The sequence below is a fragment of the Oryza glaberrima genome, chromosome 5 (genome assembly GCF_000147395.1).
Source record: "Oryza glaberrima chromosome 5, OglaRS2, whole genome shotgun sequence".
NCBI classification, from domain to species: domain Eukaryota; kingdom Viridiplantae; phylum Streptophyta; class Magnoliopsida; order Poales; family Poaceae; genus Oryza; species Oryza glaberrima.
Genome location: NC_068330.1, coordinates 2,582,633 through 2,704,425, shown reverse-complemented (window position 1 = coordinate 2,704,425; position 121,793 = coordinate 2,582,633). Strand labels below are relative to the sequence as shown.

Below are 121,793 nucleotides of genomic sequence, written 5' to 3'. Positions count from 1 at the left end.
TTATGACGGCTTGTGTTCTCGTGATTAGTGCTTCCATCTTTATGATACTCTAATCTTGTTTATGTAATCTGTCGAGTTATCATATATCTTACATAATCTCTGGCAATATCGCTATCTAACCTACAATCGGCTAACATTTGTTGGAAGAGGGCAGCCGATTAGGTTAGACAATGACGTTGATTTAGATTATATAAGATATCTACCACTCTATGAAACTTTCAGCGGCTTGATTGTCTAGATATTGTTCTTCTTTTCATACTTAATGCTGCATCAGTTGAGTTTGATCTATTAAGTCGTGTTTAGAATACCAATCTCTAGCCTGCTTCCTGATAGCCGATTAGGGTAGTATCGAAGTTTCAGCCGATCTTACCTGATTTAACAATATTTGCTCTATATGCTTTATTGACACGTTAAATCTGCCCTTTATGTCAAGATTTCATTGCACACAAGTATATTAAGCTTCCGTTTGGTATATTCTGCTTGCTTTAACATCTTAACATAGAGTCGTATCGGAGTATTAGCCGATACATGCTAGATCTATATGATCGGCTATGCTATAAACATATATAGTCCCGTTATTAATATATATTTCGATCTAAGTATATATCGATATAAGAACTATATATACTGTCTCGGCATGGTGACCGATCTATCCCAATCACTTGATTTAAGTATATATCGATATAAGAACTATATATTGTTGATATCTACAGCCGATCGAGTAGATTTAGTTCTTTATTATCTATTTATAACCGCCGATCGATTTACATATGACATCGGCTCAAAGATAAATGATATGTCATCGGCACCTAGCCGATGGGCTATCGTTTATAGGTTTAACCGCGGTTTCTTTGTCTTTATTTCTTGTTGATTGTAGGATCAAATTAACTGGCACGCTAGCATACCCGAAGGCGAGTTTTGGACCTGCACTGGAGTTAAGCAGATCTCCCAGGCCTCGTGTTTTACGTCAACACCTAAGAATAATGTACACATCATTAATCTATAGATCTAGCTATCTCAAAGGATTTTAGTTGCATGAAACAGAAATCTCAAAATAATGTATATGGTTCAATGTTCTTCTATCAACTGTTGTTCATACAACACTTAACAGGGTTAAAAATCCTCTTGTATTTTATTTGTACACGACAAATGCGAAAGAACACTAAATTTATGTAATGCTTGAGCAAAAACTTTACTATTAAACTCTGTTTAATAGTACAATATCGATTACGCCATGATTTACATTTACTACAACATCGATTAGACCATTCACAGTACAAAGACATGGTGAGTGCCCTCCAGCACCACATCCTTGCTGTGTGCCACATCCAATTCAAGTCGATGGGGGCATGTGATGACACTAAGTAGGGTGTCCTGCACTGTGAATGTCCTTTCTAGACTGCATGGCTCAAAGTCCTGACACCTACCATTCCCATATATGCATTTGGTATTCTTAAAAAATTTCAGACTGGTAGTGCATCAAATTTGACATTGGCAAGGTCACAAGTCATGGACACAGTAGAGATCCTACTACAATATAACCCCTCCATATGCCTTCTCACATGAACAGCAGCACTGTTGGTATTATTTTTTTTCCAATTTTTCTTGTACAAAGGAGAGATCCACCATTGAAATATCGTATGCGATTTTATAGGTGTTGAATTGGATAGCCAGTGTTAAGTGAAGATATAAGCATGATCTTAACTTAGGTCAAATAAAAGAAAACAAAATCACACCCGGTATATCTTCTCTTCATTGGATTAAATTATGGTTGCCTTATCTTATAATTCCACTGAAGTCAAAAAGCCATGTAAAGTTTGAATAAGTACATCATGCACTTCGTGGAATTAATATGTGCTTTGGTTCTTCAAATGGAATTATTAAGTCGAATGCATCAACCAGTTCAACCCAAAAGCCTAAACTGATGGGGAAATATAGGCAATTCACTTTAAATTACAAAACAACCTCTCACGTGAGGCCCTCTCAAGCCTCTAGCATGGAATATAAGTGGGCTGCAATTTTATTTAATTGCGTGCCAGCTAGGATTCAAACTCAGATCATCCAGCTCTGATTTCATATTGAGTTGCATGCACCAACCAATTCAACCCAAAAGCCTAAACTGATAGGGAAATGCAGTTCACTTTACATTCCAGAAGGAATCAATTTCCTCCTTAGGTTCAGACATTGTTTGATAATCATACTCCTCCAACATAACAAGTGGAGCAGTGTTGAATCAATAACTTGTGTTTTGTTGTCTCGACACCTCCTATCCCTGCATATAGTAGTCGTTGAACTATTTTTGTTCACCCAACTAGCAATGACGAACATGGAAGAAAGAATTCAAAAGCCAAGTACTACCCTATGTGCGTTTGTTCTCTTATGTACACTTTCTGATTTCTCGTTTGGCTCCCTGATATAAGGGAAGTTTGTGGTATTTTATAGTTTCTGGTGCTACATGTATCATTCACTGAATGTGGGAATAGACAAGTTTAGGATGTTTGTTAATATATAGGCATGGTAGTTGAAGAGATGTGAAGTTTGCCACCACTTTATGGATCCTAGTATCATGAGTTGTGAATTCGCCAGTTACTGTAAGAAATTAAGGTAGGTACATGCATGGCCATTATTTGAGGTTACCAGATACAAAAGCTTGTTTTATTAATGTACTGCTGCACTAGATACAGAAACAACAACACTCAATGCCCTCAGACATCTTCTAATCCTCCTAACATGAAGACCACCTAGATGCAAACAGTGTAAATTAAGAAATCATTCCACTCACTCATATTTCAATTATATATAAATCATCATCGCAACCTAAAAAAAAACTACAGTAGATCAGCAGCAAACAATATCTTAACTATGTGATCCACCAAAAAGTTGGGCCCCAGCCCAAAAACTATATGATCGTAGGTCACATAAATTATATACAAGTAATTATAATATACAAAATTATATACAAGAAATATAAAAAAATTGAAAATAACTATATGCATATTAGGAAAGCCCTAAGTCAAACTTCACCAGTCCATGTGGCCTCTAGTATTGGCGAGCTATTTCGCAAGTGTTTAACTTCTTTAATGTATTGGTCATTTATTGAAAAATGTAATATGCGTTAATGAAAGAAAATAGGAATTGGAGGTCCGATAGGATCGATTCCAATGTTTCCCTATGCCATATCCTCTCTGTTCCAATCCAAAACTCTATAATATGATTCACAGATAATAATCAACAGTTAATTCATTTTGACATCTAAAGTAATGATTTAATTACTTGCACAGCAGTAACTTGTATTTTATTTGATTGTTTGTGTTTTTCCTTCTGTATTTCTACTTTGTTATATGGACAAAAGGCCGAAATAGCCGGAGAGGGTTTTATATATGGGAATGGTAGCCATCGAGATGAGAAAATATAGTTAGTATCATAACTGTCACTCTTGGTACTAATATTTTCGTAGGCACATCCTTGATAATCGTAAGAGTATCTTTTGTCTAGGTAGTTTTTTGCTTACTAATGTGGGAAGCAATGAACTAAATCGAACCAACAATGCTCATTACAGAGAAAATTTTATATTTATCATTAGAGTTCCACTAACTTATTGACATGAGACGGGTAGCGTAAGAGAATATGCATGTGTTAATTTTCTTGAGAGTACTATAGAAGACAGAGAGAGGTGTTCATCCACAAAAAGGCCTGCATTTTCTATATATTGGCTACTCGAAATGGTTTCGATTCTCCAATTAAAAAAAATATGTTGTTAAGAGAGGATCGATCAGTTCGTGAATTGTAGTGTTGGGGTGCCAAACCGCTCTCCATGGGAACAATACTGTCTAAAAAACATAGCATTAAGCTTTTCTGTCTAAAACAGAACATTGAGTGAGGACTAAAACCTGTAAACCATGCACATGCACATTTCTAATGGTTTCAATCACTGTATGCAAAGCTACTTTTACTCTTCATTAAAAGTTCAGTACAGATGTACACGTGCATGGATCATCACATTGTACTTAATTATAAGATTGATAGATTACAAGTTGGCTTAATAAAGTTCACTGCAGCATGTACAACCTTTTATCCCTTTGTAGCAAGATTGATGGGGCCAATATGATGTAAAATTTTGAAAATTAATAAGATATTCACTTGAAAATTACAGAGAAGATGATGAGTACATAACTGTCACTCACCGATAAAATGGGTACCTGCAATTCCATAGCATAGGTTGGAATCAGATGTCAATAAGAACTTCATCATGTCTACAGTCTCAACTCTCAGAAGATTTTAGTAGTGATGAACCAGCGAATGGAAGGTATCATGAATTTGGGTTGCACGCGGCCATGGGGTTTTTAACGACATCAGCCTATGGATGCCTTCAATGGATTTTTTTGCTGGTTGTTTGCTCTTACATGTTTGAGAAAACTAAACCTTTTTCTCGTAGCATTTACTTTGATGTAAAGTAGCTCCTCCTTCATAGCAATCTTCTCCAGGAATGTTTGAAGGAGTTATAGGAAAATGCTTAAGAAAAGAGGTGTTTTCGTACACTACTACACACAACAGTTTGGTTTCTCTCTATTAGCTACTAGGTGATGTTTTCTCTCTTATCATCTTGACATAGTAATTAGCTGGATTGATCACTTTGGGATGCCAACCAACTCTCCATGGGAAGAACATCATGCTAAGCTGCTAAGATTGCTATAGAAAATTAAACGTTTAGCACATGGGCTCTAAAGTAACCCCGCTGGTCTAAGCATTGATTTCTCTCTGCTTCCCATTCCCATATACATGATACATACACTCTCTACAAATGTAACTCGATCATGCAGAATTAAACATGCAGAAACTTCCTTCATGGTTCCAATCAATTTCCTACTAGCTTCAAGCACTTGTGTTCTGCATGCTCTCTCTCCCTTGCAGCCAAGGAGTGACAGACATACATAGGCCTTCTTATAAGCCCTTTTACAAGAGCAATTAATGTTGATCTTAACAAGGTTCAGCGGGGAGTTACTCTGCAATGTACTATTTGCACAAGCTGTTCAAATTCATTTATTGACTTACATATATTTGGATCTACCATGTCGAAAGCAATTAATTAGTTACATGGAACCTTTGGTTCTTTTATTGACTTGAAAGAGAAAAATATGTATAGCCCATATTAGTTACATGAAGTATTTCTTTGGCATATTGGGAAGGAGAAAAGCATGGCCATGCCATTATGGCCCATATGATTCTGCAGTGGCATTAATGTGTGAACCAATCATTTGAAGAGGTATAATGAAGCTAATCAAAATTTCCCAACAAAATTGGCTGTTTTGATTCAATTGCATCACCTTTGTCTGCCTTCATCATTGCGATCTCACAATCAACATACCCAAACACAGATCAATCACTCAGAGATTTTCATCGAGCACCACACGATTCAGTTTGGGCACTGCGAAGTACTTAGCATCTTTTCTTAGTTTCTCTCTCCTACTGTTGAACATCAATTGCAACATTGTTAAGTGCAATGATCCTCGTCATCTCCCCCACGTTTGGTTAGTGGCGAGTGCCATACCAAACACTCGAGGCATGAGGCATGAGGAAAAAAGATGAAACAACTGAATAAACAGCTACTCCCTCTGTTTCAGGTTATAAGACGTTTTGACTTTGGTCAAAGTCAAACTGCTTTAAGTTTAACCAATTTTATAGAAAAAAGTAGTAGCATTTTTAATCCAAGACAAATTTATTGTGAAAATATATTCAATTATTGATTTTATGAAACTAATTTAGTATTATAAATATTACTATATTTTTCTATAAACTTAGTCAAACTTAAAATAGTTTGACTTTGACCAAAGTCAAAACGTCTTATAACCTAAAACGGAGGGAGTAGAATGTAACTGCTGAATAATCTCACATTGGTTGTGGAAGGGCAAAGGACCTAAGATATAAGTGGGGGAGCCCCTCACCTCAATGGCTAGCTTTTGGGGTGGGAAAGACTCTTTACGATTCTACAATTAGTATCAGAGCCTGACTAGATTAACATCTCTGGCCCGATGGACACAATGTGTGAAGGCATGATGGACCGTGGGTGTCTGCGGGGCCCGTATACCTGATGGACCCTTTGACCTTTCTTACTAAACATGTAGTCCCGATGTCTCATATGTCCAATTGCACTTTTTTTTTTCATATGTGCAATTGGACAAATGAGACATTGGGACTACATGTGCTTGAGGAGCTAATTTTATTGTAATTTCTCAAATGGCACAGTATGAACAGAAATTAGAAATTGACTTCTCACAAAGTTCTATCCCCGTTTCATGTGCAATTTTACAGCTTTCTTCATGCCCCGTTCTCTGTTTTCTCATATGTGATGCAAGAACTGCATGAGTGGAGGGAGGAAGGATCATTATTCAAAAAATACTCAAGAGATGTAATAAGTTTTTCCTTTCCAGACCTCAGTAGTTGTTTGAGTGCTCGGATCTCTTTGTAATTCTTTCATCTAATGGAACGATACACGAACTTTTGCATGTTCCACCCAAACAATTCTTCAGGAGACCATTCAATGAACAAAAAACTTGCTCAGTATAAGAAGATGTAGCATTGTATAGATACATATATACATGTTGTAGTTCAGTAACACATGTCAAGCAACCATTTTATAATTTCTTCATGCTGAATGAAAAAATGACTCAAGAATCGTTCTGAGCTTAATCTTTATGCTAAACATTGCTAGCTGATACTAATTCAGACGTGGGTTGTCTCAGACAGTCTGCTCTTTCTCAGTTTCTCGATGATCATCTGCACTCGATTGAGTACTGCATCCGAGCGTGTGCGTGGAAGTTTGCAACAACAACAAAGTTTGCTACTGCGGGGACTAGGGAGAAGAAGTGAACATCCCAGTGCAACAGGACAATCTTACTCAGTTTCTACTGATTTGGTTAATCTTTGTACTATAACTATCGATGTGACAAGAGAAAGACATGTTCTTTGAACATGAGGTATACTTCTGGGAATCTTCTGTCATCCTGATGCCTACCATTCCTTTCTCATTCATCTAACAAGTTGGAAGGTTACAAGAGAGAACACACTCGTCAGTCTTCTACATCTGACATCTCTCTCCTTAATTTCTGCATGCATCTTTCTTTACCTCACATATGTATGTCGTTTTATAGAGAGAAGCTAGGCTAAGGTAGTAGGTAGAGCAAAGCTAGCATTGTACAAATTTCTGTGTTCTCGGTTGGCTTTTAGTCCACATTTAGTTTTACGGACGATTGCTCCGGACCTTTCACAGTACAATCATATATATATATAGCCAAGCTACTGCCCCCTCCGTTTCATATTATAAGTCATCATTTGACTTTTTTCTACTCAAACTTCTTTTAAGTTTGACTAACTTTATAGAAAAAAATAGTAACATCTAAAATATGAAATTAGTTTCATTAAATCTAACATTGAATCTATTTTGGTAATATGTTTATTTTGTGTTGAAAATACTACTATATTTTTTTTATAAACTTGGTTAAACTTAAAGAAGAATATTGATTAAGAAAAAAAGTCATACGACTTATGAAACGGAGGGAGTACTAGTTACGAGGATTGTGAAAGGTAGTATAAAAGAAACCTGAGGTTGATGGACTGTATATACAACTCTCGAAATTAGTCAAAGCAGCTACCAGTTGTGACAAGGTACGGAGGGACTTAGTGAGCTTAATCGTCCAATTGGTCTCAGAGCGTTGCAAAAACTCTGATGGATGTACATTCTTGTGCTGGAAGAGGGTCATGAGTTCTAGGGTTGGGAGGTATTGGCAAGCTAGATTTCTCATTATTGTAGATCTATGGATAATGACATAACATCAAAAATGTAACAAAGTCGAAGGTACTAGCCTAGCCGCTACATAACTACACCAACATCAATTAGCTAGTTGTATAGACGTGGTACGTTCTTCCTTCCCATTTTGATCAGTCCTTCCTATTTTGATCAGTAATACATAGACATACATATTTTTCAGTTCTGTTTCTTTTTTTTTCTCTGTACATATTTTCCCTGTTTTCATATATAACTAATGGGCGAAGTCCTGGTAGGTATTTCCAATAAAAAAAACATAGACAGTCATAGGACTGGCAATTTCTATATTTCTCTTGTGTACCACATAAGTCTAGCTGCTTGGAGTTAAGGGTGTGTTTAGTTCACGCTAAAATTGGAAGTTTGGTTGAAATTGAAACGATGTGATGGGAAAGTTGGAAGTTTATGTGTGTATGAAAGTTTTGATGTGATGGAAAAGTTGGAAATTTGAAGAAAAACTTTGGATCTAAACTCAGCCTAACTAGTGTTGCCTGGAGCAGTGTTCCTGGAGCAGGAGATTTGGATCGTGTAGGCCTAGACATCACAATAGTGGTGTACGATCGACTTGCAGGGTCAGATGGAAGGTCCAGCATTGTGAATACTAGTTGTCAACATGAGTTGCATGGGTTAATATTGATATTATAAATAATAAAATATGCATTATTTGCTAAATACATATATTAAAATACATTGGAGTGAAGATCTTATGATTAATTAAGAACCATCTAATTAAACCTAGCTAGTATTTAAATACTAAATCCTATTACTTGTGGAGATGTTAAATATTGATTTTTCCGAAAATTCCATCATAGTGCCTCCATCGACTAACTTTATCTATGTTCCAACAAACTCTAGTCGACTAACTTGTGATAACATCAATCTTAAAAGCCAGTACAATGAAAGATGTGTACTTCTAAATATAGTTAGTTTTTACAAACCAGGGAACACTTCCAACTTTGCTTGGTTGTTCCGGAGTTGAATAAACATAATAAACAGAAGAGTACGTAGCTTTGCATCTGATGACTGAACCCAGTTGAAATGTGCATATTTCACAGGCTTCAGAGAACCTCTTGTGCTCGTCATCTTTGGTAAAATCAATGTTTCCTTCTCAGAAAGCAAATGAGAGATGCAATAATATGTGCTAAGAATCATTTGCACACTATTTATCTATATATCAAACTATCTCAAAGGATTTTTATTTGCATGAAACAGATCTAAAAATAATTATATGGTTCTTCTATCAACTATTAATTGGTCGTACAATGCCAACAGGTTAAGATCTTCTTGTCCTTTATTTGTACAGGACAAATGCAAAAGAACACAATTTCTGTAATGCTTGAGCAAAATTCTCTTCCATGATTTACATATACTACATCATCGATTAGGCTGTTCACAGTGGAAGGACGTGACATACACAATTCTCTTCCATGATTACTCCACGCCCTTGTTGTTGCTCCACATTGGCTAATCTTGTTGTGGCTCAGCTACAATGGGGAGGCCATTGCCGCCGAGGTCGTCGCTGCTCCTAGCCGCCACAGATCCATTGAGCCCATGCTGGATCTAAATCTCAAGACCTTCGGAAAGGAAGGGAATTCTAGTTTGTTGGAAGAAAGGCGAGAGCTTGAACTCGTTGGCAAGAACCATAATGACGTTATTGTCAACCCCCTTGCTCTTTTTCTTCCACCTCACATTCCTCTCCACTTTCTTGTCGGCCTGTGGTAGTTAGAGAGTTTGTCGGGGAGAGAGAGAGAGAGAGCTTGAATTTGCACTGGCCACGCTGCCCCCCAATCCATGCTTGTCGGAGCTTGCCAACAACGCCCCCCTGATTTGCGTGCGGATGGAAGGGGATAGGCAGACAACTGTAGAGGAAGGGATGAAACTGGCACAACATCAGGAAAATATGAAAGGAGATGACCGTGGATGAGGAAGAAGAGTTGTGAGGTCATATTGCAGTCAATGGTAGTGGGGAAGAACGAATAAGTTGAGTAGATGGTGGGGATGAGCAAAGTAAGGATGAGAGACTGACATGTGTGGATGGATTATGGTTATTAATTGGTCTCATTTTTAGGCTGAAATTAAAAAAAAAAGGGACTGAACTCTACAATTCCTTGTCCCTACCTAAAGCTCATATGCTATTGTAGGACTTAAGCCTCATGAGTAGCTCAAGTGGATGCGATATGTGAGGGAACTACATAGGGCGACATGTGAGGGCACTAAATAGGGTATCTTGCACAATGACTCAAAGTCCTGACTTAGCATTCCTAGCTATATCGGCAGTTTGGTATTATTCAAAAGTTGAGTATATTATTCCTATAATATAAGGGGCAATTGCAAATTTACCACTACTTTGAATCGTTATTGCAAAACTGCCACTGGAACTGTCATTCGAGTGGCATCCTTGCAATATTGAAAATGCCCCATAATATAACCACTATATATGCCTTCTCATTAGCAGTAGCACTGTTGGTGTTGATCTTTACCATTTTTTTTCTTGTACAAAGGAGAGATCCACCATTGCAACATGGTATGTGTTTTACAGGTGCTGCATTGGAATGCCTGTGTTAAGTGAAGGTGGAAGCGGGATCTTAACTCAGGTTAAATAAAAGTACAATCTTTTTACCTAATATCTGCTCTTCATTGCATTAAATTATACTTGTCTTAGTGTATAATTCCATTCATTATGTTAGATCCTCACATCTCTGATGGCCCACCAGTGACATGTCGAAGTGCTAGTCACGGATGCTGGTCACCTTTGACAGGTCCTAAAGTTTGCCATCATTGGTGAGGCATCCGGCCGTGGCCCGTCACAGGTATTAGGTCATTTGTGACGGGCCGGAAATGCAACCCAACAGAGGGGCACCGGTGTCGAGTTAGGATTCCATCCCGTCATAGGTGACATGATACCTGTGACGAGCCACGGAGTTCCGGCCCGTCAAAGGTATGGTCCACTCATCAAATGGGCTCTAGCCCTAACCAGTTTGAGGTGAGTTGGGCCAATATATATACCCCCAACTTCCAATTGCTTACCATCCCGACCCAGTGCACTGTTCACATTTCGGGTGGGAGGGTTGGGAGGGCAATTTTTTTGCCGGAAATGGAGGTAAAAAAAGGGTGATAAGTAATTTTTTCTACATGTATTATGCATTGTGTTTTACTCTATTTATTGATTGCAGATGGACCGAAGTTGGATGTACAATATTCACCGTGATTCTGAAGAGTATATGGAGGGGGTTAGTGCATTTGTTAGTTTTGTGGATAATAATAGGAAAAATAAGATGAGCAAATATATGTTGTGTCCATGTGCAGACTGTAAGAATGAGAAGATGTTTGAGAAAAGTTCATGGGTTCATTCTCATCTAATCCGTAAAGGATTCATGGAGAAGTACAAATGTTGGAGCAAGCATGGAGAGCAAGAGTCACCGGATGTAGCAGCTGATGAAGTACCGGATGTCATGAACGACCCAGCAGTTTGAGATGGCATTTTTGTCCCTTCTCCATCAGGCGGTGATGCCATAGATGTGGACCCTCAAACTCTATCAGATATGTTGCGTGATGTTGAAGACCCATATCATAGCGAGAGGGATTTCGAGAAGTTCAGTATGTTGGTGGCAGATTCTAAGATGCCATTGTATCTTGGGTGTAAGCCGAAGCACAAGAATATTCCTCTATGTTAGAACTCATGAAGCTTAAGGCAAGTAAAGAATGGTCAAACAAGAGTTTTACAGAACTTCTTGGTTTCTTGAAGGATTTGTTGCCGGAGGGAAACCAGATTCCGTAGACGACATACAAAGCAAAAAAAGTCTTATGCCCATTGGGTCTAGAGGTAAAAAGAATTCATGCTTGTAGAAACGGCTGCAAAATATGTTCAAAGCACTGTGCAAAGTTCAAGTAAGTACATCATGCACTTCTTGGAATTAATATATGCTGAAAAAAGAAACATAATTGTTATGTGGCAGGAGTAGCAATAACAACTTATCGATCAACTTACCTTATAAATCTCACTAAACATGCTATGTCAAATGATATGCCTGTTTGGGGATGAAGAGGATGAAATAGTTACAAATGATTTTGCAAAATTTGTGTGGCATGGTTCAAATTGTCCCTAAAAACAAAGATGATTTAGTTGATCAGTTATAGATTTATAGTTAAAAGTGACACACACACACACACATGCGTTAGCGTGGAGAAAGATACAACACGAACAAACAAGCTACTACATAATAGTGTAATTCTTGCTTTTCTCCTGTTGATCACCATTTTCATTGCATACTTTTGGTGCGGATTGGTATATATTGTCCAAAACTTATGTGTGCACCTATATGATTGGAAGTAAAATGATGAATCTCTATGCGTACAACCATGTCGTCAGGTGGCTAGGTGAAGTTTCTCATCTCTAGAGACAACTGATGGACATGTACCTTGGTTCTTCGACAGGAATCTTTTCCCCAATCATGATCACGCATTGCTCGACGATCATACTCCTTCAGCAAAAAGATGTGAGAGGCACTTGATAGATAACCTGTGCTCTATCATCTCGACACCTCCTATCCCTACATGTAGAATTCATCATTATATTTTCTTTTGTTCTATCATCCAGCTAGCAATGACGAACATGGAACAAAGCGCATTCAAAATCCCTCTTATGTACACTTTCTGATTTCTCGTTTGGCTCCCTGATGGAATTACATAAGCTTGTGCTATTTTATAGCTGCTAATGCTGGATGTATCGTTCACCAAATGTTGAATATATAGAGAAAGTTAATTAGGATCGATGTTAATAGGCATGTTTAGGCATGTTAACTGAAGTGATGTGAAGTTTGAGGCCGCGTACGCTTTATGAATCTTGGTATCATACTCCCTCCATCTCACTCACTAAGGAGCACAGGCATTTTAATATTCAACTCTTTAAATATTTAATCAATAAATATTTTGTTATAAATTAAATTTTATGTGATGAAAATAATATCATTGGATTGTCATTTAAATTTACTTTTACATAATTATGACTTTGTTGCTACAAACATTATAGTATGACAAGTTTAAAGTCAAAGATTAGTTTTGAATACCATGCCAAGTTTGACCACACCTTAGTGAGTGGGACTGAGGGAGTATATGACTTGTGAATTTAAAATAAAATATTGGTTTTGAATACTGTGCCAAGGATTGATTTCTTTCTGTTTCCCATTCCCATATACATGATACATACACTCTAGAAATGTAATTCGATCATGCAGAACTAAACATGCAGAAACTTCCTCCATGGCTCCACTAGCTTCAAGCACTAGTTTTCTGCATGCTCTCTCTCTCTCTCTCTCTCTCTCTCTCTCTCTGTTGCAGCCAAAGAGTGACAGACATACAAAGGCCTTTTTTATAAGCCATTCTACAATAGCAACTAATGTTGACCTTAACAGGGTTAAATGGGGAGTTATTCTGCAATGTACCATGTGCACTTTGCTGTTCAAATTCATCCATTGAATTTCATGTATGGAGATATTTGACATGTCCAAAGTAATTAATTAGTTACATGGAACCTATGGTTCTTTCGTTGATTTTAACGAGCAAAATATGTATACCTGTAATTGTTTGATTGGCATTGGGAAGAAGAAAACCATGGCCATTATAGCCCATATGATTCTGCAGTGGCTTACTTCCAGTGGCATTAATGTGTGAATCAATCATTTGCAGAGGCTTTGTGAAATTAATCAAAAAAATTCCCTTAAAAAAAGCTTGCTAGTTGTAATAGGGAAAACGCTAAATTAAACTAGCTCTTTTGATTTGATTAATTGCGCGCCACCTTTGTCAGCCTTCACCAGTAGCAATCTCATGATCAAACTCTAGACTACACAACTCGGTCACTCAGAGACTTTCATCGAACGCCTCATGGGCACGAAGAACATATGACTCAATTTTTGCGATGCGAAGAACTTATCGCCTTTTGTCAGTTTTTCTCTCTTATTGAATAGCAGTTACAACGTGAGACATGGACAGTGGCGAGTTGTATCCTAAATGCCCCAGGAGAGGCACACAACGAAGAAAGAGGAAAGAAAACAGCAAACAGCTAGAATGACATCTAAATTAAGCTAAGTTGAAGAACAGGATTACCATCAACAACCTTGGGTATTGCGACTATCTTTTTAGACAATCGAAGCCTTGTTGCTAAACCTGCAATCCTGATGTCTCTTATGCCCAATTCCAATTTGTTAAGTACCCCACACATGCACCCACTGTCTGACTTTCTGATCAACTAAATTTTCTGATCTTGAGAGTCGAATGATTTGCACCTTCTGTTTCATGTCCAATTCTAAACCTTCCTTCTTGCCAGTTCAAAGCTGCCCTGCATTCCATTCTCTCAAATGTGATGCAAGAACTGCATGTGTGTGGAAGGATGAATGATCGCCGTTCAAAAATTTTTGAAGAGATATAATATCTTTGCAATTGCTAGCCAAGATCAAAGAGGAGGGTAGAGCATGGGTTAAAGCCGGAGCGACAACGCTCTAGGAGTTTGGAATTTTGAGAGATACCACCTAATGATCCATTTCTATGGGTCGGTCGTCTTTTTAGACTGACCTTGTATATACTTTTGTATAATTTTTTCACTCTCTATTAATATACGGGGCAAAGCTTTGCCCCTCCTTAAAAAAAAAGTATTTGCAATTCTTTCTTCTCATAGAACGACACTCAAAGCTTTCGCCTGTTCCACCGAACAAGTTTCTCATGTAACAAGTTTTTCAATGAACACAAACTTGCTCCTTTTATGGTAAAAAAGACATGCTCGGTGTAAATGTGAAGACGTAGGCTTATATATGTAGATATACATACTGTACTTCAGTAACACATATATATCGAATGACCATTCTATGATTTCTTCTTCCTGAGTACAAAAATGACTCTCAGATTCGTTTTGAGCTTAAACATTCCAATCCTTGCCAGCTGAAACTGCTTTAATTAGATGTGGGACACTCCGACAACAGACAGTTCTTTCTCAGTTTACCGATGATCATCTGCACTCTCCTAGTCCACTAGATTGATTTCAGCAACCGAACATGTCCGTGGAAGTGTGCAGCAACGAGAAAGTTTGCTACTGCAGGGAAGAAGTGAACATCCCAGTGCAACTGGACAATCACTAATTTGGTCATTCTTTGCAGGAGAATTTTGTTTTCGAGAAGAGATCAACTTCTTCCTTTCACAGAGCATTGACTTGAGCCAATGTTCAGTCATCCTGATGACTACCATTCCTTTCTTATTCATCTACAAGTTGGAAGTTTAGAAGAGAACACAGTCATCAAAATAATGCATCTGACATCTCAACCCTTCCTGCATATATGCATCTCTCTTTAACTCTAGATGCTGTTATATAGAGAGAAGCTAGGTAGGCTAGGGTAGTTCTCAACAGGAGTGAGGCCATCGATCAGTGTGGGATTGGTTACAATCGTAGCATTGGAATGCTAAACCCCATGGGAACAAAACCCTGTCAGAACATACCATTAAGTTCAGTTGTTGCTAGAACCAGCAGAAAATTTGAAGTAATTAACTAGAGGCAATGAAATAATTGAGCTTGGCTTTGCATAAATTCCATGCTTATCACAACTGGTTGCCGCTTTGACTAATTTCAAGAGCTGTATAGTCCATCAACCAAGGATTATTTTTTGAGAAAGGCAATATGTGTTGTCCGTATTTACAAGGATACTATGGGAATTTGCTAAAAAAAATTGTAAAGGACATTTTAATCATTTGTCCTTAGGTTCAATCTCTATCTGCTGGCGTTGTTGTGCATGATTCAGGTGAGGGGGCGAGAGGGAGAGACAAGCCAAGGCGGTGCTATTCGTATTGTGATGTCATCATTTCCACTAATTTATTGAAGTAAATCACTAAAATTAAATTGAGTCAACAGAGAATACAGAAATTTCTAAAAAGATAGCATCACTCCTATTGAGAACACCAAGCTACTAATTCAAAACCTTCGAGCAGCTATAATAGGAAAATGAGAAAATATTTTGTTCTTTTCTTTTAGGGAGAGGCACCAAAATCTACACCAGAAAAGTGTGATACCTATGGGTACCTCTTCAAGGATAGTAATTTTTTTTCTATATCCTATCGTGTGCAAGAATAAAGAATAATCGAGTTTTTCATATACTTTGCACTTAATCTCCTTGAGTTACTTAAATAAATTAGTGGAACAAAAATGGCGAATGTAAGAGTAAAAGAAGGTCAATGCAGTTGATCAAAGCTTTTTACAGGTCATGCTTTCTTTGCATATTTATGATCAATTCAGGCAACATCAAGAGCCTGATGGCAATACAGTAAAAGAAGATGGATGAGAGCAGAGCGATGGCTACCGGTTAACAGGGGCGTAGCCAGCTAGGTGGCACCGTGGTCCACAGACCACCTAAAAATTTGAAATTATAGTATATGTGCTAGTTAATATAGTAAAAGTTGTATAGTGGACCACCCTTTTAATTGACATATTATATATAGATGGACCACTTTTACTTTAAATTCTAGCTACGCCACTGCCGGTTAAGCCACACCCTAATTCAAGCAACATGAAGAACCCAAAATAACTAATAGAAACCATGGTCAAGAGAGTGATCCAAATTCCCGATACCTTCCATTCACTGCTTCACCACTACTGAAAATCTTTGGAGGATCTACTCATATAAGGTCATTGAGATCTCCAACAGTGTTGTATGATTCAGTACGCATGCATCATATATAAAATAACGATCAATCATCATGACTGATTAAGAAGGTCAATATAACATAAAGATGGATACTTTCAAGAAAATATAGGTTGCATAGGAAGATCAATCTTATCCTCGTATAACTAGTCCAATATCCATGGTAGGGCTTCAAGTGAAGAAAAACCAGCTTATCAATCATCATAACTGATATTGTAGGATTATATTCAGAAACAGACCAACTGACTATTATTGTACAATTTCTACTTGCTAAGATTGATTATAGTGAGTGTAGGGGGTTTCCATATTGTTACCGGTAAAGAAAAATAATTAACATTGACGCGCCATCCTGATCATGATTCTTGTCGTCAACTTTAGAAGAACAGAGCATGTTGTGGGTGGGTAAGATAACATCAAATACTTGAAGTTTGCCACTGTGGGGATGAGATGTGAAAATCCCAATGCAAGTCAACTAGTCTTTGTTTAGCTCCTACTAATTTGACCGTTCTTTTTACTAGAATTGTCCATGTGAGAGGAGGCTATATATAGCCTTCTTCCTTTGACGGGAACTCGAGAATTTGAAGGTGTTTTGCTATTCTGATACCTACCATTCCTTTGTCCTTCATCAAGCAAGATGTAAGACAAAAAAACGGCTATCAAACTTCTGCATTTGACAACAATCTCTCCTCTTCTTTCTACTTGGATCTCACTTGGCCCATACTCTATCTGTAGCTGCAATGTGCAACACTAGCTAGTCTTGACAAGACAGACAGACAGACTGAGGAAAAACTGATTTTATTGACCTGTGTGCTCATGATGTCTTAATTTATGTTTCGATGGTCAGGTGTGTGTGAGGGGGGAGGGAGGGAGGGGGGAATGGGTAGGGGGTGATGTCCATAATAATAGGGGTTGGTCGGCCAATTTTTTTTTAATAAATTTCAGACTGGTTCTGTGCATGTGGACTAATCCTTTCTAGACAATTAGACGGCCTATCCGAACAGGCTTTTTTTCGTGTGGATGTGGTGTGTACTACTCTAAGTATGGTTGTGTTTAGTTCCCTTCAAACTTCCAACTTTTCCGTCATATCAAATGTTTAGGCACATGTATAGAGCATTAAATGAGGACGAAAAAAACCAATTGCACAGTTTACATGTAAATTGCGAGACGAATCTTTTAAACCTAATTACACCATGATTTGACAATGTGGTGCTACAGTAAACATTGCTAATAACGGATTAATTAGGCTTAATAGATTCGTCTCGCAGTTTACAGACGGAATCTGTAATTTGTTTTGTTATTAGTCTCTGTTTAATATTTCAAATGTGTGTCCGTATACGTCAAAAAAAATTTGGATGGGGAAGTAAACATGGCCTATGTAGATATCCGCGATATTATCTGTATGATATAATTTTCATTCATCTATCAGTTAATCTGCTATTAATTTTCCAAAATTAATTTCCATCTTAATGAACTTCATGAAGAGAAAAGTAGTTCTCCATCTGATGACTGAACCAAGTAGAAAGGTGCAACATCCCCAGACTTCAGAAAACCTCTTGCACTACTACTGGACATGTATTATGAGCTCAATGTTTCTTCTGCGAAATCAAATGAGAGGTGCAATAATATGCGTTAAGGATCATCTGCTCATCTCATCATGAATCTGTCGTGGTATCACAAAGGATTTCAGTTGCATGAAACAAAATCTATAAAAACAATGTTCATCTCTACCAATGGAAGGTGAAGGTCATCTGGTCATATAGTGCTAATTAATAGATCGACTTGGATTTTTTTTTTTTGGTACATGATAAAAATAAGAACACTAGATTTCTATAATCTTAGAGGAAAAATAGCTTCCAACATGGTTGACATTTACTACAGCTCTCCGGTGATTGCATGATGCTATCCCCCTTGTATTTTGGAAGCATGGGAACTTCCGGGATTGCGAACTCCAGCGGAATTAACAGGTTAATATTGACAGAATCTATTACTAGGCACCATGGCTCAATGTCCTAACACCTAACATTCCCATATCGACAGACGACAGTTTGGCATTCTTCGAGAAATTTCAGGTTGGTACAGATTGCTAAGTAGTGCAGAAAATTTGACATTGGCAAGGTCTCCTAATAACCCATATGAACACAGTAGAGATTCCACTATATATAACTCGTTCCTACGCCTTCTCAATAGCAGTAAGTATTTGTAGGTGCTCATTTTTTTTTGACTCACTAACTCTCTCCTTTGTACAAGAAGAAAGAAGTATAAAAAAAATGCTAAATTTATAGTTGTTCAATGTACATATCTAACCATTGTTAGGTGAAGACAAAAGCAGGATTAATTAATTCTAACGAGGGTCAAATAGGAATAGAGGATTGAAATTAATTTTCACCTACCGTCTTCTCTTCATTGGTTTACACAATTCAGGTGATTATAATTTCAGTAAAGTGTAAATAAAAGGCATGCAAAGGATTGAAAAACTCAAGCACTCACTCTGTTTGGAATGGAAAAACTTTATTCTCTTGCTTTTCTACTCCTGATCATCATTTGCATTTACATATGCCCGGGAGACTCTCCCAGGCCAATTACATGTTGGGAAAGTATTTTCTACACCTAGGTACCATGGCACCTAGGTGTATGCATGTAATTTAAATAACTATATAAAAATTTCATAAAATTAGGTAAGATAGACTATGATAATATAAAACACTGTACAAACATGCAAGCCTAAATTCGATCGATATAAGAAGAAACAAAAAATAACAAATTTTATCTGTGTTGTACCGGTACTATTCACAGTCCGATTTTATTATTTTTGTTTCTCTAGTTGTAAATCAAATTTAGTCCTGCATGTTTATGTGTAGACTTATAACAACACAATTGATGTTACTAATTTTTTTCAAATTTTTCTATAATTATTTGAGCCGCATGCAATCGATGGGTGCCATAGCACCTAGGTGTAGAAACACTTTTGATGTACCTTTGTCGGAAGCTTTTAGGTAAACACACTGGTGGTGTTCACAAATCAACTTAAACTTTGTTGGAAGGAAATGAAGAATCAGAGTGCACACGCTTGTACACTCCAAGGTCGTCAAGGATCGGAAGGATGACCAGTTCTCGGCTCTGAATCTAGGGCACTCTCTGGACAAGAAACACTCAGGAGAAGAGCGTTATTTGGACAGCTCTGTATGTGTTGCGTTATCTCGATACCTCTTATACCAACATATACCAAGTTGTCAGTTTTCCCTTCACCTAGCTAACAGCGAACATCGGAACATGAAACAAGGAATACAGATTAAACTTCTGTGTATTGATGAGTATATTTGTTTCAAGCTGTATATGCAGGTCACCACCAGCGTACTCGAATATCCGTAGTAATATAATACTCCCTCCGTCCCTAACAAATATTCGACGCCGTTGACTTTTTTAAACACGTTTAACCGTTCGTTTTATTCAAAAACTTTTGTGAAATATGTAAAACTATATATATACATAAAAGTATATTTAGCAATGAATCAAATGATAGGAAAAGAATTAGTAATTGCTTAAACTTTTTTTAATAAGATGAATGGTCAAACATGTTTAAAAAAGTCAACAACGTCAAATATTTAGGAACGGAGGGAGTATGTAATATATACCAATTTGAAGAAGGGTACACAAGAGGTTAGCTAATAATATGTAATTAACTCATTCAAGAAGAGAAGTAATTAACCAACGTATTATTTCTTACCTCACATTTCCCCTCTTCTCGGTAAGAAAGATCCAAGAACTAGACATCGCTAAATAGTTTTCATATTTACCATGTCATATAGACACTATATATAGAAACAATATATTCAATGGATGATGACTTCAAATTAAATTCACATCCAATCACCTCTCTTTTGATCTTATCTCTCCTTTTATTCACCTATACTCTTGTTTTCATTTTTGGTTCTTGTGTAGAGATGGTTTCTTGCATGAAAAATGGTTTTTTCATCTTTTTACCTCTCTCCTCATTAACTCTCTTACCACATCAGATTTTTGCTTATGTGATAATATATTAAATGCTATGGAAACTAGATGACATGTAGGGATGAGGATATAGGATAGCCTTAGCTCATGATTAATTAAGTATTAGCTTTTTTTAAAAAAAATGGATCAATATGACTTTTTAAAGCAATTTTAGATAGAAATTTTTTTATAAAAATACACAGTTTAGCAGTTTAAAAAAAATATGCGCGCGAAAATGTAGGAGAATGAATTGAGAAACTAGTCCTAACTGAGCCTTAATGCAGGATCGATTGGGTAAGACTGCTCGATGAAAACTTTGATGCCGAGGGACAAAAATTCCTGATACCTTCCATTCATGCTAATTTATCACTACTGAAAATCTTTTGAGGTTCAATACTAACCATGTAAGGTCTTGGTTTTTTTCAACCTATGGATTGTATTTCTAGGTATGCAATTTATAGGCAAGTGATACAAAGCTCTGCATCTACGATAGTTTTTTGCATCGCAATATTTTTATCTTTTTCTTTCTTGTACAAAGGAGAGAGCATCATGCGAATTTATAGGCATTGGGTGTATGTGAATGCAGCTACTGCTAGTGAAAGACACAGGCAGGATTCTAACTATGGTCAAATTGGAGTACAGTTTTTTCACATATCATCATCCCTTCACTGTACTACCTCCGTCCCATAATAATTATATTTATAGAATTTAAATTTGTTCCAAAATAGTTATCACAATAGAGTACTAATTATCTCACTAATGACTTCTCATGCAAATTTTTTCCTATTTTACCCTCAACCAGACAACCACTCCCCAACTCGGGTACACTTACCTACGCACCATTTAATGAGAGACACTATAGTCTTTCTTCTTAAACATTAATATATGCTAAATAACTTAGAATTACAATTATTTTGGGACATAGGTAGTATTAAATAATTCTTGTGCTTATAATTCTACCCAAGCACACACTACGACAACATACCTCATAGGGAACGACTGATAAGTGTCTGTTTATTTAAAATTGGCACCTATAGGCTTTTTTCCACCTCCTTGCGATGAAAAAGTATAGAACCGACACATTTGAACACTATAGGTGCTGGTTCTAGAGGAAAAACCGGCACTTACACTATAGGTGCCGGTTTTTTAAAAGAACCAGTACCTATTATAGGTATTGGTTAATTAAAGAACCGACACCAATAATATATTATAGCTACCGTTTTTTTAATAAAACCAGAACCTATACTAAACCGAGCCGAGCCGGCGAGCCAACCGCGTCCTTATTGTTGACGTTTGATATCACGACTACGGTGTTTAGCCACTACTGCTCCCATCCCGTCTCTTCCTTTCCCCTGCCCTTGCGCCGCCGCCGCCTTGTGTTCTTTACTTTGAATCTTAAATCCATGCACTCAGTCAGGAACTCAGGATCAGGCACTGCTGACTGCTCAAGGATCACACTTTCATAATATCACAAGAACAATTCTTTTTTGATAGCTAATCTGTGTGTCCCGTTACCTTGATACCTTCTGTTTCCCATGTCGGTATGTCCTATATATATTTTTCATTCATCCAGCTAGGAATTCAAAGAGTTCATATATAGCTTACACGGTACTAACGACACGAGCTAGCTAGCAAATAATATGTTTGTTCTCTTATATACACCTGATTAATTGGAACAATGCAACCACACAAAATCTAGATACAAAGAGAGATAAGATCCATTTGCATGGCTATTTGTTGAACCAACTTAATGTAGGTAAGATCGAATTGCTCAAAATGCTTAATGAAGCCGTGGAGAAAAGAGATCCAAATTCCTGATACCTTACATTCACCGGTTCATAATTAATGAAAAGAGATCCAAAGGTCTTAATTACTTTTTGTTTGAAATGTGGTATATACTTCTTTCAAGTATATGCATTATATAGGTGAGGGATGCAAAGTTCTGCACCTACCGTCTTTTTTGCATCATAACATTTTTAATCCTTTTATCAGTTTGTCTGCTATTTAATTTGCTTTCCGAAATTTCTGTCAATAAAAAGAGTCCCATCATTGCTGTCAAAATTTGTGCTATTTGTTTCCACTGGACGAGTGATATAACGTGTGTATATATATACGTGCAATATAACGTGTGACTGTAACAATCTTACAAGTACAAAGTATAGTCCAATGACCATGCATGTGTAGTACTCCTGAACTTTTAGTAGTTTGTACAAACTAGGGAACACCTGACCTTTGGTAGGTTTCTCTGGAGTTAGAACTTGTTAATGAGGATAAAAGTAGCTTTGCATCTGATCTGAATCCAGTAAAGAAGTGCTTGTTCCATAGGCATCATATTAACACTTAATTTATCAGAGAAACCTCTTGCATTAGCTACATGGTTGGTATCAAGTAGTTCCTTGTGCACAATTAAGTTCAAGTGGTAGCATTTCCATGATGCCATCATATATATATACTCCCTCCATTTCAAAATATTTGACACCGTTGACTTTTTAGTACGTGTTTAACCATTCGTCTTATTCAAAAAATTTAAGTAATTGTTTATATTTTTCATATCATTTGATTTGTTGTCAAATATACTTTCATGTACACATATAGTTTTACATATTTCACAATTTTTTTAATAAGACGAACGGTCAAACATGTGCTAAAAAGTCAACGGTGTCAAATATTTTGAAACGGAGAGAGTATCATCTAACTGGTTGCCCGGTCATCGTGTCTGATAAGAACTATTACCTATATAGGTTCTCCCCTGAAAGAAATAAGAGGTAGCATGTATTGAAGAATCACGAGTCATTAGTCCACTAAGCTAGCTACAAAAGAATATATCTGTTGGCCGTAAAACTTAGTCTTAAAACAAAGTACGTGATGATTCGATTTTGTTCTATGGATGGTTGATGCTCTGTTAGTGCTGACAGGCTTATTATAAATGAAAGTAAGAGGGCAAACAGATGCAGTATTTGCTAGCTAGCACGTGACACCGTTGGACCTGTCACAGACGTCTCACCTCTAACGAGTTGCAACCACCCTTGGATTTATGGAGACCCTCATCTCTGACGAGTCAAAAAATACTAGTCCGTCAGAGCTGACTGTCACTTTTGACGGACCGCCGCCCGTCAAAGGTGAGTGGAGTCATCAGTAACCACAAATTTCTGACCGGGGCTAAATTCATCAAAGATGAGGGTTTAGGTCTATCATAAATGACCTGATCTAGCGTAGTGATGGTTCTGAACAAAATAAGTAGAGTGGCAGCACTATATGTAGGAAGAGAAAAAAGAATTACACGGACCTGCGCATCAAGATTGCTGCTCTTGATTTCTTCACGTTGTACTATATATTATACAATATATGTACCATACTAAACTTCACGTTGTACCACCCTTTATTAACTATGTTTTTATTTTGGATCACCTTTTAACCAATGTTTTTATTTTTGAACTAGGATTTTTTTTACCTTTGTAGCAATTTAGACCACCCTTAACTCTTTTATCCATCTACTTCCAACTTATCATATACTAGAGAAATGATCTTACATATAGTTGTGTGAGTTTATTGACGAATAGGAGCCAACATATTCAAAGATTGTTTACATGCTTGAGAAGAGAGTCCGGTGATCCAAAGTGAAACAAAAGACAAATTTACCCAGTCAAAAATAAAATGTGGTTCAAAGGAAAACATAAGTAATGAAAGGTGGTCCAAAGTGAAATTTACTGATCAATATAAAATCAGGTAATAAAATGTGGCAAGTACTTTTGGGTGTGCATATCTTATTTTTAGTATTTTTGGATCTTTATTGCATATCATTATAGGCTTCACAGGCGTTTAAATGGATATGGGAAAATTATATGGCTCTATATAAAATCATGAAAAATTTCTCAAAATACTACACAACACTCTAAGCCCACCTGGATCTTTCCAAGATCTTATCACTTCATTTGTTAGCTTAATAGAATCCCTCAAATATGCTGAAAACCTGAATATAATTCTTTTTTTAGAGTACCTGAATATAATTCTACTAAACCAAATTTAACATAATTTCAACAGTCACCAAAATTCAACTATTGCTCAAATTGGGAATCCAATTCAGCCAATGTTTTGGTGTCTCTCTGCCGGGCCGGCGTCGCCTGGAGCAAACTAGATGAGATAATAAATTAAATTGCATCTCAACTTAAATTAATTACCTTCTTCAACGAATCTCACTGCCTGGAGAGATTTGTATTTGATATCATGCACACATATTCTTTGGGTCAGTGGAATATGCATTTTTCAGGAATACTCAACGTGATGACAATGGAAAAAAGTATTTCTTATCACGTCAGTCATCAGTTGGATTCCAATAGTAATTAGGCAAGAAAACCCAAAAGCTCATGGTGACAAATCTTGGGACAGATTAATTTATGTCCGTGACCGTAGCCCTTTCCGATTGGACATGTTCGTTCTTCAGTCACTACATATCTGCAATTGGCATTACGTACAGCGCTTGTATTGTAGGTAGTGTTTTGCCATCCCAATGCCTTCCATTCCTTAATTTATCATTCATCCAACACAAAGAGTCATCAAACTCCATATGACAGCATATCTCTCCCTTTCTTTCTTTATACTTTGGTGCCTTCTTACTTCTCTGATCCTAGCTTGCAAATTTGACGCCTGTTGCCCCAATTGTTGTTTGGACACAGAAAAATTATGACAACCATTGTCTAATTAAGCTACATACCTGAATGGGACCAAATGCATGGCTATTCCTTAAACCACCCTAATGCAGACAACATCAAAAGGCTAAAAATTAACTCTCAATTAAGCGAATGAGAGCAGTGGTCGAAATTCACTTATTCACCACTACTGTAAACCTTAATTTGGAGGCTTTGGCCATGCATTATCTTGGTTTATATGCATTTTAAAGGTGAGGGATATAAAGTTCTGCACCAACCATCTTCTCCGCAATGTAATATTTTTATTCAGCTATCAGTTAATAATAATATGCTATTTATTTTCCAAAATTTCCATGATGGAGCCCCACTGATGTTTCTATACTAAAGGATAGAAAGTGTATGTCCTGCAATAAACTCGATTGAGCTGTTAACTTGTATCTTCTGATAGTAACAATCTTACCAATAGAATGTAATGAACGATATGTGTATATCTACACTACTAAGTTACACTTCTACCTTTGGTTGGTTGCTCTTGAGTTGAATGACCTTAATGAAAATAAAAGTAGCTAACTAATTTTGCATCTGATATGTGTAAAATCAAAGTGTGTTTAATTCTTATTCTGTTATGAACAATTGGCATCTGAGATTATTGGTGTTGATATTTGGAGATTATTGGCGAAGTGGTTTTTGAAGATGATCGATCAAACCGGCGGATCTACTCCGGTTAGACCGATCTACATCGAATCGAGGGTAACTTAATTCCGCTAAAAGTTTCGGTTTTGGGTATCAGTTAATTAGTTTCTGGTGCACAAGTTCAAAGTTGTAGCTAGCATTGCCACGGGGCCATCATATGTAGCATGTATAGTGATCTGTCTGATAAAATCTGTTTTTCCTAAGGAAGCAAATGAGAAGTAAAAGCATGTATGAATTGTGAAAAGAATCATGCATCATCAATCTACTGAGCTATCCCGAAGGATTTCGATCGCGTGAAACATACTACCAAAACAATGTATATGGTCTAGTTCTTTTTTCTTTCTATCAACGGTTGATTTTCCTAGCTTGTGGTTGTAAAACATATAAAACATTGTTTAGTGGTTGTGAGCTCTGCTGTTGATAGAAATTAACACTAGTTATCTGAACAGAAAAAAAATGAAATAATACACATGTAGGGATAGGAGGTAGCGAGAAAATGAAACACAGAAGGACAGGACAAAATTGCATAGTCGACCGATTTCCTCTGATATCATAGATCGGAATTTGATCGTTGATTGCACAGCATGGGATTCTCAAGAGGAAAGAAGTTTCGAGGTAGAAGGATGTGTTAACGAAGTTTTTCCGGTACACTTAACTTTAACATGTGTAGTGCGTGAAATTTGTTTCGAGCAATGTGCGTAATATGTGAACTTGAATGCAAATTAATGCGTAAGGTTTGATTTTAAGAATGCAAATCCATTAAAAATGTCATCGTTGAAAAAGTAATCACACTGATATTGGAGAATAGCAATAAATGTCATCATACAATTCGTTTGCTGGTCATATTTCGGTCTTGCAGCTACATTTCTAACATGATGGACCACTACCATAAAAAATGACCGTTCACATTAACCAGGTCATGAAGAACACATATCTCAACGAAACAGTTGTGCAGAACAACTACCACTCATCCCGAGTGGGATGGCAAGGCCGCTTTGACATGGGCGGTATTCTGCTAGGGTATTTGTTTTTTTTTTCACTTCTTTGCATGCTCAAGGTTTGCGCGATATATAGCTTTAGATTCGGGAGGCACCTGAGGGTACCTCCAAACTCTAGGTTTTCGAACGGCCCTCCATGACTTCACCATCGGTATTTTCTCGTTCAACTAACTGAACAAGCTACATCGCCGGTTTGTGGCTGACGATGCGGAGCCAACACTACAAGGCACTTCTCTAAAACTAGCTCAAATATGTCATTTCTAGCTTTTTCTTTCTTTTGTGTGTGTTCGTGTGTATTTCTCTGTGTGAAATACAATACTACTAACTGAACAACATAAACTCAGCTATGAGAAGATATGTGGAATTATATTTACCTAAACCTAAGCATTGTATCATTTTTCATGCGTGATAATGTGTTCATCGCTTGAATATTTGTACTTATTTGGATTCTCATGGTTAGCTGTGTTTATTAGTACATGCTTTCTCTGCTTCACTGTACAGAGTAATAGATTTATAATGCTTTCTTTGGATGGATTCAGTTTGCTAGTAGTTAAACATAGTAAGGTTTTGAGGTCCTTCAAGACTGAAAGTTGATGGTGTTCTATTACTTTTGCTTAGATGTAGCTCCAAGTGTTGCATGAATTAAAAATTATATTAATTCATTTTTTTAAAAGAAAAGCTAATACTCAATTAATCATGCACTAATGAGTCGCATCGTTTTGCTTGTGCGAGAGATTTGCTCCCAACACCATCTAACATACACAACCTAAGGTTGATATGATAGCTGAGCTCCACGCTCCCCGACCATGGTTCCATATCCCTGCATTTTGTTTCTTCAGGTGACACATTTTCTGTCGGAAAACATGAACACCATGTCTCAATGATTGAGGGTGAGCTGAATTTGAATTTCACCTGATGCAATGAGCTGATGAACTTGTGTGCATTCACCAATTGTGCGGCACATACGATGTCTGATTCTATCACCTCCCCTTGCTTCCCATATGCGATGTTTGCGCGAATCGTGTCATTGAACAGAGCTGGTTCTTGGCTCACCAGACCCATCTGTTGCCTTAGCCACCTTAGCTGAAACTTTTGAATGTCCACTCCATCTAGAAGTATATGGCCTACATTCGGATCATAGAACCTCTGAAGCAATGATATCGCTATCGATTTCCCACTACCTCTTAACATGCCATGACCAGGTTGTTTATGGTCCAAACAAATTGGAAATGTGGACACAGAAATTGTTTCAGTAGAGTGAGACAGGAGAATTAACCTGGAGCATTATGACAGGACCTTGCATTGCAGTACTCCAAGCCTGTTCTAACAGGGTAGCTGCAACAGGATGATCACAAATTATTGATTGAACAAAAGAACCGTAAAGGTGCATTTAATCGAGCAGGAGATGAGCATGGGCACAAAGAAATTTACTTGCCGGTGTCGTCTACCTTGGTGCTGCTCCATGCTCCTGGGAAAGGTGGTTGTCTTGCAGGCAGTGGCGGAGGACGGAAAAAACAGAGGTGTGGCCTATGGATAAGAGCGAGAGCAAATATAAAAAAGAGCAAAGGAAAAAAACAGTCTCAATTGCACGATATTGCCGGAAAGACTGATTTATGTTCTTACAAAGTACTGTTTTAGGCGTAGACGTGTTTAGATCATTTTTTTTTCCTACAGAGTACTGATTTGTGTTTGTGAGATTATGATTAAGCAAAGATTCTGAATAGTTCATGGTTGCTTCATACTACCATCTAATCCCCTTAAATCACTCCTCGCCATTAATTGACACAGGCACCAGCTTTGTGCTGATGCGGCTGCAACCGCTGCCGCCGGCGCTCCTATGGAATTTTCTTATGTGTTTCACCACCCTGATGCTACCATTCCCACTTTCTCATGCATATTTATCGATCGTCTAAAGAGTTCAATGGAAGTTTACAACAAGAACGTACGCAGAGCTACCAAATTTGTTCATATCTATGACAGCATCTCTCTCTCCCTCTCTCTCTCAATCATTGATCCCTTTCCTTTTTATTTGCATCTCTCTTGGCTCATAGTGCTCTGTACAGTTGCAGGATGTGAAGGAGTATTCCGTCCCTCCCAAAATATAAGAACCTAAAATCGGATGGGATATTTGTTAGTACTAGTACTACGAAATGTCTAATCTGGTCCTAAGTTCTTATATTTTGGGACGGAGGGAGTAACTAGCAGCCAGTCTTGACTGAGAGAAGGCTTCTACAACAGCTAGTCATGATACGAGGCTTTTATAATAATTTTTATGTATTCCCTGACTCAATTTAATATCTAGCGTCAATAATTTTACGAGGAGATAACTAGACCTATAACTAATAAATTGTGATTGTTATATTTTAATGGTATACTCCCTCCGTTCCTAAATATAAACGTTTCATGAATATATTAAAGTCGATCGTAATCAAATTTCATACCTAGGACATCTTGTAATTTTACAATTGACGGTGAAGCATCTGTGTAAGCTAAAGATAATCCTCCTAACTTGAAGAATTCATTACCCACTTAATAGTTGCGAAATTACTACAAATATAGTCTTTCCATCCACTGAAATTTGACTTAAAAAAGACATTGTTGGAACATGAGATGTTCTCTACTTTATCGAACAGATGGATAATCAAATTGCTGCTCAAGTTACCTTTCTCAACTCGTCTCATTTCTTTCTTTCTTTCTTTAAAAGAAGGCAAAAGCATTGCCTCGTATATATTGATAGAGTAGGAAAGAAAAATACAAAATGTTATTTACAGAGGGCTTCACAACGCGAGGCCCGGGAACTCATCTCATTTGATATCACGAATGTATATGCTTCCAATTTGAGGAGTAAAATGATATTTTGTTCAGGGATTATATATGGTCAAGTCAAACCATTGTTTTTTTTTTGATAAACATACATTCGATATAATATGACAATGCGAAAAAAAAAATCTCCCACAAATGGAATATAGATTATCTCAAGTATTCGGTTTGATTCCAACAAATAGAACTTAGTACTCAGAAAGATACAGCAACTATGCAAGCGAAGCCACGAACGAGAGGCTTCGACGTCGTTGTTGCGGTGGCCATGAGGCGGTGTTCGGCCATCCTAATGCCCACCATTTCCAGATTTCTCATGCATTAGACACGTGAAATGAAAGTGTACAAGAGAGAAAGTGTACAGCTATCAAACTTCATAATAATTATATGTGACAACATTTCTCTCAATTCTTTCCTTTCTATGTGCAACTCTCTTGGCTAGCTCATACTGCTCTACAGACTACAGCTGCAGGATGTAAGGAGCAAACTAGCTGATCTTGACTAGAGAGAAGAAGCTAGGTAGTGAGGCTTTGTACCAATATGGCTGTACTCTCTGACTCAATTTAATTTCTGGCATCGACGGTTTTATGAGATTCCTCAAATTAACAGTAACTACTGATAATTTACAGATATGAATTTGATGATATATTGTAGGTAGTAATTATTTGGATTGTAAAAGTTAAATTAATAATAGTAACAAAAAATTGATATGCTTATATAGAACCATTAGTCCAAACTGCAACCAATTTAGCACCTCTCCAAAATTGTCTCATCAGCAATAGGTCACCACCAGTGTACTAGAATAGCAGTAATATGTGAAATATTACTCGATCAATTAACTAATTCACGAACAGTAGTAATTAACCAGCACAACCATTTAAATTGCTGTGAGCAATCACCACTAGTGATCAGCCGCAATATAAGATCCAATTATATTCATGATATAAAAATTTGGGAGTTAACCAGGTGGGTACAAGTACACCTTGCCATCTACACAGAAATGAACGAGCAGCGGTGAAATAATAACTTGTACGGTGCATGCGAACAAAAGAAAATTGCCCAACCTCAGCAATTTGGAGCATATTGGTGATGACTTGGGCCTCTGCACCAGTCACTCATTAAGCAAGATCCTTTCTTCCCTCACATTTTTGTCCATCCCCATAATCAAGATCCAAGGATATTGCATAGAACCCCTCAGCTCTAGCTTGTTGGCCACAGAAGATGGATCAGAACCATGTATGCACACAAAATTTAGCTAGAGAGAGATGATGAGACCCAAGCCATGGCACTTCATCAAACCATCTTAATTCAAGCATGATCGACCGGCTAAAAATGAAGACATCGTGAAGAGGGATCCAAATTCTTGATACCTTTCATTCCCCCTTTTCATTACCACTGAAAATTACATCGTGAAGAGGGATCCAAATTCTTAATACCTTTCATTCCCCCTTTTCATTACCACTGAAAATTACATCGTGAAGAGGGATCCAAATTCTTGATACCTTTCATTCCCCCTTTACATTACCACTGAAATTTTTTTTTGGAGGTTCTATCCATGTAATATCTTGTTTTTCTTCAAACTATGGTATGTATTCCTAGATACGTATTTTATAGGCAAAGGATGCAAAGTTCTGCTTTTTGGATCTCAAGATGTTTTCTTTTTTTCTTTTCTTGTGCAAAGGAGAGCTGTCATGGCGTCATGACAATTTTGGATGTAGGCATCTAGTTATTGTTAGGTAAAGACAGAAGCAATTAAGGATGTTAGGTAAAGACAGAAGCAATTCTACCTAGGGTCAAACTGCACTACTACAATTTTTTCACCAACGATCTCTTCATTGGATTAAGTAATTATTGTGTTCCCATCGAAGTCCAAAAAGCATGCAAACTTTGAAAACTCCAGCACGCAAAAATGGTGAGAAAAAAAAACTCTTTCGTGGTCGGGGTACCTTATAACAACTCAATCTTTTTAAGTGAAACCTACTGTTTAAACCTCCATGAAGACGATTTAAACACAATAAAATAAGATAAATTAGCAGATTTTGACCTTTATATATATATTTTAAAAAAAATCCACATGACGTTTCAGACCAACTATTTTACCTGCATGTAATTGTTTTGTGTTGTCTAAATTGTCATATTGACTGGAGGGAGTACAACTCAAGAGCAAAATAAAATAAAAAAAAAGAGCTACACAAGACTTTGTTCTTGTTTTTGTTCTATCAAGTAGTATTTCAATTTAATGTTAATGCTTTTGAATTACCCAATGGACCTTGTTTTTGAAGCCTTCGAGTAAATTTACATGACAGCTAGTGTCCATTATCCATTCATCATTAGAAGTAAACCACATAGTCCTATACAAGCTCACGTCCTTCACTCTGCATCTTGAATGCACTCGGGAACAGGCACTGCTCAAGGTACAAGGATCACCCTCTTGTGATATCTCAAGAACAACTTTTGTTAATCTATGTCCTGTCATCTCGATACCTCCTATCACCATGCATCCAGGTCTAGGGCGATGCAAAAATAGGCCATTACCAATGGCGATCCAATGTACATATATGAATTCGATAATATTGTGTACTAAATTGATTGATTGAACAGATTGGTGGATAGCAAAATTGCAGCTCACCACAACCTTCCACAACCAATCTCATTGCCTGTAGATTTGTATGTCATATATACCATTCACATATGCTTATTTTGAGGAGTTCATATAGAATATTCAGCTATTTGGTCCAGGTAGTATATATATGACTGAGTTGAATCGTTGATTTATTTTCTACAGATATACATCGAATGCAGGGGCGGAACCAGGAGTAAGGCAACTATGGCTAGAGCTCTACTCTTGGCCCTAAATACCCATTAAAATAACACTCCACATTTTAAAAGATCAGAAGATAAAAGATAAGCCTGTAAAAATTGCATTAATTGTGCCCTAGGCTTAAAGAAATTTTTGGCTCCACCATTGATTGAAATGTATTGAAGATGGAACAATTTCAAACAAACGGATTGGATTCCATCATACAGGACGAGAAACCGCTTGGCAACAATGCATGCAAGGTGTCCCCTACTAGCTTGTCACTTCTTCAGATCAGGCATGTTTCTTGTGCCGTCAATTGATCACTTTATACAACCAATAAACATCCAGCAAACAGTGTTCTGTACGTCAACCTGATACCTTCCATTCCTTTCTCATTCATCCAACAAGTTATAACTTTAAAAGACACAGAGCCATCAAATTTCCTTCAAAAATGAAAGAATATATCTCCCTTTATTTCCACTTGCATCTCTTTTGGCCTGATGCTCCTTTTATATAAATAGTTGCATGAGGCAAACCAGAGATCTGGTGATTTTCCGTTGGCTCTAGCAATAATAAAGTACTAGTGGTATGGTGATGCATGACTTCACCCACTAGGATTTAAATCTTGTGCACACAAACATTAATTATGTATTTTGGGGGATAATCCTACTCCTAGGATGTTATGCTGATTTAATTTAATACACCCTGTACCGTATACTGCCACTATCCAAAGCCATGGTAGCTACAGGGACATCTTAATTAGTTACATGGTATCTCGGATTTATGATATCTCTGAATTCAACAGGCAAATTATTTGTGCTGTAAATAGTATATTACTATCTAATCTCTTATATTATGAAACAAAAGGGCATCAAGAAGACGGAGGCAAGGCCGTTATAGTCCAATACTGTTATTGACAGGGGGGTATATTATTATTTTTTTCTGATAAAGAGCTTTGTAATAGAATTAATATGCGAACCTATCACTTCACAGAGGTAAACTGGAACTAATCACAGTTTCCCTTCAGTCCTTCACAGAGGTATAGTGAAGAACTGTAGACTGACCCTTAAAATCTTGGTAGTGAACTTAAAAGTGCAAAACATTACATCCGCAGCCGATCGATGCTGTTGTAGGCATGTGACTCTTGGAAAATCAGTTCTTCTGAATGACCATCATCAGTGCTCTGCAATCCAGTACTCACTAGTCAGCCAATTTCAGAAGAACCGAGCATGTCAATGGATCCTTGCAACGGAGGCAAAGTTTGCTACCGCGGAGACTATGAAGTGTGAAGGCTTTGTGGAGTGTGAACATCCCGCTGCAACTGGACAATGTTGTTTCAGTTTCTGCAGATCTGTTCATCGTCAGTACTAGAATGATCCATCTGAGAAGAGAAAGACATCTTCATTTCACTGGGGATGGATTTGGCTCACTGATCTGCCATCCTGATGCCTACCATTTCTTTCTCATCTATCTAACAAGATGAAAGTTCAGAAGAGCGGACTGCATATATGCACCATCGTCAAACTTGTGCATATATATGTGTGTGTGTATATATATGTATATATGTATATATGTATATGTATATATGTATATGTATATATGTATATATATATATGTATATATATATATATATATAATCTCTCGATCATCCCTTTCTTTCTACTTTCATCCTGCTAATTATCTCATAGATGTCGTTTTATAGCTGCAGGATGCAACTAAGCTAGCTAGCTAGTTTTCTGCTGAGAGAAGGCTAGGGAAGTAGCTAGGTTCTTAACCATGGTTGAGAAGAGTGATGAGGTCAGCTTTATACCAATTTCTGTGTTCTCTGTCAACTCAATTTAGTTTGATGAGGAAGTATCCCCGGCCTTCCATGATATATATACACATACAAGAGCGAGAACATATATATCTAGATTCATTAACATCTATATGAATGTGGGCAGTGTTAGAAAGTCTTACATTATGAAACGGAGGGAGTATATGACATCTCTCTCGATCTCTTTCTTTCTATTTGCATATCTCTTGGCTCATAGTCCTTTTATACAGCTGCCGGATGTAATATAGGAGTAACAAGGGGAAACTCTTTTAATCACTCGAGTGGATGTCCACCCGTTTAATGCATGTCATCTAAATAGTTATAATTTTTTTAAAAAAAATGACAAGATAGATCAATATGTAATATATCACTCCACAAACATACAAGTTAAAATTCAACTTCTACAAATTGTAACAAAAATAACAAGGGATGTGCTTCTATGCTCCGAAAAAAAAACCTGTGATTAGAAGCGAGATTAGCACTTAATTATCATTAGCGAGGGGTAATTTCGTCCAAAGATTTTCGAGCCCATATCTAGCCCAGTCCATCTGAAGCGATCCCCACCCCCACCGGTCCACCACGGCGCCGCTCCTCAACCGTACCGCCGCGCACCGATTTTCGCCTTGCCGTCGCTGCTCCACCCTCTTCAAACCCTCGCAACGCTGCCTCGCCGCCCGGCTCCCTCCCCACGCCTCTTCCTGCCTCCCTCCGCCACCATCGGCGCCGCCATCGCTCCTCCACAACCCGCGCGTCGGCGGCGCCGCCCAACCATCGTCACCTCCGCCCGTGAGCCGTGCAGCCCGGCGCACCCCCTTCATCCATCTCACAACTCGCCGCCGGCTCGCCGCAGTATCCACAGGCGCCTCCGTCCCGCGGCGCTGCGCCGGAGCCGCCACTGACAACTGGAGTGATGCACGGGATTGAGATATGAACAGCCCCCTTCCTCCGCCGAGGCTCCTCCTCCGAATTGCAACATACCGGTACGCTTGCTATTTCTGATGTGCCCCATCTCGTGTGTGATGTCGAATGAGCATTAACCTAACAATTGATTTGGACTACAGGTTTGATGTGAAACAATTTCCTGTTCCATCAGAAGACCTTTTCTGAAGGTATAGTTTCAGTTCCCACCATATTTGTTTTGTTTCACTGTATAGAATATGATGCCTTGCCTCCAATCTATATAGCTTGATTTTATTCCTTGACTGTTCTTTGTCGATAGCTAATTATGATATGACCTATTAGCTAAATGTTATTCACCGATTGTTTCCCAACTGTCAAGGTTTTGGGCAAGTTAGTTGTTTTATAGTTTTTAAGGCTGTTTAAGTACCATTTTAATCACGGTTATTAATTTCTAGTATTAGTTTGTGTTGTCTAGACATTTTTTCTATTTTTCACCTATTTTGCCTCTACACCACTTGCATAGTAGATAGTGCTTCTTAACAGTTCTTAACTTGGGGTTAACAGTTTAAGGCTGTAGAAACCTAGTTCAATGGGTTTACCCATATCAGTGTTATGTTTTGGCCTAGCCTGGCTTGTTGGCTGCCTGCCTATGTGAATTTCCATTGCATGCATGGTGGTTTAGCGAACTGATATGGTCAAGGCTGAGATTGTTTAGCCATACTAGCAGCATACAAGGCAAATTTTTTCTGTCCAAATAATGAAATGAGTTTACTTGGTAGGATGGGTGAGTTTCGTGGCACAGGCAATGAAGATGATGCTAAATGTGGCACAGGCAATGAAGATGATGCTAAATGTGGCAAGGATTGTTCAACTGATTCGTACATGGACAATTCGTCCAATACAAATGATGATGACTATGCTGAATGTTCCTTGGTTAGTTCACTATCTGCACATGTCCATAGAGTGCTTATCATTTATTTGTTGGATTTATGCAATTATTTATACATGTTGTAATTTAGTTTTTTATCACGTTAGCTCATAGTATTGGGGTTAAATACTTTTTTTATAATAGAGAGACCACAATAAATCTAAGCCTAATGATCCTAGTAGCAGTCACAATGTGTTCCACAGCGTTGAGGAAGATAATGTAGCTCTAGATGAGTACTGGAATATAGTTCAAATGAATTTTTAGACTGAAGATGAATGTTACAACTTCTACAATAGTTATGCTAAAAGGAAAGGTTTTAGTGTGAGGAAGGATATTGTGAGGCGTGAAAAAAGAGTTGGAGCCATCGAATACAGGCGTTTTGTTTGCTCTAAGGAGGGGATTCGAGATCCTAGTTTGGTAAAACCTGAGGATCGTGTAAGAAGGGAAAGAGCGTTGACTCGAATGGAATGCCCTGCTATTGTGCTGTGTTGTCTGAATAAATGGTTTGATACTGAAAAGAGTTTGCTTTGTAGGAGGACTTTGAGTATGGGGTGTACGATGACCAGACGTATCATAAAACCCAAGGTTCCATTTTTTGAACTATCTTGCCAGTTATCCTTTTGTTTAATTGAAATGCATAATCATGTTCATTTGTGCTAATTTTTCATTCTTATGTAGTAATATGGTGGAACAAATTATCCAACTGGAGATAAGAAGGTCTTCTGGGAGGATGTCTCTGAATGGTATCAAGAAACTGAACCTCCTCAGGGCTTCCAAGGTAGTAGACATTGGAACCCCTCAAAAAAAGATTACTTTCTTTGTTCTGAAACTCCTGATGCTGCAAAGGCTTGGATATCTGCATTGCTGTAAGCTTTCTGATCCATTACTTGTCAAATGTTTTCACACTCCCAGATTGTTTCCCAATGCCATTCATTTACAAATGCGAATTCCTAAACATTACTGCAAACACATATTGAGAACGGGCAAATGAATGCATTACATCGTTGCTGCCAATCTGTGCTAGTGTAATATTAGGTTGGTTGCCTCAGGCTAGATTGTCAGATTAATATATCATGTATAAACTTGTAGCAAATTCATGCCACAGAACACACCTGGTTAATTATATGTAGACAAGATTTGGCCCTTATTGAGAGTCTGAAAATTGTTGTAATATTGTATGACATAAATTTACACTGTTTGGTATGATTTGTTCAACAATGGTACTCCTAGTCTCCTGGCAGCTGTGGAAGGAACGAAACTCCAGGGTTTTCGACTCTGCGCTCGCTTCGGTCGCAGTGGTTCTGGAGTCCATCCACTCAGAGGGCCAGCTATGGTCTTTAGCCAGCGTTGCTTTTTTTGGGGGATTTCTTGGGACTGTAGCATGGCTCTGCCCCCTCCCGCTGTTTGGAGTTGCGTTTTTAACCGTCGTAGTAGTTCCTAGCTTCAAGTCCCCCTCCTTTTTAGGCATAAGCCAGTCTGGCTGATTGCTTTGTGTAACAAAAACTCTTTTCCTGCTAATATATTGACGTGCAATCCTTTTGCGCGTTCGCAAAAAAGATTTGTTCAACAATGTTCTCATTGCTAAACATTTAAGATGGTTACATCTTTGCTTGTTAGGTTTCAATTTTCATGCATGTGCTGCTAGGCACGTGGTTGGTTATTCTTGATTTTATTCACGAGCATTATTTTAACAATTTTCTACTTTTCATATTCCATAGGAGACTCTTCGGGTGAAAGATGAGGAGTTGCAGAATTTGGCCAACAATATTCGTGCTCGGGATGCTACAATTAAGGAAATAGCAGATAAATTAACACAGACTGCACAGGCTGCGGAAGCTGCTGCTTCTACAACTCATACGATGGATGAACATAGAAGACTTCTATGTTCAGAGATTGAGCGCCTAAGACATTACAAGCAATGGAAAGACAAATGGAACAATCCATGCTCAAGGTAAATAGTTTTATTTAATATCTGAATTTTGAATGCTCTGAATTCTCATGCTCCAAATGGTCTATGGATATTACTGCTATGATAGTCTGAAGAAAAGGTAATTAGATTGAGCAAAGAGAAGGATCAATTGCTGAAGGAAAGAGATGCTGCACTTCAGGAGGCTCATATGTGGCGCACTGAGCTAGGGAAAGCTAGAGAGCAAGCAGTGGTACAAGAAGCAACTATTGCCAGAGCAGATAAGAAGTTAAGGGCATCTGAAGCAGATGCTTGGGTGTACTGTCTCAAACCGCTGCATTGTCGTCATAGCGTATTATTATACCGTCTTCGCATTTGAACTCTTTACATGTACGTACAATTACAGCTCGAATTACTTCGGATCTTTCTAGAGGCATTTGGGGCACTGCGTCTTTGATTACAGCAACAATAACATCACCAATACGAGCATATCGCTGATTACTAGCAGCTCCTATGACTCGAATACACATTGCTATCTGCTATTCTGCTGTAGTAGTGCCTGACTAAAAACCTATTGTGTCAGTATTCTGCCCTATCGAATGTAAGTAAGATAACAAGATCTGATATGTGCTCGTGTCTTAAGTGCTGGTGTCATGTATAAGTGTGATCAGGGCATGGTAGGCTCATGTAATGATGGTTACTGCTGCTATTCTCGTGTCAAAGCTTTGATAGCCTGTTAACGTATGGAACTTGTATACTCTACGGTGTCACTTGAACTAGGGTTTGTTTGGTTTAGTACTAACTTATTGCACTACCAAAATTTTGGTAACTTCAACAGTAGCAAATGTATGTTTGGTTTGCTACCAAATTTTGCCCACAATAATTCAAATTCAATACTACCCAATTTGGTAGTGTCTAAAGTTATCAAGGTTTTGGCACTACAAGATTTTAGTAGGGCAAAAGTTGGCTTCAAACAAAACAAGCCCTATACTTTGGTATGGCCACGGAATGGTTATTAATACATCATGAGTCTAGGCTCCGCACTGCCATACGCTCAGAACATTTTGACAAGCCAAAACAAGGTCTATTTTTTGCAGTTTGGTTTGAATTTGTTTGTCTTTGCTCTTTATTTATTTATCAGTCACCTGAAGTTGCAAAAATGCATAAAACCAACAGAGAAGTATGATGTTTTCATAATATAGTTAGCAATGGGCATCTTGCTGGAGGATATTTTTGAGAATGAAGGCCAACCTGAACATAAGAGACTTTTTACCGGTCATCAGAACACAATACAGTAAGGCTGTGTGACTCGATCTCACGAATTGATACTGTTCAAACAATGCCTCCAGGTCTCTCCAACCTTTAGAAGTCAGACCAAGCACTAAGTCTAGAAAAGTAGCATGAGCAAATACAAGTTATCTTTTTTTTTGGGAGGAGGAGCAAATAAGAGTTAGAAGGTTTCCATGATGGCATAATGCAACTTTCTCTAAGATATAATTTCCCAAATCCCAACACAATCATCAGTGTGAAGCAGGAGATTGGATTCAGTCATTCAGCCATTCAGGTAAACACTGGCAACTGGTAATAACTGGTAAGTGAAACAAGTCGATGGGACGATGGCTATTCAAAGCCAGGGGCTTTTCTTTCACAGTGCAGTTCTCCAGCAAGAACCTCCTCAACTATCAAAATTGCCTACATATGAGTATACATCACCTAAACTAAAAATGCTGAGCTTCTGCTTGCACTCCTATAGTTGTCCTAATGGTGGTGATGATTCATGCTTTCGGCCAAATCTAGATGAAGACATTGGAATGTACACAAGTTTGGATGTTACAAAGATTAGGTGGTTCAGTCCACATAATCCATCACATCCCTGAAGATCACACGTCCATGGCTGACGGCCTCCCGGTGCGACGAAATGCCGGCTACATTCTTGAGCAATCTTACTACTTCACCAGCATCGTCGACATAGTACTTTGCTTTGCTGGGTTTCTGACCAACTGAACAGGCAAAGAGGTGCAGCGAATGCGGAGCTGGAGGTCATGTTGTCAATGCTTTTGAACATGTCCTCATCAGATCGATCGTTACTGATGCACACTACGAAATTCAGCGTCTTCCCGTTGTTCATCAATCTGTGAATTACCTTGTCCACAGCAAGACCCTTGCTAACTCCCTGCACAAGTAATGTATTTCATTTAGTGTGAGCTGGACATAATGAGTTGAAAGTGAAAAAATATAGTAATAAATTCAAATGGTATAGACCTGTGGTTTGACTTCTACAATGTAATGACCACACTTCACAACAACAGGTTCATTTGATAGCACCCTTTCAAGATGACCCAGTAGTTCCTTTGCTTGGCAGGAACTGAAGTCATGGTCTGCATCCAGATAATGCCATAATAGAGCAATTTCCTTTGGCTCTATGGAGGACCCATCAGTTGTTTCGGTGTAAACTTGCATGACCGGTTCAATGTTGTGCTTCCACTCAAAATCATGGTTTGGATAGCTTGATTCCCATTCAGCTGCTTTGTTCCATCTGAGAGAACATAAACAGTTCATCATACTCCTGAATAATTCAACTGTACAATTGCATAATAGTGTGGGGAGAAAATGCAAATAAAAACAGATTTAAGAAGAAAAAAAAGGTACTCAAAATGTTTACCTGACAAAATAGCCATGTTCTGCTGCAATACCAAGCTTCTGACATAGAGCAAACCACTCATCAAGCAAACTACGCGTGTGAGATGGATGAAGGGGGTGCGCCGGGCTACATGGCGCAGGGGCGGGGAAGCGGCGAGACGAGGGGATGAAGAGGATGGAGAGGCAGCAAGCCGGGTGGCACTAGGCTGAGCGGCCAGGCTAAGGGAAGAAGAGAGCGGAGCACCGGGGCAGGGAAACGGCGAGGCGACGGGAAGACGAGGGCGCCGCTGCTTACCGTACGGCGCCGGGGCGGCGTTGAGCAGAGCAGCGGCGGCGAGGCGAGGGGAGGAGGGAGTGGAGGCGACGCGGCGGTGCGGTTGAGGAGCGGCGCCGTGGTGGACCGGTGGGGGTGGGGATCGCTTCAGATGGACTGGGCTGGATATGGGCTCAAAAATCTTTGGACGAAATTACCCCTCGCTGATGATAATTAAGTGCTAATCTCGCTTCTAATCACAGCCGCTGATTAGCTTTAACTTTCGTGCAAGTTTTTTTTTTTGCGGAGCATAGAAGCACATCCCAAATAACAAATAAAACTCAAATAAAACTCAAATTAGTATATGTATATTTACAGTTAAATTTGTTATTTTTTGTTACAACTTGTAAAAGTTGAATTTGAACTTGCATGTTTGTGGGGGTAATATATTACATATTGTTCTATCTTGTTATTTTTTAAAAAAATCATAATTATTTAAGTTGATATGCAATAAACGGGTGGACGTCCACTCGAGTGATTAGAATCCGTCTCCGAGTAACAAAAGCTAGTCTTGACTCTTGAGTAGTGAAAAGGTTGGGTAGATCTTAATTAACCGTGGCCAACAACAGTTAGTGAGGCGTCGTACCAATTTCTGTACTATCTGACTCAATTTAATTTCTAGTCTGGACAGTTTGATGGGGACATTCCCGGACCATATTTCACCAGTAATTACTGTTAAATGACAGTAGTTATATATGATTTTCAATGATACCCTTTAGCTAGTGATTATCTGGATTATTGTGTAAATTAAATGGTAACAAAAAATTGATGTGCTTATATGTCTATATCTTAGTCCATAGAGCAATCAATTAAGCGCTCTCCGAAATTGTTGTCACCAGTGAGGAAAAAAAAAAGAGATTTGGAGGGCATTTCATTGTCACCACCAGTGTAAACTAGAATATCAGTAATATGTAAAATATATTAATTCGATGCAGGGTAAGCAAGAGGTTAGCCAACAATATATCTAATTAACTCATTCGGGAACAGTAGTAACTAACCAGCACAACATTTTAAATTGCGGTGAGTGATCACGTACCACTAGTGATCAGCCCCAGTACAGGATACATGGTTCAATTAATTATGTTCATGGTATAAAAATATGGGAGGTAATTCGGTGCAGAAATAAACGAACTAGTGAAATAACTTGTATCTGTCCACCCCGATTAATTCTTGCTGGGCAAAGGAGATGGATTCAATAGCTACAGGGAAATTTGAGACCAAAAAGGGACTCAAATTCCTGATACCTTCCATTCAAATTTATCACTACGTACAGAACATATACATAGATGATCTAGCCATGTAAGGTCTTGTTTTTTCAAACTTGTGGTATGTATTTCTAGGTACGCGTTTTAGTTATAGGCAAGTGATGCAAAGCACTGCATCTACGATATTTTTGTATGATAAATATTTTTTTCTACAAAGGAGAGAGCCACCATGGCATCATGCAAATTTATAGGCGTTGGGTGCAGATGCATGTATCTACTTTTAGGTAAAGATATAAGTCAAATTGGAGTACAGATTTTTTTTTTTTACTGCAAATACTGCTAGGGCTTTGCCCGGCAGTGTATTTTAATTAAAGAAAGGGAAATAATTACAAGAATTATAAATTACAAGGAACACTCAAAATTACATGATTTGTAACCAATCAAAAACGATTTGCTTTAAAGGATTCTTCATTCTGCACATATGCAGAGAGTACAGATTTTTCACCTACCATCTTCTCTTTCACTAAATGAAATAAGTCTTTGGCTTATTGTTCTACCGCGAAATCCAAAAGAGCACCCAATGTTAGTGTTGGAGGAATGGTTTCACCGTGATCCGTCCCTGTAGATCCCCCCTCCAATAAAAAAAAATTTGTATGATCTTCTAAACTGGACTCTGCAGATGCTTAAGAAATAGCTTCGGAAGGACCCCAAGGGTGCTTTGAATAGGCCTCCGAGGACAGCGGGTCCAAAGCGGCCTCCTATCTGGGGAGGCTCTGGAGTAGACCCTCGGAGAGGGGCTCCTTGTTAGGTCTGTGGAGAAGAATAGAGCATTGATGGAGCAATCAATGCCCCCAACCACCATAGACACATGCGCAGTGGGAGTAGGTAGGACAGATGCTATGGCACCTCGTTATCATGCCTCGACAATGAGTCATACATCCAAGGATATTTCACGGGATGGCCCATGAGTTCTGGTTTAATGGAGATAGTCCCATCTACGGACCCCTAAGCTTTTACCTTCTTGCTCCTAGGTCGGGGCCCTCCCGATAACCTCTATGTAATGTGCGGATGCCAGTGGGTACCTTGTAATTTCCCATACAGCCCATAGGACTATGTAAGTGTAATTCGCTCACGCAAAGGGGACATACAGAATAGAGAAAATACACATCTTACATACTTGTGTTTGATCCATGTTGGATTCTGTTCCAACAGTTAGAATAAATTCCAACACACGAATATGGTGAAAAACAGTACTGTTTCGTGATCGGAGTTGCTAATAATAACAAATCAACCTACCATATAAAACATTTTTATAGCAAAACTTAATGTTTAAGTTTCACCAAAGCAGCCCATGAAGACAACTCGTTCGGGATGAAGAGGATCAAATAGATAAACATAACAATATAAGATTAATTACTGGATTGATTATAGATAGGGGAGAGAGAACCTTTAGTAAAGAAAAAAAAAAAAAAAAAAAGGATTCTCCCTAGGGTCGTTTAAATATGCATGACGATCCATATCATGACCAACTATTTTAACCTACATGTATTTGTTTTTAAGTTGTTTAAAACATCACATTTCAAATGACTGGAAGGAGTATAACATGATTGAGTAATGCATGACGTCTCCAACAAACGAAGCTAGTACTATTTCTTATCTCCTCAGCTGGATTAATTCCTGCAATACACCGCGGACTAGAAACCGACAAGCTGCTTGAGACAATGCAAGTACCCCACTTTTCGCACTTTTGGTCGCTTCTCTGAATTGAACATGTTTCTTGTGCCGTCACTTGATACAACCAATAAACATCGTGCAGACAGTGTTTTGTCATTCTGATGCCTTCCATTCCTTCTCATTCATCCTACAGGTTGAACCTTCAGAAGACACTCATTCATATGGCAGCATCTCTCCCTTTCATTCTACTTGCGTCTCTATTGGCCTGATGCTCCTTCAATATATATAGCCACGTGTTATAAACTAGAGATAATGCTAGGGTCTTAATTAACCATAGTGACAAAACAGAGACTCTACTAATTTCTGTACTTTGTGATTATACAATTTGGTATGTACTGGACAGTTCCCTGATCTTAATTTCACAACAGTAATCCTTGGGAGATTGCAAAAGTAGCATCGCTCTTTTCTTTCTACTTGCATCTCTCTTGCCCTGATACTCCTTTTATATATATAGCTATAGGATGTAAAAAATTATGTCATGCTAGGATCTCAATTAACCATGGTCAACAACACAGAAACTCTATTACTAATTTCTGTACTTTCAGACACAATGTGGTGCTCTATTACTAATTTCTGTACTTTCTGACACAATGTGGTCTCTACTATGGGCAGTTCGATGATGAATATTTCATGAACTTTTTGGGTACAAAAGTTCACTAGATGGAAGGTAAACAGTGACTAATATACAGATCTTCATAGCGTTTCCCCTGCCTCACTTCTAGCTGCTGGACCCACATGATTGTAGCCGTCACACCGCACATTCCTTGCAGAATTCCTCTGTTTCCTCTGCTTCTCTGGATCTTCTAGCACAACTGGATGCTCAAGATATTCAGATCCTGACAACAGAAAATGGATTAGAGCCATGCAAGCATACAAAATAAAATCTAGAGATTTGGATGAGACAACAGGCTAGGTTATTATTTAAACCAACCTAATGGAGGCACCATCAAGATTCAAGAGGTTAAAACTACTCCATGCAGGAATGACAAAGAGGGATCCAAATTCCTGATACCTTCCATTCACTAGTAACTGGTTCACAACTACAGAGTACTGAATGTCTGAATTCTTGGATGTTCTAGTCATGTAAGGTCTTTTTTTTTCTGTTGAACATGTACAATGTATTTCTAGGTGTTCTTTTTATAGGTGGATGCTCACATATGCACCTACCATCTTCTCTGCATTGTAATACGTACTTTTATTTATCTATAAGTTAATCTGGTATTTATTTTCTAAAAGTTCTCTCATAGATCCCCATCAATCTTTATACTAAAATGTAAAACGTGTATATGCTTCAATAAACTCTATTATGCTACTCGTGTCTTGCCATTGTAACAATATTACAATTAAGTACAGTACAACGAATGGTGTGTACTTCTGCACTAGTTTTTACAAACTAAGGAACACATACCTTTGGTCGGTTGTTCTGGAGTTGAATGAACTTGATGAAGATAAATGTAACTTTCCATGTGACCTGAACCAAGTAAAGTTGTGCACGCTCCACATGCATCGTCACTCGTCAGAACTTCTTGCATTAGCTACATGGTTGGTATCAATTAGTTTCTGATGCAAAAATTCCAGCTGTAAATTTTTGCCATGATACAATCATATAAAGCATGTGACATGAACTGTGTTGCCTGGTCGTGTCTCATAAAATCTCTTCTTCCTCAAGAAACAAAGGACATGTAACAACATGTATTGTGGAATCACGCAACAATCACTACTCAACTTGAGCAACTGCAAAAGATTTATGATGCGTGAAACATAAACTCAACACTATGTACATGATTAAATTTTCTTCTATCAATGGTTGATGATCTGTTAGTGCCAACTGGTTTTTATGAATAGAATACATCTAGCTGACATCTCAATGCCTCTCCCCTGTCATGAGATGAGAAAGAAATCAAGCCAACATCTGTGCTGTCTATTTTGAATACAATGCTAGAATATTGTATAACAGAAAATGGAAATTAATCCCACTATGCAGTCAAAAGTAGTCTAGCTAAGAAATTAGCCACAGTGTGGTCCTTATGGACCTCATGTAGGCATCAACCAATATATATCCTCTTTTAGTGAATCAAGAGTCTGCAATACATCAACTAATTCAGGCTGAGATTGGTCAGCCATTAGAAAGACATGGACTCCATCATGCAACTCAACCCAACTACATCCAGGCTCTTTCTTCACACACTCTATGCTCATGCTCTCTCTGATCATCCAGGTCTCATGCCAATCGCTTTCCGATGCATGTACATTTGATAGAGCAACCCAGTTGCTGTGATTCTCTGGATCAAGCTGGACCAGACGGGATGCCGCAAGTTGACCAAGTTTAGCATTCCCGTGGATTCTACATGAATTGAGTAGAGCACTCCAAGCAGCAATACTGGACTCAAATGGCATATTTGTAATGAAATCAAGAGCTTCTTCTAGGTAACCGCTCCTGCATAAGAGATCTGCCATACAACCATAGTGCTCAGGCTGCATCTTAACTGAGTTCTGACCATGAAACATCAACTTGAAGTAGTTCCAGCCTTCTTTCACAAGTCCGCTATGGCTACAAGCTGATAGCACTGCAAGATATGCGACACCATCTCGTTTTATTCCCAATTGTGACATCCTATCAAACATGCAGATTGCATCATGTACACGGCCAAACTTGCCATAAGCTGAGATCATTGTGGTCCAAAGAACAGCATCCGACGACAGTGCATCCCTAAAGACAAGCCCTGCTGAATCAACACACCCACATTTTGCATACATATCCACTAAGGAATTCCTGACGACCACATCTGAATCAAATCCACCGCGAATTACCCGTGCATGTGCTTGCATCCCTTGCTTCAACAATGCTAGCTCCCCACATGCATCCACAGATATGGCAAACGAGAAGCCATCTGCGTCAACCCCAGAAGACACCATCGACGAGAATAAACCAAGAGCCTCCTCAGCCTGCCCACTCCTGAGACACCCAGCCATCATCGAGTTCCATGCAACAATGTCCCTCACCAGCATCACCCCAAACAATTTCCTCGCATAGTCGATTTTCCCGCATCTCGTGTACATGTCGAGAACCCCATTCTCCACAACCGCATCAACCGACCCATGCAAACTCATCTTGACAACCCTGGCATGTATTTCCTTCCCAGCAGCGAGAGCGCCTGGCCCAATTCCGGCACAAGCAAGCAATGCACCTGACAGGGAATATCCATTGGGCACTACACCAGATATCACCATGCGGCGGAGAAGGGCGAGGGAATCCTGGTACAGGCCCTGATGCGCGTGGCCGGTGATGAGGGACGTCCAGGAGACCACATCCCGGTGGGGCATTTCGTCGAACACCCTCCGGGCGTAGCCAGGGAGCCCGCACCGGAGCGCGAGGTGGGCGAGGGAGGTGGCCAGGATGGCGGAGGCCGAGAGACCGAGCTTGAGGAGCACCGCGTAGAGTGGCATGACGTGCGTCGCCGAGCGCACGCCGGCGGCGGCCTTCAGGGCGCCGGCGAGGGAGGTGGCGTCCCACCGCTCCCCCGCAGGGCTCTGCCACGGGAGACCCCGACGTGACATGCCGGCAAGGCGGCAACGGCAGGTATGTCTCAGCCTGTGCGGCTGATCTCTCCGTGAAACCCGTCTACGCGGCGGCGGCGGCGGTCGCCGGCGACGAGTCGACGAGATAGCCGCGGCCGCGCGAGCAGCGTGACGTCAGCTGCGTGGACGGTTCGGCTTTGATGGGCTTTATTTTTAGTTTTGAGATCATGTACATGGGCCGTGTTGGGCCTAAACAGAATAGGCAGTTGGTGGGCTGAATTAGTTGTCGGATATGAGTTGGGTTAAATTAACTCCTGGGCTGAATTCGGTGACATATGTAGGGGTGATTGGATATTCATCGAAGGGAGGATATGGTATGTGTTTCTAATAATATGGTGGATAGAGATGCGGATCTGAATTTCGTTTCCAAAAACTCTAACGGATGTGGATTATCTGATATTTTAATCGAATTATTTGAATAGTGTTTCTCAGATAATCCCATTTTCTCCGGCCTCGTAACCACGCTACATGGCCCATATGACATCAGTGGGCTCATCCACTGATCCAATTCGGCAAGTAGTCCATGCCAGGAAAGGGAGAGAGTCGGTCGCCCTATCTCTTCTTGTTCCTTCCCTTCCTCGATAAGCTCGACGGAGAAGCTAAGGCTATCAGTGACCTCTCTCGCTCCACCCCAGCCTGTCTCAATCCATCCCCTCTAGAAGTACAATAAAAACTTCTGTGCGTGTGAGTGCGATGTGCGTGTATAGTAATTGAATGCATATATGCGTGTCTTTAGTGCAATAAACAATATAAACAAACCTAATTAACCCCATGGGGCCATCGTATACGAATCTCGGTGTCCCGATCCAACGCTAGAAATTTAATTGGAATAGCCCCAGACATATGGCACCTACCATTGATTGATCATGCAAATATTGGCACCCAATATGTCTGGGGCGATCCAAAAGTAGTGCAAGAACATAGATATCGATCAGTAATCCAGCCACAGATGTTTGGTCACCTAACACATACATCATCAGGTCGGTCTAAATTAACAGGCGTCAATATAGATGACCCTACTTAATCATATCCATGCAGCCATGCATATCATGCAGTGCCGGGTGATAATCATTAATTAATACGGCATGCATATACATATTTATATGCATAATGCATTTGCATGCGTCACATGAAATCCTCCCTCCGTCCGAAAATAAGTACAGTTTTACACGGTTCATGTCTAACATTTGACCGTTCGTCTTATTTAAAAATTTTTTATGATTAATATTTTTATTGTTATTAGATGATAAAACATGAATAGTATTTTATGTGTGACTAAATTTTTGTAATTTTCTCATAAATTTTTCAAATAAGACGGATGGTCAAACGTTGGACACGAATTTTCACGGCTACACTTATTTTAGGATGGAGGTAGTATGATCCAGCTTGGGATCGATCGATCAAGAACAGTGAGATTTTGGGATCGACATCGATCAACATCGTCATATCCTACTTGGCCTGCAGCAGCTAGATGACTGTGCATGCACATGCACATGGACAAATGTGACAGCAGATCGTCGGATATATATGTACTGCTTTTCTAGCTATAGTGTTGGGGGCACATGCAATGCTTGCACGATCTATTGGCATCGAATAGTACTGCAAAATTGATTTTTACAAGCGGTAAAAATCGATTTTGGCATACACTCAAAATCGATTTACGCATGCGGTTAGGTGGTCCTCATGTGCTCAGGTGCCTGCGAAATTATATTTTTCCATGTGGCCCGTGCAACCGTGTGAAAATCCCATTATTTCATACGGTCATCTATACCGACCACACACGAAAATAATTTTGGCAGAAAAAAATAAAATAAAAAACCACAAATCGGTTGAATCCTTGCTAGCCGCCGGCCAAAACCCTAACACGTGCCACCGTCGCCCGCTCCAGCGGCCCGTGTGGCCCGAGTAACTCTAGCCCAGCGCCGACCGCTCCTGCCCATCGTCGCCCGCTCTAGCCCAGCGCCGCACGAAATGGGGAGGAGAGGATAAGAGAGGAGTGCAAAGTGTCTGTGAGAGAGAAGGGGTGGAGTGAGAGGATTTGGTTTTTATATTTAGTTCCCTTGATTTTCATAAACGGATCTCTTAAAGAGAAGCCTGCAAAAATCTAATTTTCACATGCGGCCGCTTAAAAGACTCGCATGGAACTATAAGTTTATTTTTCACATGTGGGCCTTTTAAGAGGATTTTTCGTCTGTGGCCCCTTGAACCGACTTGGGAGGAGTGGTTTTTGCATGTGTTATGGTCTGTTTGCAGTCTAAAGGCGTTTCATCCAGAGAAATCGATTATGAAGTAGTGAAATATGATCCACAACATTACATATTGCACGTTAATTTTACCGATCGATCTTTGCATATGTTGGTGCATAAATATACCGTATTTCCTCTAATTAATTTATCCCTTAAACTTCAAAGGCTAGCAAATTCCTCGCACAAAAACAAAGGGTGCATAAATGTAGAGAGCTTTTTCGCTACTCTTTTGTAAGGTGTAGTATTTCTAATAAATACTCCCTCCGTATTTTATAATGTATAACGCCGTTGACTTTTCAAACAACATTTAACCATTCGTTCTATTAAAAATTTTTGTGTAAATATAAAAATATTTATGTCATGTTTAAAGAATATTTGATGATGAATCAAGTCACATTAAAATAAATAATAATAACATAAATTTTTTCAATAAGACAAATGGTCAAACGTTGAAAAAAAGTTAACAGCGTAGTACATTAAAATATGTATGGAGGTAGTACGTATGATCGATCATCGATTTGTGATACGTGATCTGGCGAGTTCATATAGGTCTGGGACCTTCATCAGACAGACTTGTTTAGAAACTTTGTTGTGATGTCTGAACGGTCCAGACCTATGAAGGTTGTGTTTAGATCTAAACTTTGGATCCAAAGTATATAAAATTCCATCACATCAACATATCATATACACACAACTTTTTTCAGTCACATCATCTTCAGTTTCAACCAAAATCCAAACTTTAGATGAAACTAAACACAGCCCAATTAACTAGTAGACAGTGATCAGTACATCGTACATAGTACACGTCCGGACCGATCGTCTGCTATATGTTCAGACACAGTACGTACCACCAGTTACATCTTTCCTGAGTTAAAGTAATTTAGTACGAGATGTCATATGTAATATAAATCTAGATAGACGTACAGATAGACGTATGTCTATAAATTATTTATAGTATTAGATATCAGGTCTCATTTTTTCGTTTGTACTTATATTTATCAGCCAAAATTTAAATTTTCAATTTTAAATTTAGAGTTGATTTTGAGGTTTTCTCATCGAAGTTTAATTTTTCAATCTTTGTTTTTAGATCGCTAAGTACACATATATAAAAGTTTTATTCACGAATTACTTTTCGTAACGATGGCTCCGGTCATATATTCGAATGTATAGTTCGGAGAGATCGGCCAGGGGATAGTTTTGCATCTTGGATGCATGCCTTATACTTCCTCCTTCTCTAAATATTTAACGCCGTTGACTTTTCTAAACATATTTGACTGTTCGTTTTATTCAAAAACTTTTATAAATATTATTCAAAAACTTGCGTGGTAATATATTTAACAATTAATCAAATTATAGGAAAAGAATTAATAATTTCTTAAATTTTTTGAATAAGACGAACGGTCAAACATGTTTAAAAAGGTCAACGGTGTTAAATATTTAGGGACGGATGAAGTATTTGGCGGTTTCCATCACGACGTCCGCCGACACACTCGTCCGATTATTTTCCGAGCGCCATCATTTATGTAGCTGCACTACTAGCTAGGGTTAATTGCTCAATCATGTGTGAACGAGAAGTGCGTGTTGATGTGGTAATAGCAAGTTTAATAATATAGCCCACTACTAGCTCTAAATCATCTATAGCCAATGTAATAGCTAATTCATACAATAGTTGCTTACTATACTATTAATATCTGGTCCCACCTGTCATACACACATTACGTCTTGAAGTCCGTGTTGCAGCTGGCTACAGATCTGTAGCCCGCTGCTCTTCTCTCTCTTCCTTTATCTCTTTAAAATATGTTTATAGCTGGCTTATAGCGTGCTATTGTACCTGCTCTAAGGCTGTGTTCGGAATAACGTGTTCCCGACATGCACAGTACGCACGGAAAACGGAGCGGTCCATTAGAGCGTGAAAAATTAAGTATTAGCTGTTTTTTTCAAAAATATATCGATATGATTTTTTTTAAACAACTTCCATATAGAAACTTTGATCGTCTGTCTTATTTGAATTATTTTTATAATTAGTATTTTTGTTGTTATGAGATGATAAAACATGAATAATACTTTACTCGTGACTTATGTTTTTAATTTTTTAAAAAAATAAATAAGACGATTGTTCAAAATTAGACGCAGAAAACCATAGCTGCACTTAAAATGGAAAAGAGGGAGTATTTGACACTTTTAACCACGCCCTCAGAACATGAATGTAGATGGTTATAAAAGAACTTTTTGATTAACGTGGACAGGAATTTGATTAATTATTTATCAATTGGGTAAAATGATAAACTAATTAAGTATTGGATTTTGCGTAATGCCAATTATTTGTAAACAACTTTCTAGTCAAAGCTGTTACCACTAATTGCTAAAAAGAACGGTGGGACTATAAGTACGTACTAGGGCCTGGGTCAGAGGAAGATAACAATATGGAATAAGCATGATTAATGTACTCTGTTACACTGTCTCGAATTTTTGGATCCGCCCTAGCTAGCTGGAGTAGCTACTCTCTCCATTTCATAGTTAATGTAAGACTTTCTAGCATTGTGCATATTTATATATATGCTAATGAATCTAGACATTATTATATACTTTCTCCGTTTCATGATGTAAGTCATTCTAGCATTTTCCACATTCATATTGATATTAATGAAATCTAGATATATCAATATGAATGTGGAAAATGCTAGAATGACTTACATTGTGAAATGGAGGGAGTATATATATTCATTAGCATCTATATAAATATGGGAAATGCTAGAAAGTTTTACATTATGAAACAGAAGAAGTATATATGAGGATGCTCTCATAATTATTTACAGGACAAATCACCAAGGTTATGAGAGCATCATTGACCATAGATTAATCGAAGTAGATCGATATGCAAGCGTATATTGAATATGGTTATCATATTAATTAATTTGACCCCGTGTATCATATGCAAGCATGTATGCTAGCTAGTTTCCATCAAGATTCAAACAATCAGATCATAACTATAGCTACAGCTCGTCTTTCTTTTTTACAGAGCCAATTAGTCCCCACTAAATAAGAAATAAATCAAATTAAATGTAATTAATGTGCCACTGTATGTACGCATGGTTAGATTAGTACATGTACACACACATGGTTAGATTCTTCTTATTCAGAGGCCAGGGAGAGTTACTCGCGTGCAACACAAAATTAATTGACATTTGTTTTGTATTAAAATTAATTAACACAGATCTAAACTTCAGTAATTCAGTAAATAAAAGCATCAGAAAAAAGTAACATATTTATATGCAAACAAATGAATAATATCCCTCTCCACTCACTATTATATACATGAGATATTTCTAAATTTTATTGGGTGCTCTTAGTGACGTCGAGAACGAGAACTTAGGAGAATAATAATACAAAATAGAATGGGCATAGTTAGCATGTAATGCATGAATGCCTACGGACTACAGTTGCGAGTGCCCTATAGCTCGTACCACAATCTAATATACCTCCTATGTCCAAAAAAAATTTAATCCTATCTACGAACTACATGTCCAGATTCGTAGCTATCTTTTTTTGGACGGAGTAGTATATTATAAGGTTGCATATCTAAACCTAGAAATTGATAAGATAATTGCTAGTAGTTCATATCATAATTGCTATACTAGCAACTATCATATCAATCTCTAGGTTTAGATGTACGTCCGTACCTATATCTCTACATGCATGTTAATTACTCCCTCGTCGATGAATTTTAAGTATATGTAAATATACAACTTGATGTCAACTACAGGTTAATTATTATAACTGGTTATTACTTGATGTCAACTACTGCTTGTTAATTATTTTCAGTCATAGTCAACAAGCAAGATGGATCGATACGTAGATAACGATTAACGAGGTAGCTAGTAGTTGTTTTGGGGGCAAAAACAGTGGATTGAAATTTTAAACTGCAACTAGAAAATTCTAATGTCAGTAATTATATAGGATCGAAGACTAAGATCTGTGACAAACAAGAACAATAAAAGCGAAGATAATAAAATAGCATAGTATGTTGAAAGCGTATATATATATGCATTTTTTTCTTTTATTAGATCCAATATAAGATACCTTTTTGCTATTAATTATCTGTCGATCTTATGAACCTTCGCACAACGCGTGTATATATATATATATATATATATATATATATATATATATATATATATATATATATATATATATATATATATATATATATATATATATATATATATATATATATATATATATTAAACTTATAGAACATATATTATATTTAAACTTTGGAATGTATGTCATTAATTAATTAATGCAATTTCTAGTTTTGTTTATTTGGTGTTTTTTACAGGCTCACCTAAGTGTTTTCTATGTTTGTTTATGCTTGAAAGTTAGCTTATTTTCGGTGAAATAATTTGTCAGGGTTCACGTTTGAATGATTGTTTTAAGTAGTTCAATTAATTAAGACAAGTAAAAAAAATCAATCACCACTGATGCATGGTCCCATGCATTTTGAAGTCAGTGAACAAGAAGCTTCAAATCAGGCTAGCTGACGATTTTTTATGCTAACTAACACGTGACATATCCATGATCCATCTCCAATCAATGAAGAAAACGATTTAAGTACGTTGCTGTTGTATGCACATATACATACTCTCTAAGATCAATAAGAAGGAAGTAAAATTAATTTATTTTTTAGGAGGTAAGACCAATTGATTGTTAGTACACCAATCAAATACATTATCTCTGATGCATGTGTGGCTCTATTTTAAAGAAACACAGCTGACACCAACCAGATCAAGCTAGATATATACAAGACACTTGATGCTACCAAGTTGCAAGTATATATCTAGCTAGTTATAAGTAAGTTCTAAATCAGCTACTTCCTCCGTTTTATATTATAAGTCATTTAACTTTTTCTTAGCCAAATCTCTTAAAGTTTGACCAAGTTTGTAGTAAAATATAGTAACATTCAATATAAAACAAACATTATATCAGAATATATTCAATATTAAATTTAATAAAACTAATTTGGTATCGTAGATGTTGCTAATTTCTCTATAAATTTGGTTAAACCTAAGGAATTTTGACTAAGAAAAAAGTAAAACGACTTATAAATATGAAACGGAGGGAGTAGTTATTAGGACACGCACACACACGGGTTTTTCAATTTCTTTTCTTTCCCTCTTTTATACATCAAATTAGTAGTGATATATTCCGTGGTAGTAAAGATTTGTAATAAACTTTATACTATCAAAAAAATTCTAATTTTCATGACCGCTTGTATTGTACAGTATTTCATAGATAAAAGATATACGCGGAGACATCCCTCCATGGGTAATTGAAAAAACCCTCCTAGCTATAATAACTCTATTACATACAAGCAACACAGCACGCACACGTTCAAGTATGTGCATTATGTGTGTGGGAAAAGTTATTAAAAAAATATCACCATGCATATCCCTAACAATAATTGAGTATGATCTGATGGACAAATTAATAAAAACAAAAGTAACTAACTGATATCGAGCAGGTTCCAAACCATACTGTACTAGTAAACTTCTTACGTACGATATTTGATTAATCATGGTTTAATTTAAGAATGTATCATGTTTGCTCCCAGTGAGATCATCAACTACTTTTGGACAGACCCGTCAAGTCTTTGATAAAGTTGTGAATTAGGAAAAAGATGCAAATAATATATATGTGCGGTACAAATTTGCACACGGATTGTAACCTATATACGTTAAAATAATTTATTGTCTCCGGTTCCTCAGGACTAGCTTACTCGTTAGAATAGGATCAGAGACCGATTGATAAGATAATTAATGTAAAGTGTGTGTGAACGATGTACTAAACCTAAGTTTATGACTGCATCATCAGCCATTTCACACTTACTACAAAAGAGTATATTATACTCGTACCATCAAAGAATAGGTGCAATCAAATCTTAATATCTTAAGCCATTAATATATAAAAAGTTAGAATATAATACATAAAAATGTAATGATAGATTTATCATGAAAATTATATATGTTTATATAGTTATTTTTAATTGATTGATAAGTACTATAAGTTAAGAAAAATAATATATAAGACATATTCATCAAAGATTGTATGTCGAATTCCAAAACGTCAAGCAAAAAAGAACCTACTCCTATGTACTAACAAGGAAATTTTGAGCGCCAACATCATATGGCCACTCAAAATTAATTACAATCATCAAGTGAGAGAGAGCTAGCTAGCTACTACTAGGAAACATCCAATCCCATCCTATATTGGTTTTTTTATGGTACGGTGAGAGTACCTTATTATACGTGCATCAGGTCAGCCTTCTAAATATGTATACTCCGTCCATTCTAAATTAAAGTATATATAAATACTTATAAAGTTTTACGAGGAGATTAAAAAGATAAGCGGATTTGAGTAAGAAATGGATGTGTTTGTCTACATATATAGAAAGTTTGTTGAGATGAGAAATCAGCTAGAGAAATTAAATAGTAAATTAGTGGTTGTGATTAGTTGAGAAAATAGAGTACGTAGTTGTAATTTAGAACAATTTAGATGCTAGAAAATTTTATGTTTTGGGATGTATGGAGTAATATTTTTTTCTCAACTTTTACCTCCTTATTGATTGACTAGTCTCCCTTGTGATAATCATGCATGTGTGTACACTTAGTGAAAACACGTGGGAATAGATCGAGCTACACAAGTCACTGACCAACCATGCATGCATGCATCACGCTCTACCTAGCTAGCTATAGTTGATGATTGGCAGGCAGCTTAGCTGGCTCATTGCTATCTCTTTTGTCAACTAGTCCACAAAACCACTACACGCAATATAATGTAACATCACCACTATACTACACACATACTAGTATACTCCCTCTGTATCAAAATAACTTAATCTAAAATGAGATGTGGTCCATTCTAATGTTCAAATTCGTTGGCCTAAGATGAGTCATTCTAGGTTAAAGTATTTTCGGACGAAGGGAGTAAACCCTAGCCAACCAACTCTCTGGCGCTCTGCCATATTGGCTATCTAACCATTCAATCAATCCAAAACATGCATCATCCCAGCCAACCCTGGCTCCATCACCGACCCGGCCCAACCCGACCCGCGGCCCAACCCAGCCCGGCCTACCATTCACCGGAGCTCTATAAATACCATTTTTCTCCCAAGTGTATAACACACCGTGCCTTGAGCTCTTCTCACTAGCTATAGCTAGATCACTACTAGCTATAGCAGCTAGCTTATTACCACTGGTGGCCGGCGGCGATCACCGGAGATGACGATGGCCGGCGGTGGCGGTGCGGCGGCGGCGGCGAATGCGAAGAAGAAGAAGAAGATGGGGGAGGAGAAGCTGATCATAATGTCGGAGAAGGTGAGGTTCATCGACATCCTGTCGCTGCTGCTCCTCCGGCGGCCGATCACCAGCTACCACTTCGTGGACGCCGGCGACGCGACCGCCGCCGCCGCCGGCGAGCTGGGCAGCACGCCGGGGGAGTGGCTGGTCGCCCTCACCGAGATAATCCAGAAGGCGCTCGCCGCCGCATACTACCCGGCCAAGTACCTCGGCGCCGCCGTCGAGTTCTTCCTCAACTTCGTCTCCCTCAACGGCGGCGTCATCGGCATCCTCTGGAACATCGTCCGATGTACGTGCGTCGCCGTCGATCGCCGCCGGTGATCTATCCATCGATCGGTTTTGGTTCATCAGTTCATGCATGCACGCATTATTTGCACTGCATATGTATCACACATGCATGCATAAATTAACGTCCACACTATATAATTAGTTATTCATTTTTCATCGTGGTTAATTATATACTTCATTCCAACGTACATAAATGCATGGATATATGCCACAATAAATATGAATTGATACATATCATGGACCGAAATGGCCAAATGGGTAATTGAATTAAGTGCAAATGTACACATGTAAAAAATGCTTAATTTTTCATAATTTGACTTGTGAAAACGTAATGTTATATATACGTAAATTTATTACCAACGGAGGAAGTACAAATTCATGAACGCCAAGATGGACGTAATTAACTTTATTACACGTATGGATCGAGGAGAAAATTAACACAGATGATTATTGCTGAATATGCATGCTGCTGTGAAAGAGTTGACGTAAAATGTGGCACGTGAGGTAAGTCTGCCTACAAATTAAAAGGATGAGGACCTCTCTCTCCCTCTCTCGTGTGTGTGTGTGTGTGTGTCAGACTGTCAGTGTGTGAGTTGTTGTTCTATTTATGATCCACTTCAAAGGTTTTTATGATACTTTGTATAAACTAATTAATGCCATGTTAACATAATAATTTCTTACTAATTAACTAAAACTATAAGGAAGCTGACAGAAAGCATAATATATTTTTGTCTTATCTTCCAGTTTTGGATCACCAGGTTTATTTTCTTGTTAAGCTAACAACAACTTGAACATTGTTTTTCTTTTTCCAAAGGAAGCACAACTTGAATAAGTTCAATTATATACTACTATCACCTACCAATTGCAAGAAGCTTCTAACCAAACAGTTGAATCAAATTATCAATCACAATTTACTCATCAGTTAAATTAATATTGGAAGCATGCATGCATGACTAATTAATTCAAACAAACCAATTAATTAAACGTGTGTAATTAATTAACTAAGTAATCGGCAGTTAAACTGGTGATCCCACTGAACCGGGAGGCGCCAAACTTCCGGTCCATGATCGCCATGATCGACGGGAGGACGGAGCTGAAGCCGATGAAGCCGGCCGCCACCGCCGGAGTCGAGGACGACGACTTGGAGAGCGGCGGGTGCGCCGCCGCCGGCGTGCCGCTCATCCGGCGGCACCTCGTCGACGGCGAGCACCTCCTCGCCGAACAGTACAGCATCTCCGAGGTCACCGTCATGGCCTCCAAGATCGCCTATGAGAACGCTGCCTACATCGAGAACGTCGTCAACAATGTCTGGAAGGTATATATATATATTACTTTCGTCCCCTAATATAAAGGATTTTGACATTTTGCTTATACTATTTGAGCATTCACCTTATTAAAAAAATTGTGTAAATATAAAAAACGAAAAATTGTGCTTAAAGTACTTTGGATAATAAAGTAAGTCACAAATAAAATAAGTAATAATTTTAAAACTTTTTAATAAGAAGAATAGTCAAACAGTACAAGCAAAATATCAAAATCCCTTATATTAGGGAAAGAAGGGAGTACATACTTATACTCATATCATACCGACGCACACTCACTTTTATTAACTCGCACGCTTTTAATTATCTATGTATATATATATATATATATATGAACATCTATGACGGACTGAACCTATATATGTTTTTGATATTGATGAAGTTAACGGACACGTTGCCTTAATTTGTTTCTTAATTTTCTTAAAACTTAGCCACAAAATGTTCTTGAATGATTTGCTCGATTTGATTTTAAAAGTTAGCAATGCCGGCCGATCGTCCAAAATATTTCAGATCTAGCCACTTTAATGAGCGTGGCCAACCAAAAGCATATTATTATTCTGCATATACAGTATTCACATAAAAATAAAAAAAAAATACTCCCTCCGTATTTTAATGTATGACGCCGTTGACTTTTTGACCAACATTTGACCATTCGTTTTATTCAAAAAATTTGTACAAATATAAAAATATTTATGTCATGCTTAAAGAACATTCGATGATGAATCAAATCACAATAAAATAAATGATAATTACATAATTTTTTGAATAAGATAAATGGTCAAACGTTGAATAAAAAATCAATGATGTCATTAATTAAAATATGGAGGTAGTATATGATCTTCAAAACAGTTGTGAAATAATTTGTTGTGCAGAACTGCACGATCGACGATGGTAACAAAGAGTCAAGGACACATTGTGAATTATTTTGGGACAAGTACACATGTTATACTCCATTCATGTGCTTGTGATGGAGATTGATCATGCATGTCCATGGATTTTAGCTCATGTACATATGTGTGACACAAGTAGTACTTCCGTTTTTTTTCCGACAATGAAACATATATACTCCTACGTAATTTGTATCTTCATCAAAAGGGAGAATACACAAATGCTCAGTGTGCACAAGTAATTAATTGGTTATAAATACATATTTATGATACAAAAGTTTATTTGCTCATCTTAAAAGAAAATAGTTAATATATAAGGTGGGGACAAATATACTTTGGCCTTAAAATAAAATGCATTAAATTAAACCTAGCCCACACCTAATATGTCAATTCATATCTATTCTTCATTTTATATTTATGATCCTGTTTTGTGCTGGAACAGATCGATTTCTTTTTGTGTGCATGTGTGCGAGCATGCTGGAATTAATAGATTTGTTCCACCCAAAAATTAATTATTAATCACTTTGCTGCAAGATTTATAAACTTCTGTTGATATTTCAAGGAATTTTAATTATTTGTTTTAAGAACTGATGAGCACTGAATCTGACTGGTGTTTAATTTGGAATATGAATGTATCATGCAGTTTAATTTCGTGGGCTTCTACAGCTGCTGGAACAGTAAGTTAATTATTCCTCCATGCTCAATTAATTCAATGCATCAATAATTTCGTCACGAAATTGCTTACATATTCACCTGAAAATTACTATCAAAAATTAAATTGAAATTACTAACCAATAAAACAGCAACTAATTCGATCATCAAAGACCAGAGATGTAAACCATTTTTAAAAAAAGAATAATTACTACTCTAGCATCGTCCAAATTCATATAGATTAACACGTATATGTGAAACGGAGGAAGTACTAATTTGGTCGTCGCCGGCAATGGCGGGCGTGGTGCAGAGTTCATCGGGTCGGAGACGACGCAGGCGTTCGTGATGACGGAGCGCGCCACGGACGCGGCGGCGATCGTGGTGGCGTTCCGCGGCACGGAGCCGTTCAACATGCAGGACTGGTCCACCGACGTCAACCTCTCCTGGCTCGGCATGGCCGCCATGGGCCACGTCCATGTCGGCTTCCTCAAGGCGCTCGGCCTCCAGGAGGTGGACGCCAAGGACGCCGCCCGCGCCTTCCCGCGCGAGCCCCCCGCCGCCGCCGCCCTCGTCGGCAGGTCCTTCGCCTACTACAAGCTCCGCGACGTGCTCCGCGACCAGCTCAGGCGCCACCCCAACGCCCGCGTCGTCGTCACGGGCCACAGCCTCGGCGGCGCGCTCGCCGCCGCGTTCCCGGCGCTCCTCGCGTTCCACGGCGAGGCCGACGTCGTGTCCCGCATCGCCGCTGTCCACACCTACGGCCAGCCCCGCGTCGGCGACGCCACGTTCGCCGGCTTCCTCGCCGCCAACGCGGCGACCCCGGTCGCGTTCCAGCGCGTGGTCTACCGGTACGACATCGTGCCGAGGGTGCCGTTCGACGTGCCGCCGGTGGCGGACTTCAGGCACGGCGGGACGTGCGTGTACTACGACGGGTGGTACGCCGGGAGGACGCTCGCCGCCGGCGAGGACGCGCCGAACAAGAACTACTTCAACCCCAAGTACATCGTGTCCATGTACGGCAACGCATGGGGTGACCTGTTCAAGGCCATGTTCTTGTGGGCGAAAGAGGGGAAGGACTACCGGGAGGGCCCCGTGTCCATCGTCTACCGCGCCGCCGGCCTCCTCTTCCCCGGCCTCGCCTCCCATAGCCCTCGTGACTATGTCAATGCCATCCGCCTCGGCCACGTCGCGCCCAAGGAAGCTTAGTCTCACTACTACTATAAAAGCAGAGTCGTCCTCCTTATATCCCCTCATCTCACAAAACGAGGCAGAAAAACAAAAGTCCCAAAAATTCTCCCAACACATTCTAAGTGGTATGGGCCCATTATAATGCACGAGCTACCAGCGAAGTGTTGGGTTGGGTTCGTGTCCAAGTAAGCTTAGTGAGGTGAGGTGAGAGGTTGAACCGGGGAAGAAGATGATGAACAATTAAGTTTTTATTTGTATTTTATTTTTGTTTTATTTTGTTTTATATTTTTGTGTTTGTATGTTATTTCTATTATGTGTATCTTGGAAAAAAATGTAAAAATAATCTGCAAAATTAAGCAGCTTAATTATCATATGGTCGTCTGCCTCATTATGTTTGGCTGAACTAATCGAATCAAAACACACTGAATTTTCTCCTATTCCTGGAAGACTACCACATTACGTTACCGTTTCAATTTGGTCAAAGGTCTACTTTTTTCGATCTCAACATAGATGGACAAAGGTTAGTTGCTAAAATGAATGTACTACAGAAACGAGGGGACAAAGCAGACAGAGTAGCACATAAACCAATATGTACTCTGTTTTATATTATAAGTCGTTTAATTCTTTTTTAATACTTTTTATAGAAAAAATTAGCAACATCTACATCAACAAATTAGTTTCACTAAAGCTAAATTTTAATATTTTTTTGATACTAAGTTTGTTCTGTGTTGAAAATGGTTATATATTTTTATAAGTTTGGTTAAACTTAAAAAATTTGATTAGGAAAAAAGTCAAAATGACTTATAATATGAAACGAAGGGTGTACCTATTAGAGTATGTTCAATACGCTGATCCAGCAGGCTCCAAGATATTTCAGGTAATCCTATCCTTACATGAAGAGAAGATAAGTGAGGAGAGAGAACGAAGTGAGTGACAAATTCAGCGTCAGGACAAAAGTTAGTACCCAAAGATATGTGAAAAACGAGGGGGATAAAGTAGTAGACGGAACCAATCAATCAATGGTTACCCATCAATCAAAGAGGGCATGAAGCTATTATGGATCCATTTTTTCTGTTGCAGTACTTGCTAACTTGATGCTGATTGTCTCCTGACTTCCCAGCTGGAGGCCTGGAGTAGTACACATTTGTTTGTCTTACTCATATATGCTCTCAAGGGTGACCGACGTTTTTGGATGGGTGCTCTCTTGCTTTCTATGCATCATATGATCAACATCATGTTCCTCTCTAGCGAGTCCTGATCAAATCTTTAATATTTGCATGAATTCCAGTTTGATTTCTGTAATATTTGCATGCATGAATACTCGATGCATTTCCCCTTTATTGCCTCATTTGTTTCCTAACAAAAGATGGTGCATTCAGAGTTTTACCTACAGCTAGCACAGCGATCTTTCAGATGATTAGAAAAATATCCCCAGCTTTAGCACCAGCAGATGCACATAGCCAATAAATATGGTATATACTCCCTCCGGTTTTTAGTTGTTGACGCTCTCGATTTATAGACGTATGTTTGACCATTCGTCATATTAAAAAAATTCTGGTAACTATGTAAAATTATAAGACATATGTATAATAACTTTAATGATAAATCAAATCATAACAAAATAAATAATATTATATAAGTTTTTCAATAAGATAAAATGGTCAAATGTATGTCTAAAGGTTAACCAGGGGCCTAAACGTAAAATTACAACTCAGGGGTACTGTTCATGAAGGACGGCAGCCAAATTATTACGCGCGAACCGGATGGCTTTTTCGCAAAATCGCTAACCCGCGGCACCCCTTCTCGCTCGCCCCATGCGCACGGCTTAATAATTCCCCGATTTGTTTGTCTTACACATAAGGATGGATGCTCTCTTGCTTTCCATGCATCATCATCAAACATCATGTTCCGCTTCACGAACTTCAGTTTAATTTTTGTACTATTTGCATGCTTGAATACTCATTGCATTTCCCTTTTATTGTCTCTTTTTTTTCCCTAAGAAAAGATGGTGCATTCAGAGTTTTACCTACAGCTAGCACAGTGATCTTTCAGATGACGAGAAAATTATCCCAGCCTTAGCACCTGGAGATGCATTTAGCCAATACGTGTGATATGTACTCTGTCCGGTTTTTAGTTCTCGACGCTGTTGATTTTTTTTACATGTATATGACCATTCGTTTTATTTAAAAAAAATGTGCAAATATATAAAAACATAAGTCAGGCTTACAGATACTTTGATGATAAATTAAATCACAGCAGAATAAATAATATTAGGTGTTCTTTTTAATATGATGAATGATCAAATATATGTCTGAAAGTCGAACATTAAAAACCGGAGGGAGTACATATCAGGTGAAAATGCATCACAATTTAGAACATGTCGGTCCATCTCAGCTGTAGTAGATATTAGGTCAGCCCAGACTGGCCATAAATTAAGTTTGGCAAGTAGCATACACAGACTATCAGTCACATAACCAGTCTAATGGACATAAAAGCACAGAGGCCCATAATACTAGTAGTCATAAGTTCAGAGGGCTGCAAAATATATCTCCAGCTAATATCCAGTAACAAACTTCACTGTCTCAAAGCCCTAGCTCCAAAATATATGTAGTACTGCATTAGGTTCATGTATATATATGCAGTACTGCATTTGGTTCATGTATATATATGTGTGTTCCATACCATATCCATTGAGGTCAAAGGTAGGTTGATGAAGAACCAAGTGGCGGCCAAGCCATCAGCGCCTTCTCTTGGTCGCCTTGTACAGCTTGATAACTTGCTGAATCACCTCCCTCGTGCCCGCCTTCCGCCCCTCCTCGTAGTTCCATAGCTCCAGGAATGGATCCCTGCCACCAATGCTATGCATGTCGAGCTCGAACAGAGCATTTGTCACCGCATCATAGACTTCTTGACCGTACTCCTCTTTCAGTTGTTGGAGCTTCTCGTCATCCTCCCTGATTACTTTCTGGAAATACATGTTTACCATTAGTGATTTTTAGATGATAGAAGCTTTATTGAACTCCGATTACATCAAGGGTGATACAACCGTACTAAAAACACTCCCAGTCTCTGCATAGCTAAGATGCGCACAGCCAATAGGTGAAGGATATGAAACATACATATAGATCCTTCGGTCATCCCAGCAAAAAAGATAGATAGATATCTACAAATCTACACCATCGATCAAGTATAGATACATAGATAGATATCTACAAATCTACACTATCTATCTATCTATAAGAGAAGAGAGAAGTTCTTCAAAGATTTGATTTTCTACAAATCTACACCATCGATCAAGTATAGTTGCAGGGGGAACATGAAACAGAAAAGTTGGTAAAGTCACTGAGCCGCATACGAGTAAATGACGAAGATTGGTAACTAAGAATAATAGGATCATTGTATATGTGGTGTAAGTATTAAACTCTGAGTTCATGTATCAGGTCATACTCATACCAATTCTCTGACTAGCAATTTTAGATTTCAAGTAAAAGGATCGTCCTGAGTAGATTGCAAGGTTTGAAATTCTGTACGGCACTAGATATTTCAATTATTAACTACCAGGGCTAAAATAGCAAAGAGAAATTCTCACCGACTCTTTTCCATTGACCCAAACAGACTTAAAAGGATGCCATTCCGGATCTTTGATTTCATTTTGCCACTTCGAACAAAGAACAGAACTTTCAACTTCTGCAAAATCTTCTGAAAATCTTCGCCTGCAGGCATCCGAAAATACTTTCAAGTCAAGCTCACCAATCCTCTTGATGCCTATCTGTGCTTGGCTCCTTATGTCAGTAGGCAATCTCTGTAGAGACTGCAATGAAACAGAACCAAAAAGAGTTACAAACATGCATTCTCATGGAAAACAAGTACACTTACTTGAACCATACAGTATTCCATAGAAAGTAACATACATCTATCACCAATTTTCGAGCTTCCTGCAGCTCATCCTTGCTCCTTTTTTCCTTCAGAATTAGAGTCTGGTTCATGTTGTCCATATAATTCATATCTTCAATCTTTTCTTCCAGCTCATTTGTCAGCGCCTCTATCGTTTTCTCTAAATCTGAATCTTCAGTGCCTTGCGTGTGCTTTGTCACTTGCAATTTGCCTTTCAGATGGGCTATTTCTAATTCAAGTTTCTGCTTCCTGTCCAATTGTTCATGCAACCTCATATTACTGTTCAAAGTAGCTTCTTTCTCCCTCTGCAGTTTCCACACAATCAAAAAAAGGATCACAAAACCTGTACAGTTAAAAAAAAACAGTGCTTAAAAATATCAAAGAACAGAAACTGACATTGTGTTCTTCCACAAGCCTCAGCACATTGCCATCAGCTTTCTGCTGCTCCAATTCTGCCAGCCTAAGATGATCAGCTTTCTTTGCATTCTATAAAGCAAAAGACACAATTATATCATGTATGGTGTATGTATATTTTCATATAAAAGTGGTTTAGTGGCATTCTCCTTTTCCACTGCAACTATGTTACCAGCCAAGGAAGGCTGCCCAAATTGCATTATGTATGTCAATCAAAACATTCAAAAAAAATTTCTACATGATATCTGAGAACAAAAGATAGAACATGGTGTCTTTGACTGAGGGAGGTTAAGAAAAAAATCATTTTGATGGAACAATAATCAAAGTTATGAATGCTAAACAAAAGCTGTAGATAATATAAATGATTCGGCAAAAAAAACACATATGAAATCAAAAAAACTGTAGTTCTGTTAGCCAAAGAAAACTACAAATTTTATAACTTAAATGATGTTATACAATTCTTATTGGTTGATCAATATGATACGTAGAGAAGAAATGACTCACCTTTTGCATCAGCACCTCAAGGTTTCTTTTGTCAGAATCAGCCTGTGCAGTCAACTCTTCAAGTCTTTTGCAATTTGCATCAAGCTCATGCATCATAGATTGGAGATTCAGACGTAGCTTCTGGTTCTCATCAACAGTCCTTTGTGCTTGTTCATAAGCAAGTTGTTGCATCTTCTGGATTTCTAGTGATTTTGAAATTTAAAAGATAACTTAGTATTCAATATAACCTAAAGAACATTGCTCAATATAAAGAGAACAGAGACCATCACATGCAAACATTTACTAAACAACATATCTTACACAAATTTGAAGGAGATAGGCACATGCACACCTGTATTGCATGACTTGAGCATATTTTCCCTGCTCTCCATCATTTTGCCAAGCGACAGATATCTCTCATCATACACACTCTGAAGTTTCTCCAAGTGTATTTCCTTCTCTTTAACTTGACAAGCTAAACTGGCCATAAGCTTGTCAGTTTTAACTGTTCCTTCATTCTCAACATCACTCACTGTTTTCAGGTCACCATTTCTTTTCAGATGCTCACCAATTGGCCCTGAGGAATTGTAATCATCAGCCCTTGCGATCCATCCAAAAGGCTCTGGCCCTCCACGACCTGAATCCAGCCAAGCCTTTTTACCACACCCCTTCTTCTCAAATTCACTTTCAAATTGCAATGCATTCCTAAAACTACTCCAGTCCTTCCCAAACTCAATAATAGCGTTGCCCGAAGGTCTACCTTTACTGTATACAGAATACACCTTCGATGGATGATAACACGAGAAATGCTCCTTCAGCCGGTTTGCACTTTTTCCAACATACTCAGCAGGCATATTGACTATGATACCCATCCAGGGCCAAACAAACAGATCATTCTTGCTATGTTGAGGAGGCTGTGACAGTGGCCTAGACGATTCCGCGGTATCATCTTTCAAATGCAATACAAGGGCTCGATGGTTAGCCTTCTCTTTCGCTGGCCGATCATCCGCAGATCCTACAGCCAAGGCATGCTGCAGTAAACCATGTGCATTGTAGTCATTCTTTTCATCTGAACAAAAGGGACACTGGTACATATTCTTATCGTTCATCACTTTTATATCTCCTGCTTCCAAAAGCGCATAAGTGTCACTGCCATAAGCTTCAAGCTCAGGATCCTCATCAGAGGTATGCTCCATCAGAGAACAGCAGGGCAAATCAACAACCCTGGGAGAAATAAACAAGTGAACATGAATTGGGTGTGCTCAACATAGTACAGAATGCTGAAGCTGCAGTACATATGTGAGCAATGGTCAATACTAGAAAAATGTCAGCGTAAAAACAACAGTATAACTTACAAGAGTGACTAAATACATATGTTTCAGATGGTGAGTAAGCTCATCTCATACTCCCTACAAACCGCCTGTCCTCTTGCAGAGAACAAACAGGACATAGTGCAAACTACAAAACATGAAACAACACGACAATCTGTACTCAATGCACAACGATGGGGTTAGCAATGTGTTTCGCAAACAGCCCGTCACATCATCCCATCATTGGTTTCTATCAACAAGGTTTAACGACTGGAATTGAGCTCTATATTAAACCTCATACATGCCAGGTGTGCATGAGGATTTGGAGTATATAGAAACAGTAACAAGGTACCTAAAAAGTTACTGCATTCCAGAAACACACCCAACACCGATACTCTCCATTTGTTCATAATTTGCAAAGCCTCCTCTAATCCATAACTTTATCTTTCTTTCAGGCACTAATTGGATTAATTAGCAAAATCTATTGAATTAAACTTTGACTAAAATTTTGCGTCATACCCGGTCAAAATTCCTCTAATCGTAAGAAGCAAGAACTAAGCCATCCAAAAAGAAAAAAAAAAGAAATTTGTGGTCATCAACCCATGATTAATTGCGAAAGCCAGTAAATAAACCCCAAAAAAAAAACAAGAAACGATTTTTCGACGCTATCCAGACTGCAGCGCACACCGCAACCACCGATCCACAACACGGAAAAGAAGAAAGAAGCAACCATCGATCTTGTTGGGAGGAGAAAGGAAATGGAAAAAGTAAAAGTTGGGGTACTATTCGAGGGTTTTTGGTTGAGAGGAAGGAAACAAACCGAGGGCTTTTTTTTCCCAATGCATTCTCACCTGAAGCAGGAGGAGGAGGAGGGGAGGGAGCGAGGTGGTGGTGGTTCTTGTTCTTGCGTGGGAGATTATTCTTCGCGATGGTCTCTTCTTGGCATCGCTAGCTAGCTAGGTAGGAAGCCCTAGGGAGGAGGAGGAAGGCAAGCAGGCACTGTGAACAAGATGAGGCGGAAGAGAGATGAAGGGGAAGATGTAGAAGCACCCAACTAGATAAATGAAGCAATCAAATCAAGCTGCTGCCCAGTGCCCACTACCACTAGAGTATCGGGGGAAAATACACAGTGCAAACACGTATATACATGGGAACTTGCAAACTACCGCTAGATTAAGAAATGGATATTCGAGATTCTTCCATGTTACTATGAGTTAAAATTTAACTCGCAGACGTCCATTTCTCGATTCAATGGTAGTTTCCAAGTTTCCAATGCTTATGTGATTTGCGTTACATATTTTCCGAGTATTGGAACTGGAAGCACATTATCTGATTTTATCTGCTCTATTATCTGATTTTATCTGCTCTATTTCTCTCAAAATATAAAAACATATAATTGGATATTTTGGTTCGTAGTGTACCATCCGATTTATTCTTATATTTTTGGTGGAGAAAGGAGTTAGATTTACTTAAGATATTTCCTTTGTCCATTAAAATCGAACCTACTCCATCCGTCTCATAATATAAGGGATTTTGAGTTTTTGTTTGTAACGTTTGACCACTCGTTTTATTTAAAAAATTTAAAATTATTATTTATTTTTTTGACTTACTTTATTATCTATAGTACTTTAAACACAACTTTTCGTTTTTTATATTTGCAAAATAAATTTGAATAAGACGAGCGGTCAAACGTTTCAATAAAAAACTCAAAATCCCTTATATTGTGGGACGGAGGGAGTAGTATTTAATATTGATATATTTTAGTATTATATGTATATAAATAATCCCATTAAAATCGAATCTGGTATCTAATATTGATATATTTTATATGTATCTAAACAATCACATTGCAGTAACTCTTTGGCCCGACAAATATTACAAAATCGACTAATTAACCCATCATCAAAACATAAACATACTACTACTACTAATCCCAAAAAAAAAAAGCTTAATCTGAAGCATCAGCGCTAGCAGCGCTGTCATCAAAGGCGGTGAGAGAGCACTGTCCGAGCTCGCCGTCGCCGAACCGCTCACACCCCTCGACGCCGATCTCCGCGAACGCCGCCGCGAGCACCGGCACGACGTTGCGCAGCGCGAGCCTGAACCCCGCCGAGCACGTCCTCTCGCCGCCGCCGCCGTCTCCCCCGTCTCCGGCGACGCGCGTTCCCCGCAGGTACGACTCGCAGGCGGCGAGCACGTGGGCGCCGCGGCGGCGGAAGTGTGCCCCGACGACGCCCTCGAAGCCCCGCGGCGGGCGGCGGAGGAGGTGGAGCGCGCTCCGGAGCGTGAGCAGGCAGGCGTTCTCGGCGTAGGAGGCGGCGTTCCGGCGGCCCCCCGGCGTGCCGGCGTAGGCGTCGTAGCCGGCCTCGTTGTAGTAGGGGTCGGCGGTGAGGACGAGGCCCTGGATGGAGACGAGCACCTGGAGCAGCGTCGACCTCGCCGGCGACCACACCTCGACGCCCTCGCCGTCGAACGTGTTGAGGAGGCTGAGGCAGACGGTGCCCGAGGGGTAGAGGTTGGGGTTCACGCGGAGGCCGAACGAGTGGTAGTACACCTCCGGCGGCGCCGCCGGGTAGGTCGCCGGGAGGTGGAGGTCGAAGAGGAAGAGGCCGTCGTGGTACGGCGAGCCGGCGGCGCCCACCATCGCTGCCCGGAGCAAGTCCATCCGGTCTTCGAACGCGCGCACATATATAGTCCCTGCATTGCATAAATGTACACGAGCGCACGGTTTATGATCTCAGATTATATGTTGTTTTGAATTTGGTTGAAAAGGTAATTACATTTTCATCCAGAGAAAAATATATAATTAAAAAATATTTAATTATTGATTTAATGAAAACTAATTTGGTGTTGTATATATATATTACTATATTTATCTTTAAATTTGGTTAAATACGAAGTTGTTTAACTTTGGTTAAAGTAAAAACGATTTACAGTTAGAAATGAATGGAGTATTAGTTATATGGTCTTTACGACGAGATTTTCTATTAAACTTATGAAATTCTTTGACCATGGATGATTAAATGCTTATAGTTTTAAAAGAGAAGTTTTGAAAAGTATATGGTACATATAGATTCGTCTTAAAAATACTATCATGGTATCAAAAATAGGTTATGTTTAGAATATTTTTTAAGTACTGTCTGATTTGTTTTCGACAAGATTTGATCAACTTTTAAAACTTTTGATCATCAATATTTTTCCAAATTCTTAGCTTAAAACCAAATTTGTCTTAAAACTACTATCATGATATCGTAAATAGGTTATGTTTATAAATTCTTTTGTAATAATAACAGGTTGATGATTAAAATTATAAATATTTGACTAAATCTTAACTTTAACATCAAAATTCAACTAAAATTTATAAAATGGTCAACTAGAAAGTGTACCTGGTAAGTTATCGTTGCCCAATATCTGCCATTCTTTTTGGACTCTCTTTACCCATTTGTTCCCATGAGCAGCACCCTGTTTTTCATGTGCAACGTCCAAATCAAACCAAATATAAATTTACACCAAAACAAAATAAAATTAAAACAAAACAGTAAAACATACTGTGTGGCTGACACTTACAAATAGCCAAAAAAAAGAGAGATCACTTCAATAAAAAAAATGTAATCCAAAGAATTAGTACAAGAATTAATTACCTCTAGCTTGCAATCCAGGAAATGGTGATCAGGCGGGCACTGCACGACGTCGAAGTGCGCGACGCCGAGCGAATCATCCTCCACCTTCTCCTTCCCTCCGCCGTCGCCGGCGGAGTCACCGCCATCGCCGTCGCCGCCACCTGCGTCGCTGCTGCTTGGCAGAGCAGCAGCATCCGGAGCAGGAGCAGCTGCGTCCTCGCCGGCGACGCCATTGAGAGCAACAGCAGCAGGAACAGCAGGAGCAGGCTCGACGTTGACATCGCCACCGGCGGTGGGTCCAGCCGGCGGCGGCGCTTCGGCGTTGCCCGTGGCCGTGGCCGCCGCCGCCGAGATTGACGACGACGATGAGACGGTTACCAGGTAGCTCTTACCTAGGGCCACGAGCTGGGACGCCACGTCGAACACCTTCCGGACGGCAGCGCTGACACGGACGATCAACGTCGGCGATGGTGCAGGGGCGGCGGCGGCAGGTCCGGCAGTGTTCCCGGCGGCTCCGGCGTTGGCGACATTGTTGTTATTGTTACCGGCGGCAGGTGGTGGTGGTGGTGGTGGTGGAGGTGGAGGAGGAGGTTGCGCTACTGCTGCGGCCGCGCGGTCGCGTCCCTCCGCCAGCCATGGCCCGACCTCGTGCTCCAGCGCCCAGAAGCTCCGCATGTCGACGCCGCGTACCTCGCTGTGCACCGCCGTTGATGTCTCGCCGTTGCCCCACCGGACTTGGACGTGGCCGTCGCGGACGTCGACGACACGCCCGACCCATGAAAGGTCGGCGGCGGCGGCTTTGGTGCCCTGTGCCGGTGGTGCTGCTCCCTCGCCGGCGGCGTCGGCTGATTCCGGCGGCGGCGGGAGCAGCCGGACGACGACGTCTCCGTAGAACACGTCGTGGCGGGAGTACTTGCGGAGATCGTACGCGCTCGCCACGGTCTCCTCGCCGCCGCCGTCGCCGCCATCGAGCCACGACACGCGCACCGTCTGGTCCTTGGGGTCGACGCTCCTGACGACGCCGACGCGCCTCGCCGCCGCCGTCGTTGCTTCCGCCGCCGCCATGGTGTCGACGACGACGTGCTGGCCCGGGAAGAACTCGTGGTCGTTGAGGATGTCGAACGGCACCAGCTCCAGCGACGGCACGCCGCGCCGCAGCGTGCCGTCCTGCCACAGCACGTCGGCGGTGGTGCGGGTGCCGGAGACGAGCATCACCTTGTCCACGGCGCGCGCCCTGGCGCCCCACCGCGTCGCCCTCAAGTCCCTCTTGTAGAAGAACTTCCTCAGCTGGTTCCTGTACGTGTTCTCCTTCTTCTCCACCGGCGGCGCGGCCGCCGCGGCATCTTGGTTCGTCGTCGTCGTCGACGACGACGTCGTCGCCGCCGCCGGCGACGCTTCCTGTTTGTCATCATCAGTGGGAACACGCGGCTGGCGGCGGCGGCGGCGGTGGCGGGGAGGGGTGGCGATGAAGCAGCGATCGCCGAACGCCCAGGGGCACTCGTCGTCGGAGCAGAAGAGGGTGAGATCACCGGGGTCCTGGAACGCCGGCGGCGAGGACGCGTTGATGAGGCTCTTGCTGGTGCCGAGCTGCGCCGAGGCGATCCAGTAGACGAGGACGCCGGTCATGGCGACCTTGGCGACGGTGCCCTCGAGGCGGGTGAGCTTCCAGTACCCCCTCAGCCACCGCGCGTCCTTGAAGGCGATCGACGGCGACGCCAGGACGTGGTGGCCGGTGACGCGCTGGCCTGGGTAGAACGCGCCGTTCATCCCGCGGCGGCGGTACGTGTTCGCCGCCACCTCGACCTCGATGACGCGGTCCTGCGCCCGGTCCCCGGTGATCCTGCACGCCGCGCCGTCGTCGAACACCACGTCGACGGCGACGCACACCTCCACGACGCGGCCGAGCCATTGATCGCCGCCGCCGGAACACACGACGTAGTCGCCGAGGCTGAACTCCGTGACGCGGCGGAGCCCCGACGGCGAGAGCCCGCGCGCCGCGGGCGCCGCCTCGGCGTCGCCGTAGTCGCCGTCGGCGCGGTGCTCGACGAGGTCGACCGCGGTGGACACCGCCGTGACGACACCGATCTGGCCGGCGGGGTCCGACGCCGACGTGACCTCCATGCCGGGGTGCAGCGAGCTCCGGTCGACGATGACGAGGGCGGCGGCGTCCGTCTTGTCCACGACGGCGCCGTCGACGCACATCACCGTCGTCTTCGGCGCCGTGTACACCACCAGCCCATGGTCGCCGTGCCTCTTCTCGTCGCCTTCCGCCGCCTCGAACCTCACGAGGTCAAGATGGTGAAGCTGCGCCGCCGCCGCCGCCGTCGCCGCCTCGACCCCGGCCATGATCAACTAGCTAGGAGAGTACGATCGATTTGCTATAATTTGACGATTTATAATTCGATTTGATGGCTGCTGATCGAATTGATCTTGTTGGTATCACGAGGGAGACGGGAAAAATCATCGAAATTTATTTATGTGCGGTTGGATTTGTAGTTGGTTCATGTCTCTGACACCGTACGTGTCACGTTCTTGCACGAGAGTATAAGAGTCATTGCTTTCATATGCACGAATTGCGATCAAACTTGCACTGCAGTTCAGAATTTTGGTCGAACTAGAGTTTTATTATTGTGGTTTAAATTTAGTTTGGATCGGGTAAGAACTGTGTTGTTCAACGATTGTTAATGGGCCAAGAAATCCGGCCCGTTAAGGATTGAGGCATACGCGCGGCTGGCGTAATGCTCGATGATCCGGAGTACGGATGGGCCACTATTGGGCCTTGATCGCTTCCCAAACTAGCCCGCTTTTTTAAAGAAAAAAAACGTAACTGCAGAAATATCGGGTTTTAGGCCCTGTTTGATTCAACTTAGGGTTATTATAATCTAGCTTATTAGTTATTAGTAATAAGCTGAAACAAACAAATAGATTATTATAGCAGATTATTATAATCTATAAGCCAGATTATTATAATCTAATAAGCTGCTCTAGAGAAGCTTTTTTCAGATTATTGAGTGGCTAAAGACCCACTACCCCTACATACTTGAGAAAAATTACCCACCTATGCCATCAACCGAACAGATAGCTGAGGGCATTATAGACTTTAGCCTTCCAAACCTAATAATCCATACCTCTAATAATCCAGACGAACAAACAACTTATAGCTTATTATATGTCAGCTTATTATAATCCAGCTTATAGTAATCTGGCTTAATAATCTAGATTATAATAATACAAACAGGCCTTAGTTAATTCATATTCATTTTTGGTGCTTTGTTTTCTTCGTTGCAGTAGAGGAAACTTAATTTAAATTTCCTCTAAAAACCTAATTTAAATTTGAAAATCTAGGGACCTTGTAAAAAGATGGCCGATGTTCTTTGAATTTCATCTGAATCTCAAATTCTTAATGGTACAGGCATATGCAGTTGCAGGTGAGCGTTAGCTGAAGCTCACCGCCGGCGAGGGGTCCCGGTGGCAACCGCCTCCGCCGACGCGTGCAGCGAGGGCGGGAAGAGCCGCCGCGCCACCGTGGACGGCGTCGAGTTCCACGACGCCGGCGACGAGGAGGCGGAGGAGCGGCTTCTCGGAGACGGCGAAGGCGTCGACAGCGACGGTGACAGCGCGGCCGGTGATCTCTCCCTGAGTAGCTTCCCGGTAGAGGCCGAGGCGAACGTCCTCGCCGCCGCTCGCTGCTCCGGCGTGGTCGGCTCCGACGACGATGTCCCCGGCGACCTTCTCGGCAGCGAAGACGATGATGATTTGCGTAGGCTTCTCTCCGGTGTCTGAAATGCATCAGAAAATTCCCAAAAATTATGATGTCTAATTGAAAGATCAGGTAAGGTTCGAGTTAATTCGAAATTTCTAGGTAGAACAATATTCTGTAAGAGAGTTGATTCATTAACCTCCAGCTTTTGTGAAATTCCTTTCAGGATTGCCAGCTTCCTCTCAAATGAGTTGCCAAGCATCTGCATTTGCAAACAGGTTAACCTTTTCCAATTGAGTGCCAGATCCCGATCCCCAGAGGTACGGCATTTTTCAACAAATTTCAATTGAATTTTATTGTTTCAGTTTTGAATTCTCGAAAACCATTTGAAATTTCGTGGTTTTCGATCATTTTTCGTCAACAACGTAAACCCTGCTGGTCACTGCATAGTTCTTGATTCATAAAATGGAAGGAGAAGGACATGTCTGGTTTATCGACGATGATATGATGATCATGTATGTGCACTTACTGTTTGCTTGGAATAATCCCAGTTGAAGAAGCTCGTGAAAAATCTAGGCTCATCCCCTTCAGTGACGATATACATTGTCGTGTCGATTGGCCGTCGTCCGTCCTGATGAATGCCTGCCTGAAGGAACATCTGCAGGTAATGTTGATGAATGAGACTTCCTGTGGAAAATTTATTTTGATAGATCAGAGATCACAAGGAAATTGGAATAATAGAGTACCTTGCCGATATCAAGAGCTTGCTCCTTGGATAAAACACCAGATTGATGTCCAACCCAAATATGGAGTTCTTCGACGCAGTCCAGTATCAATATCTCTTCAGTTACCAGGTCATCCTGAGAGAAGCTGAATACCTCCTTTGCCTGAAAGATAGAAACCGCAACCAAAAAGTTCTCAACCTTCACAACCTTTTATGTGCAAGCTACTAGTAGCTGACTGTATCCTTGTAGAAAATTTTGGGCCTGTTCACTTTGATGCCAAAAAAAACCTTAACAAATTTTAGCAATGCCAAAATTTTGGCAACTATGTCAAAATTTCAGTAACTTGCCAAAATTTTGGCATGATTTCTTACATAGTTACTAAAATTTGACAGCAAACTAAATGTAGCTACTTTTTTGGCAACTTTACCAAAATTTGGTAAGATTGAAAATGGCATCAAAGTGAACAGGCCCTTTGTGTTCATCATGAATCATAAAGGTAGCACTAACCTTGAAGAGACCTGAAAAAAATCATATATTTTGATTAGAAAAGCTTATGTGCATGGAGGCTTTTTCAGGCACGGCAAAATAGCATTTCTATACCTTGTTCGAAATGACAAGTATACAGATGTGGATCTGCAGGCCAATCCTTGACTTGCTTTTCTTTCGAGTATTCTGATCTTCCGCCTAATGCTTCCCAGAAGCGATCAGGTTCAGAACCTTCTCTTACTAACAAGGATTGTTTCAGTGGCTGCCAAAAAATACAAGAAAATTCACAAGGCAATACTTCTCATTTATCAAGGAACATCGCAAAAAAGAATAAGGGGTTTGCTTGCAGTGTTATTCTTACACACAAATTATCCATCATCCTGTCAAGTAAATTGTGGTCACTTGGTGAAGAAAGGCTTCCTAGCCAGGTAAAGAAAGAACCACCAGCTTGCAAAATGTAACAATGCGAAGAATTAAGTGAACTTGCAGCCTGCAATTCAGTTGAGTGATCAAAACACCAGAAAAGCTTACAACAGCAGTTAGTGAGAAAAAATAGAAATGTGATTCAAACAGAGGAGAAAATTGTGTATTTTGCATTTCTTATACAGTTTTACCAACTCACCAGATCAACCTGAATGGCTCGTATGCAATCATGTTTCAGCCCTTGAACCCGGAATAGAGCAACCCCATTTTTCTGGTACCATCCGTTTGCATCGCTTCTCTGAGAAACGAAGTTCTTATATGCCATACTCCTGCCCCCCTGGAAATGGAAGGAGTCAACAAACTCCAGAATTTTATATCTAGAGATTCCTTTATCAATTATTATTCAGCTTCATACACTACATGTAAAAACATTCACAATGTATACCTTGAATATGATCAATGACTTGAATACTAGGAAAAACATTTCTGGTTCTCTGCCCTCGAATACTTGTGCCTGGAATTACATATTGTAGGTGAAGTGAAAGTTTACAATATCATGGAAATGAAATTTGTGAAGTTTCTGAAGTTGTAGATGAAAGGACTGGAGTAGCTTACCACAACCGCATGCCCTTTTACTGAATCAATCATGCCTGACATTAGTGACGCTGCTGCAACTCTATCTTCCTGTAGTGAAGCACTAACTAAATTAAGAAAAATGAAAGTATAACAGTAACAAACACATTATATGTTTATTAAACAAAGTGAAGCAAAAGCACAAGTACTGGAACAATTTCCAATGGACCTTGTTTTTGACAGACTTTCCTTTCAGCAGGAAATTTGAACTGGTTCTTAGCAAAGAAGTTTTCACAGTTTGGTCACCATTTAACAAATTCCTCGTGGTTTCTGAATGTAGAAATAAGACTAAAATTCTCTAAAAGATGTGTTAGCAAGGAAGTTATCAAAGAGCGCACATTTATGCTGTTCAGTCCAGACCAAGCAAAGAACAAATGATAGTCTTTTCCGTCTTCGATGTAGCTATACCGTATGATATAGCAGTCCCCATTGTATAGTTGTTCCTGCTCCTCAGTGCAAAGCAGGGTTACAGAACCATTGTCCACCAACCAAACCTGTAATATATTTTATTCAGTTTCAAGATACAGCCTCACACATATCAACATAGAGGCAAAGGAGTTTTACCTTCAGACTACCATTACAACTGATGAAGTGACGAGGTTTATCCTCTGGGATTTCTGTGACATCATAGCCCTGATGCTTGAAAATTGCTGCACCATGGTGCTGTATTAGACCAAATTTTCTGAACTCTTAACGAAACCAATTGATACACAAAATAACTAAGGTCCATGCACCTGCCACCTTCTCCCGCCCTGCCTCGTATAACTTTGGCACAGCATTCTTGGGCCAATGCTGAAAATGCATCTTAAATTCAACGGTTTCATGACCTTCTGTCAATATAACTGAACGTGCATTCGATTGCCTTCCTTCACAACGCACATAATCCTAAAAATAGTAGAAGTTGGTGTCAAACACACTAAAGTGTATTCAAGTATTCACACATGTTCTGGCACACTTTGTTTGTTCTGCCTGTAACTTATTTGCAGCTATTCAAATCTGTGGCCATTTTTTTCTGATCTTCTGCTGTTCTGCTACGGATATCATGAGGCAAACTAGGATGGTTGTTTATCTAGTTACTCTAGAAATACAACTACATGATTATATGAACATTGTATAATAATGAAAAGAAACATAATCATATTCCATCTTACTTCTAGGGCAGTAACTGATGTCCTCCTCTCAGAAACCAGTGTTGTCATACCCATCCATAGGAATACTTCGGTGCCACAGTCCAGAATGTAATTTCTGTCCGAGTTCAGCATTTCTCTTTCTAACAGATTTGTCTCCACAGGAACAAGGTTTCTCTTGTTAATCCTACAGACAGGAAAATGGCTAAGAAACAAATTGCTACGTATTAACTCAGGGCTAATGAAATCTGAATTAAAACTGGGCTTAGTCACCAAAATAGTTTCTTGGATGAGGTAGTCATCAGTTCTGTCATAACCGTGTCTTGTACATCACGGGGAATAGGAGCATAGCCTCCAAATAAGTTCCAGAAATCACCAGCATCAGAGTCACCAACAAGTTTCCCATCCTCTATGGTTGATGATAAGAAGTCCGAAATTTCAGTAACCTTCTAGTGATGCTTATGGAAGAAACAATTGTATATAGTACCGGTACCTATAGTCGCAATCTCACATCTGCCACAATGTCGGTTCTCTTTGAGGTGCTTAACAACATCTAAAGCCTTAGCCCTTGTTTGCATGCTAGAGTTACATCCACTGAAAAGGAAGATCTTTGATTCCGTGTCCACGACAAACACTGCCTTGTGATCTAGGGAGGACCGTGAAAACGGTACCTGAGGTAGCATTAGAATAGCATTGGTTATCTTACATCAGCAAACACCAAAGATGGCGGAAAATTTTGAAATAGAAATTCTTACTTCTGTTACACGGGCTACATGCTCTCCTTCGCACCTAAACATTGTGGTATCCTTTGATTTATCTCCAGATATTCTCATGTGCGAAGACAAGCTACCTTGTATGGGGATGATGCATGGTTTGAAGTATGACAAGAACTTGTCGGATTCTTCGCCTTGTGTTTCCCTATATTGGACCGTGTTCGAGCCCAGTGCTACATCCAATTCAATAGCCTTGTCAGAGGCCGTCAGACAATCCTCCTGTGTGGTCACAATGCAGGAGACAGACAAAGTCATAAGCAAAATGTATATCCAAGCAAAACAAGTGTAGCTATAAACAGATCAATTCTGCAGTGGCACACCTCTTTGGCTTCCTCCCCTACCCAGTAGTGCACATTGTGCTGGCGAACTCCGCTTTTAAGCTCAACAGTCTGAAACATCGTAAATCATGTGAATTCGCTTGCGCAAATCAGCAAAATATGACCAATGTTACAGCTGAATCTGACTTTTGAGAAACTTACACTTAGTATGATGTAGGTGTTCCCAGTGTAGAACTTGCCATGCAATGATTTTTCAATTGCAATTAGATTGCTACCCATAATGCACCAAATGTCCAGTCCCCTGGAACCATAGATTATCTTCCTTAATTGACAAACAACATAGGCTACATTTATCCCCAACACTTACAGCACAGAGGTAAAACCAAGAATGGCATCACTAGTTACACAGGACTTTGACCGCCTTGAATTTTACTAAACCCATTCCTACCAAGATTGTAGAGTTCTAAGTAATTGTCTTTGTATTTAAAAAAAAAACTTACCCACACGTTCCCTTGTGATAGCAATAAAATAACTCAACAAAGTTCTCCTGTTTTTTACTCCATTCAGATAGAGAAGATGCATTTGTAGATGTTCTTGAGTAGAAATTAATTACCAAGCAAGTACATTTTGATTTTGTAACCAAACATCTTAAAAGCAAAAGAGAGGGGAAAGTGCAGGTAGGGAGGGACCGAAGGAGAGAGGATGAGAATCTTGCGAAGGCATATTCAAACACCAATCCCCCAAGATTCCAGCTTCATCATCCAGATACAGAACAATACAACCAAACGGAATCAAACAAAAAAAGAAGAAACAGCAAAGCTAAAGATCGAGAGAGAAGACGTACGGCTTGTCGCCGACGCCGAGGAATGCATCGTCGACGCCCTTCATGGCCGCCGTCGCCGGCAGCAGCAGAGAGAGAGGAGGTCGCTGCAAAGCTCACCGCCGCAGCACAGGCATAGCTCTGCACTTCACTCACTCGCTCACTGACCAAGATGAGGATGCAGCTGAGGCGAGTTGAGAAGAAATGGAATGAGCACTGAGCAGAGGATGCAGAGAGAGAGGAAGAGAGAGAGAGAGGGAGAGAAAGGGAAAGGCGAGCAAGAAGCTGGTGGTGGTAGGAGTAGTAAAAGTTTGGTAGGACAGCAGCAGCAGCAGCAGCAAACCATCACTGCACCCTGCAGAGGAGGGAGCATTTTCTTCTTTGATTTTCTCGCTCTCCCGCGGGCCGCGGGCTCCACCACCGCCATTACCATACCAACCAGTAGAGAGAGAAAAGACGACGCAGCTGCAGGAGAGAGAAAGAAGAAGAAGAAGAAAAAGGCCATTGCTTTGCGTTGAAGCTGCTGACGTGCGTTGCTTTTTACCCTTTCTCTTTCACCAGCACTCCCTCCTTTTTAGTATTATATTATATAAATAGTTTTATTTTTCTAAACATTTTATTGATCAGTTTTTTTAAAAAAAATAGTACTAATATTTACAATGTCAAATTAGTTTTATTAAATCTAACATAAATATACTTTGATATTATATATGTTTTGTATTTGAAAATGTTAGTATATTTTTCTATAAACTTAATCAAACTTTAAAATATTGATGAAAAGAAAGTCAAACGATAACGGAGGGAGTAATGTATTGAGGGAGTAATGTATTGCGGTGGTAGTGACAGAGAGGTACTAGAGGTTTTAACGGCGCCAAGGATACTAGAGACCTAGAGTACATGTTTTTGTTTATTTATTTATTGCATGTCATGTACTACTCTATAATTAAGAAAAAATATTGAAAAATGAGAGTGTATAATAGTATTGTCAACAAAATGTCAATGTGTCATGCTTAATTCATTTAAAACACGCTCCATCCCAAAAGATTGATTGCGGTAGTAATAAAAGATACCATTCTTGTCACTGCAAAAGTTTTTTTTTCTTTGTGTGTGTGAGTACTCCTCTCTCCATTTTAGGTTATAAGACGTTTTAACTTTGGTGAAAAGTAAACTACTTTAAGTTTGGCTAATTCTATAGAAAATAATAGTAATAGTTATAATATCAGCATAGTTTCATTAAAATCTATAATTGAATAAATTTTTATAATATAGTTGTCTTGGGTTAAAAATATTATTATATTTTTTATAGAATTAGTTAAATTTAGAGTAGTTTAATTTTGACCAAAGTTAAAATATTTTATAATCTAAAACGGATGGAGTACATAAATAAGAAAAAAGATCATTGAAAAATGAGAATGTAAAGTGCTGTTTGTTAACAAAATATCAATGCACCATGCTAGACTCATTTAATCCACACATGCTAAATTCCTGTGTACTACTTCCTGACCAAACGATATGGGCCGCACGTAGGCTGCTGTTCCGTTCCGGCCCAATATGTAGGCCGCAGATTTATTCAGGCCAACACAAATGGTCTGAACGTAATCCGCAATCGATATTATTTTAATTTTTAATTTTACTAAAAAAATTACCGTACGTTGCAACAGGTGAATACTATTTTAATCTTATACGGTTTAGGTAGGGTAAATTTACTCTGGAAATTCTCTTGAATTGTTTCTTTACAAAATCATGAGCTGCAATGCAATTAGGAGTTTGAATTTCGTCTCAAGTTAGCATACGAGTTTTTTTAAAAGATATTTCTTATACAACTCTTTTTGTATTTCCAAAAACAAACAAACATAAAAACTCACTCAAACACGAATATATATTTTCCAAAATCAAACAAAATTAAAAACCGACTCAAATAAGAATGACATATCAAAATATCGATAAAAACATTTTCAATTTTTATAATAGTAGAGATTTGTTAAAATATTTAAAAAACGATTTTTGGTTTTAAAGTTTTACAGATCTAGTACACTCTAACGTGCTCTGGACAAGCTTTTTTAAACATCTTTAAAAGTATGACATGACACACATCATCCGTTGACACATGCTAACTGTCATTTTGCAGGCAGCTGAACAGTTCAAACTTCCAAGGAAGAATCTTGCCGGCTACCGCCGTCGCCGCCAATGACGACACGAGCAAACCTAGTGCAAGCATCCACTACGAGGTACCACAGGGTGACACTTAGGATGAAGAGCTACAAAGACATTTTCTCCACAGTGCAAGTACCGCTAGTGGGACCCACATATACTACTTTACCAAATCCCCTCATCAGAGCAGCATCCTCCCTCCTCACATCACGCCCTCACCTCCTCCAACTCCACCAGCCCTCCCCTTGCCCCTCCGCCGGCGCCGGCTCAACGACAAAAATAATATATTATAGGAGTGGTCTATTATTAATATGCATGGTTCCTACATCGATGCTTGAACGCTGCTTAATTCACATAACTTTTTTTTTTGGCATATATTGCATGTAGAAATAGAGGATCCACCGAACTTGCATGTATAGTTTCCTACTTAAAGGGGTAGTTTTAACAAAGAATAATGATATAGAAATAGTAGTTTGAGATGTTGTTTATGTAGAAAAAGAGACTATCCAACATTTATTTTTGGAATGCCATTATGCAAAGTTTCTATGAAGAGCTTTACAAATTTCTTCTGGTTTATATCCTCCATATAGTATTTCTCATATCATTGGGAATTAGCTCGTGGGTATTGAACCAGAAACTTATTTTTTAGGAGCATCTACTATATATTGGACTCTATAGTTTAATAGAAATGATATGGTTTTTAATAAATCGCTGTCTGTATTTTATATGCAGGTTCTTTTTAGGAAAATATACCGCTCCGGTTATGAACTCAAATATAAAGGTGTGATAATGATATCAAGCTAATAAAAACTGCATATCGACTACTTGAGCCAATGGTCATACAGCTTTTCACTAACTTTGTTAGAGGTTCACAAATATGATTCAATAATTAAGGGGTCTTTGTTTTGTGTGGGTGATTATTAGCTTGTGTTTCCTTCTGCTTTGTTGGTGTATTTTTAAGACTTGTTTTTCTTTTTTGCACTAGTTTACTCTAATTTATATAATAATTGGTTGTAACTCGTTAACCAAAGGGCAGATTTTATTCTATCATCTAAAAAATGCACCCGCAAGAATCAAGAACCCATCTTGCTCCATCGTTGAAATACATTACTAGATGAGGTGATTAACCGACACTTTGCAAAAAGAAAAAAAGAAAACAGCAAATCAACGCACATAAATCACTCTGATCTCAATGGATCGCACGCTGAGCCTGGGCAACTGCTCTAGCTAGGCGGTGAATCCGCCGCTGCCATAAGCCATCCACCAAGCACATGTTTCATGTTCTTAGCATGTTTCAAAATCAAAAGCGCAGTTTGAAACAAAAAATTGACACTGTTTCCATTTCATCACAAAACTAACATTCAACCTTGTCATCTTGCCAGCCTCTTTAAATCAGATTACACTTTTAGATAAAAAAAAATCAGATTATCCTTTGTGATTATATTGTTTTTTAGTATCAGCCATATAAAAACTTTCACTTTTAGAGGGATCTTGAATTTCCACGGCTTCTTAAAAGGATATCTTGTCTGAATTTTCAAGGCTCAACAATTTGACAGTGAAATGCCCCTGTTTATGTTCAGTCAGATCAATTGTCTGACATTCAGTTTTTAATTGTCTCCCGATAGGGTTCTTCTAATTTATTTTTTTTAGAAAAAAAACTGTTTGCATTGCTTTCTTCATAGCAATATTATTTGTAAATGTTATATCGATGAGCTTGGGTATTGTTCATTCAAAGGCTTAAGGCCTCTCTCCTCTATCAAATCATCTGCCCAGAAGGCATTTTTCACATTGTCAACTTTCTTTTGTACAAAACTTATAAAAACCAATTTTATTTCCTCAGTTTGTTTTTACTCTGGGAGAGTGTTGTTTTGTATTTCCTTCTGTATTTCCGATTTTTGTTTGTAAGCATTAATTTTTTTTTGCCACAACTCATCCTCATTATCCAAATTCAAATTCCAAATCCACATAACCAGCTGAATTCACACATGGACTCCTAATTAAACAAAATGATAATTCATGCATTAACTCCTAATTAACAAAAATCGGATGCTTGTGCCTAGTTGATCTTAATACTTGATACGCACACGGATTTGGACGCCATCCTCGTTGTCTCCTCCGACGACATGTCGCGGCACGACGAACTGGAAGCGCCGCCGGCGATCCGGCACGCCGTCGGCGAGGTCGCTGTAGCCTATGTGGAACACCGACTTCTGGTAGTGGCTGATGCACAGGCCGCCGCCGGCGTCGTCGGCGGGGCGCGAGACGTGCAGCCGGAGCTCGCACTGCATCTCGGCGGCGGGCGCGGCGTGCGGGTGGATGCAGAGCACGGAGATGGCGCGGCCGAGCGGCTCGCGCGTCATGTTCAGCATGATCAGGCGGTGGTCGCCGCCGCCGCGGTGTTCGACGCGGTGGAAGTTGAAGCCGTCGTGGAGGCGGTGCGTCTCGCCGGCCCTGACGTCGGCGACGCACGGCCAGGCGTGCGCGGCGGCGAAGTGGTCGAGGAGCGCGGCGGTGGAGCCGGCGAAGCCGCAGGACTCGCCGGGGCAGCGGCACGGCGCGTGCGGGCACGCGCGGCGGTGCGCGTCGAGGGCGTGGTACGCCGGCGTGGCGCCGCAGCCGTGCGCGGCGTGCGGGCATGCCACGCGGATGGCGTCCACCAGGCGCTCCAGCGCGTGGCAGCGCCGGTACTCGCCGCCGGCGACGGCGGCGCGGCAGACGTGGCACCTCCCCGCCGGCGCCAGCTTGTCGCGGCACGGCGCGCACACGACGTGCCCCACCTCGCACTGGAAGATGGGCGGCCTCAGCGGGAGGCAGCACACGCTGCACTCGAGCGCGTCGGCGTCCTCCACCGTCACGCCGGCGACGGCGACCACCGGGCGCGCCGACGACGCCTGCTTGGAGTGACGGAACGTCTCTACCTCCGCCTCCCCACCATGGACGCCGCCGCCGCCTCTTTCCTCTTCTTCCTCCATATCATCACCATCAGGTGATTGATCAGGCTCGTCTCCGCCATTGTCTCCTTCCTCGTCGTGGCCATCACTCTCCTCCATCGCAGCTGCAGCATCATCACCATCACCATCAGCTTCGCCATGGCTTTGTTCATCTTCCTCCTCCACTTCCTCGCCGCCATCGTCGTCTTCCTCGTGGCCATGGCTCTCGATCTCCTCGATTGCGACATAGACGCGATGCTTCTTCCTCGCCATGGTGTCACCTTCGTGATCCAACGCCGCCATGACTCGCCGCCTGGAAGAAGAGGCTATCGATCTCGCCATCCAAGTCAAGAACACACTCGTTTTTCGTAAGCTCGTATATGAGAGATGTATAAATGTGTAATGTAATCAAATCAAATTGAGCATTAGGATTTAGGAGTCGAGCAGGTGTATAAATAGAGATGCATGGCTTGGATCCTAAGCAACCGCGAAGAGATAAAAGTAGGAACTAATCATAGCATACCATAACAAACTCGATCCTATCTAATCTAATCTTAACATCCCCAACTAATCACATCCTGCCAATCTTATCTAATCTAACCATATAGGGCATGTGCAATGTTTATTAATAGTGGTCTCTTAGCATTGCTAATTAGAAATATTTGTTGACATGGACAAGAGAGAAAGAAGAGACAAGATATGGATAACACCGGCTCAACAAGGACTCTTATAGCCTTTAAGAAAACACAATTGCATGTATAGATAGCCATAAGGCTCAAGGCCCGACGGCCCGGCCCAAGCACGACATGACACGACTGGTGTTGGGCTCGTGCCAGTCCGGCTCGACAGTTAGGCCGTGCCTGGGCCGATGCCTTAGCACGATGGGCCAGCTTGGCACGACACGATCAAAGGAAAATAGTTGACGGATTCAAAATAGACTTATGTCAGGATTACGGATAAGGCATACCTTCTATCCTACGACTTATGGAATATACCAATAAGGTATACCTTTACGTATACGGATTGTCCCCGTAAATGTCGTGTGGAAACCGTTTAAATTATAGAAAATATCTCTACGAGTCAAGTGATTTCCAAAATCCTACTCGGAAGAGACAGAGTTTCTATTATACTGTACCAGGTCCGTTATCCTCAAAACCTTTCTTGGGGGTCAAGATGATCCACGGTATAAAAGGGACCCCTTGGGAGAGATTCAAGGCATCCAATTCAATCGCCAACATCCCCACCAAAGTTTACGAAGCCGGAGTACGTGGAGCCAACTCGCCGGGAGATCTCGTCAAATCCCTCGACTGCGATCTCGTCGGTATCATCTGCTTCGACTACTCTCTTTGTAATCTGTTCTCGTCATCATCAATCTCATATAAACTGGACTAGAGCTATTACTTAATAAGGGGCCTGAACCAGTATGATCCTTGTCTTTTGTCTGCTTGATGTCATACTACGTAGACTCTCGTTCCAACGTACCCTAATACTCTACTCATCCGGTTAGCGAGTATCACTTGTCGACAACTTAGTTCAGCCATATAATGCACGGTCCGAAGAGAAGAGGGATATAAAATAGACTTATTCTAGCCATATATGACAACCCAAAAAAATGAGGAGGAAAATAGACTTATTCTATGTAGAAGCACAATGGGTTGTAGTGCCTTCGCGCCAGCCCGGCACGGCCCGAGCCTTATTGGGACGTGGATGTAGCTTGTGGGTAGGCACAGCCTGGCCTAGAGTGTAGGTCGGGCTATGCAGGCCCGACTGACCTCGGGTAGGCCCAGTCGTGCCTGGGCCATGCCGGGCTGGGCGGCCCATTTGACCATCTATAGTTGCATGGGGTGTAAAAATAGAAAGAATAGTAATAAAATAATATATTTTGAGTTAATATTTAGAGCCTTTATGGTCTCTTGGATTATCTAAGAGATTATACTTATCTCTACCATTGAACATGTTCACATTGCCACTAATCAAATCCTACCATAACAATCCATTTATTTAACCATGTACTGTAACATCCAAGCAGTTAGAAAAGCGTATACTTAGACTAGAGTAGAAACCAATAAGAGTACTAAACACTAATAATAACCCTGGTGGCCGATGCCGATGTAGCTGAAATGAAGGACTTGATGGAGAGTCGTGATGGAAGTAACCATGTATAGAATAGCCGCGGTCTATATATATGGGACCACCTATACATTTGTCGACAAATTTTCTACTAAAAATTTGACAGATGTAATTATAGTACAATCATAGTGTAATTACAATGTAACTTGTATGTAATTACACTGTAACTTACATGTAACTACAGTGTAACTTGTATGTAAGTTTCACGTAATTTTGAATCGTTAGATCTATTACAAGATTTGTTCTATGGAGGAAGAAAAAAATCACATCACACACATATGTGAAAGGATTTGTTCCCACGACCTCTATTTTACTGCAATAACATGTTACCGAGAGATTATTGAAAGTTACATACAAGTTACATTATAGTTACAGTGTAATTACATGCAAGTTACGGTGTAATTATACTACGATTGTACTATAATTACATCTGACAAATATTAGGGGGAGAAATTTGATGACAAATATCTAGCAAAATCGTAATCTAAGACAGGTTGTGAGACGTGCATGGGATACCATTGCACCATGGACAATGGTGCATGAGGACACGCTAAGGATGAAGACGGTGAAGTGATTACTCATTAGGGAAGATAACACTGGAGAGTCGAAACTATCAAACCATGGAGGAAAAAATACCACACTAGGTTTTTCGAGCCCCAGAACAACTCGGTACAAACACACGTAGTAGTTTTTCGGACTAAGATTTGTTCATGTTCAATGTAGTATGTGATAATTAGAACATGAACGAATGATATAAACAGAGATCAAACTTAAACAAAAGTGGGAGACCGATCACGGGATCGATTATCAAGAACATCTCCATCAAGCTAGAATGTTGCATATATCATTTCACTTTTAAGGCACCGAGATGATGCATACATAAACACTACTCGGAAACCTTATCCTAAATAACAAAATTTCATCAAAATCACAGCAACATCAAATAATACGCACACGGATTCGGATGCCACCCTCGTCGTCGTCTCCGACGACGCACCTTGGCACGACGAACTTGAAGGTCGTCTTGTGATCGGCGAGGTCGCCGCACCCTAGGGGGAACTCGGACTTCTGGTAGTGGCGGCGGCGCAGCTGGCCACCGTCGACGCCATCGTCGCCGTTGAGCGGGACGAACAGCTCGAGCTCACATTGCATCGTCTTGGCGGCGGCGGCGGCGGCGAGGGGGTGTATGCAGAGCACGGAGATGGCGCGGCCGAGCGCCTCCCGCGTCACGTTCAGCATGACCAGGCGGTGATGGGAGGCGTCGCCGGGGCGGCGGAGATCGACGACGCGGAGGAAGTTGAGGCCATCGCGGAGGAGGACGCTGACCGCCTCGCTGGCCCAGGCGCATGGCCATCTGTGCGCGGCGGCGAAGTGGTCGACGAGCGCGGCGGTGGAGCCGACGAAGCCGCAGCGCTCGCCGGGGCAGTGGCACGGCGCGTGCGGGCACGCGCGGCGGTGCGCGTCGAGGCCGTGGGGTGGCGCAGCCGTGGGCGGCGTGCGGGCACGCGACGCGGATGGCGTCCACCAGGCGCTCCAAGGCGTGGCAGCGCCGGTAGCCTCCGCCGCCGCAGACGTGGCACCTGACCGCCGCCGCCGCCGCCAGCTTGTCGCGGCACGGCGAGCACACGACGTGCCCGTCCTCGCACTGGAAGACGGGAGGCCTCAGCGGGAGGCGGCACACGCCGCACTCGAGCGCGTCGGCGTCGGCGACCGTGACGAACGCTCGTCTCGACGACGACGGCGGCGCCTGCTCCTCGGAGGCAGCCATCTCTGCCTCCCCGACATGCACGCCGGTGCTTTCCTCTTCCTCCTCCTCAACAACAGCAGTTTCACGTTGGCTTTCTTCCTCCTCGCCGCCGCCATTGTCGTCTTCCTCCTCCTCCGACATGGCTCGCCGACTGGGGTGGGAAGAGGACGCCATCGATCTCTGCATTTTTCTCTGCAAGGTTGTTGGTTGCTTCCACTGTTTTCGCTCGGTTAGTTTGGGATCGTGCCGAATTCTCAGAGAAAAGCTGCCGTTTCATGATTTTATCGCACCACCGGGTTTTACAATTTCAAAAGTTCGCTAAATCACCGAAATTCATTTCGGTGATTTTTGGCCGAAATCATTTCAAAATTTTAAATCAATTTTAGTAAACTTTGACTAAATTCACACAAAATTAGAAAAAAAATAAATATGGGCGAGATATGTGCTTGCTGGTTGTTTTGGGGGAGGGGGATTACCGAAATTTAGGAATTTTCCTAAAATTCGTTCCGGAATTGCAATCCCTACCCAACCACCAAGCATGTGTTCTTGTCACTTTTGTGTTTGATCGAGGGTTAACTCTGTTTGGCATAACTTTATAGATGTTAGATCTGTTAGATTTAAAGTTTGTAAATCAAATAATGATGGTTTGAACTTTTGTATTTCATCTAAAATTCCAAAAAAAATGATTCATTCAAATGTCATCAACACAATCATATTCAAAATTTTTTGAGTCTAATTTTTCTTTTTGACCCTTTTTGAAAACTTATTTTATAAATAGACATCTAGAAATATTATTCTAGTAATGAACCCTTTTCGTAGAGCCAACGTCATTGGTATCATGCTACAACATAACGGCACTAATGGCATTAGCATCGTTCCCCTAGCCAATGTCCCACGTAAATCTGAAACATGGCAATTTAAAATATGTGAGTTTGGATGGCTCACAACAATTTGATGTATTCCGGAGGTAAAAAGAGAGAAGACGAATTGCATTTGATTTCTTAAAGGAAAAATAAAATAAAATGAGGTTTGAGGTCACATATTATTTTTCTATGGAATTGAAGTATAGGAATGCAATCCAAAAAATATATATGATATGCTCTAATCTTTTGTTCCAAACATGTATACGGGCAGATGAGCTCGTGGCTCCGTGGTAAATCCTAGCAGGTGACTAGCCTACCCACCCGCGTTCGATCATGGGATCGACCAGGTGTCACACTAGGGTATTAACCCCTTTTTCCTTAGGATTAGCCTTGTCTGATCTCAATGAGGTATAGGGTATACGTGTGTGCGTTTAATGGTATTGTGTGTTACCCGCATATAGGAGGCTTTAGGTCTTCAAAGTCTATTTAATGCATGTGTGAACGTGCACACGTGTGTGTGTGTGTGGATGTTGTGTGTGAAGTGAGTTCATGTGCATTCCTAGTTGTACCCTTAAAAAAACATGTGTATAGAACTTTTTTTTAAGAATTAGAATGTGCATTTCCCATATTGTCAGGGGAGGAGTTGGTAACAGCGGTTACTGAGAAACAAATAAAAACCGCAAAACAAATTGTTTAAACTTTTTTGAACTTGTTCAATATGTACCGAGCCATACCTGCCAGTAAGCCGAGTTACTGCTGTAATCGACATTTCGTAAGGAGACCAATCCTCTAAAATTGATATGAACTTCTTTAAATGCAAAGGAGCCCTAAATCATTACATGTTCTAATAAATTTGGATCGTCATTTATAGTTACAAAAGTAATTGCGCACAGGATTGCATGGAATTGGCAATATTAAGTTGAAGGATGTAGGAAAAAAAAACTTTTTTTGCAGTGGCAAGTTGGCAACCGATAACATCATAACAGTGGCGTCTAATTATTCTTTTCGGTGAGAAAATCAGTACTATTACTGATATGCACTGATGCTGTTAATCAGCAAGAGACACCAGCAGCATGCTGGATATTGATCGTTTCAGTTTTCATAACACGGATGCATTCATGCATACTTAAACAGTAGGCCCAAAATCATCAGATCACAGAACTCCTAATTAACAAGAAACAAATTTCGAATTATACCGCTAAACTATTAGGTGAGTATAAATTAAACATCTAGACCTGAAAATCAGACATCTTTCACCCTTCACTACTAATACCCAAAAATCAGAAACCGTCTCAGATTAAGTTAGAGGGTTCTTTCATACTGTATTAATTAATAGTTTAGAGTAAAAGATGTCTGGTTTCGAATCTATGGGATAATTCGTGCTCACCCAATAGTAGTTGAAGGGTATAATTCAAACTTTTTTCATAATAAAATGATCACAGCAACATTAACTGATGGTAGTATTGTACCTAGTTTTCCACCTAGTTGATGACGATAATACGGACATGGATTTGGATGCCACCTTCGTCGTCGTCTCCGACGACGCACCTTGGCACCATGAACTGGAAGCTCTGCTCGCGATCGGGCAATCCGTCGGCGAGGTCGCTGCAGCCTATGAGGAACTCCGACTTCTGGTAGTGGCTGCGGCAATGGCCCCCGTCGCCGTCGTAGCCGAACCGCGAGACGAGCAGGAACTCGCATTGCATCGCCGGCGGCGGCGGCGAAGAGACCTGATGCTCGGCGGCGGCGTGGGGTCGTATGCAGAGCACGGAGACGACGCGGCCGTACGGCTCCCGCGTCACGTTCAGCATGATGAGGTGGTCGGAGTAGGTGGCGCTGCCGCGGCGGCGGTGGTGGTGGACGCGGAGGAAGGCGAGGCCGTCGCGGAGGTGGACGCTCACCGTCTCGCCGGCGCGGACGTTGGTGGTGCACGGCCAGCTGTGCGTGGCGGCGATGTGGTCCAGGAGCGCGGCGGTCGAGCCGACTAAGCCGCAGCGCTCGCCGGGGCAGTGGCACGGCGCGTGCGGGCAGGCGCGGCGGTGCGCGTCGAGGGCGTGGTACGCCGGCGTGGCGCCGCAGCCGTGCGCGGCGTGCGGGCACGCGACGCGGATGGCGTCCACCAGGCGTTCCAGCGCGTAGCAGCGCCGGTATTCGCCGCCGGCGACGGCGACGCGGCAGACGTGGCACCTGCCCGCCGGCGCCAGCTTGTCGCGGCACGGCGAGCACACGACGTGCCCCACCTCGCACTGGAAGATGGGCGGCCTCAGCGGGAGGAAGCACACGCCGCACTCGAGCGCGTCGGCGTCCTCCACCGTCACGCCCGCCACCGCGACAACGGCGCGTGTCGACGGCGCCGCCGGCTCAGAGGGCTTCCTGGAAAACGGCCGTGGTGGTGGTGGCGGTGGCGGTGGCGGCGGCGGCGGCATGCGAACCCTCTCCGTTCTCCCTAACGCTAGCCGACGCTGACATGCCTCGCCGACCGGAGCGGTGGAGGCCATCTCTGCCGCCTTCCACCTGCAGCTGCTTCGCTGGCGAGCCTCTTCGAATTCTGTGTGTGTGTATATGCTGCTCTCCCTAGCTTAATTAATTTCTACTTCCTCCGTTTCACAATGTAAGTCATTCTAGCATTTCCATTAATATTGATGTTAATGAATCTAGATATAAGTACTGATGATGAAACTGTCAAGGAGGCCTTGCTATTTTTACTCAACTATAAAAAATATCCGTGCGTTGCAACGGGTGAAGGCTATTTTAATTTTATTATTGTTATACGGTTTAGTTAAGATGAAATTCATTGTGAGAATTTGTTTGAATATATATTTTTTATGAGCCATAATTAGCAGTCTGATAATCTCAAGTTAGCATGTAAGTTTTTTTAAAGAGATTTTTTATATGACTGCTCCCGTATTTCTAAAAGCGAACGAACTTAAAACCCGACTCAAATACATATTTGTATTGAACGGCTTTGATAATACAGATTTGTAGCACTGTTTGACCACCCATCTTATTGAAAAAATTTGTGCAAATATAAAAAATGAAACATTGTGCTTAAAGTACTTTGGATAATAAAGTAAGTCACAAATAAAATAAATAATAATTCCAATTTTTTTTAATAAGACGAATGATCAAACAATGCAAACAAAAAGTCAAAATCCATTATATTATGGGACGGAAGGAGTATAATACAGATTTTGTATTATAAAAATTGAAGATGTTTTTACCAATACTTTGGTACATCGTTCGTGTATGAGTCGATTTTTATGTTTGTTCGCTTTTGGAAATATATATCTGTATTTGATTTGGTTTTTAAGTTTGTTCGCTTTTGAAAATATAAGAGTTGTATAAAAAATTTCTTTTAAAAAACTCGCATGGTAACTTAGACGATCAGACTTCTAACCGCATCTCATGATTTTGTAAAAATATATATATACAAGCGAATTCTCACAGTGAATTTCACCTTAACTAAATCATATAACAATAACAAAATTAAAATAACCTTCACCATTGCAACGTATGGATATTTTTTTTCTAGATGTGAGGCTTCGACTCACCACTTTAGCCGGAAGACCCTAGGCGTTTTTCAAATGCAGTTAATATGAAGGATGAATCCGAAGAAGGATCAAACAGCACCATAATGTTTGAAATCTTTTGAGTTTCAGAAAACAGCACACTGACTGTTGCATACTCCCAATGTCAGGTACATAAAATAATTAAGCACTAAGCTCAATCCCATCACATGGACTCCAAGCTAGTAACAAAATGATGAAAATCACAGCAACATTAACTGATGATAGTGTAGCTCTAGTCGACGGTAATTAGGACATTGATTCGGACGCCGGTGCCACCTTCGTCGTCGTCTCCGGCGACGCATCTTGGCACGACGAACTGGAAGCACTGCTTTGCATCCGGCAATCCATCGGCGAGGTCGCTGCAACCTACGTCGAACACGGACTTCTGGTAGTGGCTGCGATAGAGGCCCCAGCTGTCGCCAAGGACGACATGGTGCGAGAGCGAGAGCTCGCACTGGATTCTGCCCGTGGCGTGCGGGTGTATGCGGAGCACGGTGATGGCGCGGCCGAGCGGCTCCCGCGTCATGTTCATCATGACCAGGTGGTGGCGCGAGGCGCCGCCGACGACGAGGAAGTTGAAGCCGTCGTGGAGGCGGACGTCGAACACCTCGCGGGCTTTGACGTTGGTGGTGCACGGCCAGTTGTGCGTGGCGGCGAAGTGGTCGAGGAGCGCGGCGGTCGAGCCGACGAAGCCGCAGCGCTCGCCGGGGCAGTGGCAAGGCCCGTGCGGGCACGCGAGGCGGTGCGCCTCGACGTCGTGGTAGGCCGGCCTGGCGGCGCAGCCGTGGGCGGCGTGCGGGCACGCGACGCGGATGGCGTCCACCAGGCGCTCCAGCGCGTAGCAGCGCCGGTACTCGCCGCCGGCGACGGCGACGCGGCAGACGTAGCACCTGCCCGCCGGCGCCAGCGTGTCGCGGCACGGCGCGCACACGACGTGGCCCACCTCGCACTGGAAGATGGGCGGCCTCAGCGGGAGGAAGCACACGCCGCACTCGAGCGCGTCGGCGTCCTCCACCGTCACGCCCGCCACCGCCGCGCGTGTCGACGGCGCCGCCGGCTCGGAGGCAGCCATGTCGCCGGCGCTTGCCTCTTCGTCCACACCATCGCCATCAGACTCCAAAGGATCTTGATAACTCTGGCTCTCCTCCTCGCCATCACCGTCAGGTTCTTCTTCTTCCTCCTCCTCCTCGCCGCCGTCGCCTTCGTCATGGCCATGGTCCTCGTCGGTGTCATCCTCCGAAGCTGAGGAATCCGGCGCGACACGGACGCGAGGCTTCTTCATGGCGTGGGCGGAGGTGTCACCTTGGTCCGACGCCGCCATGCCCATGGCTCGCCGCTTCGAGCTGGAAGAGGAGGCCGCCATGGGCAGAATCCTCGCGAGCCTCATCGCCTTCTGTCTGACGGTCAGACTTCCTGACCGGAATCCTCTCGGACACAATAATATGACGTGTCATGGAATACAGGCATTCTGTCTTTTTTTTAAGGCTCTGCCGAGATCCCACCCTAAAATTTCTCACTCTAACATATCGAATGTTTGAACACCTACATGAAGTATTAAATATAAACTAAAAAAATAATTAATTGCACAGATTACGACTAATTTACGAGACGAATCTTTTAAGCCTAATTGCTTCATGATTTGACAATATGGTGCTACAGTAAATATTTGCTAACGATGGATTAATTAGACTTAATAAATTCATCTCGCGGTTTACTGACAGATTCTATAATTAGTTTTTTTATTAGTGTCCGGACACCCCTGCGACACCCTATATAATATCCGATGTGACACGTCAAAATTTATTACACCCTAGGGCTCGGGATCTATACACCCCCTAAGAAACAAACTATAATAGAGGCGCTCGCCATGCAGGCAACTTATCTCTATTAACATACACATGCATAATCTATAAGCATTTTCGAAAGATTAGGTCGATATGTCTTAAGATTGGTGAAGACGTCATGGGTATATCTTGTTATTGACGGTTACATCGCATACCATCGAAAAATAATCAACAGTAAAGCCGAGCATTAGTATTAAATTTAGTAGTTGACTTCAGATGGGTTGGTTCCATCGCTATATATTCTGAACTGGAGTACTATGAAAAAATAGTGTGAGTATTCAAAATAAAATACATTTTGCCTCAAAATTATTATATCGTTCTATAATTTGTTTGTTACATGTAGCTACAAAATTGATGGTGAACCGAATGGTTTGTATACAAAACCTCAAAATTTCTAAACTATTTTAAAATCACAGCTGCCCTCCTTCCCCTTAAAAAAAACCGGTCCCTCCCTTTTAAAATACGCTCCAATTTTTTTATTAAAGAAAAAAAAGACATCATGGAAAACCAGCCTTGAAAAAATTGGATCATATTTCTATCTCCGATTCCATTGCAAAACACAGACAAGTAAAAGCTCTCTTGCTTTAAAAGCACGGCCATCCTCATTTCCTTCCCTCATTAAATTTTATGGCCCAACAGAACAACTAATCGAGAAAAAATTTTGAACCACGTTCCCGAACCCAGTTCTAGGTAGAAAATATTGGACCCCATTCCCCGTATCCCATTACAACATAAGAGCAAGTTTAATAGTATAGCCCACTACTAGCTCCAATTCATCTATAGTCAATCTAATAGTCAATTTATACAATAATGCTTACTATACTACTAGCATATGGTCCCACCTGTCATACACACATTGTGTCTTGGAATCCATGCTGTAGTTGGCTATAGATCTGTAGCCCGCTGCTTTTCTCTCTTATCTTTTATCTCATTAAAATATATTTGTAGCTGGCTAATAGTATACTATTGTATCTGCTCTAAGTGCATATGAGTAGGTATAGCAAATTTTAACCTTCATGGGTATTAGGGCAAGTTTTATAATAGAGGTGATGATCACCTCCAATTTTATCCAAATCATCCATCCATAAAATTAAAACTAACTTATATAAATGCATTGCATTTATAGTATACTAGTCCCAATACATTTGCCACCAATCAACCATTCTCATTTTCTTTTGTTCTTGAAATTTGTGTGGAGGTTGCCCCTTACATGAGGGGTAACTCCTCCTCCTCTCTCTCTCTCTCTCTCTCTCATCCACATCATCATTTAAGCATATATGGCACTTTGAAGTTTGTGCTTAAAACTTTAGATCAGATACAATAGCAGACTATAAGCCAGCTATAAACAAATATCGAGAAGATAAAAAGAGAAGAGAGAAGAGCCGCGGACTACAGATTTATAGTTAGCTGCAGCACAGACTGCAAGACGCAATGTGCGCATGACAGGTGAGACTAGGTATCAATAGTGTAGTATATGTTCATGTGTGACTATTATATATATCGGCTATTAAATTGTCAATAGATGATTTGGAGCTAGTAGTTGGCTATACTATTAAACTTTTGCTCTTGTAGTACTTGCCCTTAAGAAGGGCAAAATGATTTGGTTGCTTTCTTTTTTCTTGGGGGGGGGGGGGGGGGGGGTTCAGGGTAGGTAGTTTAGTGACAAAAAACACTTTTATTTTTTAAAAAATTCTAAAATACAGATTTATGAGTATTAGGTTGTTGTATTTTGGATAAAATTTAAACTTTATAAATTATTGTATGTTGGGACAGAGGGAGTGGCATGTTTTTATCTTCTTTCATGGCCTCTCTTTCATCAAGATGAACAATATAGTGAAGTCAAACAAGACCAGCGAGATGGGTTTATAATATAATGTGCAAAATCAATCTTTTCATAGGCATCATAAAGTTTGTAAATAGTATTAGTAAACATAGCATCAAAGACAATCAGATCAACAAGATCCCGTGTCTTATCTTTCTTTTTTCTCTTCGATGCTGCAATTCTATCAATATGTAAGAGCAGCGCACAATTTTTTTCAGCAGATGAGCTAAAGGACAGAACCATTTTAACTCATATAAAAATACTATACAGGTTAATTGCACTGTTTATAACTATAAGCTTCGGTTACTGCTTGCTCTCAGCTCTGCCTTCAGTGTCATTGAGGAGTCAGAAATGAACTTGCTGAAAGTGAAATTCTTGAGCCAAGATTATGATAGTGACCACAAAAATGTTCAGAAAGATTACCCCAGCACTCCATAAGACCACAGCTATATATCTGTGCACATCTTTTCAGCTGCAGTTTGTTCATTTCAGATCAATGAAAAAACACTGCTTATTCTGTAGAATGGAGAGACTTTCAGTAGAGAAATGGAAAAGGCTCAGAGTTCTCAACCATGGGATCATTACCTCCTGCATGATTTGCTGCCAAATTCTCCTTCTTCTAAAGCCCGATTTATATATTGACGGAGCTTGATGCCTTGAGGTCCAGGCCTGACGATGTTCACATCACTCCACTGGGAACATGGGTCGCTGAACCAGCTCTTCCTGCCTGAGCACCAGGCACCAGGAACAGGCCCATGACCCCAACGCCCAAGTACGTTACCGTCAATCTTATCCAGCAACGACTCGTTCTCACGAAAACGCCTTGCAAAAGGTGCCCCGCTATCCACCATCTTGTCATAATGTGTCATGTCCAGGAAAACAGGTTCTGTCTGAGGTGGATTGTCCCACGCTTTGTACCTCAGGTCATTGTTCACAGTGAAATTTCGGAATTCAAGTGAGTTGCATATGACTGAGTGGAAGTATCCTTCCTGAGGTAGCATAATGTTGTTGAAGTACATCAGAAGAATCCGAGGAAGATTCTCCCAACCAAGAATGCAGTACTCTATAAACTGCCGGTTCAGAATAACCCATGGAGAACCTATCAAGGAAACATAGATCATGGGTGAGCAAACTATCCCACGAACCAAAACAAAAGCACAGACAGCAGGAAATGCCTGTGAAGAACTTAAAAGCATCAGGTGTTGGCCGTTTCTCTGAAGCTCGGAAAAAGTTGGTCCTCCCAGCCAAGTAAATTCCTGCATCCACTATCATCGATTGAACCTTCTCTGACCTGAAGTAAAAAAAAAAATTCAAAACTAGTACTATTAGAATAAAGAATTCTTTCTAATTCAGATAATCCATACTCTTTCTGTCCAATGTCACTGGTGTGATCAACGAAGTTAAACTGTCTTGAAACATTTGATAAGACATAAATCAAGTCTGCAATAGGACAAAAGGTATAAGAATGCCATGATCAGAACAAACTTGCATAAAAGTATGTCCACTTGCTTAAAAATGAGAGTAAAAGGAACACATGCTTGTAATACAGCTGTGAAATGTTCTTGATAAGTCGTGAGCTGTGAAGAGTTTCACAGATCAATCTTTCTGTCTTTTGAGCAGACAAGGAAGAATTTCAAATCCTCAAATGCCAAAAGAAATGGATGGCAAATCCTGACTTGTTTCATGAATGGATGTGGTATTATTGAAGAGTACACGACTATGAATTCAGAACCCCCATATTATAAAGGTAAATGCATACATATATTAACATGATTTCCAAACCATCCTCATGGCTCTAACTACTCATACGTATTCCTGTTAGTCGCTCAGTGATACCCTATCGTTTTTCTTTTTCACAAAACTAGTTCCGGCATGTGCATTATCTATTTCACTTTAGAGACAAGAAAAGTTCAAAACAAACTGATGAGAGGGGCCAGAATTTACTTCTAACATGCAATTTTACTTGGAATGCATAAACATATGAAGCTCTACCTACTACCTTGGCAACTGGCAACAAATAACCAAATGACACAAGATCTGCGTGAGTAAAGGCACTAGGACCTAAGCAAAATATCCGCTGTTGCCTGTTTGTTTAAAATTCGGTTGATGTTAATCTATACAAATAAAGACAATTGGACACTCCATTTGATTGTGGTTAATCTATACAAATGTAGCTGGTAAAAGTAGCTTTTAATTTTTACCATAGATACATAGATGAAATTAAAGTGGCCAATTCTGATCAAAATGAAACAAGGCAATGCAAATCAAATGCAGCATTTGGTGAATTGATACTGGACAGAAATGAGACTTGAATACATATGATCCATATAAATAGAGACGAGAAATTCTGAGAAAGAAAAAAAAACTGAAGATATTTTTGGATGACCATACCGTCCTGGGTGACGACGGGGTAATCGGCGGCGTTGAGGGTGATGAACCAATCCCAATCGGGGTGGAGGCGGAGGAGCACGGCGGCTGCGCGGAGCGTGCCGGCGAGGCTGGAGGAGCCGACGGGCGTCCCGGCGGTAGGCGCGCCCACGACGGCGACGTTCCGGAACGCACCCACGGCGGGGGTGGCGGCGGCGACCCAGGCGGCGAGGTCACGGCGCTCGGAGTCGGAGGCGTCGGCGGAGAGGTGGAGCACGTAGCGGTTGCGCGGGTGGTACACCGCGAGGAGGAGCCTGAGGAGGCGCGCGCCGTCGCCGCGGGCACCCACGAGGAGGTACGCGAGGCAAGGCGGCGCGCCGTGGCCGCAGCGCAGGTCGTCGGCGAGGGACGGGGCGGCGGCGGCGGGGCCCGGGAGGCGGAGGCGCGGCGGGGAGGAGGAGAAGAGGAGGAGGAGGAGGGAGAGGAGGAAGAAGACAGACACCATCGCGAAGAACAGGATCCACCTCCACCTCTCGCCGCCGCCGCCGCCGATGCCGCTGGCCCCTCCCCCACCGCCTCTCACGCCCATGCCCATCGAGGAGGAGGAGGAGACGAAGAGGGAGGCGACGGCGGCGTCAGGTTACGCATACAGATGGAGAGAGGGGAATGGCGGGGGCGGCGGCGGTGGGTGGTCTCGCCGGCGGTGAGGTGAGGCGGTGGCCGGAGGAGGCGGGGGGATCGCGTGGCGCATTTGTCTCCGCGTGCGTGTGAGTGGGAGTGGTTGTCGGGTGGTGGGCCCTGGGATGGGAGGTGGGCCCTAGGATGGGCTCGCTGTTTGTGGCCCATTTCTTGGCCCAACTTAATTCCGGAAGAGCCCAACTACTACTCCATGACTGCAATGTTCGGGACTGTTGGTAAAACGGGTGATTATTAGCACATGATTAATTAAGTATCATTATAAAAATAAAAATAGATTAATATATGATTTTTTTAAAAAAATAACTTTGCTTTAGAAAATTTATAAATAATATATCGTTCAGTAGTTCAGAAAACGGCACATAAAAAATAAGTAAACGGGTGATTATTAGCACATGATTAATTAAGTATCACTATAAAAAATAAAAATAGATTAATATATGATTTTTTTTAAAAAAATAACTTTACTTTAGAAAATTTATAAATAATATATCGTTTAGTAGTTCGGAAAACTGCACATGAAAAATAAGTAGAGGTTAGGAACATATACTCTATAACTTCTTAGGTTGGGTTCTTTTAAACATTTTTCCAACTTCTTCCATATTTTTCACACGCATATTTTTCAAAATGATAAATAGTGTGTTTTTTAAAAAAATATAAAGAAAAGTTGCTTTAAAAAAATTATATTAAAGCCCGAGGCAGAGATGGCCGCCGGCGAGCAGCAGCCGCACAAAAAGGGAAGCGGGAGACGAGAAAGTGGGTGATTCTCACCGTGCTCACAACCGGCGAGGGACGGTGGTGGTCCGACAATGTTTTTGCGAGTGGGAAGAGACAAACGGGCTTCCCCTTGACCTTGTGCGATGAACGGGATCCCGGTGTGAACATGCGTCACGAACCCGATAGCTGAGCTGCGTGTCACACCCCAAAGTTCTTTCCCATGCCTAAATTGAAGTTATAAATGGTCTCAAGAAAATACTTGTGTAAATCAAGAGAAAACCTTAATAAAGTAATACAAATAATAATCGAATCTGGCATGTGGAATTTTTCTTGAGTTCTACATGTCGAAATTCACTAACAGGATTTTTAGTGGAATTTTCAGAGCCCTAGAAATAATTTTAACCAATTAAAATTGAGCATGCAATATTTTAATTCCAGGGAAAATTATTTTCTTCCTTTTTCTTTTTCTTTTTCCCCTTTTTCTTTTCGAGTGGGCCGCCGGCCCATTCTCTCCATTTTCTCCCCTCCTCCCCGCTGGGCCGGCCTCAGGCCGAGGCCCAGCCAGGCCGCCCCGCCCCCCTCCTCTCCCGGGGTCGCCGACAGGTGGGGCCCACCTGTCGGGTCCTCCCCCAACCTCCCGCCGCCCGCGCCGATCACCACCCCCGAAACCGCCGGCGCCGCGCCCCACCTCCCCCGTTTTCCCCGCGCCCACGCCGCGTCGCCCGCGCCCACGCCACGTCGCCGCCCCCTCTCCCCACATCTCCCGGCCACGCCCGCGCCCGAGATGGCCGGGATTCGATTTTCGAATCCCGCCTCTCTCTCTCCTCTCCCACTCCCCCACGTTCGCCGGTGATTCCCGCCTCTCTCGGCCACGTCCGGCCCCCTCTCTCCCTATTTAAGCTCCGCCGTCACCCCCTCTCTCTTTTTCCCCATTTCACCGAACACTCCCGAGCTCTCCATCGCTCCCGCACCGTGCATCCACCCGCCGCCGCCTTTCCTGCCACTCTGGCCGCCGCTAGCCGCCGCTAGGCTCGCCGCCGCACCGCGCCGTCGCCGCTGTCGGGTTCGCGTGGCCGAGATCCACCCCGTTCACCCCTCCTTCGTCGAGGTTCGCCGCCGGAGCGCCGTTCCCACCGTGCGACGGTGAGAGCCGCCATGTCCGCCGCCTTCGGCCATGGTTTCCCATCGCCGTGGTTCATCTCTCTCCCTCTAACCTCTCTCTTTTCCTCCCTTAGGGCATTCCGGATCTCGTCCGCCCGTCGCCGCCGATTGCCCGTGGTCGCCGTCGCCGTTCGCCGTCGTCTTCCTCCGCGCCGGCCACTCTCGGTGAGGCATCCCTCTCCCCTCTACTCCCCTCCCTCTCCTTCCTAGCCGCCGCTTAGCGCCGCCGCCCTCGCGTCGCCTTCGCGCCGCCACCTCCGCCGCCGGTTGCCGTCGCCGGCAACGCGTGCGCGCGCGCCGTCGCCATCGCCGTGGCCGGTCGGCCGGCCTTGAGCCGAGCCGGGTAGCCGCCGCCCGTCCGATCAGCCCCGGGGGCGATCTGGGCCGTCGGTCCCGTGGACCGGCGGTGGACCACCCGCATGGTCCCGGTCCACGGTGGACCGCCCCCCTTGAGCCGCTGCCGAGTGGGCCCGCTTGCCGGCGCCCCTTTCCTCCCTCTCCCGAGCCGCTGACCAGTGGGCCCCGCATGTCGGCGCCGCGTCCCCTCCTTGATGACGTCAGCCCTATGAATTATTGCGCAATAAATGATTTAAGGACCTTTTGTTATAGTATTAAACACAGTGAATCTTCTAAAATTCATAACTAATTCATCCGAGCTCCGTTTAAGCCCATTCAAGTCTCAGTAAATCAAGAAAAATGTGTAGAATCCATTAAAAATGGTTTTGTTCTCTGTTTCAGTAGTCTTATAGCCTGTTTGCAATGTTTTCCTTGTATATCGCTAGATTCCGGTCCTTCCGACGCTCCGGTGTACTTCGAAATAGTCGCCGAGGTTCCTCCAGCAGCAGAGCAAGGCAAGTCATGCTTGCCACTTGAACATGTTGATCCTATATTGTAAATGCTCTATTGTTTCTATTCAAATACTGCATCGTTTTATAATGTTACTATGGGATGTTTAAATATTGTCATAGCCATGCTATTGTGGTACCATGTCCCTTTGTCAGCTTGGGTTATAACATGACAAGAGATTGCACTAGGGATTGCTTAGCCATGCTTAGTTCAACTAGTACACAATGGGGAAAATCCTATTAATGTTTAGACTGTTGGTTCTAATGGTATTGTTGGATTAGTGCCACCGCTTTGGTGTTGGTTAATTAAAATAAATCACATGGTGGGCTGTGGGTGCATGGTTTTGCTAGTCGCACCCAGGGCAGTTAAGGACCGGTTCGCGGGATGCTCTGGAAGAACTTATCGTACTTACCACAAACCAGCGTGGGCAACGGCTGGGCTTGTAGTGTAGCTTTCCTCTAGTCGACGCATCCAGGCAAGGTGGGCGTGATGGAGCCGGGGCGGGCCCTGCGACGGCCTCTGTCGCTTCCGGATTCACCTAGGCACGAGAGGGGACTGCCCGCTGCCCGCTGGGGACGGGGTGAAACCTGAGGTGTGGTGTGCTTGGCTAGAGGGGGTTATGCGAAGGGTCCTGTCACAGCCTCTTTCCGGTATGCCGTGGTGGCATGTCGGCGCACGGAAACGTGTCATGGGGCTGTGTCTTGTGGGTACAGTTGTACACCTCTGATCAGAGTAAAACTATTCGAATAGCCGTGCCCGCGGTTATGGGCGGTCAACCAGATTCACCATGATTAGTCTCACCCTAGTTTAGTCTAATGAAATTGGATAGTATAGGTGGATGGTTGGGCCTGTTGCAACGTGGGATAGCGTTGGACAGCGGATGATCAATATTAATTAATTATGGCAACTATTTAATTCTTTCAACTTCTGTTTATAAATGCTCGCTTTATGAAAATGAACCACTCTAGCTCTCCTTTGATAATTCCCTGCATCATACTCCTATTCCGGTATGACTTGCTGAGTACAATGGGTAGTACTCAGTCTTGTTCTATTTTTCCCAACCCCAGAGTACGAGTATGTGTCAGATGGAGGTTTCTCCGAAGAGTAGGCTTCGTCCGTGCCGTCGAGGATGCCTGTGGAGTGGTGTTCCCGCTGCAGTTATAGTCAAGGCTTAGCTCCTGTTGTCTTTCGTTTTTCCGCTGCATTTATGTAAGACTTTTATGATGTTTGTAAGACGTGGATCTGAATGTCAACATTGTCGTTTGTGTACCCCCGGCCGGTCCTGGACGGGGATTTTAATGCACATTCTGCTTGGAATTCTATTCGGGAATTTCTGGCCGTGACACTGCGGCACGGCACGGCAAAGCTGAGGGAGATGATAGTGTAGCGAGGAGCGGATCCAAGCTCCAGTGACAAGCTTTTGAAGGCAACAACCAGTGACCGCGGTTCGGGTTACCGGTGGAGATCGTGCTCCGGCGGTGTTTTGGGGAAACGGAGCGGAGGTTGAGGGGCGGGTGGCGCCACGAATCTAGCGGCACAAATGTCACTGTGCGAAGGCGACTAGAGCGATGGTGGCGCATGGCCGGAGATCGGCGACGAGCGGCGAGGGGACAATTTTTAAGCGTTGAAAGTTCGGGAAAAGAGTGGAAAACGAGAAAGGGAAGGAAAGGGATCCTTTTTATGGGCTCGGGAGGCGCTACTCGAGGCCGAGAGAAGTGGATTTGGAGGGAGAGGGAGGCAGCGACGTGGGTAAAGTAGAGTCGAATCGGCGTTGTTTCTTGCCGGGGAGTGGGGAGAAGGTGGAGGAGGTGGAGACAACCTGCGTCCGCGCAGTTGGAGACAAAGGCGGGCACTAGAAGTGCGCGAGAGAGGTGGTGACGAGCGGGGGAGTGGTAGTTGCTGCTCGGGCCGAAAGTAGGGGATGACCTTTACAGGTGCCCTGTCGGCAGCACAAGTGAGAGGACAAGGCTAAATGAACTTTGCGAGAAGGAAGAGGCAAGCTGGGCTAGAGTGGGAGGGAGGAGGATTTGATTTAGCTGGGAGGAGAAAGGAGGACGGGCCGTCCCGTGAAGGAGGGGAGGAGGACAACGGCCCAAGGGAAAAAGGAAAGTTTTTGATTGTTTTTTAGTTTAATTAATATCTGAAATAATGTTTATATTATTAAAATTATTTAGTCAGTTCCGAAAACTTATGGAAAATTTCAGATGTAATTTAGGGCACGGATAATATTTAAAAAATATTTCTAGCTATGGTTTTCAAAGGAAATTTTATTTCCCTCATTAATTTCACTTGATAAATTGCTTCAAATTTTCATATAAATTATAGAAATAAATTATTAAATGATTTTTCTGCGTTGCATCATCGAGACAACAATAATCAGCACCGTAGTCGCGACCACGGTCGTGATCGACGAGACCGACAAAGTCACCAGGACGAAAGATACTCCCTTTCAAATGGATATTGAAGTGCTAGCTCGTTCACGTGACGTCATGGGGCGAAAAGACGATTAGGCCATTCACAGTGCGCTACTAAATTTTGGTATTCTTCGCATGCCATGTAGATAAAAAATGATATAAGCTACATGCTCTACAGTGCAGTTACTTATAATGTGGGTCCTACCGGTACCAACTTTTCACTTTTCATCTCCCCCCCACCCACTCTCTCTCTCTCTCCCCTCTACTACTTTCCCCATCGGCAGAGGCACAGAGCAAACGCTGCAGAGAGCGAGGCGCGCGGCGGCGCAACCGGAGCCGCCTCTCCTCTCTCCCCGTCAGCCCCGCGCTCCCCTCCTCCTCCTCGCCCCTCTCCCCTAGCGGCGACGTCGCCAGCGGTGGATCAAGAGCGGCGTGAGGCGCGAGCGTCGGGACGGCCCGAGCAGCCCTAGTGGCGGCGGCGGATCGATGGCGGCGCGAGACGCGAGCGGCGACGGGACGGCCCGAGTGGCAACAACAACGCCGGGCAGCCCTTACGGCGACGGCGACGGCGCCGGCGGCGGATCAAGCTCGCCAGCTCCAAATCGTTTTCTTTTCTTTTTTGGTTTTGGGATTTGGGGTCTGTGCTATGGGCTCGGTTTTTGGATTTGTGAATTTGTGATCTTGTGCAGCAGGGAGTTTGATTTTGTAGAGATGGCTTGATTTTGAGAAATTTGGGCATAGGGTTTGGAGTGCTTGGAGAGAGATGGAGGTGGCCATGAACAAGTTGTTAGTTATGGTGGTGGCCTTGCCGGCACCCGTGGCTGCCGGAGTTTTCCCTCTCCCCACTTTCCTCCGGCGCCAGCGTAGATCGGGGAGACGAGGCCACAGCCCCCACAACACAGCCGCGCCATTCTCCCCGTGCTTTCCAAGCCAGCACGATAAGGACGTTTACAGTGCATACATGTGGCATTGACGTACATGTATGCCTGTAAACGCCCTTACCGTGCCGGCTTGGAAAGGCGTGACGTGATATGCAGATGCGGTCCTCTTCCTCCTCCAAGGACCAAGTCCACATGCACCGTTCCACGCCACTCGAGACCACTGATAGGGATGGCAACGGGGCGGGGGCGGGTTGGGCTGGAACGGCCCCGACCTTGACCCCCGAACTCTCCACCCGGCCCTAGCCTCGAGTGGACTTGCAGGTGCAAATCAGTCCCCGGCCCGGCCCCTGCGGGGCCCTAAAACCAACCCGGTCCCCGCGGTGAGTAACAACTCAATCAAATCAGCACAAAATGAATACTTGAATAGCATCATAAAAATTTCAGCAAGAACACATATTGAAGTATTGATCTATCATTCAATCGTTGAAACATTAAAGCACAAGCATGCATGACCTCCACAATTCCACAAATACTGACATTCAATAATCAATACACAAACAGCACTTCAGTACTTCACCATTCAGTCTCACACTCAGCCAGCCAAGCAAACACACCACACACACACATGAGTTCAAGCAATCAAGCCTTCAAGGTTCAACAGTGCGTGAAGCTGTGAATCCCAGAGCCGGCTGCCGCGCTTGTTCGGCTGTCCCCTTGCCGGCCCCGCACCTGTCCCCTCGCGCTCGCGGCTCGCCACGGGCAGCCGGACGCCGCGCCTCTGCGCCGCACGACCGCACCCTCGCCGGCTGCCGCCGTCCTCGCCACTCGACCGCGCAGCTGGAGAGGAGAGCCGGAGGGATAGCAGGAGGGACGGAGGGAGAGCAGGAGGGACGGAGGGAGAGCAGGAGGGGAGAGGAGGGGAGGGGAGAGGGGCAGAGGGCGACCTGCAACGGCGAGATCCAGAAGTTCGCCGTGCACCCTGGCGTGCCGCCGTGGCGCCGCCTCTGCCTGGTGCGTGATGCCGATGCGGACTAGAGGGGAGATGTTGAGATGGGGAGTTGGGGACTGGGGAGGCTAGGGTTTGTTTTTCCCTCACTATTTTATTGGGTTGGTGGGTTGGGCCTTGTATGGGCTACATTTGAATGTTTAATATACACCCCCGGGCCCCACGGGTGAACTTTCCCCCCCGACCCCTACCCGCAAAAATGCGGGGCTCAGGCCCCGGCCCCGCCTCCCCCGCGGGTGAGAAATTGTACCTGCCCCCACCCCGTAGGGGCGGGTCCCCGTCACGGGGAAATTGCCATCCCTGGTCCACTGAGCCATGCGCCCATGCAGCCACACACGGAGTGGTAGACTTGTAGTAGTAAAAAGCGAAAAGTGTAGTACGTCAGTTTAATATTCTTACGTGTAGGAGTACCTCATTTTTAATTTTTTTAAAAAACATTAATTTTTTTAAAAACGCTTTTCTCTCATGAGGCAAGCAGGCCTGCAGGCGTGCGTGACGTGGCCGAGCCGTCGGTCGGTCTGGGTGCCGTGTCGTACGTGCATCTGCTCCACACGAAGCCGCGCGATGCACGTTCTCTCGGCCCACGGCCCACGGCCCACCAACACTATGAGCCGTTGGTTTTCACCCCTTTAATCACCCGATTCGAAACGGAAGGGGTGCGAGATTACCGGGGGATTAATTTCTTACTATCTTAATCACGAAGCATATTCCGTTTACCCCCGTCGAGGGTCTAACGGTGCCATGCACGGAGAGGGTCGCTAAGCCTGTATCCAGACGGAAGCCGAACGGCGTTACCTAGGTACGCGTTCCCATCAAGGCATCAACCCACCTCAGCCCTAAATCAGGTTGGAGGAGGTGGTATTTATAGTGAGTTACCCCTCTTCTTCCCCTCGTCGCCGCCATGGCCGCCTTCCTCGATCCAGAGCCGAGACAACCTAGCCATCTCCTCGATTCAATCGTGCTCTCCCCCACACGGTTCCATGGCTGTTCTTCTTCATATGTGTTCGTCCAAGGATTTCCTGGCCGGTGCCGTTCGAGAGGGGAGTAGTCTCTGTCCGGGGCGGGCTGGCTTGATTTCTGCCGGCGGCGGTGGTTTTGGCTGTCTCCCGGCCCTCCTCCGGTAGAACAACGGCCGGCAAGCCGGCGATGATTAGTCAGCTGTTCTTCCCCCATCGCTTCCTCAGATCCAGACACGTCTCCTTCCTCGATTCAAACTCTCTCTGCCTATGTGTCGCTGCCGCGTCTTCCCAATCTAACCTGGTATTTTTTTTAGTTCTTTTTCTTTTTTGTTCTTCAGCATTTGCTTCCGTATATAAACAACGGTTGAAACTTTTTTTTTTTTTGAAGTGCAGGTGAACTGCATCTTCATAGAGTTTTTTTTATCACATGGAATGGAGCAAGCGTACGCTTTTTTGTTCATACTTTTTTCTTGATTGTTTTCTTTATATTATTTAACATGCGAAAGTTTTTGTTCTCAGCTTTTCTCTACGCTCTCTTTTTCATTGTTCTTTAGGTTTTTCTATTATTTTCTTTCTAGTATTCAACACTAGTGTAGTTAGGCTGCGCCCACGTAGTGGGACTCCGACTCCCACTGGCTAAACGAAAATGCTAACAAACAGTTCTATTTAGATGACTAAACTAGAAAGATGAAAGGATTAGAAGTATTTCGAACTAGTTTAATTTTTTCGCCGGGAATTAGTTATGACTAAACTAGAAAAATGAAAGGATTAGGAGTATTTCGAACTAGTCTAAACAGCCCCTTGATGACTCGATCCCTCAGATTTTCCTATACGGGGCTCGAATTTTCCAGAGGGGCTAGATCCCGGAGATCTTGAGTCGCTTCGCCTACTCATCCGTGAGGCGCAGCGAATAACACTCTCCAAGATTATCCCTTGATTGAGTTTCTTTTTTCCCTCATTTTTACTTGGTTTCTTTGGTATAGGCTGACCCGTGATGGCATGAATCTTTGAGACCTGAGAATTTTCTTCCTTGATGAAAATCACAAGCATGATCCCTGAGGGCCTTAGACTGACTCTTCTTTTTTTTTCCTTCATCTTAGATGACATTTGTTTTTCATCCTTTCATGTGAGATCTTAGGCTGTGTTTGATTCTTTTAATCAAACATCTGTTTTGTTATGGTATTATGAATGATGAAATGCACTGGGCTCCGAGCAGTGAATTACGCAGCGTTTTGATGGATATGCATTTGCCTAGAAAGCATTGTCTGACACTTTACCACCTACGAACAATATCAGCATCATCTATACCTAAGATCGGCATTGTTTATAGTATGGGGTAATTTTTTTCTTAGATTGAAACTGTGAACCACAGCTCCTTGAGGCTGCATTGTACCAAGATTAGGGTTCTACCTTTGCTCTCGTCTTGATTGCCTTTACAGGCTGTAGCCAAATTAATTAACGTGGAAGTAAAACTGGTCGGGTTGCCAATTGATTCCATGGGCATTCCGCTTACCGAACTTCCCATATGTCCCTGAATATATCACCACCATATGTTGTTTTGACTGGTTTTGAGTTCTCAATCTACTGCGAGGTGGTAATGCCATATGTTGTTTTAACTGATTTTGAGTTCTCAATCTACTGCGAGGGGTAGTGGAGGGGAATGGTTCATGTGTCTGCCATTCTTGGTACACCCTCGCGAACAGCAATATCCTGCCGCTTTCTTCCTCCGTTTAGGATTTGCAATGATCTGCTTTCAACTCCCTTCTGATCGTTTTATATCCTGCGAGGAAGATCGTGGCGGGTGGTTCATCATCCGGGCAACCTGATGTTAACGTCGCAGGTTGCGTCATTGATGTTTACATTTGTATCGCCCTACGTGAAACCATATAAACAGGTTGTAGAATGGCGCAAAGAACCTGACTCAGCAAAACATTCACCTTTATACTACTATAAAATATATTATAAGATCCCAGACGCATGCAACTTTACAAGTCCGTGCATAGAAATTTTGTAGGAACTTTTGTAGAGTTTGAATTGTTTGTAACAACAGATATTCCTGCAGGTTATTTGCTTTCATAGAACAGGATAAGGATGAAAATTTGTGAGATGTCCCACAGTTTCCACGTTCGTCTGACCAGGTACATTTCTGTTCTTAGTCAGTCCTTTTCCTGAATTTTATCTAGCGTTCATTTAAGTTTTATGTTTTGAATTCTTGTTTTCTGTCCACGCTTTGTTTGCACGACCTGCCTTTCGTACTCTTCACGTGACTCAAGGATTTTATCATACTGCACCAAAGCACCTTCGTTGAATGCTTTTGCGTTAATTCCACTGTGAGGGTTAGTCGGTCATGTGGCTCGAATGAACTTCTATTAGTCGTTTTTCCTTTTTGATTTGATATGTTATTGCTGCACGTGTCTTTGGAAAATTCGTAAGCAACTCGAGCCCCTTGATGAGTCGATCCCTCAGATTTTCCTCTACGGGGCTCGAATTTTCCAGAGGGGCTAGATTCCAGAGATCTTGAGTCGCTTCGCCTACTCTCATCTGTGAGGCGCCGTGAATAACATTCTCTAAAATTATCCCTAGATTGAGTTTCTTTTTTCCCTTCATTTTTACGTGGTTTCTTTAGTATGGGCTGCCCCGTGATGGCATGAATCTTTGAGACCTGAGAATTTTCTTCCTTGATGAAAATCACAAGCATTATCCCTGAGGGCCTTAGACTCTACCTCTTCGTTTTTTTTCCTTTCATCTTAGATGGCATTTGTTTTTTATCCTTTCATTGAGATCTTAGGATGTTTGAATCTTTTAATCAAACATCTGTTTTGTTATGGTATTATGAATGATGAAATGCACTGGGCTCCGAGCAGTGATTTACACCGCGTTTTGATGGATATGCGTTTGCCTAGAAAGCATTGTCTGACACTTTACCACCTAAGCACAATATCAGCACTATCTCTACCTAAGATTGGCATTGTTTATAGTATGGAGTAATTTTTTTCTTAGATTGGAACTGTGAACCACAGCTCCTCAAGGCTGCATTGTACCAAGATTAGGGTTCTACCTTTGCCCTTGTCTTGATTGCCATTATAGGCTGTAGCCAAATTAACATGGAAGTAAAACTGGTCGGGTTGCCAATTGATTCCATGGGCATTCCGCTTACCGAACTTCCCATATGTCCCTTAATATATATATCACCACCATATAACGGGCATACCTTGCACACATGTAATTTTTTTGATCATTTCATGGAGGGGGCTTGAATTGGAACAATTTGTTCATGAGTACTTTCTCTGTTGCAGCATTCAAGAAGGCATATGCTGGACATGTGGTTCCAATGACAGTCAAGGCCAAATGAATGGGCTAAGGTTAATGTTGGAAGCCATTAACCTTAGCAGTGAAGTATGCTAAGGTATTATGAATGATGAAATGTACTGGGCGCCGAGCAGTGAATTACGCCGCGTTTTGATGGATATGCGTTTTGCCTAGAAAGCATTGTCTGACACAAGAATCAGCAGCACATGTTTAAGTTCAAAGTTGTACTTCTTTTACAACTAAAATGTGTAAATTCAAATTTGTAACCCAAACTGACCTGTAAGCAGGTTTTGTTTGGCATGTTCACATTTTGCAGGTCCACACCTACAAGATCTGGAGCATCTGTGGTCACTCAGAGATACATTAAGTTTTGGCTTTTGTATATGTTGGCAAGAAGGCTGCTGCTGGATGCAAACATGCCCCCCTTTAACCTGACTGTATGGCACCATGCCAATATGTGCTATGTGCACTTCTTTTGTATAGCTGTCTGTTGGGCAGTGTGTTATGGTGGCCAATATGTGATGTGCTCAATGGTGTCAAGTGTGGTATGGCTATGTGCTGGCTTTTGTACAGACCAAATTTAGTGGCTTTTGTTGTAGGGCTTTGTGGCAGTTCATCTTGGTGTGCAATGGAATTGATTTGTCCTTTTGATATGTGATTTGCCTTGTGACATTTTTATTATACAAATCTCAAATGAAATTCTGTCAAAATTGTGTGTGCATGCTGCCAAAATTTCTGCCAATTCTGTCTAAATTAGAGTGCTGCCAAATTTCCAGCTGCAATGCTACCAATTCAATTATGCATTTCTGTCAAATTTATACTGAAATGATCACAAATTATACTCGGTCAAACAATGCAAATACAAATCAAGACATCCCAATAGCATCCCATAATTCATTCCTCCATGATTTTTTTCAGACATCCACATTACATTAAGCAGATTCGCATTACATAGGTACCAAAATACTCTTTGCTTGCTTGCCTACTTGCTAATGACAACTACCAATATCAACAGCAACAACAAAGCTTGCACAACTGTAAGGTACACTAACATTCGTCCCACTGCTGCAAATCCCTTCAATTCTAAGCCCTCAATCCCCCTCGATGACATTGCTTCTACATTAAATGTCCATGTCCTGTCTGATGTTCCAGACCTACACGGCCATTGGCCAAAAATTGCGCATACTGATCTTCCCACAAAAAATCTGTAAGCATATGGTGTCTGCAAAATAAATTTTGATTGAATCAACAGACCGAACAACAAAAAATCGAATTCAACTGATTCTAAAGCATATACTCACATGCTCAAGATTAGGGCACTTTACAAACTTATTGTTTGGATTCATCGGGGTCCTCGACGTTCGCGCCTCCAGCTGGGTCCCGCACAATGGACATTTGCCCAAGAGCAACTCAGTGGTGCAGCGAGGAACGATCGAAGAAGAAATAGAGCCATCCATCTTCGCCGCTTTTAGCGCTGCTTGCCCGTCGCAACCGCCAAATCTGAGTAGGTCTTCGTCGCCACCATCGCTGAAGCCTCCTCTGCCACCGCTGCCGCCACCACAAGCTAGGGTTAAGGTTAGGGATTTTCGCTTCGGTGGTGTGTGGCAACGAAAGTGACTATCTCCGTTTCGATGACCAAACCGAGTCGGTATAGATGGCGACGCCCAAGGGCAATATGGGCATTTCGAAAAAATTGAGACCACTTTCAGCCGGGAAATGATAAAATAATGGGCCTGGTGTCCTATGGCAAATTTCACCGTTTTTGTAGTGTCTTGGGGCAGCGTCACGTTTTCACGGTGTCCCTCAGCTAATTACACGATTTTTGCGTGTCCTGTAGCAAAATTTGCCATATATCTAAATAAGTTTGGCAAATTTAGACAGTTACTGTGTTTTAGAATTCCTTATAATTAATTGGTTATGCCACCTTAATTTCTACAATTTTTTCTGTTCCTCTAGTTTTGTATGTCAGATGGCACCACAATATATGTGGTTATGTGCCACGTGCTAATCCTCATGTGATCTTTTGTACAAATTATATCGAAACACTACTGATTTCGTGAAGTTTACTTAAATAATGTCCATTGTTGTCTTTTAATCTATTCCTTTGGTCTAAAAAAACCAATCTAGTATTATATGTGATTTTTTCTAATACAATAAATATGGACGAGAGTATGTCCAGATTCACTGTATTAGAAAATATCTCGTCTAATACTATACATTTTTTTTAAAATTTTCACGGTTCAATTTGATGATGTACAAACTTAATGCTTATTTTGCAGTCTTACAAGGGGCTTTCATGTTGATCGGATGCTGCTGATCCTAGTCGGTTCAAGAGATAACACAGTTATGTTTGTTACGTTTTAAAGATGTTTGTTTGAATTCTATGAATGTAATGATTTTATCAGATCATCGAATGTGATCAAAATCTGGTAAAACCTGGTCGATGTGAATAAAATCACCAATGAGTTATTAAGCGAATTACAAGCAGATTAAAATCTAAAATTATTTCTGTTCCCACCATGTTCAGTCATGTTGGTCTGTCTACAAAGTCTTTTTTCTAAAACCAATGGTTAAAGAAGAAACCAAAGTATAGTTACCTCTGTCTGTTAATCGTGGTATTGAATTTATAAAAGTTACAAGTAACCTTAAATAACTGGAAATGCCATACCAAAATGGAGAGCTCTTTTTTTTTTCCTATCTGCATTGGTTCAAAACAAACCACAGCAGTGAACATTTATTCCACAAGTGGCAAAATTGTATAGCAGAGTAAAGTGATGAAATCATAAGTGAATGTCTATCACCTTCTGCAGTTCTTTTCGCTTAAGGTATTCAGTAATGCATTGTTTAGGAAGATGATTTAGTAGAAAAATATTTTGTAGCCATATACTGTTACACCTGTCTGCTCACCAGCTGCCACCTCTACTCTACTAAGTGGTTCAAGGATTCTCCATGCAGTGCTCTCCAGGCATCAACTGTTCTCTTAAAAACAAACTGAAAATCAGAGGTTCTCTCCAGCATTTCCACAGCAGCTCCATAAGAAAGAGCATGGCCCTCTCATCCTAAGAACAGACAGCTCCAGAAAAGACGTTAAACAAAGAACATTCAGCAGAGAATTAACCCACACAGATTTAACAATGAGAGAGTGACTGGTAAACGCAGTTATCATTCATAACATGTAACATATACTATGGTCACATATAGCCTTCATTTAAGCCGGAAATGATCAAATACACACTAACTGATTCTATTTAATACTCCTACATAGTGATCGATCAATACATGTAGATAAATAAATACTCCTAAGGGCAGCCGAATCCTCCTCCCAAGGAAAGGTCAGTCAGTGTTGGGGGCCATGACATGATACCTATGTCTCGGAGTGTTTGTAAAACCAGATGAATAGTTCAGTATAATGTTGTAGCAGTTCTACTGAAGAAGATGAGGAACAATTATTATCTTCAGGCTGCTATCCAAATCACCCTGTGAACTACACCACAGGTATAACTTGGCCATCTTGGATTTAAATAAAATCAAAGCTATAAAAGAGACGAAAGATGTCAGCTATAGGTGATTAGCAATCTTGAAGACAATGCCATAGTAGAAGATAATTATATTTAATACTATAACCAATCTGTACCCCCAACAATTAGTCAAGACAACTATAGGTGATTAGCACTGTCAACACATAACTTTAACACTGATGATAAAGTTAAGTAAACAGATGTTATGAAAATTATCACACCATATAGTTGAAGTTTGTTCAGATGCTGTAACATCCAACAAAAAAGTATTTCATTCACTCATTTATTTGACTGAATTATTCCATAAAATGGGAAGGTAAAAGTGTTGTCAAGGACATAAAAACATTGTTAAGTGTCAGTGCAAGCGAAGAAAAGCAGATGGACCAGCAGTTGCTGTAAGCAAATCCAATTGAAGGACACATTGGACAATCAAGAAAATTTTACACATCCCTACATGTCTATAATTAATACACACAAGGATCAGTCTAAGGTAGCCATTGCCATTACAATCCATCCATCTCACCTAAAAGCTCCCAAGAAACCAACAAATCAATCCATCTCACCTAACAGCGAACAATACCATCAGGCCAAACATGACAAAGCTAACCGATCTTTCAATCAATCAATCAACCATTCAGTATAGATAGGATGGATGGTTTAAACATGTAGTCAAGATAAAAACTAATTTCTTCTTGGTTGCCCCACTTGACAATTTAAATCAAAGATGAAACAACAAAAGAAAAAAAGACAGTTAATTGTATATCTTATGGAGCTGAAAATATGCTTTTTAGCCTTTTAGGTTCATACTTTACGTTGCTTGAAGCTCGACCTCCTTGGCAGCTCCAACAGTGTCCTGTCTAGAGCATGCCTCTCAATTATCAATTGGATTCAAAAGAGACAACATTTTATTTTGTCCATGAGAATAAACTTAAAAGACCAAAATTCTAAGATCTAGATTATTTTATCCAATTCTTTGCTCTTACTACATGCTTTTCTCCTCTTCTTTTTTTTTTCAAAACTAGCCTGCCGTTGCTAGTGTTTTTTTATAAAAAGGTGTCTTGTTCTAAGGAGAAACAAGACTAGACCTCACAATGCCCAGTTAATCAGGGAAAACTAGACTCTCAACACTAAACTTCACCAGCTACAAGCCTACAAGAAAGGATGGCACATGCTGCTCACCCCCAAGGCACTGCAACTCCGACTAGCAAACAGAAAGAAAAGAACAAGACATCCTACACACTAGCAACAACAGGATGTCATCATCAGAGAATTAACATTCACCAGCGAGTGGTCATGAACAGAAAACATACTTTAATATCAGTGCAACCAAGAAATACAGATGGACCAGCATGCAATGCATTTTGCTGAAAACCAGAGAGGTCCTCTCCAGCATTTCAGCAACAGCTCCATAAGAAAGAGCATGGCCCTCACATCCTAAGAACAGACAGCTTGGGAAAAGACGATAAACAAAGGAGAATTAAGTAACAATGAGAGAGTGAGTGACTGGTAAATGGAATTCATCATTCATAACATGTAACATATACTATGTCGCATATGCCTTCATTCATGGAGTAGCGCAGGTTTAACAGATACAAACTGATTAGATAATAAACATAAGTATTGTAACTGCAAGAGCTGATGAACTAGGTCACAGGGAGGCATTGCATAACATAAACTGGAAACGAACAGCAATTGATACTAGCTGGTAGATACTCCCTCATTTCCTAAATGTTTGATGCCGTTGACTTTTTAAAATATATTTGACCGTTGGTCTTATTCAAAATTTTTTGTGAAATATGTAAAACTATATGTATACATAAAAGTATATTTAACAATGAATCAAATGATAGGAAAAAAATAATAATTACTTAAATTTTTTGAATAAAACGAATGATCAAACATGTTTAAAAAAATCAACGGCGTCAAGGATGGAGGGAGTAGATAGATCGATCAAGCACATAGATAGATAGATAGATAGATACTCCTAATCCTCCCTCCTCAAAATGCAAGGAATGTTGGTCATGAGTAAGTGGGTCAAAGACGATGGAGGGCGGCCCAGTCGATGCCGACCCATTCTTCCATGGCCTGAGCGATGAATTCTTCCATGTCGGCGTGGGCGGCCTCGTCGAACGTCTGCAGGTAGCCGCCGGTCTCCTGGACCTCGCGGCGGACCTCGTCCTGGAACTCGTCGAACTCGAGATCCAGCTTGTCGAGGTAGGCGTGCAGCTCCTCACGCTGCCTGCGATGCTCCGGCGACAGGAACTCCGAGTCGTCCATCTCCTCCAGGTTCGGCGATGGCCCCTTCCTCCACGCCAGGATGAAACCGATAGTCGCCTGCGGCATCGGCAGCTTCACGCGACGAGGCCCGGCTACCGCCGCTGCCGCACAGCCGGTCGTCGTGCCCACCTCGGCGGCATCACCCGTGTGCTTGAACGCGGCCGCCATCGCATCCGCCGCCGCGATTCCACTTGGGAGATGTCGACGATGTAGTGTGGTGCGGGTGGGTGATTGGGGATTATGGAAGGAAGAGGATTTATAGGTTCGGACTCCCAACTCTCTCGGTCTCGGGATTAGTTTTTTTAGTCCCAAATCGGATTCGAGTCCAGCTCGGTCTCTCTCCCCGTCCTCCAAACTTATTTGGGCCAGGCCCATCCTGCCATGCATCCAGGAGGAGTAAGTTCACTTTAGATCCCTCACACGGAATCTCAAATTCGCCACTGAACCGAAATGCCAGGTATAGCACATCTTTCAACTCACAATACCGTGTCAACTTTGGTCCCTCAGGAGTATAGTGGTCGAGTTTTTTTTGGCTGATGTGGTGAGTGGGACCCACGTACATGTCAGCGACCAACTATCCTCCCTCCTCTCCCTCTCCTGCATGCACCGGCCTCCGGGAATAGCATGTCACCGGTGTGGGAAGCCTCGTGGGACGCAGCCGGTGTGGAGGTGGAGACAGCGAGGAAGAGGGGGGCGTGCTGGCAAAGAAGGGACCACGATGGGCTCCGGCGTGGCCAGGTCATCAACCTGGCCCTCCCGCTGCGGGTGAGCCTCTTCTACCCCTATCCCTCTGGAGGCGAAGCCAGCGACGACGGCGGAAAGACGAAGCCGCTGGCCATTGTGGTGTTCTCCATGGTGGCGGGTTCGCATACCTATCCACGGCACCTCGTGCACCGACTGGCTTTGGCGCGCGATCCTGTTCCTGGACGCCAACCACACCCACGAGGCTGCCCACGCCGCATCCCTCGCCGGCATGAGGGCACCCATGAGGTTCCCTTCCGCTGCTCTCCCCGCGCACGCTGCGGGGAAAGCAGCGGCAGGGAGTGACTGGGCGCACATGCGTACAGCCAACCATGTGGGAGCCCCTCCTCACCAGCGGGCCCTTCTTTCTCGCCGCCTCCGCCTCTGCGCTGGCTACGTCCCGACGATGGCGCGGGTGACATGTCGTTCCTGGTGCCAAGCCCGTGTGGGAGAGGGAAACGAGGGAGAATAGTTGGGCGCCCACATGTGGGGCTACGTCGGTCCTACAAGCCAAGTTAGACTAAACCGGGCTCTATATTGCCAAGGGACCAAATTCGACCCGGTATTGTGAGTTGCGGGATGAGTTATAACTGCTATTTTGGTTCAGGGATAAATTTCAGATTCAGTGATAAATTGAGAGACCTTAAGAAGTGAATTTATTCTCCAAAAGGAACACCCTCTTTTTCTTTTCTTTTGAAAAAAAGTCCATATTACCTTCTAAATGAAATCAACAAAGCAAAATTAGTTTAAAATTAGTTTAGGTTGGTATTCTGTAAGATATACCCAACCAAATAGTTAAGCAAAGGCTTGTAAGTATTCAGATTTAGTTTTAGATAATTCAGTATTCACGTGAGCATATCGAGTATCATGCAATCAAACAATGCAGGTATTATCAAACAGTGCACCATTTTTAGAGAAAAGGTCACTAGGACCCTGCTTCTATTGAAAGCAAATATAGTTTGCTGGGGATTCCAGCTTACAAGTCAGCACTTCAGCCAAAAGAGGTCCACCAGCCAACACCTGCTGGAGACAAAATACCGACCGACAAAACACCCAAACAACATTAGAAGATGTGGACTAACATACCAACAACCAACTACACCCCTGAGAACCCCTAAAACAGCCACTAATTCTATTTGACATACGGCAGAGCTATCCCACACCAGTTCTACTTTGCTGGAGACAAGCATTACGTTCCTTCAGTTTCCTTGTGAGTAGTTCCAGTTCACCAGTCTCCACTTCCTTGAACAGCGGCTTCCACTGTAAAAGATAAGAAATGATTTGAAAGGGAAGCATTAGCGGTGAGTAGACCAGCTTATCTCTAAACACCATGTGATTCCTGGTAGTCCAAAGAGTCCAGCAAACAGCAGCAAGTAGAGCAATCTTGACATTCATGTATTTAAAAGCAACTCTAAGATTAGCAAGACAAAAAGTCCTCAAAGTTCCTAGGTATCTGATCCCAACCTAACACATCTCTGCAACGTCCCCAAACAAAAACAGCCATAGGGCAATGAAAAAGGATGTGGTTAGTGGTTTCCCTTTCCCCACAGAGTTGGCAGTTGGCAGAGCCACTCCAACCTTTCTTTACCAAGTCCAAACAGTGCACCATTTGAGAGAGAAAAAATATGACTCATCCAACGGTGCGACATTTCTTAGAAACTAGATGAAATTAACCTCCCGTGTTACACAGAATATCTAGCTAACAGTGGTAGAACTTGGTAATCTAGCTGTGTTAAAAAAATATCGACATTGAATATCAAGGGATTTTGATGGTCATGAATCATATAATTGATTCTTGCGTCCTCTAAAAAAACTTCTTATGGAACTTAAGCGCGTAAGTGGTATTGCGTGAGTTGGATTGGGTTTGGGTTGCACTCCATACTAGGCTAGGGTGGAAGGATTTGGGCTTGGGCCGTGAGTTTAGGTTTACTGGGCTGGGCTACACATTCTGTCGAACAGGTGGTGGGCGTGAACAATGAACTTTTAGATTTTTCAAGATTTTGGACAATAATATGGATAACATGGAGGGCTTTTATGCAAATGTTCAGTCAAAGATTATCTAATAATCTAAATCTGGCTCCTTGGCGCCTCTTACTTCGAAGAAAAATTATAAATTTATACTAGAGAAAAAACACCTAACAATCATATGTGAGGAAAAATCTAGAAAAAAATATCAGGATTCTATAGGCTTCCAAAACTATCTTCCCTTTCCAACCGCACGAACTTCTACTCCTTTGTCTTCTATAAATATACCACGCCTACTCGGTACTACTCCTATAACTCTAAAAATATATAGTAAACTCAAAATTATTAAGAAAAAACAAATCTAAAACAACGAATTCACATTCATTTTTCCTTCTTTAAATATCTTATGCCTATTCGGTACTACTCAACTCTAGAATATTAGTAAACCATAAATTATTATGCAAAAAAAAAATCCAAAAAAGAAAGAAGACAAAATTGTTTTCTTATATCACGGAATAGGATCATTAATACCTCCTCAACTAAAAAATGATTGTATACATTGCTTTCTTATGTCACGGGATAGGATCATTAATACCTCCTCAACTAAAAAATGATTGTATTTTTTGTTACACATGATATGTTAAAAAACTTCGAATATACTAAATGATTGATCTTTGAAATATTTAAATCCACAAGCGAATATATTTGAACCAATTAATTTTTGGATTGGGAATAGAAATTCCCTCGTGTCAATTACATGCACAACATGGCAAGAGATGACAGTCTTAACATAATACTAACAATAAATAGGAGAAATCAATAGTTGTATCTAGAGCTGTTTACATCTTTAGGGACTTAAAAGATAGGTGTTGGGTTTAAGCCTTTCGATATTGGGATACAATATTTTTTTCATTTTGACACCCAAGAGCTTAATTACGATTAATTGGTATATGATTGACTTAGACCAAATTATCCTCGTTCCTGCATTAAATTCCTTTTTCCCACACCTAAAACCCATTCTGGTAATTACCCCACTAGTTAGACTGTTTTTTTACTCACTAGTTAGACTGTTTTTTTTACCACATATTCTATAAACTTCTTTCTCATGTCCCTTTCCTCGCCATCCCTCCTAATTTCCACAACAAAACCTAGTTTTCAGAAAGTCTGACCAGATGGGGAGAACCCACCAAGTAATCAAGCAGCCACCAAGGAGGATTTTGACGAGAAGGTGCGCCGTAAACTCACCGCGCGTAGCGATGTAACCTGGATTAGCTCAAGGCCTCAATCCCCTACTGATTCTGCTGTGAACGTAGAGGAGGATCTCTTCTGTCTTGAAGGGAGGCCTCCATCGCTGCTGATTACGTAGAGGAGGGATCTCTTCTGTCTTGAAGGGAGCGTAGAGGAGGGATCTCTTCTGTCTTGAAGGGAGGCCTCCATCGCTGTTGATTTGCCGTGGCATTCTACTATCTTTTTAGTGGATTGTGGAAACGTGGGAAAAATGGATTGTGGAAACGTGGGAAAAAATAGGGGAGCTGTGCTGAGTTATGAACTGGAGCTGATTTTGTTGCCTTTAAATATTTTTAAAGATATATTGTTTAAAGATATATTGTTGCGTGACTTCAATAGGACAAAACCAGATTGGTTCTCTACCCTTTGTTTGCCGTGTTGCTTTCAATGATTTTGTTAAGGAAGCTTAAAATTGATCCTGCTTTGTGGCCAGGTGCAGTAGGTCAGTGCTGGGCAAAATGTCACGGTGGAATACTTTGCAATTTTGTGATAGTTTTGATCTAAATATAGT

General features: G+C 41.6%; 9 protein-coding genes, 2 long non-coding RNA genes, 7 other non-coding genes and 3 pseudogenes across 22 annotated transcripts; 10 read left to right on the top strand and 11 right to left on the bottom strand.

The window, feature by feature from the left end:
• Nucleotides 1-27,569: 27,569 nt before the first annotated feature.
• On the bottom strand, nucleotides 27,570-29,069 carry LOC127775096 (uncharacterized). Of its 2 annotated transcripts, XR_008017876.1 has the most exons (4): nucleotides 28,445-29,069; nucleotides 28,253-28,348; nucleotides 28,098-28,156; nucleotides 27,570-27,945 (listed from the first exon to the last, which is right to left on the bottom strand). It is a non-coding gene; the product is annotated as an uncharacterized LOC127775096 (long non-coding RNA). The 2 variants fall into 2 exon arrangements; XR_008017875.1 differs by having other exon boundaries at nucleotides 28,253-29,069.
• A 6,865-nt stretch (nucleotides 29,070-35,934) lies between these two features.
• LOC127773376 (uncharacterized) lies at nucleotides 35,935-38,732 on the top strand (annotated as a pseudogene).
• A 27-nt stretch (nucleotides 38,733-38,759) lies between these two features.
• LOC127773375 (probable alpha,alpha-trehalose-phosphate synthase [UDP-forming] 10) lies at nucleotides 38,760-43,338 on the bottom strand (annotated as a pseudogene).
• A 2,090-nt stretch (nucleotides 43,339-45,428) lies between these two features.
• Nucleotides 45,429-47,617, bottom strand: LOC127774329 (pentatricopeptide repeat-containing protein At2g13600-like). The gene has a single exon (XM_052300554.1). It carries the CDS (start codon nucleotides 47,436-47,438, stop codon nucleotides 45,915-45,917), a length of 1,524 nt encoding a protein of 507 aa, XP_052156514.1. The 5' UTR covers nucleotides 47,439-47,617; the 3' UTR covers nucleotides 45,429-45,914.
• Nucleotides 47,618-56,900: 9,283 nt separating this feature from the next.
• Nucleotides 56,901-61,767, top strand: LOC127774338 (triacylglycerol lipase OBL1-like). Its single transcript, XM_052300564.1, has 4 exons — nucleotides 56,901-57,349; nucleotides 58,365-58,663; nucleotides 60,201-60,234; nucleotides 60,519-61,767. The coding sequence occupies exons 1-4, from the start codon at nucleotides 56,983-56,985 to the stop codon at nucleotides 61,412-61,414; spliced, it is 1,596 nt and encodes a 531-aa protein (XP_052156524.1). The 5' UTR covers nucleotides 56,901-56,982; the 3' UTR covers nucleotides 61,415-61,767.
• A 1,925-nt stretch (nucleotides 61,768-63,692) lies between these two features.
• On the bottom strand, nucleotides 63,693-68,546 carry LOC127773004 (factor of DNA methylation 1-like). 2 transcript variants are annotated; one of them, XR_008017490.1, is made up of 8 exons: nucleotides 68,349-68,546; nucleotides 66,540-67,411; nucleotides 66,209-66,390; nucleotides 65,687-65,776; nucleotides 65,308-65,595; nucleotides 64,986-65,207; nucleotides 64,079-64,361; nucleotides 63,693-63,986 (listed from the first exon to the last, which is right to left on the bottom strand). XR_008017490.1 is itself a non-coding variant. In XM_052299014.1 (7 exons), exons 2-7 carry the CDS (start codon nucleotides 67,381-67,383, stop codon nucleotides 64,134-64,136), a joined length of 1,854 nt encoding a protein of 617 aa, XP_052154974.1. In that variant the 5' UTR covers nucleotides 67,384-67,411; nucleotides 68,349-68,546; the 3' UTR covers nucleotides 63,695-64,133. The 2 variants fall into 2 exon arrangements, 1 of the variants encoding a protein (XP_052154974.1); XM_052299014.1 differs by having other exon boundaries at nucleotides 63,695-64,361.
• An 825-nt stretch (nucleotides 68,547-69,371) lies between these two features.
• On the bottom strand, nucleotides 69,372-73,463 carry LOC127773374 (probable ubiquitin-conjugating enzyme E2 23). Its single transcript, XM_052299440.1, has 4 exons — nucleotides 72,542-73,463; nucleotides 71,139-71,629; nucleotides 70,884-70,959; nucleotides 69,372-70,194 (listed from the first exon to the last, which is right to left on the bottom strand). The coding sequence occupies exons 1-4, from the start codon at nucleotides 73,461-73,463 to the stop codon at nucleotides 69,446-69,448; spliced, it is 2,238 nt and encodes a 745-aa protein (XP_052155400.1). The 3' UTR covers nucleotides 69,372-69,445.
• Nucleotides 73,464-74,467: 1,004 nt separating this feature from the next.
• Nucleotides 74,468-80,453, bottom strand: LOC127774420 (villin-1). Its single transcript, XM_052300663.1, has 20 exons — nucleotides 80,107-80,453; nucleotides 79,464-79,563; nucleotides 79,305-79,373; nucleotides 78,967-79,203; nucleotides 78,705-78,882; nucleotides 78,485-78,620; nucleotides 78,236-78,398; nucleotides 77,819-77,969; nucleotides 77,649-77,734; nucleotides 77,423-77,578; nucleotides 77,067-77,135; nucleotides 76,897-76,965; nucleotides 76,651-76,788; nucleotides 76,390-76,518; nucleotides 76,143-76,290; nucleotides 76,050-76,060; nucleotides 75,564-75,704; nucleotides 75,347-75,475; nucleotides 75,017-75,079; nucleotides 74,468-74,896 (listed from the first exon to the last, which is right to left on the bottom strand). Exons 1-20 carry the CDS (start codon nucleotides 80,148-80,150, stop codon nucleotides 74,564-74,566), a joined length of 2,550 nt encoding a protein of 849 aa, XP_052156623.1. The 5' UTR covers nucleotides 80,151-80,453; the 3' UTR covers nucleotides 74,468-74,563.
• A 3,706-nt stretch (nucleotides 80,454-84,159) lies between these two features.
• On the bottom strand, nucleotides 84,160-85,569 carry LOC127774421 (E3 ubiquitin-protein ligase SINA-like 10). Its single transcript, XM_052300664.1, has one exon. The coding sequence runs from the start codon at nucleotides 85,503-85,505 to the stop codon at nucleotides 84,300-84,302; it is 1,206 nt and encodes a 401-aa protein (XP_052156624.1). The 5' UTR covers nucleotides 85,506-85,569; the 3' UTR covers nucleotides 84,160-84,299.
• A 2,663-nt stretch (nucleotides 85,570-88,232) lies between these two features.
• Nucleotides 88,233-89,061, bottom strand: LOC127773373 (E3 ubiquitin-protein ligase SINA-like 3; annotated as a pseudogene).
• Nucleotides 89,062-91,384: 2,323 nt separating this feature from the next.
• Nucleotides 91,385-92,401, bottom strand: LOC127773371 (putative E3 ubiquitin-protein ligase SINA-like 6). The gene is made up of 2 exons (XM_052299439.1): nucleotides 92,375-92,401; nucleotides 91,385-92,272 (listed from the first exon to the last, which is right to left on the bottom strand). The coding sequence occupies exons 1-2, from the start codon at nucleotides 92,399-92,401 to the stop codon at nucleotides 91,385-91,387; spliced, it is 915 nt and encodes a 304-aa protein (XP_052155399.1).
• Nucleotides 92,402-93,704: 1,303 nt separating this feature from the next.
• Nucleotides 93,705-94,835, bottom strand: LOC127773370 (putative E3 ubiquitin-protein ligase SINA-like 9). Its single transcript, XM_052299438.1, has one exon. The coding sequence runs from the start codon at nucleotides 94,833-94,835 to the stop codon at nucleotides 93,705-93,707; it is 1,131 nt and encodes a 376-aa protein (XP_052155398.1).
• Nucleotides 94,836-97,178: 2,343 nt separating this feature from the next.
• Nucleotides 97,179-100,261, bottom strand: LOC127772594 (beta-glucuronosyltransferase GlcAT14A-like). Its single transcript, XM_052298535.1, has 5 exons — nucleotides 99,530-100,261; nucleotides 98,503-98,578; nucleotides 98,314-98,429; nucleotides 97,724-98,237; nucleotides 97,179-97,610 (listed from the first exon to the last, which is right to left on the bottom strand). The coding sequence occupies exons 1-5, from the start codon at nucleotides 100,098-100,100 to the stop codon at nucleotides 97,607-97,609; spliced, it is 1,281 nt and encodes a 426-aa protein (XP_052154495.1). The 5' UTR covers nucleotides 100,101-100,261; the 3' UTR covers nucleotides 97,179-97,606.
• Nucleotides 100,262-108,096: 7,835 nt separating this feature from the next.
• On the top strand, nucleotides 108,097-112,109 carry LOC127773836 (uncharacterized). Of its 3 annotated transcripts, none has more exons than XR_008017638.1 (4): nucleotides 108,097-108,486; nucleotides 108,574-108,628; nucleotides 110,248-110,323; nucleotides 111,482-112,109. It is a non-coding gene; the product is annotated as an uncharacterized LOC127773836 (long non-coding RNA). The 3 variants fall into 3 exon arrangements; XR_008017637.1 differs by having other exon boundaries at nucleotides 108,098-108,486; nucleotides 108,579-108,628; XR_008017636.1 differs by lacking the exon at nucleotides 108,574-108,628 and having other exon boundaries at nucleotides 108,099-108,486.
• On the top strand, nucleotides 109,173-109,248 carry LOC127775257 (small nucleolar RNA R66). Its single transcript, XR_008017931.1, has one exon. It is a non-coding gene; the product is annotated as a small nucleolar RNA R66 (small nucleolar RNA).
• LOC127775232 (small nucleolar RNA snoR118) lies at nucleotides 109,370-109,457 on the top strand. The gene has a single exon (XR_008017909.1). It is a non-coding gene; the product is annotated as a small nucleolar RNA snoR118 (small nucleolar RNA).
• Nucleotides 109,623-109,714, top strand: LOC127775281 (small nucleolar RNA snoR109). Its single transcript, XR_008017952.1, has one exon. It is a non-coding gene; the product is annotated as a small nucleolar RNA snoR109 (small nucleolar RNA).
• LOC127775256 (small nucleolar RNA R66) lies at nucleotides 110,821-110,896 on the top strand. The gene has a single exon (XR_008017930.1). It is a non-coding gene; the product is annotated as a small nucleolar RNA R66 (small nucleolar RNA).
• Nucleotides 111,018-111,105, top strand: LOC127775231 (small nucleolar RNA snoR118). The gene has a single exon (XR_008017908.1). It is a non-coding gene; the product is annotated as a small nucleolar RNA snoR118 (small nucleolar RNA).
• Nucleotides 111,271-111,358, top strand: LOC127775283 (small nucleolar RNA snoR109). The gene has a single exon (XR_008017954.1). It is a non-coding gene; the product is annotated as a small nucleolar RNA snoR109 (small nucleolar RNA).
• LOC127775233 (small nucleolar RNA snoR118) lies at nucleotides 111,597-111,685 on the top strand. Its single transcript, XR_008017910.1, has one exon. It is a non-coding gene; the product is annotated as a small nucleolar RNA snoR118 (small nucleolar RNA).
• Nucleotides 112,110-121,793: the final 9,684 nt, after the last annotated feature.

Excerpts from the sequence above, each read along its gene's own strand:
- LOC127774329 (XM_052300554.1), bottom strand. The coding sequence starts at position 47,438 with ATGTCACGTCGGGGTCTCCCGTGGCAGAGCCCTGCGGGGGAGCGGTGG.
- LOC127774338 (XM_052300564.1), top strand. The coding sequence starts at position 56,983 with ATGACGATGGCCGGCGGTGGCGGTGCGGCGGCGGCGGCGAATGCGAAG. Across the intron at positions 58,664-60,200 it reads TCGTCAACAATGTCTGGAAG|TTTAATTTCGTGGGCTTCTA; the intron begins GTATATATATAT and ends TGTATCATGCAG. Across the intron at positions 60,235-60,518 it reads CTTCTACAGCTGCTGGAACA|AGTTCATCGGGTCGGAGACG; the intron begins GTAAGTTAATTA and ends GGCGTGGTGCAG.
- LOC127773004 (XM_052299014.1), bottom strand. The coding sequence starts at position 67,383 with ATGGAGCATACCTCTGATGAGGATCCTGAGCTTGAAGCTTATGGCAGT. Across the intron at positions 66,391-66,539 it reads GCTCAAGTCATGCAATACAG|AAATCCAGAAGATGCAACAA; the intron begins GTGTGCATGTGC and ends CAAAATCACTAG. Across the intron at positions 65,777-66,208 it reads TTGAGGTGCTGATGCAAAAG|AATGCAAAGAAAGCTGATCA; the intron begins GTGAGTCATTTC and ends TTTGCTTTATAG.
- LOC127773374 (XM_052299440.1), bottom strand. The coding sequence starts at position 73,463 with ATGGCCGGGGTCGAGGCGGCGACGGCGGCGGCGGCGGCGCAGCTTCAC. Across the intron at positions 71,630-72,541 it reads CCGCCGCCGCCGCCAGCCGC|CCGCCGGGAACACTGCCGGA; the intron begins GTGTTCCCACTG and ends CCAACGCCGGAG. Across the intron at positions 70,960-71,138 it reads TCCTGGATTGCAAGCTAGAG|GGTGCTGCTCATGGGAACAA; the intron begins GTAATTAATTCT and ends CATGAAAAACAG.
- LOC127774420 (XM_052300663.1), bottom strand. The coding sequence starts at position 80,150 with ATGAAGGGCGTCGACGATGCATTCCTCGGCGTCGGCGACAAGCC. Across the intron at positions 78,883-78,966 it reads ATGTAGCCCGTGTAACAGAA|GTACCGTTTTCACGGTCCTC; the intron begins GTAAGAATTTCT and ends ATGCTACCTCAG. Across the intron at positions 77,735-77,818 it reads AGGGCGGGAGAAGGTGGCAG|CAATTTTCAAGCATCAGGGC; the intron begins GTGCATGGACCT and ends ACCATGGTGCAG.
- LOC127774421 (XM_052300664.1), bottom strand. The coding sequence starts at position 85,505 with ATGGCGAGATCGATAGCCTCTTCTTCCAGGCGGCGAGTCATGGCGGCG.
- LOC127773371 (XM_052299439.1), bottom strand. The coding sequence starts at position 92,401 with ATGGCCTCCACCGCTCCGGTCGGCGAG. Across the intron at positions 92,273-92,374 it reads CCACCGCTCCGGTCGGCGAG|CCCTCTGAGCCGGCGGCGCC; the intron begins GCATGTCAGCGT and ends TTTTCCAGGAAG.
- LOC127773370 (XM_052299438.1), bottom strand. The coding sequence starts at position 94,835 with ATGGCGGCCTCCTCTTCCAGCTCGAAGCGGCGAGCCATGGGCATGGCG.
- LOC127772594 (XM_052298535.1), bottom strand. The coding sequence starts at position 100,100 with ATGGGCATGGGCGTGAGAGGCGGTGGGGGAGGGGCCAGCGGCATCGGC. Across the intron at positions 98,579-99,529 it reads CCCCGTCGTCACCCAGGACG|ACTTGATTTATGTCTTATCA; the intron begins GTATGGTCATCC and ends GTCCTATTGCAG. Across the intron at positions 98,238-98,313 it reads TGCTTTTAAGTTCTTCACAG|GTTCTCCATGGGTTATTCTG; the intron begins GCATTTCCTGCT and ends TTTCCTTGATAG.